Source organism: Suncus etruscus, chromosome 1 (genome assembly GCF_024139225.1).
Source record: "Suncus etruscus isolate mSunEtr1 chromosome 1, mSunEtr1.pri.cur, whole genome shotgun sequence".
NCBI classification, from domain to species: Eukaryota; Metazoa; Chordata; class Mammalia; order Eulipotyphla; family Soricidae; genus Suncus; species Suncus etruscus.
Genome location: NC_064848.1, coordinates 381,453 through 525,631, shown reverse-complemented (window position 1 = coordinate 525,631; position 144,179 = coordinate 381,453). Strand labels below are relative to the sequence as shown.

General features: G+C 41.4%; 1 protein-coding gene and 1 non-coding gene across 2 annotated transcripts; one reads left to right on the top strand and one right to left on the bottom strand.

Annotated features, from left to right (window-relative positions):
- Window positions 1-57,134: 57,134 nt before the first annotated feature.
- On the bottom strand, window positions 57,135-113,931 carry TNFAIP8L3 (TNF alpha induced protein 8 like 3). The gene is made up of 2 exons (XM_049777488.1): window positions 113,280-113,931; window positions 57,135-57,800 (listed from the first exon to the last, which is right to left on the bottom strand). Exons 1-2 carry the CDS (start codon window positions 113,929-113,931, stop codon window positions 57,238-57,240), a joined length of 1,215 nt encoding a protein of 404 aa, XP_049633445.1. The 3' UTR covers window positions 57,135-57,237.
- Window positions 113,932-115,734: 1,803 nt separating this feature from the next.
- Window positions 115,735-115,841, top strand: LOC125996444 (U6 spliceosomal RNA). The gene has a single exon (XR_007491269.1). It is a non-coding gene; the product is annotated as a U6 spliceosomal RNA (small nuclear RNA).
- The last annotated feature ends 28,338 nt before the right edge of the window (window positions 115,842-144,179 follow it).

Below are 144,179 nucleotides of genomic sequence, written 5' to 3'. Positions count from 1 at the left end.
TTCAGTGCTAAGTCAGTTTTCTGCCCTCATGTTCTTTATCTCAGAATTCTTATAGCAAAGAAAACCAACATACAAATTTCTGTCAAACAAATTATAATATCAGTATTTACCATGTTCCTAGTCTTATCTCCAAACCAATAAGAGACAAACTCATAAAACAAAAATGGTGGAACCCTTCTAGAAAAACATGAAATCAGCTCACCAAAGTCCAGCGAGTTCCTGTTATGGGCACCATTTTATTGAATCTAAACCCTCTGGTTCTGACCTCTAACACTGTCGAGATGAAGATCTAAAGTCAGAAGGCGATCTGCAAAATAATCAAATACTTAAAGAAAAGAGACTTTTGAAATTTATCACGTTACACTCACTCTAATTGCAGATCATTTGTTGGTTAACTCGATAGAGATCTGCAAATGAAAAGGTCACATCTGGAAGGTGGGACCATCGGTATCACTACCAGAGGGGCTACATTCAAAGAATTATGTCCAATGATAAACAATGTGGATGTTGATGTAGAAACAGACAAATCCCATAATCCCACAGTCATAGTTCACAATTGTGAAGTCACAATGGAAATTATGATGCTGACCACTATGAGGTCAAAATTTGTGATTGTGATGCCAGAATGGGCATTATAATGTGCTAGCAATGACATCATAATTCACGTTTGTGTCCTTACAACAGACTTTAGATGCTCGGCTATGATGATGTTTACCATTTTGATGTCACAATGTGTAATATGATGCCCGTTGCTATGAGGACATAATTGGTGATTGTGGTGCCAGAATGGGCTTTATGGTATGCACAACTATGGCACCATAGATATCAATTGTGAAGTCACATTGGACATTATGATGCGCATGAATATGATTCATAGGTTACAATTGTGAAGTGGGAATGGACATGATGATGACGACAACTATGAGGTCATAATTTGTGATTGTGATGTCACAATGGATATTCTGATGCTCAACATTATGTCAGAACTCAAGGTTGTGACTTCACAGTAGACATGATGATGCTCTACAACTGTGACGTCATTTTTCATAATTGTGATGTCACAATGAACTTTAGGATGTACCACATCTATGAAGTTATATTTCACACATGTGATTTTATAATGGTTTCATGAGGCACACACCGATTTGGTCAAAATTTGTGATTATGAGGCATCACACTGTAGGTCAGAATTTATGTTTGTGAAGTCACAATGTACTTTTTTTTTCTGTTTTGGTTTTTGGGCCACACCCGGGGGTGCTCAGGGGTTACTCCTGGCTGTCTGCTCAGAAATAGCTCCAGGCAGGCACGGGGGACCATATGGGACACAGGGATTCGAACCAACCACCTTGGGTCCTGAATCGGCTGCTTGCAAGGCAAACGCTGCTGTGCTATCTCTCTGGGCCCCACAATGTACTTTGTGACACACAAATAGATTATGTCATAATTCAGTGTTGTGATGTCAAAACACATATGATGCACCACAACTATAATGTCATAGTGACATCACCATGGGCATTATGATAACACCCCTATGTGGTCACAATATGTAATCACAATTTGTGATTATGGATTCAAAATGGACCTTAAGATGCACATCATTATATGTTTGTGACATCACAAATATTATGTCAGATTTCACAATTGTGAAGTCACTAGGGCTTCATGGTGCATACATTATGATATCCTAATTTGCCATAATAACATCAGAGTGAGCATTGTGATATGCAAAACTACAGGTCCCATCTCATGGTTGTGACCTCACAACAAAGTACATTATAATAATGCACAATGCACAAAAGATGATGTCATAATTCACACTTATGATGTCAAAATGAACATTATGACATCAGAGTTCACCATTGTAAAATCATAAGGGAAATTATGACGCCGTCAACTATATGTGTGAATGTGATGTCATAATAGATATGATGCGCAATGCTATGATGTCATAAGTCATAGTTATGACTTTAGAAGGACGTTATGAGAACGACTATGGCATCATTGTTCACAATTGCAAAGTCACAATGGACATTACGATGCCCACTACTATGTGGTCATAATTTGTGATTGTGGTGGGAAAATGGACCTTAAGATGCACATTACTATATGTTAGTGACATCACAATGAACGTTATGATGTGCCATGAATATGACATCAGGGTTCACAATTGTGAAGTCACTGAGGCTTTATGATGAACACCACTATAATGCCCTATTATTACCATACTTTTTTTATATCCCACTTTTTTTTATCTACTCATGTATAAAAATTTTATGATTTTTAACACTGAAGATAAAGCACAGTGGTAGGGTATTTGCCTTGTACATAGCTGATCCAGAACAGATGGTGGTTCAAACCTTAGCATTTCATATGTTCCTCCATGCCTGCCAGGAATGATATCTGAGTGCAGAGCCAGGAGTAACCCCTAAACACCACTGGGTGTGAACCAAAAAAATGTCATGACTTCATTTTCCTAACAGCTACATAGTAATCCATTGAGTAGATATGCTACCATTTTTTTATCCACTCATCTTTTCTTGGACACTTAGGTTGTTTCTAGATTTGGCTATTGTGAATAGTGCTGAAATGAACATAGCATTGATTGGGCTTTTTTACATTGTGTTTTCATGACAATAGGCTATATCCTAGGAATGGTGTTACTGGGCCATATGGGAGTTCAATTGTAGTATTTTGAGGAATGTTCATATTGCTTTCCAAAGGCTAAACCAGTCAGCATTCCCATCAGCAATGAATGAGAGTCCTATTCTCCATCTATTTGTGCAAGCACTGGTGGTTCTTGTTTTGAGGGCTTTTGCCTTGCATACAGCCAACTTACCATGGACAATGGTTTGAATCCTGGCACCCATATGGTCCCCCAAGACAGTCAGGAGCAAATTTTGAACACAGAGCCAGGAATAACCCCTGAGCACTACTGGGTGTGACCCAAAAACCAAAAAGGGGGGGGTGGAGTGATAACACGGTGGTGGGGCATTTGCCTTACACGTGGCCAAACAAGAAAGACCCCTATTCAAATCCTGGCATCCCATGTGATCCCCCGAGCCTGCCAGGAGGACTTCTGAGTGCAGGGCCAAGAGTAATTCCTGAGCGCCACTGGTGTGACCAAAGAAAAAAGTTATTCTTGCCACAATGAGGACAACTATAAGCTCAACAGCATCAGAAATATTGGGAGAATGCCCTCTGCAGTTTAGCAGCAGGAAAAGGAGTTCTTTAAAAGAAAATGTGCTTTGTGTGTATCATGCAGAAAGTCTGTGGTAAAAGTTGGACTTATGATCTGAGTACCCAAAGAAAGTCCAGTCAGTTCTATAAATGTACTTTAAAATGTGACCAAGGAGGTCAGAAAAATAGTGTGAGGTAAGGTGCTTTGCTAGTGGGAGGCCAACCTCTGTCTGATTCCTGGTGTATTCCCCTTCCATTCCCCACTCCCAATGGGGCCTGGATACAGAGAAGATGAGCCTCAGAGAGGTGAAAGTTCAGATAATGTCAAATCCCAGGATATTCTTGGAACAATTATAAAGTTTAAATGGTTATAGCTATATTGTGGGCATCTTTCCAAAGAGAGAAATCAATTTTCTTTAGTTATTTTAAATCATTTTCCTAAGTGCACAAGTACTTTTAATATTAAATTGTTAGTATCAATAAATGGCTGACCTCAGGAATTTTTTTCCCTGATGGGCCAAATGGATAAAAATATGAGCCTAAGTATAATGTATACTTCAGTAAGGAAAGTACTTAAAAATCTGTTTTAGTACACGTCTCCACCCTTTACATGACAGAATCAGAAACAAGGTGCTTATATTTTTGGGTGGGAAGGGGCATCTGGTTTGAGTTGCTGTCACATCATTTAATGAAAGTAATGGCAAAGACTGGAATAAGCTGTTCCCCACTGATGATAAATATCAAGGTATGTAAATTTATTTTCATCTAGATTGCCTGATTAATAATTTTTAATTTTGGGCCACACCTGGTGAGGCTCAGGGATTACTTCTGGCTATGCACTCAGAAATCGCTCCTGACTTGGGGCACTCTAGGGGGACAAGGCAAATGCCCTACTGTTGAGACATCGCTCCGGCCCCTGATTTGATGGTTTTTTTGGGGGGGTTTGTTTTACTTTACTCTGCATATGTGTGTGTATATGTGTGTGTGTGTGTGTGTGTGTGTGTGTGTACGGACGTGTGTATGTGTGTGTGTTTCAGGTCACACCAGTAACAGCTCAGAGGTTACTCCTGTCTCTGCACTCAGGAATTACACCTGGTGGTACTTGCAGAACCATGTGGAATGATGAGGGATCGCACCTGAATCAGTGCATTTAAGACAAGTGCCTTAACCATTGTACTCTCTCTAGCCCCAAATTTAAGTTATTGTGAAATGTAGAAAAGACAAAATGATTTGGTTTGGGATTTGGGGTCACACACAGCAATTCTGAAGGGCTACTACACATTCGGTGCTTATAGGCGAATTGATCTTTTACTCAGGGCCAACATGGTGCAGAGCATCAAATTCAGATCTGCATGCAAAACATGTGCTCCAACTTGTTGAATTATCTCCAGTCTGAGAGGAAATTATTTGAATCAAATAAGTGAACTGAGTCTTTATTTATAGAAGTGATTAGTGTTTTTGTTTTTATTTTGAGGGGATGTGTTTGGTTTAAGGGCAAAACCAGCAGTGCTTAGGGATTGCTCCTGGCTCTGCATTTAGGAATCACTCCTGGTGGTGTTCAGGAAACCGTATGAGATAATGGGGATAAAACTTATGACAGCTATATGCAACGCAAATGCTTTATCTGCTGTACTACTGCTGATGCTCTGACCTTTTTACTTTTTAGAGAGCACATTTAAGTGAGGAGATTTAGAGTGAGTGGAAGCCTCTCTAGAACTTTTGATAGCTCTGATGACCAGAAACACCAACTAGTTTGCAGATTAAGACTTTCATCTACAGAACCCTAGATAGGGGAAGAGGAAAAGAAGGTTTAGAGTCAATTATGATCATTTTGAAAAAGTATTGCTTCCCTTTGTGTTGATGGTCTACCCCAGTTGCAAGGTTCCTGCAGTTGAGATCCTACACAGATTTTGCTCTCCTGTACTTCATTGACTATTCTTAAAATGTGGCTAGTCACTTTGAGAACTAAGTATAAAATAAACTTTGGATTTCTAAGACTGTATGGAAAAGGAAAATATTATGAAGTTTTACATTTAAATGTTGTTTAAGTATATTATTAATTTATTGTCATTATGCTATCCCCTCCCTTCTGTTGCTTTTGTTGGGATGATCAGAAGCTACAAGTTTGGTTGTGGTACTCGCTGAGCAAACATCTGATTGTGGTGCTTATGCACTCAGGCACAGTACTCACTGAGGGTTGGAGCACAAACTTTAGTTGTAGTGTTTGCACTGGAAGTGACATTTAATTTATTGTGAAGCTTATGAACATTCTAGTTGTACCTCCTGGCCGGAGTACTCTCCAATCTTTAGTTGTAAAGGTGTACTCCCATTCGGCTGTGTGCTGAGGACTACATACTCTTTTGTTTTTACTAGGCATCTCAGTAGGCATCTCAGATAGCAGAGTTGGTATGTGTGGCTGCCACTGAGGATCAAACTAATGATCTCAGGTTCTCAGTATGGATACTTCTAGTCACTGAACAATGTCCCAGGCCCTCTTACATTATGACTTCCAGTAAAATCAAGCTTATATATGTGGCTATATTATATTTTTTATTGGATAACGCTAGATTGACTCTAATTTTCAACTAAATTCTCTTTATAGTCCCCTGAGACTACCCCAGGTTACTGCTTGGACAAAATTTCTGAAGGACATAAGAAGGACAAAAATCCTAAGGGTACTCAGAGGCCAGGATGGTTCTATGTGAAACAGGAGTAGAATAAAAAGGCTATTGGTAGTCTAAGTTGAACTCTCCCCAGCATTTAAAATGTTATTTGGAAATGTTACTTGGGAAAATGTAACACACTTTGTAGCATTGTTTTATTCGTACATATACAAAGTAGTTTGGGGTTTTGTTTTATTGGTATATGTTTGTGGGGGGTGAAAGTGCTCAGTGGTCCAGGGAAATGATTATTAAATAGCATCCTCAAATAGTATCTTTCCATGTACATTAAAATTATTGAAAATGTTGCCTGCTCTTGGGTTATTCAACAGAATCTCAGTCTTTCTTGGATTTTAAGGGCATGATTCAGAAAAGTAGGATGTGCATAAGGAGTCATTGTTATTATGTGTACTTTAACCATGACTAACATCTTTTTCTTTTTCTTTCTTTCTTTCTTTCTTTCTTTCTTTCTTTCTTTCTTTCTTTCTTTCTTTCTTTCTTTCTTTCTTTCTTTCTTTCTTTCTTTCTTTCTTTCTTTCTTTCTTTCTTTCTTTCTTTCTTTCTTTCTTTCTTTCTTTCTTTCTTTCTTTCTTTCTTTCTTTCTTTCTTTCTTTCTTTCTTTCTTTCTTTCTTTCTCTTTCTCTCTCTTTCTCTCTCTTTCTTTCTTTCTTTCTTTCTTTCTTTCTTTCTTTCTTTCTTTCTTTCTTTCTTTCTTTCTTTCTTTCTTTCTTTCTTTCTTTCTTCTTTCTTTCTTTCTTCTTTCTTTCTCTCTTTCTCTCTTTCTTTCTCTCTTTCTCTCTTTCTTTCTTTCTTTCTTTCTTTCTTTCTTTCTTTCTTTCTTTCTTTCTTTCTTTCTTTCTTTCTTTCTTTCTTTCTTTCTTTCTTTCTTTCTTTCTTTCTTTCTTTCTCTCTCTCTCTCTTTCTTTCTTTCTTTCTCTTTCTCTCTCTCTTTCTCTCTCTCTCTTTCTTTCTTTCTTTCTTTCTTTCTTTCTTTCTTTCTTTCTTTCTTTCTTTTCTTTCTTGTTTCTTTGTTTCTTTCTCTCTTTCTTTCTTTCTTTCTTTCTTTCTTTCTTTCTTTCTTTCTTTCTTTCTTTCTCTCTTTCTCTCTCTCTTTCTCTCTCTCTTTCTCTCTCTCTTTCTCTCTCTTTCTTTCTTTCTTTCTTTCTTTCTTTCTTTCTTTCTTTCTTTCTTTCTTTCTTTCTTTCTTTCTTTCTTTCTTTCTTTCTTTCTCTCTTTCTCTCTCTCTTTCTCTCTCTCTTTCTTTCTTTCTTTCTTTCTTTCTTTCTTTCTTTCTTTCTTTCTTTCTTTCTTTCTTTCTTTCTTTCTTTCTTTCTTTCTTTCTTTCTTTCTTTCTTTCTTTCTCTCTCTCTCTCTCTCTCTCTTTCTTTCTTTCTTTCTTTCTTTCTTTCTTTCTTTCTTTCTTTCTTTCTTTCTTTCTTTCTTTCTTTCTTTCTTTCTTTCTTTCTTTCTCTTTCTCTCTCTCTTTCTCTCTCTCTTTCTCTCTCTCTTTCTTTCTTTCTTTCTTTCTTTCTTTCTTTCTTTCTTTCTTTCTTTCTTTCTTTCTTTCTTTCTTTCTTTCTTTCTCTCTCTCTCTCTCTTTCTTTCTTTCTTTCTTTCTTTCTTTCTTTCTTTCTTTCTTTCTTTCTTTCTTTCTTTCTTTCTTTCTTTCTTTCTTTCTTTCTTTCTTGTTTTTGTTTTTTTTTTTGGGTCACACCCAGCAGTGCCCAGGGTTACTCCTGGCTCTATGCTCAGAAATCGCTCTTGGCAGGCAGACTCGGGGGACCATATGGAATGCTGGGATTCGAACCACTGTCCTTCTGCAATGCAAGGCAAATGCCCTGCCTACATGCTCTCTCTCTGGTCCTCTTTTTTTTTTTTAATTAAATTGCCTTGAGATACAAGAGTTAAAAAAATTGTTGATAATTGAGTTTTAATCATACAGTTTTTCAATACCCATCCCTTTACCAGTATTCACTTTTTTCCTGTCTTTTTTTCTTCTTTTTTAGGGGGGGAAGGGGGAAAAAGGAGGGAAAAAAGGGGGAATGGGAAAAGATAAGAAAAAGAGATACTGAGGTGCTGCTGCATCCACTCAAAGGAAAGGAAGGGAGGGGAGGGAGGGAAAAAGAAGTCTCACTTCTTACCACCAATTTCCCCAGTTATTCTCTGGTTGTCTTACCCTCACTCACAACCCCTTGTATATTTTTTTAAAGAAGATATTTTAAATCACATTCTTTTGGGGCTGGAATGTGGCTCTAGTGTTAGATCATAATATGCCTTACATATGCAAAGCACTGTTGTATGACCCTGATTCCCTCCCTCCACCAAAACAAGTGAACAACTCTTTTAGTGGGGGCATACCTGGTGGTGCTCAGGGGAAACTCGTGGAGATATTCAAAGGACCCTATTCAGTGGCAGGATTTGAACTTCATTGCAACAACAATCTGTGTGTTATTTCTCTGGCCTCCTGTTGCTTTCCATCTGAGGGTCCAGGGTTTATGTCCCTGTTCGGGCGCCATTATGTTGCAAGTCAGCCCCTGAAGAGGTTGACTGATGGAGGGATGGAGGATGAGGTCTTTCCCCTCCAGCTCGGAGCACACGTCTGCCACCCTGCCCAGCCAACAGGTTCTGAGGTGAAACGGCGGGTAAACAGCTCGCAGACAGTCAGGCTTGTGGAAATATTAGCTTTATTCAGAGGACAAGACTGAAGTTCAAAGCCTCAGCATCAGTTCCTGCCAATAGCCTCTCGCCTTCCACAGACCCTTGTTTTTATCCCCCAGAATCAGGTACCACCCAATGGTGGGATCAGATACCAACCAATGGTGGAAGCAGAATCAGGTACTACCCTAGGGTGGGGGAGAATGCCAGGTCACACCCTAACGTAGGGCACAATCAACAATCAGGTTAGGGTCAGTAACATAATAATCCCCTAAAATATTTACATACACAACAACCTCCCAAGAATGACTTTTGTCTACATTTTCCATGTGAAACTGTCTACAAAAGTCATGTGTGGATGGGACCAGTGATAGTATAGTGGGAAAGGCATTTGCTCTCTTGTGGCCAGCCGATGTTTCATCCCTGGCATCCCATATGACACCCTGAGCCTGTCTGGAGTGATTCCTGAATGCAGATCCAGGAGTAACCCCAGAGCGCTGCCAGATGTGCCCCCCCCCCCAAAGTCATCAGGAGCACAGCAGAAAGAGTGCTTGCCTTGTACTCAGCAGCCTGGGTTCAATTCTCAGCATCCCATGTGGTTCCCTGAACACCGCCATGAGCAGTGAGTACTCAGTAACCCCTGAGTACTGCCAGATGTGGTAAAAAAAAAGTTACTTTTGGTTATCTTTTGTGTATAGGAATGGCAAGTGCCCTCACTTCGACCTATGCTATCCTGAGCTCAGGGCTGATTCCTAACCTATCACTTCCTTACTGCCTGTGATTTGAGACAGCTTCAGAATCCTTTCTACCTCACACTTACAGCATCTGCTTGTTGCTGTGAGCCAAATTCTGTTGCAGTCTTCAGCGCCTGCAAATAGATCCTTCATGGAGTTCGGGAAAAAATTCCACGGGGAGAGAGTGGGCACACGGAATGGCGAATGATGGAACAATATTGTAGAAATGAATTGAAACCACACAGAATGTATGGGGACTTACGTCTGAAAAGACGAAGACAAATTTATTTTTTGAGCTGGCTGACTTTTAAAGGTTAGAGGCTTGGAAAGCAGGCGCAAATTCTTGACATCAAAGAAACTGGGAAAAGAATGGAGGACTCTGGCTTAAATTAGCATATTAAAGAGCCGATACTGAAGGTGAAAAGGCGGTTTGTTTTGGGTTCGCTTTGTTTTGGGTAAACAGAAGGGAAACAGGTAATTTTCAGGGAAGTGGGAAGAGAGAGGAATGTTTTAGAGTTTTAGGGAGAAAACTGAAAATTGTTTTACTATGAGCTAAGTTTTGGGAAAAACCTGATCTTGGCGCCAAAGTAGGAAAAATTACAGGGAGCTGTTAAGTGGGAGACTTTTGGCGGGATTGTACTGCCTCCTATGTTAGAAAGAATTTACTAAGGCCTGATTATTAATGTTGGTTAAAAATAAAGAGAGAGATAGTTACAGCCACTATTGGAATTATGGCCAAACACTCCACGCAAAGGGTCAAGTGATTTTGACTGCTCTAAGCGGGCCTTTTTGGCAAATAATTCCTTTTCAGGAGGGCACTATACCTTGTGGTGTGTGCCTCTCCTGAGTGGAATGTGGCAGCTTGTAGTTAGTTTGCTATTATTATGCAGAATAAAACTTCTTTGTCCTTTCTGTCTTATGTAGTGTATAATAGTTTTATCCATCAGCTTCCCTCACTTTTAGGGGTTTATAATTGTAAACTCTTAATTTCTTTTCAGTTGTAGCTTTCTGTATATATTCATCGCTATTTACAGTGACTGATAATAGTCTTCTTTTGTGTATTGTAATTATTTTTCCCCCCATTTTAATTGTTACTTTTAGGAAATTTTTGTGTCACTTTAAGGTTTTTACTTCTAATAGTTTTAGGTTTGTGGTTTTGTTGTACTGTTGATTTTTTCCTAAGTGATGTTTATTGCTTTTTGGCACCGTTTTTGCTTGGGCGCATCATAAGAAAAAATTTGTAGGTTCAAAAGGAGTTTCTATTCATTTTGAATGGAACCTCAAGTTATTTATTTTAAGGGGAGGTTCTCAGCCTGAAACAGTTTGTTTTGGTTTGTGTCTTAAGCTCCTATCACTAAGTAATCGGCTGTACTCCTCTGTACTTCCTACATCAGTTTTGAATCTTTCATGGACTTCTGTAAGGGACTCTACAATTGGAAGAAAAACTTGGATTAAGCTCAGACACCTATTGGTCTTCATCATAGTTGTCACTCCAGTGATCTTGGGGATGTGCCTACCGTCCCCCAAATAGGGACTCAATCCTGCGGGCCCCCAAAATGGGCTTCCTTGCCATCCTGAACATGAATGGAAAATGTACCGTTATTATTCGAGTATAGCACGCACACTTTTCTACCAAAAAAAAATCAAAGTTTGGGTGCGTTCTAAACGAGGGCTGGGGTGGGGTGGCAGTGGCGGCCAGTCCAATGAGGGCGCAGGCGAATTGGGAGTTCGCACCGCGCCTTTTCTGGGCTGCATCCGCGCACTGTAGGAGAGGGCACAGAAAAAAAATCCTTAAGAAACCTGGCCTATCTCTCGTGACATTCTGGTTTGGTTCAAACATCATGGGAAGACATACCAAAAGAAATGATCACCAAGAGTTTTTGGAAGAAAGGCATCAGCAATCAAATGGACGGCATAGAAGATGACCTGCTGTGGAATTCAGACTCAGAAGAAAGCGAAGAAACTGGAGAAACAGATGTTTCTGCCAACTGGGTCAATGATGAGAAATTAACTCGAGAAGGATGGGAACAACTCCTTAGGGTATCTAATGATGAATCTGACTTTGAAGCATTTTAAATAAATATTGTTACCGGTCATTTTATTTTGGCATTGTGTTTATGCACCAGTTTACATGGTCAATAAATGATTTTTATCATGGCCGCACGTGTTCAACAACGTTTTTTTTGTCAATTATAATGCTTGGTGTGAAACAAAATTTTATATCGATTTTTTAATATACTTTTTATTTTGATCATAGTGGCTTACATATTGTTGACAATAATATTTTAGTTACATATTTACATAAAATCAGGGGGGATTCCCATCACCAAAATGTCTTCCCTACACCTCCATTTTTGTCCTACCTCCCATATCCTCTTCCCTCACCCCCAGGGCTGCTAGAATATGTGGTTCCCTCTATATTTAGCCTACTACTTAGTAGTCTTGCACCTGTTTGGTCTTGGTGCCTCCCTTATTTCCCCCTCTAACTGGGAGGCAGGACTAGCTAGTTCAAGTTGCGTGGTTTTGTTTGAAGGAGAGAAAAGTAATAAACTGGGGTAAGAGTCTAATATCTGAAAATGGGCGGAATCCTTCTAGAGGCTCTCATCGTCAATTTGAGAGACAAAGGAGAAAAAGAAGGTGAAACACTCCACCAGTACAAAAAGAAGTGTCAAATATCCAGTGAATACTCCAACAATATCGATAAGCACCACAAAAAAACAAAAAAACAAAACAAAACAAACAAACAAACAAAAAACCACGCCATGGTCTTGAAATAAGAAACATGGCATAAAGAAAGAAAGGAAGAGAAAAAAATAAGTATAACTGGGGACAACAACTTCAATAATTATACCCAGAGAAATAGACCAAAATAGATAGGTAAATAAAAAAATAATAATAAATGAAGATAAAAAATAATATTATATCGATTTTTAATAAAAAATTAGGGGTGTGCATTATACTTGGGTGCGCGTTATACCCGGATAAATACGGCACTTTCTCCGCCTGCTGCACAGCCTTTCTAGCATCTCTTCAGAGCATCTCTGTCTTCAGATTACAACTGGACTTTTCCATTGCTTCGTGAGCTCTCCAAGAACTTCTGTGATCGTTGAATTCCGGATACTCCACTCGATCTTCTAAGAAAGAACTTATTTTGAATTCTTCATCTCTTCATCTTGTATGTCATGGATCGATCATCTCTGGAGCTTATAGTTGACTAATGTTTCTGGTTACGGACACCCTGATTTTAGGTTAGAAGTTTTTCTTTACCTTTCCTTGTGATGCGCTTATACAAACATCTGCCCCTTTCCTTTCGCTTAGTTTTCCCCTTTACTTAATTTTTGCATCTTATTAGTACTTATTATTACTAAAGAAGGGGGAATTGTTATGTATATGGAGGCCTTCCTGATATTTCTCTTCAATATTCGTCTCCCTGCCTGCTTTCCCACCTATGACCTTCCAGGTGGAAGGCACTGTTGAGATCCTAATGAATATGTGTCAAACTAGGAGTACTATCTTTTGTTTCTTAAGCAGCTAGCTGGCTGACTAAGGATTCTGCATCCAACCTTCTCGCCTTTTAACCCTCCTGTCTGTGTGCATTATTTGCCGTGGATAAATATTACCAGGATCGATTCCCCATCGTAGGAGGCTGTGACATAGGAATCTCTTTCCCGTCCTGGGAGCTCTTTGAGAATCCAAATTCAACCAGTCTAGGAGAAGACCTCACATTTCAGCTTCTAGCCCTAATTAAACCCAAAAGAGATCGAAGGAAAGTAATCATCACTATGGCACAAGGAAACATTGATTGACTACACTGGACCAGACGCTGTTCTAAAGCTTCTGGTAGTTCTCAGCACACTGTCATGTGCATAATTTCCTCAGTTCCCTGAATTCATATTGTTTTTCACTTTTATTGATAAGGAAATTGAGGGTCAGTGTTTAGAGGTGCTTTGCCTGCAGTCACACAGATACCTACAGGAGATGGAGATTTTGTGATTGTCCTTGAATATCCTTTGCCTATTTCTTATTTCCTCTTTTTTTATTCTTTTCCTTCCACACCTCTTGGTTTGGTGAGGAGCAGCTGGCTCTGTGGGAGTTCTGCCAGTTAGAGGGAGCCATAACTTGCATGCACAGATTGACAGGCCTGTCAGTGGAGGATTTCTCTTTTGTACTGGAGAGAGGCACATTTTGCTTTTACTTTTCTTGATTGCTTTCAGATTTGAAGCCATTCCGAGTGCCAAAAATCAGCAAGTCTATAGAAAATTGAGAGGTTTTAATAGCTTGCTTTTCATTTTAGATTAGTTTGGTAGTTGGATCAGGAAATGAAGTATGAGTATTTTATTTGATTGAAGCAGGTAATTGTGAAGTCAGCAGGAAACTATTTTCAAGCTAGTTAATGATATTCATTCACTGGTATTTTTGTCTTGTATTAGAAGAAAAATTATCATGGACATTTAGTATAAGCAGATTAATTCAACTTATACACAACTAGACACATTTGATAATACATATTATGTTTGATTAATAGATTTATATATTAATAAATGTTTGAGATGACTAGCATATGGAATATTTTTCTAATGAGTTATTTTTAACTGCATTAACTTGAGACTCTTTAAATGTAGAATTTCTCACCAGGCATGCCACACTGTCTTCTAGCGGTACATGGTGTGGAATTATCATGAGCCTTTGTGTCCAGAGTGTGCTGTGTGCAAGAACAGGTTGCAGCACCTGGGAGAGAATTGAGGGCAAGCAATATCTCTCTCAGGGCAGGACTTTAGGTGAGGCTTTGGTGTTGGATAGGAGTGGGTGGGAGGGCAACACTACTGTGTTTCAGGAGCCCTGCAAGAGACTGAGAGCTATAGAAATGGTGCGTCAAATCAGCAAATGGGGTTAAAATCTCCCACCCCTACCTCCTGATTTCCCTCTTCCAAAAATTTATACAGCTTTTATGTAATACAGTGTTAGGTCTAGAGGAATCACTCAGGTGTCACCCAGAGGAGTTCTTAGTTGGTGAGCTCACAGATAAACAGCTCCCCATTTTTTTAAAAATAAATCTTTATTTAAGCACCATAATTACAAGTATGATTTTAGTTGGGTTTCAGTCATAAATAGAACACCCCCCTTCACCAGTGCAGCATTCTCACCACCAATGCCCCCTTCTCTCCTCCCAAACTCCTGCCTGTATTCGAGACAGGCATTCTACTTCTCTCATTCAGCCCTGAATAGCAGAGCAGAGTGCCTTGAGGTAGAGACACAGAGAACAGGTAAAATATAAAATTTATTATAATTAATATAATTATTAACAATTCACTGTGATCAATAAATTAATTTGTTATAATTAATATATTGATTAATAATTTATAATGAATAAATCAATTATATATAAATACCCATGTATTGACCAAATATTTTCTTTTTTTATATTGGGGTCAGAGTGATAGCACAGTGGCAAGGCATTTGCCTTGCACATGGCCAACCCTGGAAGGACTCCAGTTCAATTCCCAGCATTCCATATGGTCTAGGAGCTACTTCTGAGAGAGCACAGAGCCAAAAGTAACCTCTGAGTGCTGCCGGGTGTGACCCAAAAGAACAAAACAAACAAAAATCATAATCAGAATTATTTTATTGAATCATATCTGTTATACATTTTCTGTACCCAAAACATAAGTTTTTTCAGGAAAATGCATGAAAAATATTTCTTAACATTTTTCATAAAATTGCCTGCATTCTTTAAAGATACATTTTATAGTTAATAAATCTGAAATTGTTGATCTATGAAGACCATAATATACCTTAAAACTTTAGGCTCTTTTTAAGAAAATAAAGGTTCGATACTAGAGGGGTAAGGTGCTTGCATTGTACATGATTGATCCTGGTTCCACCCCTGCACTGTATATGGTCTCCCCAGTGCCACTAAGAGTGCTCAGATTGACTCTTGATACCGGCAGGGTATGACTCAAACCCTTCCCACAGTCCAAATGGATGTAATTTATATGGCAATATAAAATTAAATTTATTTAAAAATACAATTAAATGGTTTTAAAATATTCATTTTTGTATAATTATCACCCAAAGATCTGTCAACCCAAAAAGCATCCTTTGGTCTATTAGCAATTTGTCCTTAGTTTCCTTCTCTAGTTCTGACAACCACTCAAGAATCATGCCATATGTGAGAGTGGTTTAATGGATCAAAAAGATAAAACCAACTTTCTGCTGCCTACAAGAAACACACCTGAATAGTTAGAACAAACATAGACTCAAAACCAAAGGCTGGAGGAAAATTATCCAAGCAAACAACATCCTTAAAAAAGCAGGGGTGGCCATATTAATATCAGACGACACAAACTTTAGACTCAGAAAAGTTCTAAGGGACAAAGATGGACACTTCCTACTAATCAAGGGATATGTGCAACAGGAAGAAATCACACTACTAAACATATACACATCCAATGAGATACCAGCAAAATATCTAATACAATTATTGACAAATTTGAAAGAGAACATCAATAATAACACAATAATTGTGGGAGATCTCAACATGGTCCTGTCACGACTTGATAGGTCAACCAGACTGAAACCCAACAAAAACATTCTACTCCTGAAAAGAGAAATGGAAGAAAGAGGCCTAGTAGATATATATAGGACACTGCATCCATAGAAACCTGGATACACATCTATCTCCAGGATCGATCAAATGCTGGCATATAAATCATACCTCCATAAAATCAAGAAGATAGAAATTTTGCAGGCTACCTTGCTGACCACAAGGCTCTGAAATTAGATGTGAAATACAAAGAGATACAGAAGAACATTAACAACTGGAAATTAAACAGCCTGTTTACTGAACAATCAGTGGTGTCCGAGATGAAATCAAAGACGAAATCACAACTTTCCTGAAAACAAATGTCAACGAAGACACAAACTATCAGACTCTATGGGACACAGCAAAAGCTGTCCTGAGAGGAAAATTTATAGCTTTACAAGCACACATCAGGAAGGAAGAAGACCTCAATCGCCTAATGATGCAGCTCATAAAATTAAAAAAATAATCAACAAAAGGAACCAAAAATAGGGAGATAGAAGGAAATAACAAAGGTTAGAGTAGAAATCAATGATGTGGGAACCCAAAAAACAATCTGCAAGGTCAACGAAAGCAGGAAGTTGGTTCTTTGAAAAAATAAACGAGATGATAGACCATTGGTAAAACTCACAAAGAAAGAGAGAAACTTGATAACCCGTGTTAGAAATGAAAAGAGGGAGATCACTACAGGTATTGCAGAGATTCAAAGGGTAAATAAGAGGACTACTTTGAGAAACTCTATGCCACCAAATAAGAGAACCTGGAAGAAATGGATAAATTCTTGGGACTCTTATAACTTCCATGGTTGAATAAGGAAGATGTAGCATATCTAAACACCCCCCATCACCATTAAGGAAATTAAAACAGTAATCAAATGTCTGCCCAAAAACAAAAGCCCAGACCCAGATGGATTCACTAATGAATTCTTTCAAACCTTTCAAGTGGCACTACAACTAATCCTGGCCAGGCTCTTTCATAAAATTGAAAACACGGGAACACTTCCAAACAGTTTTATGAAGCCATCATCACCTTGATACCAAAACCAGACAGAGATGCTACCAAAAAAGTAAATTACAGACCAGTATCCCTGATCCTTAACAAAATCCTGGCAAACAGGATCCAATACCCTCATCAAGAAGATCATTTCACTTTGATCAAGGTAGGTTTCATCCCATGAAATGCAAGGATGGTTTAACATCTGTAAATCTATCAACATATATAGAACATCAACAAAAATAAAAATAAAAATCACATGATCATATCAATAGAGTGGCAGCAAAAGCATTTGATAAGGACCAAACACCCATTCTTGATGAAAACTCTCAGCAAGATGGGAATAAAAGGAACCTTTCTCAATCTAATGAAGGCCATCTACCACAAGCCAATTGCAAATATTATCCTCAATGGAGGAAAAACTAAAAGCCTTTCCTCTAAATTTCAGAAAGGGCCGTTCTCTCTCACCACTGCTATTCAATATAGTACTGGAAGTACTTGCTATAGCGATTAGGCAAGAAAAAGATATCAAGGGAATCCAGATAGGAAAGGAAGAAGTCAAGCTCTCACTGTTTGCAGATGACATGATACTGTACTTAGAAAACCCTACCAAAAAACTCTACCAAAAAGCTTCTAGAAACAATAGTTGCATATAGCAATGTGCAGGCTACAAAATTAAAACACACACAATAATGACAGGGAAGAAAATGGACATTAAGAAAACAACCTCATTTACATTAGTGCCACACAAACTCAAAATATCTTGGAGTCAACTTGACTAAAGACGTGAAGGACCTATTAAAAAAAACTATAAAACTACTCCAAGAAATAAGAGAGGACACACGGAAATGGAAACATATACCCTGCACATGATGTTGGCAGGATTAACATGATTAAAATGGCAATACTCCCCAAATCATTATACAGATTTACTGTGACTCCTCTAAAGATACCATGATATTCTTAAAAAGGTAGATCAAACACTTCTAAAACTCCATTTGGAACAATAAACACTCTCGAATAGCTAAAGCACTCCGTGGGAAAAAGAAATATGGGAGGCATTACTTTCCCCCAACTTTAAACTGTATTACAAAATCAATGGTTCTCAAAACAACATGGTTTTAGAATAAAGACAAACCCTCAGATCAGTAGAATAGGCTTGAGTACTCAGAGAATGTTCCCCAGACATACAATCATCTAATTTTGATAAAGGAGCAAGAAATCCTAAATTAATCAAGGAAAGCCTCTTCAACAAGTGGTTAGACACTTGCAAAAAGTGAGCTCGATTCCCACCTAACACCATGTACGAAGGTTAAAATCCAAATGGATTAAAGACCTTGATATCAGACCCAAAAGCATAATGCCTTATAGAACAACATGTAGGTAAAAACACTCCATGACATTGAGATTAAAGGCATCTTTAAGGAGGAAACAGCACTCTCCAAACAAGTGGAAGCAGAGATAAAACAGATGAAAATATATTAAGCTGAGAAGCTTCTGCACCTCAAAGGAAATAGTGCCTAGGATACAAGAGCCACCCAATAAGTGGGGAGAAACTATTCACTCAATACCCATCAGATAAGGGGCCTAATATACAAAATATACAAGGCATTGACAGAACTTTACAAGGAAAAAAACATCTAAACCCATCAAAAAATGGGGGAGAAATGAAACAGATAATTTGACAAAATAGAAATACAAATGGTCAAAAGGCACATGAAAAAATGCTCTACATCACTAATCACCAGGGAGATGCAATATCAAAACAACTATGAGGTACCATCTCATGCCACAGAGATTGGTGCACACCATAATGAATGGCAATAAGCAGTGCTGGCGGGGAGTAGAGAGAAATGAACTCTTATTCACTGCTGGTGGAAACGCCATCTAGTCCACCCTTTATGGAAAGCGATATGGAGATGCCTCCAAAAGCTGGAAACTGAGCTCCCATAATCCAGCTATACCACTCCTAGGCATATACCCTAGGAACACAAAAATACAATACAAAAATTCCTTCCTCACACTTATATTCTTGCAGTGCTATTTAACAATAGCCAGACTCTGGAAATGACCAAGATGCCCTTCAACAGATGAATGGCTAAAGAAACTGGTACATATGCCAATTGGAATATTATGCAGCCATCAGGAGTGATGAAGTCATGAAATTTTCCTATACATGGATGTACATGGAATCCATTAAGCTGAGTGAAATAAGTCAGAGGGGAGAGAGATAGACCACAGAATAGTCCCTCCCTCATCTATGGGTTTAAGAAAAATAAAGACATTTTTGCAATAATTCCTCATAGACAAAGGTGGGAGGGCTGGAAGGTCCAGCTCACGACATGAAGCTCACCACAGAGTTGTGAGTGCAGTTAGAGTAATAACTACACTGAGAGAACTAATCATAAACAATGTGAATGAATGAGGGAAGTAGAAAGCTGTCTAGAGTACAGGTGGGAGGTGAGGTGGGGAGGAGGAGATTTGTGATATCGGTGATGGGAATGTGCACTGGTGGAGGGGGGTGTTCTTTACATGACTGAAACCAACCAACAATCATATTTGTAATCAAGGTGTTTAATAAATATATAAAGAAAGAAATGTTTATGCATAAAATAAAAATTGAAATTAAAGTTGGGGGCTGGAGAGAAGTAGGGCATTTAGCCTTGCATGCAGAAGGACAGTGGCTCGATTCACAATGGTCCCATATGGTTTTCCAAGCCTGCCAGGATCGAATTTTGAGTGTAGAGTCAGTAGTAACCCTTGAGTACTGCCAGGTCTGAACCCAAAAACAATAAACCAAAAAACAAAGCAAAACAAAAAAAAAGAATCATGCCATATGTGACCTATTGTATCTGTATTCTTTAACTTAGCAGAATGTATTATAAGCTTATGTAATAGCATTTAATCAATACTACTTCTTTTAATGAGTCAGTGTATTTCATTTTATATACCACACTATATGTTTATTCTAGTAATTAGACATTTGGATATGTTTCCATTAACTGGCTATTATGAGTAATGTTAATTGTCAACATTTGTGTACAAGTTCTTACAGGATTTTGTTTTCAGTTGTTCTATAATATATCTTGTGAGAAAAAATGCCTTGGTATATGGTAACCAGGTTAAAATTTGAGAACTGCCACAGTAGCTGCACCTTTATTTGTATTCCCACCAGTAGTAGAATTTCTCTACATCCTCAGCAGCACTTGTTATTGTTATTTTTATTATCTCTACCCTTGTGAGTGAAGTAATAATGCAGGTTTGAATTGCATTGTTTTTTAATGGTGTTGTATGCCTTTGCATGTGATTGATGGTATCTTCTCTGGAAACATAACATTTTTAAGTTGGATGGCTTTATTTTATAAGTATGAGTCCCTTTATTTTGCATTCTTATCAAATTATGATTTGAATGTATTTTCCCTTTTGTGTACTAAATTTCCATTTTCCTAATAGTATCATTTGAAAATATAAAAGTTTAAAACTTTTTAGAAATTCATTTTTTCTAATTATTGTTCAGTTAATGGAAACCATTCTCTTTTAGCCCTCTATTAACATTACTCTATTAAGTGCCTAATGAAGCTGATCATATAGGTTTTTCACCTATATTTGCCTTTTCTCTCTCTCTTTTCTTTTTTCTTTTCTTTTGTTTTCTTTTGTTTTCTTTTGTTTTCTTTCTTTCTTTCTTTCTTTCTTTCTTTCTTTCTTTTTTCTTCTTTCTTTCTTTCTTTTCTTTTCTTCTTTTTTCTTTCTTTCTTTCTTTCTTCTTTCTTTCTTTTCTTTCTTTCTTTCTTTCTTTCTTTCCTTCCTTCCTTCTTCCTTCCTTCCCTCCTTCCTTCCTTCCTTCCTTTCTATCTTTCTTTCTTTCTTTCTTTCTTTCTTTCTTTCTTTCTTTCTTTCTTTCTTTCTTTCTTCTTTCTTTCTTTTCTTTTCTTTCTTTCTTTTCTTTCTTTCTTTTCTTTCTTTCTTTCTTTCTTTTTTTTTTTTTTTTCTTTTTTGCCTTTTTAGGGGACCCCACACCAGGTGATGCTCATGATGCTCAGGGGTTACTCCTGACTATGCATTCAGAATCACTCCTGGCTTGGCTGTCCTAGGTCAGGCTTGTGCAAGGCAAATGCCTTACCACTGTGCTATTGCTCCAGCTCCTCCCCCTTTTTTAAACTCTGATTTTTTCCACCGGTATTTTCTTTCTTTTTTTTTAATCTTTTTTTGTTTGTTTTCATTTTTTTTTCCGGCCACACCCGTTTGATGCTCAGGGGTTACTCCTGGCTAAGCGCTCAGGAATTGCCCCTGGCTTGGGGGGACCATATGGGACACCAGGGGATCGAACCGCGGTCCTTCCTTGGCTAGCACTTGCAAGGCAGACACCTTACCTCTAGCGCCACCTCACTAGCCCCATCACCTGTATTTTCTAAAGGTTCTATAATTGTAGCTCTTAGGATTAAAAGATGAGAAGTCCTATATATAGACTAAAAGGATGGGATGCCAGACAACAATTGTGTATTGGCATTGTTCTTGAAAACCAGAATACTTGGTTTCTTGCCTCTGCTTCTCTGAAGGACAGAGTTCACTGGGGTAGAGGTCATAAGCAGTGATGGGTTCTTCATTGGGGGTGGGTGCTCCAGAGAAGGGCTCATGAGATCTGAGTTTCCCACTAGAGATTCTCAGCCACTGGGCAATAGGTTTAGTGCAAGGGTCCAAAGATCGCTCACACCCTGAAATGTTGGGGATACTCAGGCCACCTCTGTGGTACTTGAACTGAAGGGCCTCCAGGACTGCATCCAGTGATCCATGGGAGTCCAAATGATGACAATTGAACTGGGGTCAGTTCTAACCACTGCACTATCTCTCAGCCACTCCATGACTTTCCATTTTAATCAGAAACCTAAAAAGAATAAACATTTCTTTGATGCTTGAAAAAATTGAGACTGAGTTTAATGAGGATGATTTTTTTTCTGTTAAGTAATTATCACAGAACTCTTTCCTTCTCAGGTGAAAAGTTCTAAATGGAGATAGGAATATGCCCAATATCTGTTTCATAGTTTTCCTCAAACAGGACAGCTCCACCTCTTGAGAACCTGTGATACTGCTTCTTCTCTTGGTTCCTCTAGACACAGAGGCTTGTGGTCTCACACTTGCTCATCTTCAGAATGCACTGCTGGACTCATTGACTCATTGCCTGCAGTAAGTTTTCATTGTTTAAAAAATATGTCTGGGTGCTCTCTATTTTGAGGCAGTTTCAGATTTTCTTTTTGTCATATTCTCATGCCAGTGCTTAATACTTTTTACTTCAACTATTGTAATAATTTCATTTGGGATACTGAGCTTCCCTTTTAGGTTTCCTGTATTTTTATATACGAATCCTCTGTCACTTATCCAAATTACTTCATTACATTGTGGCTGCTTTTGTTTTTGTGTTTGGGGAGGCTACAATTGGTGGTGCTCAGGACTCTGTGGCTCTGTGCTCCAGAAATTGAACCTGACTAGCCACATACCTGGCCAGTGCCAATGTACTATTTTTTTGGGAGCCCACACCCAGTAATGCTCAGGGGTTACTCCTGGCTATGAGCTCAGAAATCGCTGCTGGCTTGGGGGACCATATGGGACACCAGGGGATTGAACAGCAATTCGTCCTAGGTTAGCCTGTGCAAGGCAAATGACCTACCACTTGCCCCATCGCTCTGGACCCCTCAGTATTTAGTTTCTTTTTCTTTTTTAAGATGGGATGACAAGGATCTAACCAGGGTCAATTCCAGGTAGGCCACATGCAAGGCAAACACCCTACCGCTGTGCCATCACTCCAGCTTTGGGGATTTGTTAGTTTTTTAAAAGAATAAAACCAACCCTCTGTGTTTGGGAATTACTATAATGTATTACTATGCAGCCTCAGGAATGTTTGAACTGTGCACAGAAATACATGGCAATATGATGTTTTAGTCAATGATTTCCATTAGAATTTAAAACCTTGTGAACACCCATAAATTCACGAAACATGTAGTACTTATTAACTTATGTAAAGTTAGAGTGTTCTGCTCAAAAAACTTATTTGGGGAAGTATAAAATGAAAAAAAAAGGTCAAGAAGAATCAAATCTTGAATATAGCAGAAAGAAGTATTTATCACTTGTTTTTCTGAAATGGTCTTCTGAATTCGGCTTGCTGATCAACGGAATAGCAAAGTGCTACACTCAAAGGGTAAAAATACAGAGTTGGAGAAAATTTTAGGTTCATGGTTGGGAGAGGGCAGGAATGGACAGAATGGAGAAATGATAGAGAGGTAAGTGTGTTTGATCTCTAAAGCATAAGGAAGGCCATACTGGATAGAGAAAGGCTAAGAAGGAAGCAAAAGCTCATGCTAGACTCTTTGAATCCACAACTGCCTCCAGGCAGCCTGTGATAGAATATCTGGGACCATGTTCCTGGACAGATGACAGTGACACCTTTTACACGCAGCCTGGGCTGTTACCCTCCAGGATCATACTATTTTTATTTGCGGGGGCTAGGGAGGCATACCTGGTGGTGTTCAGGGGTTACTCCCGACTTCGAACTAAGGGATCACTCCTGGTGGGATCAGGGGACCATATGGCCTTCCTGGGATTGAATTTGGTCAGCTGCATGCAAGACAAGTGCCTTATCACTGTACTATTACACCAGCCTCATGGATCAGCTTCTTTTTAACGGTTATTTCTTTCCACTTTAAACATTCTTAAAACAGAAAATTCCAAGAGGGGAGGAGTAATATCACACAAAGTGACATTGAAGGATTATTCCGAAGCCCTATTGCAGCTTTTACCCAAAATAGGCATCCAACATGTTCATTTATAACTTACCATAAATACCGGGTTTAGCAATATTATCTTCAGATGGGAAGTTGTTTGAGTTTCAGAAACTCTCAACATTATAAATATCTATAAATGTTATTTTGTCTGCTCTACTGATTGTCTGCTCCAACAGATCTGGCCAATTTTAGAAATTTCCATGTAAATCTGTGAATATACTGCTAGAGAAAAAGAAAGAGAACAAAATGAGGTCATGTATCACATTTCATCTACAAATATTATGAGAGCATATGAAATTTTAATGAGTGGCCAAAGTGAAAACTTTGTGGGGGTTGATGTCTATATTGCCACAGTTTGAAAAAGAAAAGATGCCTAAATATGGAACACCAGGATCAGGCTTAGTTAGAACAACTTTTCTCCTTTGGTTAATAATGTCTGTCTTTCTTAGATTATTTATTAAGTATTTATTAATCTAATAAGTAATCTGCATTTATTAGGCTAGCATTCTAAAATATTTGCACACTCATTTATAAATAATGCAGATTTATACTAGCACTAATAAATGTGGTATTTTTCAACACTTAGTCTCCTGCAACAATTTTAGGAGTGTGCCATAAAAGCAATTAATTCTGTATGACATTGTTTCATCTATTATCACGGAAAGTCATTTTTTTTGTTTTGTTTAGTTTTGTTTTGGTTTCTGGTTTTTGGGCCACATTCAGTGACATTCAGGGGTTACTCCTGGCTATGCGCTCAGAAATTATTCCTGGCTTGGGGGGACATATGGGACGCTGGGGGACCGAATTGTGGTCCATCCTATGCTAGTGCAGGCAAGGCAGATGATTTACCGCTTGCACCACCACTCGAGCCCCACTAAAAGTCATTTTTGTGAAAATAAGTGGCTTGATCCTGGGTCAGTGAAAGTATTAATTAGGACCACAGTTATGGAAATAGATAAACAATTGTTGTTTAGTGCCACTCCTTTTTTAAATTTATTTATTTATTTATTTTTATTTAAACAACTTAATTACATACATGATTGTGTTTGGGTTTCAGTCATGTAAAGAACACCACCCATCACCAGTGCAACATTCCCATCACCAATGTCCCAAGTCTCCCTCCTCCCCACCCAACCCCCGCCTGTACTCTAAACAGGCTCTCCATTTCCCTCATACATTCTCATTATTAGGACAGTTCAAAATGTAGTGATTTCTCTAACTAAACTCATCACTCTTTGTGGTGAGCTTCCTGAGGTGAGCTGGAGCTTCCAGCTCTTTTCTCTTTTGTGTCTGAAAATTATTATTGCAAGAATGTCTTTCATTTTTCTTAAAACCCATAGATGAGTGAGACAATTCTGCATTTTTCTCTCTCTCTCTGACTTATTTCACTCAGCATAATAGATTCCATGTACATCCATGTATAGGAAAATTTCATGACTTCATCTCTCCTGACAGCTGCATAATATTCCATTGTGTATATGTACCACAGTTTCTTTAGCCATTCATCTGTTGAAGGGCATCTTGGTTGTTTCCAGAGTCTTGCTATGGTAAATAGTGCTGCAATGAATATAGGTGTAAAGAAGGGGTTTTTGTATTGTATTTTTGTGTTCCTAGGGTATATTCCTAGGAGTGGTATAGCTAGATCATATGGGAGCTCGATTTCCAGTTTTTGGAGGACTCTCCATATCGCTTTCCATAAAGGTTGAACAAGACGGCATTCCCACCAGCAGTGGATAAGAGTTCCTTTCTCTCCACATCCCCGCCAACACTGTTTATTCTCATTCTTTGTGATGTGTGCCATTCTCTGGGGTGTGAGGTGGTATCTCATTGTTGTTTTGATTTGCATCTCCCTGATGATTAGTGATGTGGAGCATTTTTTCATGTGTCTTTTGGCCATTTGTATTTCTTCTTTGTCAAAGTGTCTGTTCATTTCTTCTCCCCATTTTTTGATGGGATTAGATGTTTTTTCTTGTAAAGTTCTGTCAGTGCCTTGTATATTTTTGAGATTAGCCCCTTATCTGATGGGTATTGGGTGAATAGTTTCTCCCACTCAGTGGGTGGTTTTAAATTTATTTTTATTCCTTTTTTCTTACAAGATTGTTCATAATACAGTTGGATTTTTTCCCCCAGTTACAAAGTTGTTTGATTAAGTTTCAGTCATACAATGTACAGCACTTTTCACCAGTGCACATTTCCTGCCACTCATGTCCTCAGTTTCCTATCCACCCTTCTTCCTGCCCATCTCTGAGGCAATTTTCTTCTCTCTTTTTCTCTCTTTGTCCTCTTCTTTCTCTTTCTTTTCTTCCTTTTAGACACTGGTTTGCAGTATTGTTACTAAAGGGATATCATGCCTATAGCTTTATCTCCTTTCAGCACTCAGTTCTTGTCCAAAGTGATCAATTCTGATTATCATTGTCATCGTGGTTCCTCTGCCCTAACTGTACTACCCTACTATTTGTTGCAAGCCTCCTACCATGAATTGGTCCTCTTGACCCACATCTCTATTGTCTTTGGTTATTACTACTACACTATTTTCATATTCCATAAATGAATGCAATTATTCAATGTCTATCCCTCTCCCTCTGACTCATTTCACTCAACATACATTCTCTATAGGTAAATTGGTAACAGGGTGGATTAAAAACAAATATTGCTTAGCTGAATAGCTGAAAATGGACCTCCTCTCAAAAGAAGGGCTTAGTAATATTTCTAGGATGTGGTGAGGTAGAGATGATAAAAATGTGAATTTGAGAACACATGAAACTTTGGAAAATGTCCAGCTTAGAAAAATCTAGCTTCATCCTGGAGAATAGGAATAGGAAATATAACTTTGGAGAGCAAGTATAGGCCCTAGTTACAACCAAGTTGAAGTAAAACAGCAATGAAAGGGGAATTAAAAATCATTCTAATATACCATTGTGTGTGTGTGTGTATTTATGTTTGTGTGTTGTGCAGGGACTGAACTCAGCACAATTACTGCTGAGCTACAACCCTATGTCCTAGGCCAGTTTATTTCAAAGAAAAAAAAACGTATATAATTAATTCCTTAAACCTTAAAACAATTTCATTTTCTCCCCACACACACCTACTCCTCCACCCCTATTACTCTATTATATACTGGTAATAGCTCCAGGTTCACTTTAAGTAGTGAATAATGCCTCTTGTGGGGAGTGTTCCCCCCCCCCATTCCACTATCAGATAAAGCTCAGCAACTTCTGGGCTCTTTATGACATACAGTTGGGGTTTACATGGAAAGAAGACCAAAGTTAGGAACATTCACTAAAAGTATATTCACAGTGCTCCAAAAGATGTAGGCATACAATTTCTGGTAGGTTAGAAGCTGAAGGTGAGGAGACATAGTGAACTTTTATTATAGGACTTGCCTGAAACTCAACCTTTTCTGAGATAAATACCCTTATTTAAATGCCAGAGACACACTGTTTCCCTAAACAGAGACTGGAGGCCCAGTTTTTATGCTAGAGCAAAAGATTTGGGTCAGAACTAAAGTTTTAAGGACTTTTATTGAAGAAGTTCAAAGATGCTTTGGCTAGCAACCAAGAGTGATCTGATTTGTTTGCATTTCCTCTGGGAACCCACAGGCAAGTGGGGAGTTGGCCAGCACCACTGAGAGGGTTCTCCTCTCCCCTGTGGGTCTGTTTTCCTGGGTTTTTACAAGATGAAAGGGGGGGGGAACGAGGGGGAAACTCATGCCTTAAAAAGGCCCAGTTCAGCAGTGCAATCCAATTGCAGTTCTTTTCTGGGTGAAGGGGCATAACGCTCACACCTCAAATAATCCAGCATTAATTAGTCTACAGAGGAAGCAAACGACACTCAGGGTGAGAAGCAAAGGGAGGGAAAATTTAACCTTTTCTCTTTTCACTAGTAATGGTCTCAGGGCCCATTTGAGGCTCAGTGTACCAATTGTGTGTTTTTGGGCTGGTTTTCTTTGTTCCAGTTCTTGGAGATAATAATTTTGCTAACTACTCCAAGCAAGCTTCCTGTTTGTTGTTATTATAACACAGAGAGTTGAGAGAAAATTGGACGAGATTTGATTTTTGAAATTAAAGAAACATATTTGGTTATTAAGGGAACTAGAATAGAAGTTGCTTAAGCATCCACATCCTGTGTATGTGTATACACACATGAAGACCCCCCTCTCCTCTCTATTGGCATTTTCATCACATTGGTAGAGAATTGGGTAAAAAATAATGTGAAAGGATACATGATTGCAAAAAGGTGAAGGTATTAAAGAAGCAAATCCTTGAATCTCTTGAACTGATCACTCCTGGCTCAGGCTAACTGATATCTGTTTGAGAGCAGAAGTCACAGCCTCTTTTACTTCTCTTCCTCTTTTCCCTCTTTTCCCTTCCCCCTCTTCTCCTCACAGAATGGAGCTGTAAAGCTGGAGGCCCTGCTTAAGTAGACATTAGAGATGGGCTGAATAGTCAGGACACCAGAGATTGAAGGTGTCAGAGAGAATTCTGAGAAAATAGCGTAGGAAGCACCAGGATTCCGTCTTCCCAGCTAGAAAACAACTTCACTGACAGAATTTGTGATACAACTATTTTTAGAACTCTGTAGTTTGTTGACTAAGGTTCATAATTTCTAGGGAAGACTTGAGTGGTTAATTTTGGCCAATTTCATCTCTTAGCATAGTAGCAGCAGCTACCCAACACCCAGCCCCAACCTCACACCAGTCAGCTGTGCTTATATTCTGAAGCAACTTGTGCAAGCTAACATGAGCCAGGGTGGCAGAAAGTAACCCATCCCTTAAGCAGTGAAAGGTGCTCTGATCACCAATTGCTGCTGTCGATCACCCTGATAGTAATCATCTGATCTAATAGTCGTTGCTGAAACAGAGGCAATCGTTATTGAGCCTGCCCATTCACACACTGACTCTGGGTGAACTAAGGGGTTCATATCCTCCTTTCATATACCTTTTTCCTTTTGGGAATCCATGGTAAAGATATTCATGGTAAATGATATTGAAAAGCTACAGCTAGTATAGTACAATGGGTAAGGCACTTGCCTTGTATGCAGCTGACCCAGGTTCAAACTCCAGCATCCCATATGGCCTTCCAAGCACTGCCAGGAATAATTTTGAACACAGAGTCAAGAGTAACCCATGAGCATCGCCAGGTGTGACCCAAACCCTCCTCACCCCACCCCACCATCCAAAAGCAACAGCTTTTTCACAAATAGTGACTGTATGATCAGAAAAAGCATTGGCTCAGAAAAGACCTGAGGAGATCCAGTGTTTATACGTTAGACCAATTTTGGCACAGAGACAGACTATAACAATAATGAGTTCTAAAAAGCAAAAATAGAAACAAAACCCAGACAACTGTGGGGACAAGGGAGAACTTGGCAGCCAAAGTTACTACATTAGGATATTGAAATGTCTGGTTTCAACAAAAAAAGCTACAAAGTGCGACCCATATAGCGTTAAAATTTTTTTTTGAATATTTTTGAATTTGAAGAAAGCTTCATTGGCAATAAACAAGCTGGTTGGAAGATGGCAAACTCATGATCTCAAAGCAACCATCCTCAGTATGATCTATTTAACACATTGACACCAGTGCTGCAACTTGTGTTAATTAAGCTACATCTAAGTGTGTGCCACTGGCGTATGCATGCGGGTATTGAAGGAGGAAATCAACAAATAAGAAGACAAATTCAAATTATATATATATATAATGGAACTACCTTTCAACAAGTAGAAAATCTAAATATAAAATTAAATAGTTTCTGGAAGCACAATTTTGTTTTTGTTTAATTTGTTTTTGGGCCACACCTGGCAGCACTCAGAGGTTGTTCCTGGCTCTGCCCTCAGAAATCACTACTGGCAGATTTGGGAAACCATATGGGATTCCAAGAATTGAACCCAGGTTCGTCCTGGGTTGGCTGCATGCAAGGCAAATGCCCTACTGCTGTGCCATCTCTCTGGCCTCGAAAAGTACAATTTTGAAAATTCAGATTCACCAGACTGGAGGGCAAAAGGAAGCATCCGTAAACTTGAAGACAGGACAATATGCTTATGAATAACCAATGGCTCAAAGAACTCAAAAGGGAAATTAGAAAATATCTAAAAAATGGACTGGCTATACAGACCCCAGATACCAGGTATCTGAGCGGGGGAGCTGGCCTATAGGACCCCTGTACTGAACCCTAGTGCAGGGAGATAGGACACCCAAGCCAAGCAAGACTGAGCAGCTGGGTCTCCAGGGGTGTGGGGGAAAGAGAAATCAGCCCCTTCTATGGCCATAAACAGGGTTGTGCGGGGGGCCTCCTTGCAGGGTTGGGGTGGGGTTCCTTTCTCATTAGTCTTCATTTCCAAAAACACTCAGTGCTAAAATGTACTTTGTTATCCATGATTCCACAATGCTCATAATTTTAAATTGTTCCTAGGAAAGAAAATGGAATGCCCAAGACCTGGAGGATAATACTTGAATAGTTTCTAAAGTCTGTCTATATTTGGGCATGAGTCTGTATACAGTAGTCTCCCTGACTGCCAAACTTAAACTGTAAACAATCCATGTCTATAGTGTATACATATAAGTACTCCTCCCCCACTTCAGAAACCCTTCTATCCTCTCATCCCCCAATTCTGATCCATTATCCCTCCTTATTTAACCTTCTTTACCCTCAGTTCTTAACTCATTAGGCATTGAGAAGGACCTCCTGCCCCAAAAAACCACCACCCAGCTCCCAAAACAAAAAGACACCCTCTTGTGTCCCGGCAAGAAACTACAACCAACACACCTGCTGACTCATGCTATGTGACCCTTCTCACCCCCCTCAAAATGTGGACTGTTGCATGGTACCGGATTCAGCTTCAGAAAGACCCCCAGCTCAAGGACACTACCTGATCCCTAATGCTGCAAATCATGTCTCAAACTCAACAAGACCATGGTATGTGATTAAAAAGTACCTTGGATTTTGCCCCCCCAAGAATATCTCAAAAGTCTTAGTTGGAATACCTATATTGCCTTTGTATGTTTAATATCTAATAATGCATCTTAGGGTGTTTATTCCCAAACATAAAGGTAGCCTCCTCCATCACTTTTTTTCTTTAATTACTTTTTTCAGTTTTATTTATTTCTTCTATTTATATAGATAATATATATTTCCCTTTAACCTCACCTGTTTTGGTTCTGCTTGGTATAAAACCAAGATGAAAAAAATCTTGCCTGGGATAAAAGCTCAGGTAAAATCAGAGCACAGAGATTGTGTAGCCTCTCATTCTTACACCCAAATGCACCCACAATATAATATGACACCATAAGCTTTTGTCTAGGCACAGTAAAAAAAAGGGGAAACCTTATGCACGGAAACAAGATCTTATCTTCTAGGGATAAGAACTCATACTTTTTATAATACAGGGTGCCTCCCATGTGTCATGTGGACACAACTCAGTCTCCATTAGATTGGACAGTGTTCGTCCAACCCCAAACCCCAGATCCAGACACAGAACTAATATAGTTCCCTGCAACAACACCAGGAACCAAACTCCCCTGAGAAATTTCTAACACTGCTCTGGCACCAACTTGCATCAGTTCTGAAATGACATCCCGACAATGAGGAAATGACAACAACTTGATCTAAGAGCAGGTTGTATTATCACATCACCTAACGATAAGAAGAAATCAGAAGACAGGTCACCCTTTGATCTTTGCTAAAACCAAGATTGCTAATTACAGGACGACTCCAGAGCATGAAAACCGGCAAGACTTTGCAAAAGCCGGCTCCCTGTGTGTGACATCAGGCGGGGAAAATTCACGAAAGTACACCTGCCCAGTGGGGCCCAACTGTGAAAAACTGTGAGTGTGACCTGTATATGTCTGTCTACTGTCCTCTTGCGTGAAACTCTTGCGAGTGGGGCAAAAAGAGGCTTCAGAAAACTCGCTCGCCCAGAGGCCATTTTCAGGGAGGGACGACTCCAGAGCATGAAAACCGGCAAGACTTTGCAAAAGCCAGCTCCCTGTTGTTGTGTATGTAAATATTTTGGGGGATTACTATGTTGCTCACCCTAAACTGATTAGGTGATTGTGCCCTACCCTAGGGTGTGACCTGGCATTCTGCCCCCACCCTAGGGTAGGACCTGATTCTGCTTTCACCATTGGTTGGTATCTGATCCCACCATTGGGTGGGACCTGATTCTGGAGTATAAAAACAGGAGTCTGTGGAAGGCCGGGAGCTTTTTGCTGGCTGGAACTGAATCTGAGTCTTTGGACTTCAGTTTTGTCCATCCGAATAAAGCAAATATTTCCACGAGCCTGATCGTCTGCGAGCTGTTTACCCGCCGTTTCACCTCAGAACCGTGGGCTAGACAGGGTGGCAGACGCGTGCTCCGAGCTGGAAGAAAAGGGCCTCATTCTCCATCCCTCCATCAGTCAACCTCTTCAGGGGCTGAACTGCTACATAATGGCGCCTGAACAGGGGCCTGAACCCTGGACCCTCAGATCTGTAAGTGAAATACTTCATTGGAAATTTCCTATGCTGACCATCAAATGGTTTCTGTGGTTAGTCATGTGGATATTACCACCCTTAGTCTTACGCATTGGTGCTCTAGTATACAAGTGGATCATTCCATTTTATTTAAAACTAATTGGTTTTGATCTAAGGACGATCACTGCAGTTGGATGGTTGTGGTCTATATTTCAAATGAAAACTGCAGTGTCTCTAGCCATCATAGTTTGTGGAATTTCTGTGTTGACTAACGTTATTATTATGAGCATAGTTATTTGCTGGTATTTAGGAAATAGAAAGTGTAGAAATGGTGAGGCTAAAACCAGTATAGATAATAAGGAAATTTATCTGACGAAAACTCAGACCAAGGTGCAGGCTGACGAATCCAGCCCCACCATCAACAATATAGAAATTTTTGCTGGAAGAAAAACAACTCAGAATGTTAAGCCTGATTCTAGTGAATTGCTTGACAGTAGTGACTCAGATAATGATCAACCTCCAGTGCTAACTCCACGAGGGAGGCCTCCTTCTAGTCACAAAATTGAATCGCAGAGCAGAGCAGATTCAAACGATGAACCACATGCTCGGTCTCAGAGCTCTATTCAGAGTAATTTTGCTAAACAGGCCTTATCCCCTATAGACGGGGTAAATGGTTCTAACTAGGTACCCTATCAGATGGAAGAATTAGATCGGTTTAAAAGAGCATGTAAAGAGCATGGGCCAAAATCGCCATACAGTGTGGAGTTATTAAGACTTTGGAGTCATAACTCATCTTGGACTTTGTATGATTTTAAAAGAATCGCTGAAATATGCTTGTCATCTAAACAGCGAACTGAATGGGAAATGTACTATTCAGAAGGCGTAAAAGCTAAATTATATAGCCCGGATGGTATGAAAAAGCAAGTGGCAGGTGTTACTCTATCGTATGAATTATTGATGGCAGAAAATCAATTTGCAAATATTCAGACACAAGCAGCTTTACCTAAGGAAATCTTAAATTTAATTAGGGAGATTGCATTGTCATCATGGGAAAAAATCGATTCTAACAGCATTGGTAGAGGAAACTTTTTAAAAATTACCCAAGGCCCTTATGAGTCATTTGCAGAGTTTGTAGGTAAGATTAAAGATGCTCTGAAGTTACATGTGGAAGATGAGGAGATGAGAAACTTCCTAGTAAAATCTTTGGCCTATCATAATGCAAATTCAGCCTGTAGATTAGTATTGAATACATTAAATGAAAAGTCAGATGTGAATGATTACCTTTATGCCTGCCGGAATGTCTATGTGGAACCCCAACCCCACCCCATCTAGACTCAGTACAAACCTTTCCAGTTACCAAGGGAACAATGTCTTACTCCCCTCGGGGACAGAACACTTTCCGGAAACCAGGTCTTTGCCCAAAATGCAAAAGGGGTCGCCACTGGGCGAAAGATTGCAGATCCAGAAACCTCATTAATAATAACCTAAGTAGAGGTTTCAACACAGTCCCCAGGAGGCAAATTGCCTGCTACCATTGTGGAAAACAGGGACATATCAAAAGAAATTGTCGTCTCCTTATAAATTCAGCTCCTCAAGAACACAAATACCAGATGCAGGGAAACGCCCACAGGGCCTCCCCCCAGGCCCTTCCAAATCAGGGGCAAAGTTCACAGACAATAATCCTACCAAGCCCAGCCCAAGAAAATTCATCACGATAAGGGAATTAATCCACTCCACTTCAGGAAGTGCTGGATTAGACATATTATGCCCAGAGGACATTACAATTTACCCAGGAGCATGCCCTTACATGTTAGAAACTGGCATTGTAGGCCCGCCACCCCCAGATACTATGGGTTTGATTCTTGGCAGAAGTTCCCTCAACATAAAGGGTATATCAGTAATCACTGGTGTCATTGACTCAGATTCCATGGGAGAAATCATTGTAGTTATTACTGTACCAGTTACATGGACCTTTAAAAAAGGAGAAGCGATTGCCCAGATAGTAATAGTGCCTTATGTCAAATTTGGGACTTCAGATAAGACTAGAATTGGAGGTTTTGGAAGCACAGATCTGGATGCTGCTCAAAACCCAATCGTGGCTCTGGTTACTAAATGTAAAGATGAACACCCAATGATCAAACTTCACTTGGAAGGCAAACCCTTTGATGGAATGATAGATACGGGTGCTCAGGTTACCGTAATTTCTGATAAAGAATGGCCAGAAAATTGGCCTCTTCAGGAAATCCCGTATTCCCTAGAAGGAATAGGAGGCCTGAGTTCCTGTCTGTTGAGTACGAGGACTATACTATTTTATGGCCCAGAAAATCAAAAAGCAATAATCAGACCTCACGTGGGCCCATTTTCACCATCCCTGTGGGGTCGTGACCTACACAAACAGTGGAAAGCAGAATTCCACATCCCATTAGCTCCAGAAGAGCCCGAATCTTTTTTTGATTTAAAAACCAAAAATTTTTAGTGGGGGGCACTACCGTAAAAACAGCAGCACCAATAAAAATAAAATGGAAATCTGATGAACAAATTTGGACAGGTCAGTGGCCCCTTAAAACTGATAAATTAAAGGTACTGACAAAATTAGTGGAGGAACAGCTAAGTTTAGGACATATTGAACCATCTTTTTCTCAATGGAATTCACCTATATTCACTATAAAAAAGAAATCCGGTAAATGGAGACTTTTGATGGATCTTAGAGCTATAAATTTATCCATGATACCTATGGGCAAATTGCAGACTGGTTTACCATCACCTGTAGTTATTCCAAAGGAATGGCCACTAATTATAATTGATCTGAAAGACTGCTTCTACCATATTCCTATCCACCCAGATGATAAAAAACGTTTTGCATTCTCAGTTCCTTCTCTCAATAATACCCATCCCTGCAGACGTTTCCAATGGACTGTTCTCCCCCAAGGCATGCTGAATTCCCCAACCATGTGTCAGTTTTTTGTAGATAAGGTTTTGAGCCCTGCTCGTGAAAAATTTCCTCAAGCCATGATATTTCATTATACAGATGATATCTTGCTCACAATGAACAATGAAACAGATTTACAGGAATTATACTCTTATGTTACTGACTGTTTACAAACATCAGGACTGAAAATAGCTTTAGAAAAAATACAGATAATGCCACCGTATCAATATTTGGGTTTTATTTTGGACCGGACGTCTATACGTCCACAAAAATTTTCTATCAAAAAAGAAAACCTCAGAAAGCTTAATGATTTTCAGAGACTTTTAGGTGACGTAAATTGGCTCCGCCCTGCACTAGGAATCCCAAATGCAGAGTTATCTAATCTGTTTAAAACGTTGGAGGGTGACCCTGCTTTAGATAGCCCGAGAAATTTAACAACAGCTGCAAAAAATGAATTGGACATCTTCTTGAGCGGATTACAAAAATCGTTTCTCTCAAGATTCATCCCAGGAGAAAAGGTATTACTGTTAATCTTCCCTACTATAGAAACCCCCACAGGGGCCTTGATGCAACAGTCAGGACCTTTGGAATGGGTGTATTTACATAACAAACAACCTCGCTCAGTTGTCCCCTACTTGCAACTGATTTCAGAGATTATTATCAAGGCAAGACTCAGATCTATATCTTTACTAGGTTTTGACCCAGATATAATACTTTTGCCAGTACCAAAAAAGGAAATTGAGTCAATATTGCCAATTAATGAATCTCTACAAAGGGCCCTCTCAGATTTCACAGGAGAAATATCCTCCCATTATCCAGCAGGAAAAATTTGGGACTTTTTAAAGAAAACTCAGTTTGTTATTTATTCAATTGTTCGGGATTCCCCTATTCCCAATGCCAAGGTTTTTTACATTGATGGATCCCAAAATGGAAAAGGAGGAATAACTGGAGACAACATTAATATGACTATAGATACCAAATATAAATTTGCACAGAAAGTTGAATTAGCAACGTTAATTTACCTATTAGAAAATGTATCTGAAGCCATGAATATAGTTTCTGATTCTTTGTATGTGGTAAATTTATGTCATGTGATAGCCACTGCATCCCTTAATGCTAATAACCCGATCATACAGGACTTACTTAAACAATTACAGCAGCTTCTTCAAAAACGAACTGAGCCCATCTTCATCACGCATATTAGAGCCCACTCAGGTCTTCCAGGACCTATGGCTCAAGGAAATAAAACTGCTGACTTGCTAGCAATGCCTATATTTAAATCACCTGTAGAGGAACATTCAGCCCTACACACAAATGCTCGCCGTTTACATGTGAATTACCAAATTCCATGGAGGCAAGCTACAGAAATTGTAGAAAACTGCAACGTATGTGCACCGTTAACAAAAAAGACTCACATAGCAGGAGCAAACCCAAGAGGCTTACAGTCTAACGAACTTTGGCAAATGGATATAACTCAAACAGATTTATTTCCAAGGAAACCTTATCTTCATGTTGTGGTGGACACTTATTCTCGGTTTATGTGGGCAATTCCCATGTCTTCTCAAAAATCTAAGGCTGCTTGTAGTTTTCTTTTACAATGTTTCTCTGTGATGGGTATTCCATATTCTATAAAAACTGATAATGGGCCAGCCTATGTTAGCAAAACTTTTGAATTTTTTTGTAAGGAATGGCAGATAAGACATCTCAGAGGAATTCCTTACAATTGTAGGGGACAGGCCATTGTAGAAAGGACTCACAGAACCTTAAAAACTCAATTGCAAAAAAATAGAAAAAGAGGTTTACCACCAACGGATTTGCTATCTTTGACTCTTATTACACTAAATTACTTTAACTTACCCCAAGGGGAAAGTTACACTGCAGCGGAAAGACATTTTAAAGAAGATATTCAGAGACAAGAAACAACCCATAAACCTATTTGGATCAAGGAGGATGAAAAATGGATAGCTGGCTATCTTCTCCTAAGAGGAAGGGGTTATGCCTATGTTTCTATAAATGATGACCCTCCCAAGAAATTTTGGGTTCCATTACGTCTTGTTAGAAATCGGGCTAGCACAAATGATCAGGTTCAGACTACAAACTCCCCTTCAGAGAAAAAACAGAATACTTCAGACACTAACAGCAGTAATATTACTGAGGTCTCTGGGGCAGGGAACGATTTAGCTGTCACACACCATACAATGAGTGAGACTGATGGTAGTGATAAACCCTTACACTCCGAGATGCAAAAGGAAAGACAGGAATCTGTCTTAACTGGGCTCCAAAATATAGGAAACTCTTGCTACATGAACTCAATATTGCAATGCTTGTGTAATATTTCAGACTTAACTCAGTATTTTTATAAAGATCATTATAAAAAGGATATTAACAAGAAAAATCCGATGGGGCATGAAGGTAAATTAGCTGAAGAATTTGGTTGGCTCATCAAAACCATGGGAAATGGATTTCATAGATATATTAACCCTGAAAGCTTCAAAGTAACAATTGGTTTACTTAATGACCAGTTTACTGGACACAATCAGCAGGATCCTCACGAACTACTGATGTTCCTAATAGAGGGATTACATCAGGACTTGCTTACTGTAAATCTAATGACAGACAAAACTACACATCTCATGGGAAATGAAAATTATGAACAATTTAGTCCAGAACACCAAAAGGCTCACAAATCTATTATTTATGATCTCTTTCAAGGACAATTCAAATCTATACTCCAGTGTCTCTCTTGCCACCAAAAGTCTGAGGTTTATGAGACATTTGTTCATTTGTCTTTGGCTGTTACATCTACAGATAAATGTACATTACAGGAATGCCTCTCTGAATTTTTTAAAGAAGAAGAATTAAGAAATGACAACAAAGTTCTGTGCAACAGTTGCAAAAATAGAAGGGATTTTTCAAAGAAAACGTATTTATGGAAACTGCCACCAGTACTTATAATACACTTGAAACGTTTTGCTTTTGATGGCAAACAAATAAAAAAAATTGCATACTTATGTAGATTTTCCTTTAGAAGACCTCAATTTAGAGGAATTCACTTCAGAGAATAAAAGCAAGATTAAGAAATACAACTTATCATCAGTGTCAAACCATTATGGTAAAGTTCACTATGGACACTGTACTTCATACTGTAAAATTGCTGCAAAACAACACTGGATCAATTTTGATGACAAGAAGATCAAAAAAGTCCCTAATACATTGGTGAAATCCACAGCAGCATACATCCTGTTTTATACTTCTTAAAGATCTACAATGAACACCAGATAATCATTTCACTTCCTTATCAGTTGCTATTAATGCTCTAGGATTCTTTCCACAGGCATGATCAATGAATATAGATTGAAAATCATGAATCCCCAATGTGTTTCCTTGTAGGATGGATTTATGTCTTAATTTCATTATTGCTCTAGGTCTCAGTTAATCATGAAATTTTACAAATTAATTTAGTCAAGGTTCACCTGAAAGAGAAATTTCTCATCATATTAATGTTGTTTTTCTTTCTAGGTATACTCATTTAACGACTTTCACTCTTTTTATTTTAACATCATTGCTTTATTTCCCTCAGTTTAGGTTTTAAGACGCTGACATAATGATAATTTTAGGTGGACTTTCTTCACAGTGCTTCTTGCCTATGATTGATTATCATAAAGTTACTGTTATACAATAACTTTGTATATATACTGATATACACTTATAATCGAGTTTTCCATGTTTGTATTATGCATGAAATTCTCTTTCAGATCTGCTCTGCTCTGCCATAAAAAATTATTTTTTGAATTTGAAATGATTTATCTAAACAGTTGCCGGCTATTACAATTTAAGGCGCTTTTAGTTGATTCAGCTGAATTCTCTTTTATTTTGTTCTATTTTGGATCCTTTCCAACAAATATTTTTTAGTATGAGTGAGTGTTATGGCCATATTTTTTGTGAAGTCTGTATGTGTATATCTTGTTTAGTGTCTGTCTGTTCTGCATATTTTGTATATAGTTCCCTTTTTCCTAACTTTATCTTCCCCAATTTAGTCTTCCTTATCCTTCCTTCTCTCTTCCTAGTCCTTAACATTTTAATTTTCAGGATTTCACATGTGCAACCCATCTCCTTCACCCACAACTACAAGCTTCCTGATCTCGGCTGGAAGAAGAAATCCATGACTGTTGGAGTTTTTCACCATATATGCTGCAAACTTGTTGGAAATGAAGCCACCTGGAATTTGTGTCACAATGTAACCCCAGAGAAAAGATCCATGGACAAGACCCACAGTCTCTGGATCCCAGTTAAACTGTGCTATCTGAATTTCTGGTTTTCCATCCACATACGCAATGCTATTGTTGACCGTTTCTACAATGGCTACCCCAAGATTGCACCGATCCCAAAGGAAATACAGAAGCCCAACCAACTTATGATGTAATGATGTAACGCTTGGGGATGCCCCAACACATGGATGACTGTACTGGCCTTCCTTCTTCATTCAGCTTGATGTTATCTCCTGTACAAGGCTTCAACCCGCTTTTCCAGACCCATCAGGTGTCTTCTGCTGGTCTTTTTGGAGTTCCAGACCCCTCATATTTACAGATTGGTATTGAACTCTGTAGAAATTTCATCTGTTGTTTTTCCTATATCTGTAATCCTTTGAAGTTATATTTGGTACTACACTTCTTTTGACTATCGTAATTAATGTTTTTCTATTTTAGTTTTTAATATTAGGAATCGATGTTGTATTACATTAAGGTTTTGCTTTCTTGACTTTAGGTTTGTGAGTTAGATATTATTGTCTATAATTTCCTAAATGATATTTTTGTCTGTTCTCAGGGTTTTTTTTGCGTGGGCGCATCATAGGCAAAATACTAGGTTTATAGAAGGTTCCATCCATTTTGGATGGGCCCTCAAGTTGTTTATTTACCCAGGGAGGGTCTCTGCCTTAAACATTTTGTTTTGGTTTGTGACTTAAGCTCCCATCTATAAATAGTCGACATCAATTTCAGACATCTTATGGACTTCAGACCGGATTAAGAACTTGGACTAAGTTCAGATACCTATTGATCATCATTGCAGTGGCTCCCCACTGTGCAGGGGGTGTATGAGCCTCTTCTTCCGAAATAAAGGCCTAGTTCAATGCCCTCAAAGATGGGCTTTCTGGTCTACCTGAACTTGAATGAAAATGGAGCTGGAGAGATAGCATGGAGGTGAGGCGTTGGCCTTTCATGCAGAAGGTCATTGGTTCAAATGCCGGTATCTGCCAGGAGCGATTTCTGAACGTGGAGTCAGGAGTAACTCCTGAGCACTGCCAGGTGTGACCCAAAAACCAACAACAACAACAACAAATAAAGAAAAGGTGCTTCTCCTTGCCTGCTACACAACCTTTCTGGTGTCTCTTCGAAAGATCTATGTATGTCTTAGATTTATCTTCTCAGGAGCTTGTAGTTGATTCCTTGATACATGTTTCTGGTTTTAGACACCCTGTGCTTAGGTTAGAAGTTTTTCTTTACATTTTCCTGTGATGCGCTTATGCAAACAGCCGCTCTTTATTAGTGACTAATTTTTCTTTTAATAATTGTAGACAATATTGTTTGTTTACTAAAAACAAAAGGGGGAATTGTTGTGTATGTAAATATTTTGGGGGATTACTATGTTGCTCACCCTAAACTGATTAGGTGATTGTGCCCTACCCTAGGGTGTGACCTGGCATTCTGCCCCCACCCTAGGGTAGGACCTGATTCTGCTTTAACCATTGGTTGGTATCTGATCCCACCATTGGGTGGGACCTGATTCTGGAGTATAAAAACAGGAGTCTGTGGAAGGCAGGGAGCTTTTTGCTGGCTGGAACTGAATCTGAGTCTTTGGATTTCAGTTTTGTCCATCCGAATAAAGCAAATATTTCCACGAGCCTGATCGTCTGCGAGCTGTTTACCCGCCGTTTCACCTTAGAACCATGGGCTAGACAGGGTGGCAGACACGTGCTCCGAGCTGGAAGAAAAGGGCCTCATTCTCCATCCCTCCATCAGTCAACCTCTTCAGGGGCTGAACTGCTACACCCTGTGTGTGACATCAGGCGGGGAAAATTCACAAAAGTACACCTGCCCAGTGGGGCCCAACTGTGAAAAACTGTGAGTGTGACCTATAGATGTCTGTCTACTGTCCTCTTGCGTGAAACTCTTGCGAGTGGGGCAAAAAGAGGCTCCACTCTTTCTAAGGAAAGAACACCATTGCAACAAGAAGGAAAAATCACACTAAGAACGGCACTATATCACAGAAGCAAACATTTCTCTCTGGACTGTGTTCTCTGTTGCATGCTCGGGCCTAAGATTTGACCCAGTGTGAGGCTTCATCCACGGAGGACTCCCCTCCCTTAGAGGCAAGTCAGCCCATCCAGAAAGGGAGGAGCCAGAGGAGTGTGCTGCCTGCATCATATAGCCAATGAATACCACCACAACATGTAGAAAAACCCACAATACAAGTGTGACAATGGGGAAATAACGCAGGCCAGCATCAGACATAGAGAATGAAGATGACAATTCTGATGACCAGAGATAATGACCAACCAACTAATCAAACTCTCAGATAAGGACTTTAGACTAGCAATATGGAAGATGTTTAAAGAACTCCAAGAAACCATGGATCGAGTTGAACAGAACACTAATAAGAACCAAGAAAATATGAAGACAGAAATCACAAAACTCCAAACTGAAATAACATGTCAACTAACAGGACTGAAAAAGTCAGTAAACGAAGTGAATGACAAAATGGATAAGCTCTGGGACAGGGTATCAGAATCTGAGAATAGACTTGGTGCTGTGGAAGATGAGATACATAACAATTCCATACAGCAGGAGAGATTGGACAAAAAACTTAAAGCAAATGAGCAGACAATGGAAAAATTAGTCAAAGAATGGGAACAGATGAAAATAGAAGTCTATGATAAGATCAACAGAAACAACTTAAGAATCATTGGAGTCCCAGAGACCCAGGAAGAAAACTTCCAGGAAGAATCAACGGTCAAGAACATCATTAAAGAGAAACTTCCAGAGCTAAAGAATATATGTGATCAAACCCTGCATGCCCGAAGAGTACCAACCAAAAGAGACCCCAGAAAAACCACCCCAAGACACATCCTAGTCACAATGACAAATCCCACAGATAGAGACAGAATTCTGAAAATAGCAAGATCAAAAGGGGAAATCACGTTCAAGCAAGCTTCCCTGAGATTTACAGCAGACCTGTCACCAGAAACACTCAATGCCAGAAAGCAGTGGTGGGATATTGTGACAAGACTGAATGAAATGAATGCTTCACCCAGAATACTATACCCAGTAAAACTCACTTTCCGGTTTGATGGAAGAATACATGGTTTCACAGACAAAAAACAGCTCAGAAACTTCACAGACACAAAACCAGACTTAAGAGAAAAACTGAAAGACCTAATCTAAAACAAGGCTACCCAAAAGACACACCAAATTTCAAAATAAAGATGGCGTTAAATCCCAGGACAATTCTTTCTCTCAACGTCAATGGACTAAATGCACCAGTCAAGAGACACAGAGTGGCTAAATGGATCAAAAAACTCAATCCAACCTTCTGCTGCCTACAAGAGACGCACCTGAATAGTCAGAACAAACATAGACTCAAAATAAAAGGCAGGAGAAAAATTATCCAAGCAAACAACACCCATAAAAAAGCTGGAGTGGCCATACTAATATCAGATAATGCAAACTTTATACTCAGGAAGGTTGTAAGGGACAAAGACAGACATTTTATATTAATCAAGGGGTACGTAGAGCAGGAAGAATTCACTCTCCTAAACATATATGCACCGAATGAGGGGCCAGCAAAATATTTAATACAACTGTTGACAAATCTGGAAAAATATCAATAACAACACAATAATTGTGGGGACCTTAACACGGCTTTGTCAACACTGGATAGGTCAACCAGACTGAAACCCAACAAGAATATACTAGACCTGAGGAGAGAAATGGAAGAAAGAGGCCTAGTGGATATATATAGGACACTCCATCCCCAGAAACCTGGATACACATTCTTCTCCAATGTACATGGGACATTCTCCAGGATAGACTACATGCTGGCACATAAAACATACCTCCATAAGATCAAGAGGATAGAAATTTTACAGACTACCTTCGCTGACCACAAGGCTCTGAAATTATTTGTGAACTCCAAAGGGACTCAGAAAAACACTTTAACACCTGGAAGTTAAACAACCTCATGCTCAATAACCAGTGGGTCTGAGATGAAATCAAGGAGGAAATCAAAAGGTTCCTGGAAACAAATGACAATAAAGACACAAACTATCAGAACTTATGGGATACAGCAAAAGCAGTACTGAGAGGAAAATTTATAGCTTTGCAAGCACACATCAGGAAGGAAGAAGGAGCTTACCTGAGTAGCTTAATGACACAGCTAATAGAACTAGAAAATGCTCAACAAAAGGACCCAAGAACAGGAAGACAGAAGGAAATAACAAAGCTGAGAGCAGAAATCAACGAAGTGGAAACTCAAAAATCAATCCGAAAGATCAACGAAAGCAGAAGTTGGTTCTTTGAAAAAATAAACAAGATTGATAGACCACTGGCAAACCTAAATAAGAAAGAGAGAGAGAAAAACTTGATAACTCGTATCAGGAATGAAAAAGGAGAGATCACTACTGATATGACAGAGATTCAAAGGGTAATCAGAAACTACTTTGAAAAACTCTATGCCACTAAAAATGAGAACCTGGAAGAAATGGATAAATTCTTGGACTCTTATAATCTTCCACGGTTGAAGGAAGAGGATGTAGCATATCTAAACACCCCCATCACCATTGATGAAATTAAAACAGTAATCAAATGTCTGCCGAAAAACAAAAGCCCAGGTCCAGATGGATTCACTAATGAATTCTACCAAACTTTCCAAGAGGAACTACTGCCAATCTTGGCAAGACTCTTTCATGAAATTGAACAAACAGAAACACTTCCAAATAGCTTTTATGAAGCCAACATCACCTTGATACCTAAACCAGACAGAGATGCTACAAAAAAAGAAAATTACAGACCAATATCACTGATGAATGCAGATGCAAAGATCCTCAACAAAATCCTGGCAAATAGGATTCAATGCCTCATTAAGAAGATCATCCACTACGACCAAGTAGGTTTCATCCCAGGAATGCAAGGCTGGTTTAACATCCATAAATCTATCAACATAATACACAACATCAATAACAAGAAAAATTAAAACCACATGATCATATCAATAGATGCAGAGAAAGCATTTGATAAGGTCCAACACCCATTCTTGATCAAAACTCTCAGCAAGATGGGAATGGAGGGAACCTTTCACAATATAGTGAAGGCCATCTACCACAAGCCAGTGGCAAATATTATCCTCAATGGAGAAAAACTAAAAGCCTTCCCTCTAAATTCTGGCACAAGACAAGGCTGTCCTCTCTCACCACTCCTATTCAACATAGCACTGGAAATACTCGCTATAGCGATTAGGCAAGAAAAAGATATCAAGGGAATCCAGATAGGAAAGGAAGAAGTCAAGCTCTCACTGTTTGCAGATGACATGATACTCTACTTAGAAAACCCTAAAGACTCTACCAAAAAGCTTCTAGAAACAATAGACTCATATAGCAAGGTGGCAGGCTACAAAATTAACACACAAAAATCAATGGCCTTTCTATACACCAATAGTAATAAGGATGAAATGGACATTAAGAAAACAACCCCATTCACAATAGTGCCACACAAACTCAAATATCTTGGAATCAACTTGACTAAAAACGTGAAGGACCTATACAAGGAAAACTATAAAACTCTGCTCCAAGAAATAAGAGAGGACACACGGAAATGGAAACGCATACCCTGCTCATGGATTGGCAGGATTAACATCATCAAAATGGCAATACTCCCCAAGGCATTATACAGATTTAATGCCATCCCTCTAAAGATACCCATGACATACTTCAAAGAAGTGGATCAGACACTTTTGAAATTCATTTGGAACAATAAACACCCTTGAATAGCTAAAGCAATCATTGGGAAAAAGAATATGGGAGGAATTACTTTCCCCAACTTTAAACTGTACTACAAAGCAATAGTTATCAAAACAGCATGGTATTGGAATAAGGACAGGTCCTCAGATCAGTGGAATAGGCTTGAATACTCAGAAAAGGTTCCCCAGACATACAATCACCTAATTTTTGATAAAGGAGCAGGAAATCCTAAATGGAGCAGGGAAAGCCTCTTCAACAAGTGGTGTTGGCACAATTGGATAGCCATTTGCAAAAAATTGAACTTAGACCCCCAGCTAACATCATGTACGAAGGTAAAATCCAAATGGATTAAAGACCTTGATATCAGCCCCAAAACCATAAGATATATAGAACAGCACATAGGCAAAAACACTCCAGGACATTACAGGCATCTTCAAGGAGGAAATTGCTCTCTCCAAGCAAGTGAAAGCAGAGATTAACAGATGGGAATATATTAAGCTGAGAAGCTTCTGCACCTCAAAGGAAATAGTGCCCAGGATACAAGAGCCACCCACTGAGTGGGAGAAACTATTCACCCAATACCCATCAGATAAGGGGCTAATCTCCAAAATATACAAGGCACTGACAGAACTTTACAAGAAAAAAACATCTAACCCCATCAAAAAATGGGGAGAAGAAATGGACAGACACTTTGACAAAGAAGAAATACACATGGCCAAAGACAGATGAAAAAATGCTCCACATCACTAATCATCAGGGAGATGCAAATCAAAACAACGATGAGATACCACCTCACACCCCAGAGAATGGCACACATCACAAAGAATGAGAATAAACAGTGTTGGCGGGGATGTGGAGTGAAAGGAACTCTTATCCACTGCTGGTGGGAATGCCGTCTAGTTCAACGTTTATGGAAAGCGATATGGAGATTCCTCCAAAAACTGGAAATCGAGCTCCCATATGATCTAGCTATACCACTCCTAGGAATATACCCTAGGAACACAAAAATACAATACAAAAACCCCTTCCTTACACCTATATTCATTGCAGCACTATTTACCATAGCAAGACTCTGGAAACAACCAAGATGCCCTTCAACAGACGAATGGCTAAAGAAACTGTGGTACATATACACAATGGAATATTATGCAGCTGTCAGGAGAGATGAAGTCATCAAAGTTTTCTATACATGGATGTACATGGAATCTATTATGCTGAGTGAAATAAGTCAGAGAGAGAGAGAGAAAAACGCAGAATGGTCTCACTCATCTATGGGTTTTAAGAAAAATGAAAAACATTCTTGCAATAATAATTTTCAGACACAAAAGAGAAAAGAGCTGGAAGTTCCAGCTCACCTCAGGAAGCTCACCACAAAGAGTGATGAGTTTAGTCAGAGAAACAACTACATTTTGAACTGTCCTAATAACGAGAATGTATGAGGAAAATGGAGAGCCTGTCTAGAGTACAGGCGGGGGTTGGGTGGGGAGGAGAGAGACTTGGGACATTGGTAATGGGAATGTTGCACTGGTGATGGGTGGTGTTGTTTACATGACTGAAACCCAAACACAATCATGTATGTAATCAAGGTGTTTAAATAAATTAAAAAATTGCTAATTACAGAAGACTGACTTTGACAACCATGACTGAGCAGAACTTATCCTGGAACCAATAAGAAAAACCCTACCCTAGGCTTGAGCCTAAGACTTGGACAAAAATCAAGATCTCTAATGACAGAGGCCCGACTTTGACAACAGAGACTGAGCAAAAACTCTGGAACCATAATGAAGACTCTAACCTAGGCTTTGGCCTAGGATGTGAACAAAAACCAAGACCACTTATTACAGAAGACTGATTACAACAACAATAGTGGAACAGAACTTCTAGAACTGTAAAGAGTCTATCCTAGACTTTGTCCTATGACCTGTGCAAATACCAAGATCTCTAGCTACAGAGGCCTGATTTTATCATCCATAACTGAGGGGAAAGTTTCCTGGCACCATAAAAAAGACATTGGAGTGTGATAATGAGTATGTATGAAGCCAGTAGTTGTTCCCCCCATGACAATATGCTTCAGGGGCAAAGAAACCCTGAATCTCTTAGGCCAAGGAAATTCCCTCTCTTACTTCCCCAATACTTACTGTGCCTATACATTAAAAGGGGGTGGCACAAAACCTTGCCACACCAGCACTTCTTCTTGTTCTTGTTCTTCTTGTTCTTGTTCTTGTTCTTGTTCTTGTTCTTGTTCTTGTTCTTCTTCTTCTTCTTCTTCTTCTTCTTCTTCTTCTTCTTCTTCTTCTTCTTCTTCTTCTTCTTCTTCTTCTTCTTCTTCTTCTTCTTCTTCTTCTTCTTCTTCTTTCTCTCCTCCTCCTCCTCCTCCTCCTTCTTCTTCTTCTTCTTTCTCTTCTTCTTCTTCTTCTTTTTTTACTTTTTCCTTCTTTTTCTTTCTTTTCTTTCTTTCTCTCTCTCTCTCACTCTTGTGGTTATTATTTGGTAATTTTTTTTTTTTTTGCTGCTGGGTGCTTTTTTATTTTTTGGTAGTTACTTTTTTTTAACTGTTATTTTTTGTTGTTGTTATGTTTCTTCTTGGTAGTTACTGTCTTTTTTTAAACTGTTATTTTTTTTGTTGTTGTTATGTTTCTTCTTCTTCTTCCAGTAGAACCACACATCTTGTTCTGCCTCATGAATTGAGGGGGAAAATAAAAATGAACAGTACCAAGACCAATTAGCTGTCTGAAAATTGAATGGAATTAAAAAATTGATCAGACTTAAACAATAAACCCAAAGTTAACAACACAATCTATACCTTATCTACAACAAGCTATACACAAAGGGGAACAGTTACACTAGCACTCCGGGGAGCAAAGGAGGGAGATATGGGACACATGCTGGGAAAAGGGGTGAAGGGAGGACAACCCTGGTGGTAGAAATGACTCTGCTTCATTGTCACTACATACCTTAAATATTACTGTGAAAGATTTGTTATTCACTTTTTGGTCACAATAAAAAATATTATTAAAAATACCTAAAAAATGAATGAAAGCAAAAACACAACATGCTGAGATTTATGAGGTGCATCCAAAACAGTACTGAGACAAAGGTATAACTATAAATGCTTATATTGAAAAAAATCCCAAATCAACAACCTAACTTTCCAACCCAAGGAACTAGAGGAAAATAAACTAGTAGAAGAAAGAGAACAGTAGAGATTAAAACAGAGATAGAATTAAAATTAAATTAAATTAAAATTAATATAAATTAAATTTAAAATAAATTAAAACAGAGATAGAAAGATGTAGATAAATAATAAGGAAAGTTGATGACAAAAGAAGTTGGTTCCACGAAGAAAATCAACAAAGCTGTCCAGTCCTTAATTAGATTTTAAAATTGGTGGGGATGTGGTGAAAAAAGAACTCTCATCCACTGCTGGTGGGAATGTTGTCTGGTTTAACCCCTGTGGAAAACAGTATTAATGGTTTCAATAAATTCAAAATCGAGCTGCCATGTGACCAAGCAATTTCATTTTTGGGTGTCTGTCTCCAAGACAGAAAAACATTTATTCAAAAGGACTATGCACACATTATTCATTACAGCACTCAGTACAGTAGCTAAGAGTTGGAATCAATTTGATGTCCAACAACAGATCAGTGGACCATAAAGATGTGGTACAAAATTCAATGGAATACTATATAACTCTAAGGAATGGTGCAACATGGATAGAATTAGAAGATATGTTAAATTAAATAAGCCAGTAGAAGAAGGATAAATACAGGATGACATCACTTACATGTGGTATTTAGATAATTGCATGAGGGAATTCAGCGGTTTAAATGAGGGTTGTATGAGACACTCTTGGGCCCTATATCATATAGTGAGAAGGAAAGAAATAGAATGGAGAAGAAGAAATATGTAAAGTAATAGGGTGTAAAGGAGATTCAGGTTCATTGCTCATGTTAAGGAAGGTCAGAACTAAATGATGGCAGGCAGGAGGGAAGAGAGGTATGGGATAGGCTTTGAGAACATTGGTGGAAAGAGGTTGACACTAGTGGTGGGATTGGTACTGAAACAATGCTAATACTCAACTATGAATATCTTTAAAATTCACAACAGTGCTTTAAATATTTTTCAAAAAGAAAAGAAACTGTTAAATGTTGAATGACCACTGCTAGTGGGAATGCCATCTAGTCCAGCCTTTATGGAAAACAAAATGGAGATTCCTCAAAAAAATGAACTTTGAGCTCCCATTACGATCCAGATATACCACTCCTAGGCACATACCCTAGAAACACAAAAACACAATACAAAAATTTCTTCTGTACACCTCTATTCATTGCAGCACTATTTACAATAGCCAGAATCTGAAAACAACCAAGATACCCTTCAACAGATGAATGGCTAAAGAAACTGTGGTATATATATATATATATATATATATATATATATATATACACACACACACAATGGATATTATGCAGCCATCAGGAGAGATGCAATTTTCCTGTACATGTATGGACATGGAAACTATTTGCTGAGTGAATTAAGTCAGGGGAAAGAGATAGACACAGAATAGTATCACTCATCTATGGGTTTTAAGAAAAATAAAAGACAATATTGTAATAATGCTCAGAGACAATAGAGATGAGGGCTGGAAGGACCGGCTCACAATTTGAAGCTCACCACAAAAAGTGGTGACTGCAGTTAGAGAAATAACTACACTAACAACTATTATGATAATGTTAATAAGTGAGAAAAGTAGAATGCCTGTCTCGAAGACAGGCATGGGGTGGGGGAGGAGGAGATGGGGGTATTGGTGGTGGGAATGTTGCACTGGTGAACGGGGGTGTTCTTTTTATGACTAAAACCCAACTACAAACATATATGTAATCATAGTGTTTAAATAAAGATATTATTTAAAAAAGAGCAACCTTTTCATTTTAATTTGGGAGGCACACCCAGCGCATTCAGGATTACTCCTGGTTCTGTGCTTAAAAAATCATCCCTGACAGGCTTGGGGGACCATATTGGATGCCGGGGATTGAATCCAGGTCGGTTGTGAGCAAGCCAAACTCCCTAACCCACTGCACATCACTCCGGCCCTCAAGAGTAACCTTTTTACAAAAAAGTGACTCATCACTTTAATCAGAAATGGAAAGATAACATTCACAATTCTATAGAAATACAAATATTATAAGAGTACTTCTAACAATTATCATAAAAATATTGGATAGCTTTAATTAATGTAAAATTCTAGAAATACTAGACTTACCAAGAAATAAAATATCTGATTAGACTGGTAACTAGGAAGAAAGTTGAAACCATTAATAAAAATGCTCTGGATTTCCACAGAACATGGACGAATAGATCTAGGTAGGAGAAAACTCCTTTGAGAAAATCAACTAAATTAAAAAGGTGAAATTATCTGTCCACAGATTATATATATATATATATATATATATATATATATATATATATATATATATATATATATATAAATTTGGTTGATTTTTTGAGTCACTCCTGGCTCTGTGCTCAGAAATCACTTCTGGCAGGCTCTGGGACCATACGGGATGCTGGAGTTTAAACCCAGGTCAGCCTCATGCAAGGCAAATGCCTTACCCACTGTGCTATGTCTCTGACCCCCAGACTTAATTCTTATGTAGAAAACCCTAACCATTACACATAACCTCTTAGAATTTATGAATGCAGCAGTGTTATAGGATTCCAAGTGAACACACATCAGTGGTATTTTTCACTATTAACCTATGAAAAGGAAATTATAAAAACAATCCTGTTTATAATAGCACCAAAAGTAATAAATACTTAGAAATTAAGGAAATGAGCGTATTGTTACCTAATATCTTGTTAAGGACATCATGACACAATAAAGCCACAAAAGACAAATACTGTGATTCCCCAGAGTACAGAAATAAAGTGGAATTATGGCTATTGGGGGCTCTGGGGAAAGGATAGATATACATGGGTATTATTTAGTGGGCATAGAGTCATTTTTGCAAAATGAAATTATGCATGAGATGTAATATATATTCTGAGAAGAGAGTTTCAAACCTGGATCATTTAACTGCAAATCTGGAAAAGGTAGGAGGTGAAACGCAATTACAAGGGATTGAAGTCCTGTGAGAAGTGCAAAATTAGAGGTGCCAAGTATTTAAAGTCAGCAAACTTCAGTATATCTCAAATTTATCAGCTTTTTCATTAACTTCGATTCCTAAGTTCTATCTCTAGCGATTTGGCACAGATTGTTTTAGGTCTGGACCCCAGGACTCTTACATTTTGAATAGGCCTCCATCCCGAGAAATTTTCTGCAGGTTCCTGGTCCATACTTTGGAGCCTCCTCCACAGTGGGAATGCATGGGCTTCTTCAGTGGCACCTCAGAACAGGGACTTTCACTGCAGATTTCAATGATTTCAGGAAGGTGCTGTCAGACTCAAAAAAAAAAAAAAGTGTGGAAGATTGAGCTCAGGCTCAACTAGTGTAGCACATGAGTCTTAGTCACTCATGTCTCTGGGATTTCCTTGCTGAACAGAGTTCAGTTCCAATAATGAGAAATCATTTGTGATATTGGTATGGAAGAAAGTACAATTTTTTTTTTTTTTGCAGGGAAGCTCTCAAGTTACACAGGGGCAAGTTACTTGGGAAATTTCCAAGTTATTGCATGAGATCTTCACCTATGAGGTTGGATGCTTCAAAGTTGGGTGCCGGAGGCCTTGAGAGACTAGGAGTGGAATGTGCAGTGCTGGGCTCAGACATGGCACCACATGATACAGCCGCATGCCCTGGCCCTTTAGCTATCTCCCCAGTCATAGAACAACTTTTATATTGCTAATTCTGGGGTGCATGGAGCACAATATTCTGCTTTAGAAGCTGTATCAAAGTGAACTACTTATATTTATACACGAGGGCAGTGCTTTTCCAATGAGGCTGCATTCACACTGGGATGTACGGAATGCACTAGGTATAGGGGCATCCATAAACCCTGTGACAAATAGTGACTGGGGTGGAATTCTGAGAATGACATAAAACGTTGCCTATGTTAGGTGGCAGGAGCTTTGCTACTGTATTTTAACAGAAATTCTGGTACTTTCTTTGATGTTTGACTCAAGTCAATGAAGTTTCATTCATGACTATGCTTGTTGCCTGCAGAGGGGCATTACTGGCATGTGGGAAGCAGAGGGTGGGCCCTGATGGGTTGATACCCTGTCTTTCTACTTCTACCTTCCCCTCCTGGAATTATGAGCTTGCTTTTCTGGTGAGAGGTTCATGTACATTATGAAGGGTCTCCTTTAAAGAAACGGTCAGTGCTAAAATGCTCTGTTGTGAACCAGAATCAGCAACCTTCTTTTGGGAGGCTCAGAGCATGAATGTGGGGCTGGCAAGAATCTTCCATACACCCAGTGCAATTCTGCTTCACAGCCAAGGACATGCACACCAAGGTCCATACAAGCAAAGCCTAAAGAAAAGATGGCCAGATTGTGTTGAGCTCTTATACAACCTCTGACTCATGGCTCCATCACGCTGGACACTTTCCACAGCCTATAAAAGCTGAAAAGAAATTCACCCCTTATTTCTCTCCCAGTCCCACTGTCTGTTTCTAAAATCAGGTTGTAGCTGTTTCAGAAGCAGAGAGCTGAGGCAGTCTCGGCCCCTCACACAGAGGGAGGAGAGGATGTGGTCCTTTCCTCCCAGATGAATGGAGGAGCCAACTGGTCCTACTTCAGAGCTGCCCACAAGCCCTTCAGCAGCTCAGAGCCTCCGGGAATATGACTGCCTTCACAATATGTCTTGGTCTCTGCTCCCTGCCAGCCTCACGCCTACTTGGTGCCAAGCTCTGACTCCCATCCAGCCCTTCCTTGGGGCAGAGCCAAACCCCAGACTTCCTGTCCCAGGATCCAGTCCAGAAGGGCCTTCCCAGTCAGTGGGGAGCTTTGTATGACAGCCTGAAGAAAGGGGATTGGCTGCTTGGGTAGACAGCCATAATTCTTCTTCTCTAGAGACCTGCCCCAGCCTAGCAAAAGAAGGATGGGAAAGACAGATGAGTGCCGCCCAATACTCAGACCCTTTCCTAGGACTAGGAAGAACCAGCACCCTCCAAACCAGGAAATATGGGCCTTCTTTTGGAAGGCTTAGTGGATTTTACCAAGCAGTGATCAGGAAGGCCTTTCTCCATTCTATAGTTTAATACTGCTGGGGTAACTCCTGTTATTAAAAAAAAAAAAAAGTGATACAAACTGGGACCACGAAGCCAAGTGGTCATCACGATCTGGAAGGTGTCTCTTTTCTTATTAGTTGGAATGAAACACATCTGAAAATCCCCTTTAATCCCCAATCTTTCCCGTTCCCCTGCACGTTGAGGGGATTCCTAGATGTCATATGGAGGAATAGTTTTCTGAGAGTCTCTGTTTCAGAGAAGAACAGACAGTGGGTAGTCTGTGTCAGACCCAGCAGAGAAACCAGATCAGAACTGGAGCTGAGAGGCAGCCCCTCTCCTTTAAGGACTAGGAACTCGGGGCTCCACTCTGATACTCCAGGCATGGGTGAGGGGAGCTCTTGCTAATGGTGTGTCATCATAGGCAGGGTGAACAGTCAGATTTTCACTGGTTTTGCACTTGTTGAGACCATGTTGAATTAAAAAAGAAAATTTCAAGGGGCTGGAGCAGTGGCGCAAGTGGTAGGGCGTTTGCCTTGCACATAGTAATCTAGGATGGACTGTGGTTCGATCCCCCAGCGTTCCATATGGTCCTCCAAGCGATTTCTGCACATAGCTAGGAGTAATCCCTAAGTGTCACTGGCTGTGGCCCCCAAAAAGCAAAAAACACTGTTGCATGTAGACCTGGTTTGGACTTAAAACAAACAACTCCTTCATCTTTGTGTGTGTGCGTGTGTGTGTGTGTGTGTGTGTGTGTGTGTGTGTGTGTGTTTGGGCCACACCTGAAAGTCCTCAGGGGTTACTGTGGCTTTTGCCCAAGGGTCATTTCTGGTGGTACTTGGGAACCAGACAGTGCTTGTGAAAGAGCCAAGGTTTCTGCATGGAGAGCAAGCATCTTACCAGCTGCACTGTCTCTCCGATCTCCTGATTTGGGATTTGAAAAAATATATATATTCATGTATATATAGTTAGATGATAGGTTTATAGATATCAATATTTTTATATAAATATCATTGGATACAAGAAGTTCAGTGGGAGCAGCCAGCAAATGTACTGACTTGTTCTGAAAATGTACAGATGGGGGAGATTGGAGTTTGGAGAAGCAGCCCAGATGGAGGGATTGTTTCCTTTGGATTTGTCACTGAGCAGAGACCTGGAATTGCTGAGGGTGTAGAAACTCAGGGGAGAGAGTGACACATGACACATGACACATGGCAGTGCAGGTGGAGGGTGTTTCTACAGGACTCAGAACTAGGGTGGGCGGCTAAGAATTCAGCATTCGAGGTGGGTGGGGTTGAGTGTGGCCTCACAGAGCTGTGTGCTCAGCGACATGTCCAGATGGGGGAGGAGGCTGCTCCTGATAGTCCTTCCTTAAAGAACAGGCACCATCTCCACCCTGCAAGTGCTGACCCAGGCACAGCTCTTCTGGAGTGTGCGCTGCTTGACCAGTGTGGTGACTTTACCTGTGAGCTGCATCGCCTTCCTTTCTCTGTTGTTGCAGTGGGTCAGCTACTTCCTGTCGTGGTCCTCATGCTTGTGACCATGTGGGGTCATATTTGGCACAAGCAGGGTGCTGCTGGGGAACCAACTCAGATGGAGCTGCAAGGCAGTTTCTGTGTCACCGAGCCATCTCAGGCCCCCTGCTGAGTGATCTTTATAAATCAGTTTTCTTCATAGTCTCTTAACTGCTTTTGTGGGTTCTCACTCCTGAGAAATTTCTTTAGTGAGATAAATTCATGTCTACATAGTTCTGAGATGTTTTGTGTTTTTGTTTTGCGTGGGGCCATACTCATGCAAAGCGGGTACTTGGGGGCATGTGTAGTACTGGAAATTGAACTCTGCTGGGGCCTATTTGTTTCAGCTGAGGCAGCTGTTCATAGTTAGTGAAACTTATGGTAGAAATCTTCAGGATAAACCAAGAATAAGATTTTTGAGGTCATTTTTAACATTTAAAAATTTACCTTTTTTTGTGTGTGTGGTTTTTGGGTCACACCCGGCAGTGCTCAGGGGTTATTCCTGGCTCCATGCTCAGAAATTGCTCCTGGCAGGCACAGGGGACCATATGGGATGCCGGGATTTGAACTGATGATCTTCTGCATGAAAGGCAAATGCCTTACGTCCATGCTATCTCTCCAGCCCCACCTATTTTTATTTTGATTTTTTAGGTCTTCCTAAAGGGCCCACCACCAATTCTCGGCCAGCAAAACACATTGTTCCATGCAGGGACGTAAGAATGCAGTGCTACTGTGGCCTTGTAGTCCTGGTAATATTAAGGCTACCCTAGTGTACAGCAGGCTTCCAGGGCTGCACCTGGCAGTGCTCAGGAGACATAACAATGGGAATCAAGCTCAGGTCAGGTGCATACTAGGTATGCACCCTAACCATTGTACTGTCTCCCGTCCCATGGTTATTGGATTTTTATATAAAATGTTGAGAAATCTCAAGAAATCTTGAACTGGTCATTGACACTCAAGAACTACTTGCTTTTACACACCAAGGGCAGCTGGAAAGTGTGTGCATGGTATTGTTCTTGGTGATCTAGTTTTGGAGGTCCAGTGACACCTTGTATGCAGGGAGCTCATTTCTCCCTGGCTACTATTGGTCAGTTGGAGATATACTCAGCTGATCTTGGAGCAGAGAACCTCTTAGGTAGCTCAGTAAGGAAACCTATGGCAGTAGAACATGCTTTGTTGTTCTTTGTAGTTATATTTGATGGAACTTTTTAGTGGAAGTGCTCATCCTTTCAACAGAGCAAGAAAGACTCAAGATTATCAAGACTCAAGAAGGTGGTCTGAGTCTGAGAACTAGCACTGAAGCTCACAGGTCCCACATATTCCCCCTGCAGCTGCCCCATGTAGAGCTCTTACATTTCAATTTCTTTCTTCTCAATCCTATTAGCATTATATTTGGGGGTTTTGTTTTTTGGGCCAGACCCTTCAGTGCTCTATATTGGGTTGTATAGGGGTTTGGCTCTGGTGGTATACAGGGACTAGATAGTGTTGGAAATCTAGCCAGGGTTCCCATGTGCAAAGCAGCTCAGAAAGCACCTCTTTGAATCCAAATCATTACACTCTAAGTATTCTTACTGATTTGTTTATTGTCTTAGGAACAATTAGTTTTATTCCTTCTTGTAGTTTTGTGGTGCCATGGCATGCAGTATGTGTGAGTCAAATCCTGGTTCGTGAGTTTTTTATTTTTGAATTACAGCTCTCAAACCTTGTTTTGAGGGGTCATTTCAATTTATTAATGAACTAGAGAAAACGGCACAAAATGAAAGGGCTCAAAAGACAAGACAGGGGTTCATTCTGCTGACTGTCCGGTGCATGACAGAACAACCCTCCCCATGCCTCCAGGCTTGGGTGCCTTAGAAGGGCAGGCACATCTCCACTCCTGCTTTTGAGGGATCAGACTCTCTCTGCCTCCACCCTCTCCCACCAGTTCCCACTCTGCCATCCCTGAAAGTTTCCTCTGCAGGATCCTAAATCTGCACATCAAAGATCTAAAAACTATGGCTCTGAAAGTACATGTTTTCTCAGTTTACAGCAGCCTTACTCTTTCATACCTTTGGATTTCTTATTAATTTGGAACAGCATGTCTAGAGACAGTTTGTAAGCAGTCCATGAGGCAAGTTGTTTTCCTCTCCACTGACCTCACTGGGAGGAGAGAACTTGATGAAGGCCTTAGGCAAGAGCTCCCAAGGCTGTGACCTTGCCCTGTTTATCTCCTCTGATCCTGCAGCAGCAGCCCCAGGAGGTAGCAGGTGGATGTCACAGAGCCCTCACTACCAGAGTGGTTGGGGGAACTTATTCCGTCCTCCCACTACAGGTGTAGGGTCCCTTCCACGCCGCTTGAGGCTGTGATGAGCAGAGCAGCCTTTCTGGCCTGGACAGATGGATCATCTTGCAGATGTGCAGACACAGGTGATTCTAAGCACAGATCTTGTCAGCGAGCTCAGGAGATGAGCGCTCCTGGTCCCACTTGGGCATCAACAGCAGAGGGACAAAGAGGACAGAACACAAGCTCCTCTCATGAAACTCCCCTTTCTCCTCCTCCTGCACAGTCATACGCACAGGGCTTTGCAACAGGAAAATGGAGGGGTCAGAGTGAGAGAAGGTAGTCAGAGAATTTTCTCATCGAGCAGTTTATTAATTCCCTCACAAATTCTCTTGAGGCTGGGCCTACAGTCTCCCTCGAGACTGTAGAGAGTGGAGAGGAAGCCCACGTCAGCAAAGTGGTTGAAGATGTGGTTGATGCGCCCATGGGTTCTGGGCGTTAGGTGGCGCTGCACCAGTTTGTGCACCAGGTCCTGGCACTCATGCAGGAGCTGGGAGAGCACATTCCTGTCGAAGGTGTATTCCACCTCGTAGAAGCTGACGATGGTCATGGCGGTCTGGTTCAGCTTCTTCCGGAACTTCTCCACGATGGCCACCTCCTCCGTGTTGAACTGGTTATGACGGTAGAGAACCGCAATTTTGACCGCCACCTTAATCAAGTCCTTCATGATCTTATCAGCTTCCTTGTTATTGTGTGTGTGCTCCCTGGTCACTTTGTGGAGCTCATCGAAGATATCATTGCTGGTATCATCGATCAACATGTTGGCCACAGTCTTGCTGGCAATTTTGCTGAGAATCTTCTTCTGGACCTGGAGGGCAAGGCTCTTGGAACTGAAAGCATCGGGACCTGTGGGAAGGAAAGAGAAAGGTCACAGAAATATGAGACTCATTTATGGCATTTCTAGAGTTGAAACACGTGAACCTGAAGTTATTTTTGCTTGTTGGTTGGCTGGGGGTGGGGCTTCTCAAACAGTACTCAGGGACTATATCCCTGACTCTGTGTTTTTATTTTTTCTGATGATTGGGCCCCAAAATGTACTACTGTTTGGCCTTCCCAGTGCTTACCAGTGTACCAAGATACCGCCAGTGGTGCTCAAGCTGGGAGCTAGACCTGGGTGTCCACATAAGAGTTCTTTGAGCTATTTCCCCAATCCATGAAACATTAAGAGAAAAAACTGTCACATTTGTACTCTGACGTCACTTTATAATGCCTAACTAAACTCCATCTCCCTCTGTCCTTCAGCTCTGTCCATTTGACATGCTTCTTTACTTATGAGCTTTCTAAATGCCACCATTCCCACTCAGATGCTTGGGACAAGCATCTAGACAAGATGCTCCTTGTCTAGACCCTTTTAAGTCTACTACATGCAAAAAGCCTTTCCAATAGTTTAATCATAGAGAATTTCCCATAATGATAATTGGACTAGTAATCTTTTGGACAAGAATATGGCCCCAATGCCAGAATCACCTCCCAGGGCTTGTCCATGGACAAGTCTCTGGGTCTCTATTATGTGAAGCTCAGATGTATTTTTCTCGCCTGGTGATCTTGAACATAGGGATGGGACCAACAGTCTCTATTCCTAGGTGGTAGTTGTTCCAATGGTGGTAGTTTTCACAATAGGAACAGAGCTCTAGAGACTGGTGAGGAGAGCTTCTGTGTCCCAGAGAGCACAGGGAACAGTGCTGCCTGAGAGACAGACCCAGCATCTCCAGATCCATGAAGGGACAGACAATGAGCCCTATCCTAAGTGTGAAGCCATTTAGTACATCCAATTTATGTTCCTGATGCCTTCCCCTTTTTAAAAGGGTGATTCCGTATCTTAAGTATGTCTAAAAATGACATTTGTGTCAATCTAAATGTAAAATTCTAAGTAATGATGCAGTCATTCCCAATAGCAGACATGGAAGAGCATCATACAAGCAGTGGTTTCTGAGATTGGGTGTGAAATTCCATGAAGTCATGCTGATGTGTGAAGTGAACCCCAATGCCCCTTCTCTGGGTGGGATACCTGTGTCTTACTGTCATTGTCCCAGGGACAGTCGATACCAAGACCTTGGACACAGACATGGGCACAGAGATGGAATGGCATATGTCAAGTTAAACACTTAGAAATGTTGCAGATGAGCAAAAAAGTAGGAAAACAGTGAAATCATCATTTTTCTCCCCTTGAAGAACTGAGAGATCTCTTTGACCCTTACATGATCTGTGGATCCACAAGGGACAGATAAGTAAGGTACATACCTTACATACCATACATACATACATACATTCTGCAGTCTTCTCAGCATCTCCTCATCTTGGATCCTACCCCCTCTCTCCACCCTGGCCTTGACCTCACAGCACATTGATTCACCTCTGGGAAGTCAGGACTTACAGACACAAACTCAGTAAGACACTCAGAATATGCATTTCCTCCACACCATCCAGCATGGGACAGCCCAGCATCTGCACTTGGGCCTTTTCCAGCTTTAGGCTCCTCAGGTTAGGCCCTGCAGGCTTTTCCTTGCAGAGGCACAAGAGTAAAGGAGCAGGCACCAGGCATCTCTCCCAATTCCAGGCAGCTCTCTTTCCAAAGCTTGAGAGCAAGAACACTTCAAAAGCAAGTTCACAGCCAAGAGACATCATCATGGTCAGGATTTCCCCAGCATGCTAAGGGAATAAACACTGTCTCTTCACTTTTTTTCTATCCCCAAGAAAGTTCGACTTGCTGATTTGTCTTCCAGAGTTAGAGACAAATGTTCCAGCACAGGCTGATCATCTACCATGGATCTTTGTGTGAGTAACTTTTGTTCCCTAAACATCAAATCTGTCCTCCAGAGATACACATTTGAAGCACTATGGATGTTCAAAGGACTGCTGTGTGGTCTGGAAGACATTTGAGTAAAGATGCTTGAGTAATGGGCCTGGCACTGAAACGAGGGCAAGCCTCCTGCTTCCTCAGGTGCCTGTTCCACAGGAACCATGAGATATGGTTGGATCTGTCCTGGAACACCAGAACACAAGTCCTTTCTTGGTAGACCTGGCTCCTATACACTGCCTGAGAATAGAGAATTTTCAAAAGTGCGCTGGAAACAGTAAATTTGCATTTTTCATGGAAGCAACAGCGCACAAACATGGGGCCATGTCAGCACCCTGGCATCATGCGCTAAGAGGGGAGGAGTGCAGGCTTAATGTCAGGCCCATCAGGGACAAGTCCTCAGTGCCCTATGAGTCTTTCCTGCTCTTTTCACTACCAGTACTCTTGATGTTTTCCTCTAGAGCATTGGCAATCACACCTGCTCCTGATCGGTTTCTGTAAGAATTCTATAAAATTACATGACACTTTGCATAATTTCAAGCTGATACATTTTTTTTACCTGAAGTTTAATTATCAGCTTTAAAGAGATATATGTTCTAGGGGCTGAAGCAATAGCATAGCTTTGCACTTGGCTGACCCAGGTTTGAACTTTGGCATCCTACATAGTCCTCTGAGCCTGCTAGGGTAATTTTTGAGCCCAGAGCCCAGAGTAACCCTTGAGCTATGCTGGGCTTGTCTCTCTCCAAAAAATATCCCCGAAACAAATGAAAAATGAAATATAATTTCTAGATACTACAAATATTGTTGTTTAAAGCTAAGAAAGGCATTAAGGGATTGTAGAGATAACGTTAAAGAGTCTACCAGTACTGGATTTGATCACTGGCACATTTGGTCCCTGGAGTCTACCAGGACTGAGCCCTGAAGACCATCAAATATGGCCAAATAAGACTACCCAAAAATTTTATATTGGAATTCTTTTTAATAGGACCAGTGTATCATACATACCACAGTTATCACAGTGAGATAACATCTACATTATTCATTTGAAAACAATAGGAGTATGCCCTATTTAATTTAAAGAAATTGGAAGTGTTGAGTGTGGAGAGATATGCCTGGCATGTATGGGGCCCCAGATTTGGTCACTAGCACATATTATCTTCCTAGTATCACAAGATTTCTCCTAGTGGCTCTTAGCACTTCTGGAGATGCCACCTTCATTAATCGAAAATATGACAGTGGTTTCCAAAGATGACCACATTTCTCATTGAAGTCTGTCCCCCTCTGTTGCCCAGAGAACACCAATATGTTTTTATGGTTGAAATGTTTAATCAGTCATCATAATCTTAACTCTTAACAATAAGCAAAAACTATAAAGTGAAAGAAAGCCTCTTCAGAAAAGGTGTTTAAAAAATGACTTAGTCACAAATTAAAATCAGTGTACTATCTCATTCACAAAAGTGAATTCAGAATGGTTTCATGTTTGTTACAATGTTAGTAAAATTCATAAACTAAATTGAGAAAAAATAGATGGAATTCTTTATGAATGCCATAAGAAGTGTCTTCAATGATTCCATTAATAAAGAAGACAGCAGAAGCAAAAATAGGACAAATAGGTATCTCATGTGCTATGTGATAAACTACAGCTAAAATAAGAGAAAATGTTTGCACCCATACATCTGACAAAGAGATGCTATCCAAATAATATAAAGTGCTCCCTAAAACTCAATAACAAAACAACCCTCATAAAAATAGGGAGTGGGTTGGAGTAATAGCACAGCATGTAGGGGTATTTGCCTTGCACATGGCTGATGTGGGCTCAATCCTGTCATCCTATGTGGTCCCCCTGAGCACCACCAGAAATTGACCCCTGACTGCAGAGTGAGAGAGTAACTCTGAGGTGTAGCCCAAAAAACCAAAATGGGGGGAATTGAACAGATACTTTTCCAAAGAAGTATGCAGATGGACAACAGACATATGAAAAATATTCATCTTCACTATCATGGAAAGGCAAAATCAAAAATCAAAATGACAATGAGATATCACTTTATGCTAGTCAGATGGTATATTTCAAAAAGGTCACAAATAACCAGGGCTGGTGGAGATGTGGTGAAAAAGGAATCCTCATTCACTGTTGGTAGCACTGTAAAACAGTTCAGTCTCTTTGGAAATAATCTAGAGACTTTTAACAAAATTGAAAAACAGAACTACTCTACTTCTGGTATCTATCCCAAGAACAGAAAGACACTTAACTCAAAAAAGATATTGGACACTTATGTCATTGCAGTGCTATTTGCAATAGCCAAGGAAACAACCCAACTTCCCAACAACAGATGAATGGATTCTATATCTATTTATAGCTATTGATAGATATATAGGAGATATATCTATACATAAAAAGCAAATATAAAACATACATAACAATAGTACTCAGGGATGGATCAATAACACATTAGGTAGGCACTTGCTTGCATGTGACCAGCCCAGGTTCAATCCCTGAAATCCCATACGGTCACATGAACAATGCTAAAAGTAAGGGCCGCCGAGTACTGCTGGGTGTGGGCCACCAAAGCAAAAAAAAAAAAAAAAAAAAAAAACAAAAACTAAAACAAATAATACTAATCAACTATGAAAATTTGCTGAATCCTGCTTCTACTACAATATACATAGAACCAGAAGTACTCATGTTAAGTAAAATAAGATCAGAGGAGAAAAGGACCAGGTAACCTTGTTCATGTGAGATATGAATATATATTATATGTGTGTGGGACATCAAGAAACAAAGCAATATAAAACTGTGTTCTCTGATAACAGAACTGAGGTTCCTAAGGGTAGGGGTGGAAATGGGGCAGATGAGAAGAGACCCAGTGACTAGGGACATTTTAGTGCTGGGTGTGGCACAACATAACAAAATTACAGATGCTAATGAGATTACGGTTATTTCTTTATTTTTAAATAATTTTTATTGTGACCAAAAGTCACAAATCTTTCACAGTAATATTTAAGGTACATAGTGACAATAAATCAGGGCCCTTCCCACCACCAGGGTTGCCCTCCCTCAACCCCTTTTCCCAGCATGTTATTTCTTTAGGAATGTAGCTTTGGATCCCTTCTGTTTTTAAGTTCTAGTCTCATGCTGGTTTCTTGCCTAGCCCTTGGTTTCTAGCTGGTTTTGTCCCTGGAAGTCCATGATGTCTCTGGAAGTCCACGTATGTCTCCTGGTCTGCTGTTGCCGGGACACCATGGCTTGCCTGTCATGGTCAATAGCCCAGCAACTCTTTGTCCCTCTGGCCGTCTTTGGTTTTGTAGCCACTTTGTGTGTGTGTGTGTGTGTGTGTGTGTGAGTGTGTGTGTGAGTGTGTGTGTGTGTGCGTGTACACACATGCATGTGCACATTCACATCCACACACAAGAACCTCTGCTGTTCCTCTACCCAGGGACAGGTGAGAGGTCAAAGAGGGAATTACTTAAAGTTTGTGTCTTTTCTCAATATAGTCAAGGCCACCTACCACAAGCCAATGGCAAATATTATTCTCAATGGAGATAAACTAAAAGGCTTCCCTCTAAAATCTGGTACATAAGGCTGCCCTCTCTCACCACTTCTATTCAACATAGTGCTAGAAGTTCTTGTCATAAAGTTTAGGCAAGATAAAGATACTAAGAGCATCCAGATATGAAAGGAAGAAATCAAGCTCTGACTGTTTACAGATGACATTATACTATATTTAGAAAAGCCTAAAGACTTTATCAAAAAGTTTCTAGAAGCAATATATTCATATAGCAAAGTGGCAGGCTACAAGATTAACACACAAAAATCAATGGCTTTTTTTGTACACCAATAATGATAAAAGAAGAAATAGACATTGAAAAAACAATCCATTCACATTAGTGTCCCACAAACTCAAATATCTTGGAGTCAATGTAACTAAAGAGGTGAAGGACTTATATAAAGAAAACTAACTACAAAACCTGCTTCAAGAAATAAGTGAGGACACACAAAAATGGAGAAATATACCCTGCTAATGGATTGGTAGGATTAACATCATTAAAATGGCAATACTCTGTCACATCCCACTCAGGAGGGGCACACACCAGAAGGTGTAGTGCTCTCCTGAAAAGGAATTATTTGCCAAAAAGGCCCGCTTAGAGCAGTCAAAATCAGTTGACCCTTTGTGTGGATTGTTTGGCCATAATTCTAAAGTGGCTGTAACTATCTCTCTCTTTATTTTTAACCAATATTAAAATCAAGCCTTAGTAAATTCTTTCTAACAAAGGAGGACAGTACAAATCCACCAAAAGTCTCCCATTAACCAGCTCTTGTGATTTTTGCTACTTTGGTGCCAAGATCAGGTTTTTCCAAACACATAGCTCATGGAGTGAAGTAATTTTCAGTTTCCCCCTGCTTACCACAAAACAAAACTAACCCAAAACCAAACTGCCTTTTCACCTTCAGTATCGGTTCTTTAATATGCTAATTTAAGCCAGGGTCCTTCATTCTTTTCCCAGTTTCTTTGATGTCAAAAATTTACAACCCTGCATTCCAAACCTCAAACCTTAAAAGCAGCCAGGCTCAAAAATAAAATTTGTCCTTCGTCTTTTTAGACACAAGTCCCCATGCATTCTTGTGTGGTCTCATTTCATTTCCTACAATATTGTTCCGTCTTTTCGCCATTTCGTGTACCCACTCTCTCCCCGTGAAGGATTCCCGAACTCCACGAAGAATCTGTTTGCAGGCGCTGAAGTCTGCAACAGAATTGGCCCACAGCAATTGGCGCTCAACGAGGGGCCATTAGGAGAGGGTAAGCTATTACCTTGTCTTTTCTTCTATCCTTTTTTTTCCTTCTCTTTTTCATTTTAGGACACGAAATTGGACCTCGCCAGGTTGCCTAGGAACCCCTGGAAAGTACCAGGTTTTAAGACGAGAAGGTATACGGGAACATGGGTCAAAATTATTCTAAGCAACAAATTCTTTCTGTTACTATAAAGTATATTCTAAAAGCTAAAAGTTATGCCATATCTCCACAACATATACAGCAATTTATTCTATTCTTAGAAACTTATAGCCTCTGGTTTATTGAGAGGGGTACTCTATGTTTGGAAGATTGGCTACAAGTACAGCAGGATATCCAAAATGTATATAAAACGTATGGTCCTGATGCCCACCTAAATCTTATCTATATAATTTGGACAGAGGTTATGGAGGTGATTGATGATAGACAAGAATTAGTACATGCAGCCCAAACTACTAGGGCAAATATGCAACATAGTTATAATCAGCAGTCCAGGCCGAAAACCAATATAAATTTTAAAAGGAGAACTAGCGATCAGGGGCTTGATAGAGCAAAGGACAGCTTAGAACTTTTAACAACTGAAGTGCCGGTTCCTTTTATAGCATCTCTAAACTTAGAGACAAAAGAATCCCCAGAAGACACCAAGTTAAAAATGAATCAATATTAGCTTTGGCTACTATTTCTCCTGTGCAAAAAGTTAAAAAATTTTTAGAACAAAACAGTCCGTATGCTGCATCTTCTCATGCTACTGAGTCTTGTTCTCCTGTAATGTTTGAGAAATATGAGAACGCCTCAGAACAACCTTTAACATCTATAAGAATTCAGGACAAAGATATTTTAGGCCACGTGGATACCGAAGCAGACTTTTCCTGCATCGCTGGAAAAGACTGGCCCCACTCTTGGGCAGTGGAACATGTTCCATTCCCTTTGAGGGGTCTAGGATTGCCTAAAAGTGTTCTAAAAAGTGCTGTTATCCTAACTTGGAAAAATGATGTAAGCAAAGGAAATGTCTAGCCCTATATTCTATCTCACTCATCGTGTACTATATGGGAAAGAGATGTACTTAAAATTGTGTCTAAAAATCATAATTAATAACATTTTTGCATATCTAATGCATAAAATTTTTCCATAAGTCTCTGCTCAAATGTTTTCTTTAAATAATAATAAATATGTGTGTATCCGTAAAAGTTGCAGGTCATATATAATGCAACAAAAGTAGAAATTTGCCAACTAGAAATTTATAAAGGTAAACAAATGCACTTAATTTTTTCTATTTCTCTTCAAAAACCTCCCTTTTAACTATAAAGAGTTGACTCTTCTATTTTCTTCTAAAAAGGCCTTTTCCTTTCCTAAAACAATTTATTTTATTAATAGCCAGCAAAAATCTGGCGGAAATAATTTGGAGACATCCAAAAAATTTCCCACAATTTTTCTCATCTCATCTTTTACCTGCAACTCACCTTTATGTTTGTCAATTTATGTGCTGTGTGAATCTAAAGGTTTGTCTGAGTGTGCATTCAAATTGTATGTCTGAAAATTGTGTGTCTGAAAACAATGTGTGCTTCTTTAATATAACTGAGCATATTACAAATGTGCAATTTTGAAAAAAAAAAAACAAAAACAAAACAGCCTTTTCCTAGGTCAAATCTCGCCTCAGAGAAAAGCAAAGAAAAAAAAATGTGTTTGCGCTTTGAATTCAAGCGGCTTCTAGGCCCTGAGGGGGAAGGAACCCTCCCCCCCCACAGAGCCCATTTGGTCATCAGAATAAGGTCTGGATTTCTCAAGGTTTCCAAATTTTCTCTTTCTAAAAGGTTTTTAATAAATCAAAATTGTCTAATAATGTTGCAGTTAATTAAAATTTAACCATTTTTAAATAATATTAATTTCGTGTATGCATGATATTTTTTACAAATTAATTTAAAAAATTTTTTTTTGGTCACATAAATTTATTACTGTGTGATATTATCATTGGTCATAATAATATTAAAACTGGTATCTAAATTGTGTTAATTCTTTATTGTTATCTAAAATAATAATACATCTAAAAACTAATTTTCAATCGTCTTTGATAACATCTAGCATTTTATTTACTTATATTTTTTATAATAATTAAGGGTAATTTTCATCATTTCCATCTTTAAGCCTTAATATAAGTTTTTCAAATGTTAATTTAAATAGCTAGCATATACCACCTGTCAGCACTGGTCTCAATTTAGTTGAGGTGTAATTCATCTTCAAAGGATGCCCTCAAATTTTCAACAAATTTTAGTACCTTTAATTGGTAAAAGGAAACTTATCCCCAGCTCAAAAAAAAAAAAATCGGAGCTACATAACTTATTGTAACTTAAATTACTAACTGCAATTTTAAAAATTTACTTGTTGCTCTGTGCTTTCAGCCTCTTAAAATCTTTAAATTTATCTTTAGTTTATACTCAATGGCTACCTTAATTTGCATATGTATAAACAGAAATGCCTTCTCTGCAAACCAAATTTGCAAACAGCTTTCAGTGGCTGCCCCAAAAAAGAAAGATTTTCTCCAATCTTACAAATATATATGTTTAAAAATATAATTTTAATTTCAGCTATCTAAAATTAAAATTTTTAGTTAACATGTATTTGGTAACTACTTTCTGTATTTGTTTTATATGCATTTAAAAATACTTAAGTAAAAGTTACTTAATAACTACAACAAACTGGTCATTAGTAACAAAGTTTATTCATGTACTAATTACTCTACCTTATCATGGTAACTCTTACCCAAAAATTTATAGTAAACAAATTAACAGTAATATTCAGCTGTGTTTTCTCCCAGCAAATCATTAAAGTTTTTTTTTCTAGCACTGAAGGTGTGCCTTCACACAAATGCCAATCAAACTAATAAAAAACATCAATTTTTACGTCTCGTTTGCTGCATAACTTTTCATTTACATAACTCAAAAATATTTTTCCCTCTCTCTATTCTTTTTATAATTTTTCTATAAATTTGTTTTCTTTTATTTCAATATGTATACAGTATAATCAGGTCAATTATGTGGTTTTCTTAACAAACATTTTCTCTTTTTTTAAGTATAAAATCATTACTTTATAATCTTGTTGCTATTATGTCAAAAGTTTTGCTTCTTTTATTTTTTCTTATATTTCTAGCCTCTAAATATACCTACCACCACTACCTTATCTACTTGCCTATAAAATGCATTTAAATATAACCATACATAATTTACCTTGCTTTATAACCAATCTGTACTAATTAATATTGTAATTGCTTTTACTTAATTTTCATATTTTTCATTGCAAATTAACTTTTATCCTCCCACAGAAACAAGAACACGTGCACCTCTAAAACAATCTTAGAGTTTTTGAATCTAATCTGCTCAAATCCCACTAATCAATTTAATCCTTTCCAGGAATTGAAATTGCAAAATTATACCAGTCAATTGCATTCCCTTGCAATCTAAGTAACAAAAATCTTTCCTTCTTCCTTTCTTATAGGCAAAAATACAGCTCCTTTAACATCCTAAAAACAAATAATGCAGATTCTCTGCCCTCACTTTCTCCTAACAACCTTTGTTTTATAGAACTTATACAACATAAAGTCCAAAAGGGAAGCATATAGCTTCCCCGAAGCATAATTAAAAGCTATTTAATTTCCCTACAGGTCTAAAAAGTTTCTCTGGAACCCAGTCAAAGTAAAACAATTACCATGCCCCCACTAATTTTTTCACTTAAGTTTTCCAGTTTCTTCAAAAAAAATTCACAGAAACTACTGACGCTGAAACGCTGTCTACCTGAAAAAATCAGCCTCCCTCTGCAGAAGCTAACAAGTTCACAAACTCAACACCCCTGCTGATTTCACCTGATAACTCCAGCTGCATTTTCAACCCCCAGTTTGGTGACTTCTGCAGAAAACGCCATCACTGCTAACCCCTGAAGGCTGCCTGGAAACAGATAACGTCACACCCGCAGCTGAACTTACGAACTCAAAAAATTTAAAAACTGAACTTATAAACTCTTAAACAAAATATCACCTTTTATTCTAAGTATATGTTTTCTGTTTAGCCTACCTTCTTGAAAGCAGCAACAAAACTTTTATTATCATTGTAATTTGTAACAAAATTTTTTGTATATGTGTTTATAATTATAATTAGCAAACCAGCAATTCCCCTTCCAACTATTTCCCAGCAAAAATTGTTTCATATATGCCATGTTATTACTATTGCTTAAATTCTCCTCTAATTTCCAACTTTTCTATGCTTCTTCTTTATTTCTAACTTTTCTTAATAATGTAGTATTACTCAATCTTTCTTCTCCTTACAATTCTCTCACTTATAGTATCTTACTTATTTGTTTTTTATTCCTCAGTGCCAGTATACATTCTCAATTTTTATATTGTTACAGTAACCTGCCTATATTTTAATTTTCATAGAATAGTATATACTTTATACCCTATTTTAGCTAAGTGTATCATAGCTACTAATCCAACCTTGCTATAATCAAATTATAACTTTTGGCTCTTTTGGTACTGTCTCTATTCTTTCTAATTGAACTTATAGAAAAAATAGCATACATAAGGCGTTTTGCCTCGCATGCAAAACAGTAATTCGAACTCCTATTTGGTCCCTAGTGTGCAAAAGGCTATTCTGAGCTCACAGCCAAAAAAAAGCCTAAAATTGCCACCAGGTGCCCATGTTAAAAAAAAAAAAAAAGGTGAATTGTCACATCCCACTCAGGAGGGGCACACACCAGAAGGTGTAGTGCTCTCCTGAAAAGGAATTATTTGCCAAAAAGGCCCGCTTAGAGCAGTCAAAATCAGTTGACCCTTTGTGTGGATTGTTTGGCCATAATTCTAAAGTGGCTGTAACTATCTCTCTCTTTATTTTTAACCAATATTAAAATCAAGCCTTAGTAAATTCTTTCTAACAAAGGAGGACAGTACAAATCCCACCAAAAGTCTCCCATTAACCAGCTCTTGTGATTTTTGCTACTTTGGTGCCAAGATCAGGTTTTTCCAAACACTTAGCTCATGAGTGAAGTAATTTTCAGTTTCCCCCTGCTTACCCAAAACAAAACTAACCCAAAACCAAACTGCCTTTTCACCTTCAGTATCGGTTCTTTAATATGCTAATTTAAGCCAGGGTCCTTCATTCTTTTCCCAGTTTCTTTGATGTCAAAAATTTACACCCTGCATTCCAAACCTCAAACCTTAAAAGCAGCCAGCTCAAAAAATAAATTTGTCTTCGTCTTTTTAGACACAAGTCCCCATGCATTCTGTGTGGTCTCATTTCATTTCTACAATATTGTTCCATCTTTTCGCCATTTCGTGTACCCACTCTCTTCCCGTGAAGGATTCCTGAACTCCACGAAGAATCTGTTTGCAGGCGCTGAAGTCTGCAACAGAATTGGCCCACAGCAATACTCCCCAACACAGATTTAATGCCATCCCTCTAAAGATACACATGACATTCTTCAAAGCAATGGATCAAACACTCCTGAAATTCATTTAGAACAATAAACACCCACAAACAGCTAGAGCAACACTTGGGAAATGAAATATGGGAGGCATCACTTTCCCCAACTTTAAACTGTATTACAAAGCTATAGTCATTAAAACAGTATAGTATTGCAATAAAGACAGACCCTCCTTGATCAGTGGAATAAACTTGAGTATTCAGTGAGTTTCTTAAACATACAATTAATTTTTATAAAGGGGCAAAAAATGCAAAATGGAGCAAGGAAAGCCTCTTGAACAAGTGGTGTTGGCACAACTCACCAGCCACTTGAAAAAAATCAAACTCAAACCTCCATCTAGCAACATGCACAAAGGTAAAATTCAAATGGATAAAGACCTTGATACCAGACCCCAAACCATCGTTATATGGAACAACATGTTGGTAAAATACTCCATAACACTGAGACTAAAGGCATCTTCAAGGAGGAAATAGCCCTCTCCAAACAAGTGGAAGCAGAGATAAACAGAAGGGACTATATTAAACTGAGAAGCTTTTGTGCCTCAAAGGAAATAGTGCCTAGGAAACAAAAGCCACCCACAGAATGGGAGAAACTATTCACCCAATACCCATTAGGTAAGGGGCTAATATCAAAAATATACAGGTACTGACAGAACTTTTTTTAACAAAAAAAATCTAACTCCATCAAAAAATGGGGAGAAGAAATAAACAGACAATGCCTCAAAGAAGAAATACAAATGGCCAAAAGGCACATGATAAAATGCTCCACATCACTAATCATCAGGAAGATGCAAATCAAAACTATGAGGTACCATCTCATGCCAGAAACTGGCACAGATCACAAAGAACAAGAACAATCAGTGCTGGTGGGGATGTGGAGAGAAAAGAACTCTCATTCACTGCTGGTGAGAATGTCATCTAGTTCAGTCTTTAAGAAAAGTAATATGAAGATTCCTCAGAAAACTGGAAATTGAGCTCCCATATGATCTAGCTATACCACTCCTAGGGATATACCCTAGGGACACAAAAACACAATTCAAAAATGTCTTCCTCACACCTAGATTCATTGCAGTGCTATTTACAATAGCCAGACTCTGGAAACAACCAAGATGTCATTCAACAGATGAATGGCTAAAGAAACTCTGGTACATATACACGATGGAATATTATGGAGCCATCAGGAGAGACAAAGTCATGAAATTTTCCTATACATAAATGTACATGGAATCTATTATGAGTAAATAAGTCAGTGGGAGAGAGAGACACACAGAAGTCTCATTTATCTATGGGTTTTAAGAAAAATAAAAGATATCATTGTAATAATGCTCAGAGACATTCCCTCTAGATGAGGGAATGAGTAGAATGCTTGTCTCAAATACAGGCAGGGTGGGGGAGATGGGAGACTAGGGACATTGGTGATGGGAATGTTGCACTAGTGAAGGGAGGTGTTCTTTTTATGACTGAAACCCCACTACAATCATGTTTGTAATCAAGGTGCTTTAATAAAGATATTTTTTAAAAATTGAGAAAAAAAGAGGGAGTTACTTGATCTTGGCCCCCATTTGAATTTTACTATTTCCAACACTACACCATTTAGCTATCTATTTTGAATGGCTGCCTATTCTGTGGTGAGGTTAAAAAGGACCAGTTATACAAATAGATTATCTAGCTCCCCACACATCACCTGCACACACCACCATTCTGCTCTTCACTTCTAGTACAGTCTAATTGATATTCAACACTCATTGTATGAGAGGCTCTCTGGGAGATGAATTATCCTAACTGTGGGCTAATGTAATTGTTTAGAGCATGTTTCAGGTAGACTAGGCTCAGCAGTGCAATTCAGTAGGTTAGGTCTTAGGTTTATTAAATGCATGTTCAATCTCACAGTGAGATATCTCTGTCCCAACACTTGCAACATCCTGTGAAAGACATTGTGGGAAACAATAACAGGGCCTTAGAGAAAATCAAGATTCTGGTCATTTTGGATAACTCTCAGGGAATCATGAGGCCAGGTGCAGACAGCACATGTAGGGCTCAACTGGGGAGTGAAACTGGAAGAGCAGCAAGGGTGAGAAACCCTCATTAGGAAGCTCAGAAACCAGGAGCTTCTGTCATCTCAGCTTCTGCAGAGAGACCCTGTGAGAGATCACTTGAGGAGGCACACTTCAGGCTAATGGAATGGACAGGGATGCTTGGGGAAAGGGGCCAAATCAGTGGTTATATGTTTGTTTTGAGGGAGCACTAGAGATATAGGACAGGTCTTGGCAAAACTATCCTTTTAGGGCCATATATGTATTTGAATATATATGTGTGTGTATATACACATATATGGCATTTTTAAAAATTCTCATTGTCTAGCCATACACACTGATGCACAAAACCTCAGAACTAGAGACTGGGTAAAAATAGCCATTTTACAGATTATCCATTAATCTGCAGCCATTAGTCATTTTACAGCTTATAGTTTCTATGACTCAGAGATCTTAAGATTTATTATTATAACTATATAATCTGTTGTGTTAATAGATTATAATCATTGTGACTAGCACTATGAGATGTTGGAGGAAGTTGCAAAATTCATCCCCTAGGAAAAGTAAACAAGCAGGAACTTCCTGAAATTAAATTGATGAGCAGCTCCAGTAAAGAGACTTTGAAGTCACTGCTCTGAGGCCTGGTGCCTTGAGCCATTTTCAAGGGAAGAAAAAAGGGCTTAGGTTTCATTGGGCGCATGGCATGACACTGGTTGTGAGCAAGTCTAGGGAGAAAGCAAAGGTCACTGCACTGTGAGGATGGTACTGTGGCCAGGCAGAGCTGGTGATGCTATAAATGATGTTCAACCACACTACCAGTGATGTTTCCAGAAACATGAAGCACTTCCAGATGGTGAAATGTCAGTGACAAACAGCAGGAAGAGCTACCAAGCTGAATGAGTAGGCAGCAGATGAGCTTCAGCATGGTAAGAAAGAACATTATTAGAAAAATAAAGTTAATGATAGTTGTGAATGATTCCAGGCTCAGAGTTGGCAACTCTGGCTCAAATAAGAGCTCTGAGCAGTACCCCAGTGGCCTGGGCTTAAACTCTTAAACTCTTCTCTTCTTTCAAAACCCTCCTCCCCTCACTCCTTAACCTCCCTCTGTTGAAAGACTGTGGAAGGCAGTACCCAACACAACATCACTTCCATAAACAGCTGAGATGATGGAAGAGTCAGCTCTGAGAAGTTAGGAGTAGAGGTGATATCCAGAGAAAAACAACCTTTATGCTTCACCAGTACCATCTGCCACAGTGGGGGAGCCAGAGTCCATCCACCCACCCCCCAGAAACACAGGAGAGGACATTTAGGGGATGGTTCTGATACTCCATCACACTCAGCTGTTGGGAAGACACTTCAGGTGAACCTCTCTGAGACAGAGCAATTTCACCAATGACTTGAAATTTGAACTTTCATAGTGAGCTCCCAACTCTCTGCTCAACTTCAGTGTATCCAGGAAAGCTGACTGGGGCTGCCATGTCTCTCATGCTCCATGTATTGATGTTACTAAGAGCTCAGAAGTCAGTGAGGACAGTAATATCTGCCTGACCCACTTCCTGTTTTCCTACCTGGCCTCTGGGTGGGCGATGAGCAAGGACTGGTTGTAGTGGAGAGGTGTATATGCAGGTACCTAGGACAGTGATGAAGCACCTCCAAGAGAAGACATGGTCTTGACTTTCATTCCTGGTTTACCCTATGAGGGCAAAACCATAAATAGCTGTAGCTGGTGTTCTGAAATGCAAACCAATGCAGCTAGTTTCCAGAAAGACTAATTGACTTGTTATATTTTCAGTGAAGACAGGCTAGCAAACATCTCTCTCTTATATAAAACCATATAATGCCACTAGAATGCTGTAGAAAAACACAGTGCTGGGATACAATACAATGAAGTTAAATCATCAAGAGACAGTGGGACCTTTGAATTAAGAACAAACTAAAACCTGAATCTGCCTCTTTCCTGTTTCCCCACAGAGAAATGATCAAAACTCACATGATGATGAAGAATTTCTTTTGCTAGTCCAATCCCTTTAATACTTGAAGAACAGGACAGTTTTGAGGCTCAGAAAAGGAATTCTGGGAAATACTTTGATGGCATCTCTGAAACTTGGGTCAGAAAACCACTTTTTTTTTTTCTAACTATGGTTTAATCCAGAACATCCTTGAGATCTTCTTGGATCTGGCCTCTTCCCTACTCCAGTGTTATGTACTTTGGGAAGACTATTGTTGAGAAGAACAGAGGTTCTCAAGTCTCTACTAGTTGCAGTAAAAAGCAAGAGGTCTTTGGGTCTTGGCACGGGGACACTAGGATGCACGGACACTAGACAGGGTACAAAATGATTCATTTCACTTCTTTCCTTGTTTGCTGTAGAGATGGAGCTTTGCTGAAAGGGAGCCCGAATTTGACCCTGGGACCACTGGTGTGTGGAAATGTGGAGGGGAAAGTCCCCACCCCCATCCATACTCACATACATATACACTCTTGGGAAGGGCCTCGCCTTTGTGCTTTTTGAGCTGTTTTGGTTTCTTTCAGCATATTGTTTATGCATGCTTGATTAAACAAATTTCCTGATTACAGTATTTCTTCTCTCACTAAACAGATCTGAAAGTGATTGCAGAGGACTCCCTCCATATCCCATTCTGGACCTTAGTGACAGCAGGCTCATCTGCCAGCACCAGTGATGAGCAGGGAGAGGACAGTGCTGAAGACCCTTTTGCATGGATGAGTTTTCCCAGCCTATTTTCAATGTAAGACTCGTGCTCTGATCAGAGTTGAGGAGAGCTGGGGCCAAATAGGGAGATGTGAAGTATGATTTTTCAAACTCTTTTGCTGGTGTTGGTATATTTCCCAAGGCATGTAGGAAGCCATGGTGATTGGCAAGACAATTCCTGGCACTGTAATGTGGGGCCTATGATGTAGATCAGAGCATGTGTCCTGAGAGAGATAGGAGGGCACAAGATAGAAGGGAGATGTTGACAGACTGGGAAATCAGAAAGGAGGATGCCATGTCACTCTTCTTGCTTTGAAGCTGCTTGGATGGGGAAAAACAGGTACCTGAAATGGAGGATTACTTCAATCCTAATCCTGCTGGGCTTCAATCCAGATCCCAGAGTTTTGGGGAGGGAGATATCTGAGTGGGGCAGTCACGGGGCCTGCCCAGTAGGTGGTTCATCCAGCCTGTCCTATCATGTGCTCTACATTTTACCTCCAGTCCTTCAACCAGGGAGAGATGTGAAAGGACCTGTCCCCCATCTCCAAAAAGAGCCAAGTAATGAAGTCTGAGGAATAAACAGACCCTTCTGAAGGAAAACATCCACTTGGCTGGATCAAAAATAGTCTTATAGACATTTGGGAAATCCTTTAGTCAGATAAGACTCTCTCTCTCAACCCCAAAGGATTCTTCTCCCCTTAGCAGCGCCCTCCCAACCTCCTCTCCTCACCACCTAGAAAATATGATTTTAAAGTGGGACTAGTAATAGAGAAGCTAGTCTGGGGACACAGGAATGAGCTGGAAGGAAGAAGAACTGAACTGCCAAAGACAACCAAATGAAGAGAAGGGGTTTGTGTTAACTTGTCTTATACATCATACTGCACACATTATACTGCACACTGCTGGCCTGGGTACTGCTGAAATCTTAGCTTTGTCTCACCACAGAGGGAAAGCAGAGTTTTGGTTCTGTGTTTGGTGTCTACTTGGTTCTAGAGAAATACTTATCCAGTGGTTAGAAATGTGGTGTAAAGTGTGTTCTGTGGAGGTGATCACGCAGGCGTGATGATAGCTAAGCTATCCAAAGTATATTACTATTTATCTTACATATCTTTTTTACATATCTTTTTAAAATGTTTATTTAATCACCATGTTTACAAAAAATGGTCATACTGGGATTTCAGTCATAGAACATACACGACCCTTCACCAGTGTGATCTTTCCACCACCAATGTCGTCCCATTTCCCTACTCTGCCCCAATTCCCTACCTGTCTCTCAGACAGGCATTCTGCCTTTGTCCCTCACTATCATTGTCATGGTAGTTGTAATTCTGGTTAGTGCTCTAGCTGCACTCACACTCTATGACAATCTTCATGTCATGAGCTTGTTCTTCTGGCGTTCAGCTCTATTGTCTCGAATATTATTGCCAAATTGTCTTTTATTTTTCTTATATCTTGCAGATGAGTGAGACTATTCTATGTCTATCCCTCTCCCTCTGACTCAATTCATTCAGCATAATAGTCTCCATGTCAATCCATGTATAGGAAAATTTTATGACTTCATTTTTCCTAATAGCTGCATAGTATTCCATCGTGTAATGTACCACTCATCTGTTGTTGGGCATCTGGATTGTTTCCAGATTCTGGCTATTGTAAATAGTGCTGCAATATACATAGGGTGCAGAGGGCATTTTTGTATTGTATTTTTGAGTTGTAGAGTATATCCTTAAGAGTGGTATTGGTGGATCAGATGGTAGTTCAATTTCCAGCTTTTTGAGGAGTATCTATATTGTTTTCCAGAAAGTTTGGACTACATGAAATTCCCATCGGCAGTGAATAAGAGTTCCTTTCTTCCCATATCCCCACCAGCACTGGTTGTTCCTATTCTCTATGTTCCTAGTCTCTATGGCATGAGATGATCCTCACCATTGTTTTGAGCTACCTCTCCCTGATTAGTGAGGTGGAACATTTTTTCATGTAACTTTTAGCCATCTGCATTTCCTCTTTGAGGAAATGTCTGTTCATTTCTTTCTCCCCAGTTTTTGATGGGGTTAGGTATTTTTTCTTGTTAAGTTCTGCTAGTATTTTATATATCTTGGATATTAGCCCCTTATTAGATGAGTTTTGGGTGAATAGTTTCTCCCATTCCATAGGTGGCCTTGTATTCTCGTCACTGTTTCCTTTGAGTTGCAGAATCTTTTCAATTTAATGTAGTCCCATTTGTTTATCTCTGCTTCCACTTGTTTGGACAGTGGTGTTTTCTCCCCGAAGACGCCTTTAGTCTCAATGTCATGAAGTATTATGCCTATGTTTTCGTCTATATACTTTATAGTTTCAGGTGTGATACCAAGGTCTTTATTCCTTTTGATTTGACCTTTGTGCATGGTATTAGAGGTCTGAGTTTGCTTTTTGGAATGTGGTTAACTAGTTGTTCCAACACCACTGTTGAGAGGCTTTCCTTGTTCTACTTTGCAGATTTTTTTGTCCTTGCATTGAAGGTTAATTGATTGTATGTCTAGGATTCATTTTCTGAATATGCAAGTCTATTCCATTTATATCAGGGTTTGTCTTTATTTCAATACCATGCTGTTTTGATGACTATTGCTTTGTAATTCAATTTAAATCTGGGAAAAGTGATGCCTCCCATTTTCTTTTTCCTAAGGGTTGGTTTAGCAATTTTAAGCATTTGTTCTTTCAAATAAATTTCAGGATTATTTGATTCACTTCTTTAAAGAATTTCATGGAAAAAATAAAGAATGCCATGGATATCTTTAGAGGGATTGCATTAAACTTGTACAATGTTTAGGGGAGTGTTGCCATTTTTATTGTTCCTCCTCCCAATGTATGGGCAGGGTATATGCCTCCATTTCCTGTGTTTTCTTTTATTTCTTGAAGCAATGTTTTGTAGTTTTCATTGTATAGGTCCTTCACCTCTTTAGTTGACAGCAAGGTATTTGAATTTCTGTGGTACTATTGTGAATGAGATTATTTTCTTAATGTCTATTTCTTCTCTACCTTTATTTGTATATAAGAAGGCCATTGAAATTTTTTGGAGTGATAGCACAGCACTTGCATGCTGCTGACCCATAACAGACCAAGGTTTGACACTGGCATTCCATATGGTCCCCTGAACCTGCCAGGAGCAATTTCTCAGCACAGCGCCAGGAGTAACCCCTGGTAACTGCTGGTGTGTCCCCCATTCCCCAAATACAGAAAAGGAGGAGGAGTAGAAGAAAAAGGTCATTGATTTTTGTGTTTTCATTTTTTAGCCTGTAACTTTACTATACAAATCTATTTCTAGAAGCTTTTTGGTAGAGTCTTTAGGGTTTCCTAAATATAGTATCAAGTCATCTGCAAACAGTGAGAGCTTGACTTCTTTCTTTCCTATCTGAACACCCTTGATATCTTTTTCTTGTCTAACTACTATGACAAGTACTTCCAGTACTGTGTTGAATTAAGTGGTGAGAAGAGGCAGCCTTGTCTTGTGCCAGATTTTAGAGGAAAGGCTTTCAGTTTTTCCCCATTGAGTATATATATTATCAAGGTCATTGTGAGAGTGAGATTTCTCTCATTTTTTTTAAAATTTTATTTTGACCAAAGTGAATTACAAACCTTTCACAGTAATTTTTTAAGTACATAATGATATTGAATCAGGGGCACTCCCACCACCAATGTTGTCCTCCCTCCACCCCTGTTCCCAGCATGCATCCCACATCCCACTCCTTTCCCACCCACGTTGCTAGTATAAGTGGTCTCCTCTGTGTCTAGCAAGTCTGATCATTTTTTATTTCTACTTAATGTTCAGACAACTGTCTGGTCTTGATACTCTCCATTATTCCCCCCCTCAATTTGTGAGGCGAGATAAGATGGTTCAAATTATGTGGTTCTGTTTGAAGAAAAGAAAAAAAAATGGGACAAAAATCAAACAAGCAAAAAAATGGGAGGAGTCCTTCTACAGGCTATAAATATCAGTTTGAGAGACGAAAGGGAAAAAGGGAAAAACCTAACAACAATACAAAATAAATAAATAAATAAATAATAAATAAAACAAAAAACTCGAAAAGCACCACAGCAATAAAGATACCAACCACACAATAACCACGGTCCTGAAATTAAAAAAAAAAAAAAAAAAGCATACACACACACAAAAGAAAACCCATGGGGGGGGGATAAGCAACAAATAACAACAATAGCAAAACCAAAAAAAAAAAAAAAAGAAAGAAAGTTAATTTGTGCTTCTCTCTCTTTTTTTTGCATAGGCACAGTAAATATTGGGGAAATTATAAAGGGAATTCCCTTGGCTTAAGAGATAGAGGGTTTCTCCTCCCTTGAAGTATACTGTCATGGGAATAATTACAGGCTCCATACATGTTCTTTTACTCTCCCCTTGGTCCTTTGGTAGTGTCTGGAAACTTTCCGCTCCATCGTGGATAATAAAATCCTGCCTCTGTAGTTAGAGATCTTGGTATTTGCACAGGTCCAAGGATGGAGCCTACAGTAGAGTCTTTCTTTATGGTTCTAGGAGTTCTGTTACATCATTGTTGTTTTAATCAGTCTTCTGTAGTTGGTTTTTGCCCCGATCCTAGGATGAAGCATAGAACAGTCTTATATTTCCAGAAGATCTGCTCAGTTGCAGTTGTCTCATTCAGACCTCTGGAGTTAGAAATCTTGATTGTTGATGGGCCCGGAGAGATAGCACCGCGGTGTTTGCCTTGCAAGCAGCCGATCCAGGACCAAAGGTGGTTGGTTTGAATCCCAGTGTCCCATATGGTCCCCGTGCCTGCCAGGAGCCATTTCTGAGCAGACAGCCCGGAGTAACCCCTGAGCACCGCCAGGTGTGGCCCAAAAAACCAAAAAAAAAAAAAAAAAAAAAAAGAAAAGAAATCTTGATTGTTATACAGATCATAGGCCAAGGCCTACATTAGGGTCTTTTTTTTATTGGTTCCAGGATAAGTTCTGCCTTGTCATGGTTATCACAGTCAATCTTCTGTAGATATTGAAGTTGGCTTTTGTACCAATCAAAGAATGACATGTCTTCTGAATTCATCTTACTATTAGGAGGTGAGGTAAGACAACCTGCTCTTAATCCAAGTTGTTGCCATTTCCTCATTATGAGGATATCATATCAAAACTGGCACATGTTGGTGTCAGAGCGGTATTAAGAATGTTCCAGAGGAAGTTTGGTTCCTGGAGCTGTTGAGGAGAATTGTGTCAGTTCTGTGTCTGAGATCTAGGGTTCAGGGTTGGACGGTCACTGGCCAATCACATGAAGTCTAAATTAGGACCACATGACATATGTTCAAAGTGGAAGGTACCCCTGTATTGTAAAGTATATGAATTCCTATCTATAGTGGATAAGAGCTTGTTTCAATATGCAAAATTTCCCCCTTTTTAGTGTGCCTTTGCAAGAAGAAATGGTGGTATTTCATATTGCTGGTACATTTAGGGGTGAGAGTGTCAGGCTCCATCATCTCTGTGCCCTGTTTTAACCTGAGCTATTATCCTCGGCAAGATGTTTTTCTTGTAGGTTTTTGTATTAAGCAGAACCAAGACAGGTGGAATTAAGGAAAAAGAGAAAACAGAAATGAGACACTCTCTCTCTCTCTCTCTCTCTCTCTCTATATATATATATATATATATACATATAATATATATACCGTATTTATATATATTTATTTATTATTTATTTATTATTATTTATTTATTTATATATATATATACCGTATTTGCTGGTGTATAAGACGACCCCCTAATTTTGCAGTTAAAACATACGTTTAGGCCTATATTCGCTTTCTCAGACAGAACGTTCCTGTGCTGCAACTGTATATACCACAGTGAGCCAATCACAACAAGCAAAGGTTCAAAGGTTATACTGTAATAGACTTCCTCCCTGACTCTGGCCAATCTAAGCAGGCTTTTTACAGTGTAGATTCAGGTCCAAAACATTGGCTAATTTGCATGCATAAAAAGCCTGCTTGGATTGGCTGAGTTAGAGAGGCGGTCCAAGCAGCCTTGCAGTGATTGGTCCCTTATCATAGGCACCTTTTCTGGCAATTCCCTGGTGGTGTCAGTTAATCTCCCTTATCATAGGCACCTTTTCTGGCAATTCCCTGGTAGCGTCAGTTAATCTCCCCCACTACATGAACCAAACAACACCCCATCCTCGGACCCTAGCACTGAACCACCAGCACGATTAGCTGGGTTTTGCCAAAGGTGGCCCCCAGATCTCCTGAATACTGTTTGGGAGCCCCCAAGAAAGAGATTTGGAAACTCTGCAGCCTGATTTTTTTTGTTTGTTTCATTTAGCGGCATATTGAAACATTTTTCAGGATATACTCGGTGTATAAGACGACCCCCGATTTTCGGTTGACTTTATTTTTTGTTTCAAAAGTCTTATACACCAGAAAATACGGTATATGTATACATACATATATACACTTATTTATAAAGAAAAATAAATAAAAAATAAGTTTAAAAAATATTAAGGGAACAAAGTGATACAGGAGACTACCTTACATTTGGAGATAAATAGGTTAAGAGGTAGTATTATATAGGTCTTAAACTTATAAAGGAAATATAGGCTTCCCCATTGTCTTTTGAGATTTTCTTGTGGGGGGTAAAATCCAGAGTACATTTTCATCACACACCCTTTACCATCACACACACCTGTTGAGATTGAGAAACAATTTGTGGCAGAAAGGGCTCAGGTAGAGTTCTTGCACTAGGTAACCTTCTGGAGCTGAGCTGGTATCAAACAACAGTCCACATTTGGGGTGTGTGTGAGAATGAGGGCCACAGAGCATGAGTCAGCAGGGGTGTTGTTTGGAGATTCTTGCTGGGGGACGAGATGTGGGGCTGGGTGGGTGTCCATTCACTTGGGATCTGGGTGATGGCTTATTGGGGCAGGAGGCCGGTCTTGATACCTAATGGGTTAAGAACTGAGGGTAAAAAGTGTTAATAAGGCGGGATATCAGATTGGAAATATGGGGTGAGGGCATAGTAGGATTTCTAAAGGTGGAGAGGAGGGGTAGTGTATAGGAGGAGCTATATACATTATAGGCATGGGTTGTTTACAATTTAGATTTGGCTCTCATAGAGGAGTCCTCTCTCTATGAACTCATGCCTACATAAAAACATACAATACTGATCTGTTCTTAAGCTGTTGTTAGAGGTCTGACCCTAATAGGATGGGTCTGAGCTCTTAGGACTGGTTGAATAAAGATACATAATTAGCTTAGGTATAGCTTAAGAAAAAGAAGAAAGAGCAAAAGACAAGGAGAACAGAAATAGGTAAATATAATAAAAATAAGGTTAAAAATTAATAAATCAAGATGATAAAGAAGACGAGGTAGAAGAAGAAAGGGGAGAAAAAAAAAGTAGTGAGAAGAGAGAAGGAGAGAGAAAGGAAATGTTAATTTGCCCAAACATGTTCGATGAGTAGTAGGTCCTGTAACGTAAGTCTGTGATTTGCAGTTAATTGTTTCAGTGGTCTGCATGGTCACATGCTTTAGGTCCTAATAGAGGCAATAAACCAGAGAAAAAAGGTATATTGGAGTGTTTTATCTAGCCAGGGGTCTCAAACTGGCCCTCCATACAACATTTTGTGGCCCTGCCCTAGAGGAATCTTTTTTTGTTTTGTTTTAGTTGTTTGGGTCACACCCCCCAATGTTTAAGGCTTACTACTGACTTTGCACTCAAGGATCCCCCCGACTTTGCCTCCTGTGGCCCCCAGGTAAATTGAGTTTGAGACCCCTGATCTAGACATTTTCATAATGCAAACTGGATATGTTATCTAGAGTGATTGAGCACCAATGTATCAAATTAGGGTATCCACCCTATGTATCCAAGAACCCCTCTGGACAGAGAAGCTGAGAGGTTATTTTAATTCGAGTAATATTAAGACATTAAAATACATTGTTATGAAAAGCTTCCGCTGGAGTCTCTGGCTTCCAATCATATTCCAATCATATTATGATATCCAATCATAAGATCCCTAAGACATTATTATAGGGCCTATAATATTGGCCTTTGCAGTAAATGGCTGATTACATACCTGCTCGCTCACTTGGAGTTTGTACCCTATTAGACTGTTATATTTGTTCCTGGAGTATTAAATGTACATATGGTGTATATTCTCAGTATATATGCCATGAACTTAAGGTAAATGGCCTTGACTATACTGAGAAGTTTCTTCCATTCCCATCTTGTTGAGATTTTATTTTTAATCATGAATGGGTGTTGTACCCTATCAAATGCTTTCTCTGTATCTATTCATATGATCATATGATTTTTATTTTTTTCTTTTGTTGATATGGTGTATTCCATTGACTTGTGTATGTTAAACCATCTTTGCATCTCTGAGATGAATCCTACTTCATAATGGTCTAAAATTTTGATGAGACGTTGGATCTTGTTTACTAGGATTTTGTTGAGCATCTTTGCAGTCTATGTTCATCAAGTATATTGGTCTGTAGTTCTCTTTTTGTGTGTGGCATCTCTGCTTCGTAAAAACTATTGGGGAGTATTTCTGTTTATTCAATTTCCTGGAAGAGCCTGAAAAGTATTGGTAGTTCTTTTTAAAAGGTTTGAAAGAATTCAATAGTGAATCCATTTTGGCTTGGACTTTTGATTACCATTTTTATATCCTCAAGAGTGATAGGTCTGTCCTGATATGCCAGATCATCTTGGTTTAACCTTGGGAGGTTATAGGAGTCCAGGAATTTATTCATTTCTTCCAAGTTCTCAGGTTTTGTGGCATCAATTTTCTCAAAATAAACTCTGACTACCCTTTGAATTTCTGTAGTGTCTGTAGTAATCCCCCCTTTTTACTTCTAATTTAGTTTATTAAGTTTTACTTTCCCTTTCCCTTTCTTTGTGAGTTTGGCTAATGGTTTGTCAATCTTGTTTATTTTTTCAAATAACCAATTCTTACTTTCATTAATCTTTTGAATTGTTTTTTGCATTTCTAGTTCATTAATTTCTGCTCTAAGCTTTATTATTTCCTTCTCTCTGTCTATATTTGGTTCATTTTGTTGTTCTTTTTTCAAATTTTTAAGCTGTGCCATTAAATTATTTCTGTGGGCCCCTTCTTCCTTTCTGATGAATGCTTGCAAAGCTATAATACCACTTTTGCTATTTGTGTCTCCATTTTCATTTGTTTTCAGAAAGCTTTTGGTTTCCTCTTTGATTTCATCTCTGACTCACTGGTTGTTCAGTAGTAAGTTGTTTAATTTCCAGTTGTTAATTTTTGTCTCTATGTCTGTGATTCACTTCTAATTTCAGTATATGATGATCTAAGAAAGTAGTTCTTACAATTTCTATCCTCTTGATTTTATAACGTATCCATCTATCTATCTATCTATCTATCTATCTATCTATCTATCTATCTATCTATCTATCTATCTGTATATATTTGTGTGTGTGTGTATATATACTAAGCCATTCTCTTTCATTTCTTCCTTCAGAGTTAGGTGATTGGTGACTGAGAGAAGCTGAAGTGACCTGTTGGCTTTGCATGTTTTTCTTCTCTGATCTCCTGAAGCTTTCCTCAGAGGGCTAGGAAGGGCCCCCAAAAAACTGTCTCCTGGAGCCACTCAGGCCAAAAGGCCAAGAAAATGGGGTGAGTGAAAACCGGCTAACAGGAACGCCAGCCAGAGAGCTGACTCCTTTGTCTGTGGAGGAGTCTGACCTGCTTGTGATTGGTGACTAAGAGAAGATGAAGGGACCTGTTGACTTTGCATGTTTCTCTTCTCTGATCTGAAGCTCTCCTCGAAGGGCTAAGAAGGGCCCTCAAAAACTCTGCTGGAGCCACTTAGACTGAAAGGCCAAGAAAGACAAGGAGAGTGAAAACTGGCTATCAGGGACGCAAGTCAGAGAGCTGACTCCTTTGTCTGTGGAGGAGTCCGCCCTGCTGTAAGATTGACGACTGAGGGCCCGGAGAGATAGCACAGCTTGTGTTTGCCTTGCAAGCAGCCGATCCAGAACCAAAGGTGGTTGGTTCGAATCCCGGTGTCCCATATGGTCCCCTGTGCCTGCCAGGAACTATTTCTGAGCAGACAGCCAGGAGTAACCCCTGAGCACCGCCAGGTGTGGCCCCAAAACAAAAACAACAACAACAACAACAACAAAAGATTGATGACTGAGAGAAGCTGAACGGACCTGTTGGCTTTGCATGTTTCTCTTCTCTAATCTCTTGAAGCTCTCCTCAGAGGGCTAGGAAGAACCCCCCCCCAAAAAAAACAAAACAAACAAAAAAAAACTGTCTCCTGGAGGCCCCAGAAGAGCACGGCCGCTCCACTTTGCTTCATGGCTATGCTCTTTCTACTAATGAACCCCACCACAACACGGAGAAAAAAAAATCACACTACAAGTGTTACAATGCAGGAAACCTCGCAAACACCATGCACAGAAAATGAAAATGACAGCTCTGATGACACAAAAAATACCAACCAACTTATCAAACTCTCAGATAAGAAGTTTAGAATACAAATATGAAAGATCCTCATGGAAATCAAAGAACACATAGCTCTAGCTGAACAGAACACAAGGACAGAAATCAGAAAACTCTAAACTGAAATAACAAATCTGAAAAACACGGTAGCTCAACTGAAAAACTCAATGAACAGCCTCTCAAACAGGGTAACAGCAGCTGAGAACAGAATCAATGAACTGGAAGGTCAAATGCAGAACAAATTCATACAGCAGAAGAGATTGAAAAAAAAACTTAAGGGAAACAATCAGACAATGGAAACAGTACTCAAGGAATGTGAACTGATGAAAATAGAAATCTTTGATAAACTCAACAGATAAACTCAACAGTTTATCTTTGATAAACTTCAACAGAAACAACATAAGAATCATTGGATTCCCAGAGGCCCAGGAAGGAGATCCCTAGGAAGAATTAACAGTCAAAGACATCATCACAGAGAAACTGCCAGAGCTAAAGACTGCATGCAATCAAATCCTGCATGCCCAAAGAATACCAGCTAAAGAAACCCAAAGAAAAACATTCCAAGACACATCCTAGTTACAATGATGAATCCCACAGATAGAGACAGAATACTGAAAGCAGCAAGATCAAAAAGGGAAATGACATTCAAAGGAGCACACTTAAGACTTACAGCAGACATGTCATAAGAAACTCTCAAGGCCAGAAGACAGTGATGAGATATTGTGACAAGACTGAATAAAATGGATGCTTCACCTAGAATACTGCACCCAGCCCAACTCATGTTCAGGTTTGAAGGAAGGATAAACAGTTTCAAGGATAAGCAACAGCTCAGAAACTCCAAAGGTGCAAAACCAACCTTAAAGAAAAAAATAAAAGGTCTACTTTAAGACAAGACAGACCAATAAACACACCAAACTTATACACAAAGATGACATTAAATCCTATGACAATCATTTCCCTCAATGTCAATGAACTAAATGCACCAAATAAGAGACACAGAAATGGATCAAAAAGATTAACTCAACCTCCTGCTGCCTACAAGAAACACACAGTCAGAACAAACACAGACTCAAAATCAAAGACTGGTTTCTTTCCTGGGAGCTGGGAGTCTCTGCCAGCATGGGGTTTGGCGGGCCTCCGCCATGCCAAAGGCCTTCTTAACCAGGCCTGGGGTGGGTGCAGGACTTGGGTGACCCCAGCACCCCTCTACCGCCTTGCTCCAGATCTCCAGGGCTTCCCCTGGGCCACATGCCTGGGAAAGCCAGAGAGGTGCGTCCCTTGGAGGAGCTTGAAGGTTACCCTAGGCTTTCCCTCATTCCCCATCCAGCTCCTTAGGGAGGGTTGGGGTGGGGACTTTGAAATTCCAGCCTTCCAGCTCTTGAAGGTCTCTTTCCTTCCTGGGAGCTGTGAGTCTCTGCCAGCATGGGGTTTGGTGGGCCTCTGCCATGCCAAAGGCCTTCTTAACCAGGCTTGGGGGTGGGTGTGAGACTTGGGTGATCCCAGTCTCCTCTACCACCTTGCTCCAGATCTCCAGGGCTTCCCCTGGGCCACATGCCTGGGAAAGCCAGCGAGGTGGGTCCCTTGGAGGAGATTGAAGGTTACCCTAGCTTTACTTGTGGGTGCTGAGAGTTTCTTGGTTGCACTAAAGCAGTCACTGGTAATTTCTTTCCAGTCTATATGTTCAAGATACATTAATAGTACTCTCTATCCTTAAACTATGTTTTTGTGTAAGCAGAATGTTTGTACTCTGCCCTTTCACACATCCCTACAAAAGCTCATTTTTCTCTTTAACTCTCTCACCCCCTACTATCATTACTCCACATTTACCATTTTTAACTTCAGTACTGCAGAGTTCTAAGTCACAGACCAAAGTGGTGCACTGGAGTTAATACCCCCCCCCCAACTATTTCAAAAGGCATAAAATAGATACATATGACTTTTCAACATTTTATGTGTGTTTTCTTTGACAGCTATAGCTCTTGCTGAATATTTTCTTATACAGTGACAATTTTCCCTATTTTTTTTTTATCTTTTCTTCTCTTTGCGAACTGTTCAATAGGGAATTTGGTGAAAGAGTCCTTCAGTTTAATTCTTATGTTTGAACCAAGTCATGGGTATTTTTGGATGTGTTCTTGCACCCCCATATACACCAATAATGCCACATGGCTTTATTTCTTGTTTGCATAGGCACATTAAAACGGGAAAATATTATACAAATAAGTTCTTACTAATAGAGATGGGAACACACAAATCTTGTAGTGCAATGGGACCTTTCACCCTGAACATTGACATAATGACCTGGCACAGGCCTCAGAAGAATGGGCATTTTCCATTCACCCCTGCTCTAGGGAAACCATCTACGAAACATCCAAGGTTGTCTATTACATCACCTGGAAGCAATCCTCTACCAGAGAAGACCCTACTGCTGCTCTGACATTGACCTACTCAAAAGAGACTTCCCTTAACACTGAGAAGACAACAACAACAACGGCCTGCTTACTGGACAGGGCTTTCTGCATTGCCCTTTAATTGTGAGGTGAAACGAGAGGATGCTCCACACCAGCCTGACTTTAATATAGGATATGCAGATTCCAGGATCGTTAATACAGAAGCCTGATGCCAACAATAAAGACTGCATGAAAAATAAAACTGTATTGGCACTACAGACTAATGACTTGGATTGAACAAACTAGTTTGTCTGGAGCCTAGAGTTGGTCTTATGCCAGGAAACTTCAGGGGTAAGGTCTCCTTGTATTTAGGCCAACGCTTTTCCTTTCCATGTCCCCCATATTTTGGTGGGCCTATGCAAACAATATTTGCCACTCTAACACCGTTTTTACTGTGCTCCTTTGACTCTAAACCTTAAAAAAAAGCACTTAAACTTTTGATGTTAACTTAAACTAATAGGTATGTGCATAAAAAAAGTAAAAAAAAAATACTATGCCTTCAATGTTTAAGGAGTCACATAAATTTCATGGCCTTATATTGCTTTGTGTACTGCTAAGAAAAGTTATAATGTACTACAATCAGGGGACTTGTGGACAGAGTAATTGTACATGGGTTCTGTTTTATTTTTCTTAATGTTCTTTGACTGTAAGTTCAAAATTTAGGCGTCAGCAAGGGGATTTCTTCTGAGAACTCTGTTTATGGGTGATTGTCCTTCCACTGTAACTTTACCTTGTCCTCTTTCTTTGCATCATTGTTCTCATAATTAAAAATAAAAAATTAAAAAAAATCAAAGACTGGAGGAAAATCATTCAAGCAAACAACACCCTTAAATAAGCTGGGGTGGCCATATTAATATCTGATGACACCAACTTTACACTCAGAAAAGTTGTAAGGGACAAAGATGGACACTTTGTACTAATCAAGGGACATGTGCAACAGGAAGAAATTACACTACTAAACATATACGCACCCAATGAGAAATCAGAAAATTATCTAATACAATTATTGACAAATTTGAAAGAGAACATCAATAATAACACAATAATTGTGGGAGACCTCAACATGGCCCTATCAACACTTGATAGGTCAACCAGAGTAAAACCCAACAAAAATAAATGATCCCTGAAAAGAGAAATGGGCTAGTAGATATATTTAGGACACTTCATCCCCAGAAACCTAGATATACATTCTTCTCCAATGTACATGGGTCATTCTCCAGGATAGACCACATGCTGGCACATAAAACATACCTCCATAAAATCAAGAGGATAGGAATTTTGCAGGCAACTTTGCTGACCACAAAGCTCTGAAATTAGATGTGAGCTACAAAGGGACACAGAAGAAAAACTTTAACATCTGGAAATTAAACAGCCTGATACTGAACAACTAGTGGGTCCGAGATAAAATCAAAACTTTCCTGAAAACAAATGACAATGAAGATACAAACTATCAGAATCTACGGGACATTGAAAAAGTAGTACTGAGAGAAAGATGTATAGTTTGCAAGCACACATCAGGAAGAGAGGGCATACCTGAACGGCTTAATGACACAGCTTATAAAAATTAGAAAATGATCAACAAAAGGAACCATAAGTAGGGAGACAGAAGAAAATAACAAAGCTTAGAGCAGAAATCAATTAAGTGGAAACCCAAGAAACATTCCAAAAGATCAACAAAAGCAGAAGTTGGTTTCTTTGGAAAAAAAAAAAAAGATTGATAGACCACTGGCAAAACTCACAAAGAGAAAAACTTGATAACCCATATTAGAAATGAAAAGGAGGAGATCACTACAGATATTGCAGAGATTCAAAGGGTAATCAGAGACTACTTTGAGAAATGCTACGCCACTAAACATGAGAACCTGGAAGAAATGGATAAATTCTTGGACTCTTATAACCTTCTACAGTTGAGTAAGGAGAATGTAGTATATCTAAACAGCCCAATCACTATTGAGGAAATTACAACAGTAATCAAATGTCTGCGCAAAAAGAAAAGCCCAGGCCCAGATGAATTTACTAATGAATTCTTTCAAATCTTAGAAGAGAAACTACTACCAATCCTAGACAGGCTCTTTCATGAAATTGTAAAAATGGGAACACTTCCAAACAGCTTTTATAAAGCCAGCATCACCTTGATACCAAAACCAGACAGAGATGCTGCCAAAAAAGAAAATTACAGACCAATATCCCTGATGAACACAGATGCAAATATCTTCAACAAAATCCTGGCAATTAGGATCCAATGCCTTATCAAGAAGATCTTTCACTACGATCAAGTGGGTTTCATCCCAGAAATGCAAGGATGGTTTATAATTCATAAATCCATCAACATAATATACAACATCAACAAGAAAAATAAAAATCACACGACCATATCAATAGATGCAGAGAAAGAATTTATAAGGTCCAACACCCATTCTTTTGTGTGTGTGTGTGGTTTTTTGGGTGTGTGTGGTTTTTTTTTTTTCTTTTTCTTCTTCTTTTTTTTGTGTGTGTGTGTGTGGTTTTTTACTCCTGGCTCCATGCTCAGAAATTGCTCCTGGCAGGCACGGGGGACCATATAGGATGCCGGGATTCGAAACAATGACCTTCTACATGAAAGGCAAACGCCTTACCTCCATGCTATCTCTCCGGCCCCCAACACCCATTCTTAATAAAAACTACTCTCAGCAAGATGGGAATGAAAGGAATCTTTCTCAATATAGTTAAGGCCATCTACCACAAGCCAATGGCAAATATTATCCGCAATGGAGAAAAACTAAAAGCTTTCCCTCTAAATTCTGATACAAGATAAGGCTGTCCTCTCTCACCACTCCTCTTCAACACAGCACTGGAAGTACTTGCTATAGAGATTAGGCAAGAAAAAGATATCCAGGGGTCCAGATAGGAAAGGAAGAAGTCAAGCTCTCACTGTTTACAGATAACATATTACTCAGAAAACCCTAAAGACTCTACCAAAAAGCTTCTAGAAACAATAGATTCATTTAGCAAGGTGGCAGGCTACAAAATTAACACACAGAAATCTTTTGTTGTTGTTGTTGTTTTGGGTCACACCCAGCAATGCTCAGGGGTTACTCCTGGCTATCTGCTCAGAAATAGCTCCTGGCAGGCACACTAAAAAAGGGGAAATCCCACGTATATAAACAAGCTCTTATCTACTAGAGATAAGACCTCATACTTATTTACAATACAGGGGAATCTCTCACCTTAAAAATATGTCATGTGGATCCATGTTAGACGCCAGAAGATTATACACCGACCATCCAGACTTCAATCCTGAACCCCAGGTATAGAATCGACACAGTTCTTCACAACAGCCACAGTAACCAAAGTCCACCTGGGACATCCTGAATACTACTCAATCTCCAACATGTGCCAGTCCTAATATGAGATCCTGACAACGAGTTCTCTGATGTAGTGCTTGTTCTTCTACATGCACAGCAACTCATCATATCTGTGTTCTTTGAGTATGTTTTATCACTGTCATCATCATCAGCAGCAGCAGTAGCATCTTACATTAAGGACTAGGACAGACTAAGTAGCTTTGTCTGACGCTGTGATTTAGGAAGTGAAGGCGCTGGATTCAGAGCAAACATGTGGTCCCAGAGGCCTTGATGCATTCTCTGGTCACAACAAACAGCCACTCATGAGGTGATTTAAATGATTTTGACATAGGGGGATCTATTTTAACAGACTAAAATTTTTTTGGCTTAGATGAATCACAGATTTAAAATATCATGACATATTTCACATATACAGAAGAAAAACCTTAGAAGTCAATGTAAACTCTCATCATGGTTGTTATCACCCAGAGGGAACATATCTTCATATTGTGCTCTCTGGTCAGAGAATCGTACTAATAGGTAGGGCACTTGCCTTGTATATGTCAGAGACATATTCCATTCGTACCACAGAATATGGTTCTCTGACACCAGAGAGTGAGTTATACCTGAGTTCAGCCAGAAATAATCTCTGAGCACTGCCAGGAGTGACCTAAAGTGCCTCCCTCTCCAATCATTGTGACCTTAGACAGAGAGCAAAATGTTTGCAACCCTTCTTCCCCTCCATTTCCCAGGATTTATATATCAAGATCTTCTAAAACTGATGTCTTTATCTCCTTCAAGTTCTACACTTTGGCGTCCATTATGTATGTAGAATGTTCTAAAACTTAGATAATAGTATCACACTACCCAGATCTTTTGACAACTCCTATCAACTCATATGCTGAAGATGTATCTTCTTTCATTTTCCCCATGAATAGTATATTCCTGTATCTAGCTGATAGCCTGCAAGCTAGAAAGACCTGCAAGTCTGAAAGACCTCAGAGGTGTTTCCTGGGCATACACACAAACCTCCCAGGTTCAAAAGCCAGAACTCATCTTTCCAGTTCTGCATCAGAAGAAGCTGATGTTTTCTCCAATGTGATTGCACCAATTTTCACTCCCAGTAGCAGTGCTGGAGTTCCTGTGGCTCTATTTCCTCACCAAAACTTTAGTAATCCATCTTGGACATGTCTCAGAGGTACAGGATGGCATTTGTTCTTTATATGTACCTCCCTGTTTTCCAATAAGTCTCAATATCTTTCGTGTGTGTGTGTGTGTGTGTGTGTGTGTGTGTGAACATGGAGCTATTTCTCATCAGTGAATTGCTTATAGAATTCATAGAATGAGCTTAAACCCCTACTTAAATTGTATTTTTCTTATTAATTTGTAAGGATTTTAACATTTATGACTCTGATTCTTTGTTGATCACATGAGTTGCAGCTAACAGTTCTCTCTTTTCACAGTATTTGCCTAAAACAAAACTTTTATTGTCTTTCATATATATATAACATATACAAACCAACATATATTGATTTGGGGGGGCACACCCAATACCGCTCAGGGATTACTCCTGGCTCTGTACTCAGACAATACTTCTAGCAGGCTTGGGGGACCATATGGGATGCTGAGGATCAAATTCATGTTGGCTGCTTGCAAGGCAAATGCCTTACCCACTGTGCTCTGGTCCAATATTGCCTTCTTAATATGTGCATAGAAGCCTGTGGGCCATCTGCCAGTGATATTTGGTTAACTGGCCAGTAGGTTCAGTATTTAGACTGTCAGAAGATGCTGCTTAGGGAGCCTCAGGACTAGACCTAGCAGTGAGTAAGGAACCACTTGGTGCCAGGATCAACCTTAGTGTCTAGCCACCCAATGAGCTAGCTGTATATATTGTAACTACATATATATAGTTATATTTTTTTACATATTTTAACTATACATGCAGTGTAGTTAGTTTTGAGTTACACCTGATATTTTTGTGGGGTGCAACATACTTGGTGGTCCTGGCTCTGCACTCAGGATCATTCCTTGCAGCATTCAGAGGATCATATGTGGTACCAAGGATTGAACTAGATTGACTGCATGTGAGGCAAGCAACCACCCACAGTAAGTCACTCTGGCCCCTACACCTAGCTAGTTTTCAGCCAGGGTCACTCTTGGCAGTACTTAGGGAAGCCTGAACCTCCTGCTATAAAGCCCATTCAGTTGTTGCTCTGGCCTGAGAAATGATAATTTTCAATGTAATCTTATAGTAGTTTTCCTTAAGGTTAGTGCTTTCTGTCAGAAAAGCACTTTCCTGCCATGAGATGATGACTGAAGTTTGTTTATTTTTCCAAAGGCCATTAAAAGTTTACTTTTCAAATTCAGAAAATTTTAAATTCATCAGAAATTTATCTGTGTAAGGGGCTAATATTGAAAATATTCAAGGTACTGACAGAACTTAACAAGAAATAAACATCTAACCCCATCAAAAAATGGGGAGAAGAAATGAGCAGACAATGCCTCAAAGAAGAAATACAAATGGTCAAAAGGCACATGAAAAAATGCTCCACATCACTAATCATCAGGGAGGTACAAATCAAAACAATGAGGTACCATCTCATGCCACAGAGACTGGCACACATCAAAAAGAACAAGAACAATCAGTGCTGGCAGGGATGTGGAGAGAAAGGAACTCTCAATCACTGTTGGTGAAAATGCCATCTCATCCAGCCTTTATGGAAAGCAAAATGGAGTTTCCTCAAAGAACTGAAAATTGAGCTCCCATATGATCCACTCCTAGGGATATACCCTAGGAACACAAAAATACAATTCAAAAAAGCCTTTTTCAAACCTGTATTAATTGAAGTGCTATTTACAATAGCCAGACTCTGGAAACAACCAAGATGCCCATCAACAGCTAAAGAAGCTGTGGAACATATACACAATAAAATATTATGCAGCCACCAGGAGAGATTAAGTCATGAAATTTTCCTATACATGGATGTACATGGAATCTATTATGCTAAGTGAAATAAGTCAGTGGGAGTGATAGACATAGAATAGTCTCACTCATCTATGGGTTTTAAGAAAAATTAAGGACATTATTGTAGTAATGCCCAGAGACAACAGAGATGAGGGCTGGAAGGACTGGCTCATGATATAAAGCTCACCACAAAGAGTGGTGAGTGCAGTTAGAGAGAGATACTACACTAACTATCATGACAATGTTGATGAGTGAGAGAAATAGAATGTCTGGGAGAGAGATGGGGGGGCATTAGTGGTGGGAAGGTTGCACTGGTGAAGGGGGTGTTCCTTTTATGACTGAAACCCAACTACAATCATGTATGCAACCATGGTGCTTAAATAAAGAAAAAAAAGAAATTTATCTATGCACTGTACAATGTACCCTTTTATAAATTTTCAGTTTATTAGTTTTATCTTTCTGCTTCTGATCTGCAAACCATCTCTCTTCCTCCCTCCTTTCTCTCTTTCTCTTGCTCTCTTTGCTATATAATACTATTAAAAGTTTTGTAGTGTCCTGGCACCACATATACCACTAGTGTCTGTGATCCTGGCCAATATCCCATTCCATTCCCCCTACATTGGAAAACCCGATTCTGGAGGCTCTCATGTTTACTACATTTCTTTATATCTCACAGATGAGAAGATTCATTATCTGCCCCTCTCTTGATTGACATCAGTCAGCAAAATACATTTTGATTCCATCTATGTAGCAGTAAATCACGTGGCTTCAGTTTTTCTTTTTTCATTTTGGGTCCATAACTAGTGGTGTGTTTAAGGGCTATTCCTGGTTTTGTTTTCAGGAGACCACTGGCAGTGGTCAGAGGACCATGGGTAGAACAAGGTCATGGTCTGTAGTCCTATCCAAGGCAAGTTACCTGTGTACTATTCTGTTCTATCTCTCTGGACCAATTTTATCTTTTTTTATGACTGAGTGTAATTCCACGTGTATACACACACTCACACATACACACACACAGACAGAGAATCATACATACTATGATTTTCTAATCCACTCATCTGTTCTTGAACACTTGGGTTGTTTTCATATCAATGACAATTTTTTTTTACACTGCACTTTCCTCTAACTCTTTTCTGTTAATTTAGTTGCTATTTCACCACCATTGGCTCAATTACTATAATTTATAATAAGTTTTGATAAAACATAGGAAAGCCATCCCCATCTTGTCTTAGAAATTGTGATTATTCTTGTCTCTACTCTTTCATTTGAATCATAGAATCAGTCTATATGAATACCAGGGTCATGACCAGAATATCTTTATTATGATATAATTTGATGTCTTGATAACACTGAACTTCCTGTCTATTAACACCCCCCCCTCTCCACTCCAATCATATCTTCTGTGCCTGTCACAAAACTACGCCTGCCCAGTGGGGCCCAAATGTGAAAAACTAAGCCGGGTCCCCTGTTTGTGACGTCAGGCTGGGAAAATCCACAAAACTACGCCTGCCCAGTGGGGCCCGACTGTGAAAAACTGTGAGTGCTGCCTGTGTGTGTCTGTCTACTATCCTGTTGCGTGAACCTCTTGGGAGTGGGCCGAAAAGAGGCTCCAGCAGAGCACGGCCGCTCCGCTTCACTACGCGGCCATACGCTCTTTCTAAGAAAAGAACACCATCGCAACAGGAAAAAAAAATCACACTAAGAACTGTGCTGGATCACTGAAGCAAGCATTTCTCTCCGGACTGTCTTCTCTGCTGCGTGCTCGGGCCTAAGATTTGATCCTGTGTGAGGCTTCATCCACGGAGGACTCCCCTCCCTTGGAGGCAAGTCGGCCCATCCAGAAAGGGCGGAGCCAGAGGAGTGTGCTGTCTGCATCATTTAGCCAATGAATACCACCACAACATGTAGAAAAACCCACAATACAAGTGTGACAATGGGGAAACAACGCAGGCCAGCATCAGACACAGAGAATGAAGATGACAATTCTGATGACCAACCAATTAATCAACCTCTCAGATAAGGACTTTAGACTAGCAATATGGAAGATGCTCAAAGAACTCAAAGAAACCATGGATCGAGTTGAACAGAACACTAATAAGAACCAAGAAAATATGAAGACAGAAATCTTCTGTGCCTGTCAGCATTATTTTATAAATAATAAAGCTCTTTCCTTTTATTAGATTCACTTCCATTTTTTTTAATAGTTTGGGTTGTTACTGAGAGTGACTTTTTCCTATTACAGTTTCTAAATGGTTATTATGACCTATAGGACCCAAATGATTCCTGTATTCATCTTTAAGATATTTTGTGAGTTATGTAGAATCTCCTGAGTTGCTTTATGTGGAAAAATACATTTGCCTTCAAAAATGATTTTCTTTTATTTTTAATAACCAAAGAATAAATTTCTTTAATGGTTATTATGATATAAAATAGCACTAATCCCTTAAAATAATACATTTATAGTTTTCTTAATTTAACAATTATTTTTACACCTTAAATTTATTCTTCTTTACTGTCATTTATTTTTCCCTCAATTTTTATTCCTCCCTTTCCATTTACTACCCATTTTCACTCAAAATCATTTTTATGTGATTCCAGGTATTTACAATAGGTATACAAAGCAAACATTTGCTAATAATAAATCACAAAGAACTTTATTTTTTTAATTTTTTTTCTTTATTTAAACATCTTGATTACATATATGATTGTAATTAGGTTTCGGTCATGTAAAGAACACCTCCATCACCAGTGCATCATTTCCACCACCAAAGTCCCAAATCTCCCTCCATCCCACCCCACCCCCACCTGTACTCCAGACAGGCTTTCCAGTTCCCTCATTCATTCACATGATTATGGTAGTTCTCTGTGTAATTTCTATAACTGCACTCACTCTTTGTGGTGAGCTTCATGAAGTGAGCTGGAAGTTCCAGCTCTCCTCTCATTGTCTCTGAGGATTGTTGCAAAAATGACTTTTATTTTTCTTAAAACCCATAGATGAGTGAGACTATTCTGCGTCTCTCTCTCTCCCTGACTTATTTCACTCAGCATGATAGATTCCATGTACATCCATGTATAGGAAAATTTCATGACTTCATCTCTCCTGATGGCTGCATAATATTCCATTGTGTATATGTCCCACAGTTTCTTTAGCCATTCGTCTGTTGAAGGGCATCTTGGTTGTTTCCAGAGCCTGGCTATTGTGAATAGTGCTGCAATAAATATAGGTGTGAGGAAGGAATTTTTATATTGTATTCTTGTGTTCCTAGGGTATATCCCTAGGAGTGGAATAGCTGAGTCGAATAGGAGCTCAATTTCCAGATTTTGGAGGAATCTCCATATCGCTTTCCATAGAGGTTGGACTAGACGGCATTCCCACCAGCAGTGGACAAGAGTTCCTTTCTCTCCACATCCCCACCAGCACTGATTCTTCTTATTCTTTGTGATGTGTGCCAATCTCTGTGGTATGAGGTGGTATCTCATCGTTGTTTTGATTTGCATCTCCCTGATGATTAGTGATGAGGAACATTTTTCCATGTGCCTTTTGGCCATTTGTATTTCTTTTTTATCAAAGTGTCTGTTCATTTCTTCTCCCCATTTTTTGATGGGATTAGATGTTTTTTTCTTGTAAAGTTCTGTCAGTGCCCTGTATATTTTGGATATTAGCCCCTTATCTGATGGATATTGGGTGAATAGTTTCTCCCACTCGGTGGATGACTCTTGTATCCTGGGCAGTATTTCTTTTGAGGTGCAGAAGCTTCTCTGTTTAATGTATTCCCATCTGTTGATCTCTGCTTTCACTTGTTTGGAAAGTGCAGTTTCCTCCTTGAAGATGCCGTTAGTCTCAATGTCATGGAGTATTTTACCGACGTGTTGTTCTATATACCTTATGGTATCCAGTCTGATATCAAGGTCTTTAATCCATTTGGATTTTACCTTCGTACATGATGTTAACTGGGGGTCTATGTCCGCTTTTTTGCAAGTGGCTAACCAGTTCTGCCAATACCACTTGTTGAAGAAGCTTTCTTTGCTCCATTTAGGATTTCTTGCTACTTTGTCAAAAATTATGTAATTGTATGTCTGGGGGACAATGAAAGAACTTTATTTTAGGACAAAATAAATGTAAAACTACAGTCACTAAGATAGTTTAAGAAGCTAGGACCGGGGGTCGGAGAGATAGCTTGAAGGTAAGGCATTTGCCTTGCATGCAGAAGGTCGGTGGTTCAAATCCCAGTATCCCATATGGTCCCCGAGCCTGCCAGGAGTGATTTCTGAGCGTAGAGCCAGGAGTAACCCTGGAGCACTGCTGGGTGTGACGCCCCCCCCCCAAAAAAAAGCTACAACCAAGCAAATTCATTAAGTTAGCTGTAATGCAGAATGTTAGATTATTTTCAGCAATTAGGTGATACACTACACCTACTAGCACAATTTCTAGTGCCATTTTTACTTGTGTTAATTTACCATTTTTCAAAATTTTTGAGTCACATCATCAGTAACCAGGGGTTACTCCTGGCTCTGCACTTAGGAGTCACTCTTGGCATGTTCAAGGAACCATATACAGTGCTCAGGATCGAACCTGGGTCAGCCTCATGAAAGGCAAACACCCTATCTTCTGTGTTATCTCTCTAGTCCTCCATGCTTTATTTTAATAGGAAAAACTGAGGAGCTATTTTTCAAAGTATTTCCTTGGATGCTTTTATTATTGGAAAAAGAACTATACACAAGCATTAAGAAGTCATAAAAGGCACAAAAACTAATGGAGGAAAAACGAGGCCCTCATAATTATCAGGCATCCTAGTAGCTACTGACATGTATATTCTCCCTGGCATTCTCCATGGCTCATGTCCTTCTATATTCACAATCCCAGAATCAACTAACATGCCTTCCTTACTGCATTTTCACCCTTTCTGTTAATAATACACCACAAATTCATTTTGTGATGACAGGAAGTACACTCTTTCCCGGTCCTTTTCTACTAGACATTAAATTGCTGGGTCAGGAGACTGTACAGTAGGTAGGGCACATGACTAGTATGGATGGGTTTGATCCATGGTCTCACAAGCTTTGCTGGGTACAGCCCTGAGCCACCACAATCCCTCTGTAGGCCATCACCACCACCCCTCATCCCTGCTAATAAATAACACACTTACTAGTTTTCTCTTTAATTGGGTTTGCAGAAAGTAACCTGGCAGTTGTCTACAGGTCCGAGGAAGGGGTGCAAAGGGTCTGAAAACTCATCAGACCCCATCCCATTCCCCCTCCTTAGCCAAGAAATTTTGGGCAACACTGAGAAGCTTCACTCACCGACCTCCTGGCTCTGTCACATGCCCATGGTTCCATGTCTGCCATCACAACACATGTGAATCTGGCAGGGAGCTTCCCCACCCCACTCAGATTTCACCCCACCCATGCTCCAGGCTGAGTTCAGTGAAAGGTAAGTGTTCTAGATCTCAAATCTGTTCTCCCCGAGGGCAGTGCTCATCCCTGGCTAACAGTGACCAGTAAAAGTCCCAAAAGTCCCTCTTTTATCTGCAAGCCTCTGCTTTGGCTCTTCCCAATTCCACCCCCAGCACCCTCTTTATCTGGCACTCAGTGAAGTCTGCACTTTCAGAAACCTGGACCCAGTCACTCCACATCCATGTGTTCAGTGAGTAAAGGACGGGTGTGGATGTTCCATCTTGTTCTTTGAGGCCGGATCCCTTCTGTTTAGGACACATCCTGGTGTGTAGATCCACCAAGTGCAGGTAGGACAGGATGCACCCAAAAGCCTTCAGCACAGGATGCAAGATCCACCCCGTGTCTCCCGCAGGGAGCCCCCTGCCACCCTCTCAAGCAGCAGTACTGTGGGGCAGATGCAGAGATTCCAGTCTGGGGGTGCCTCCCAGCAGGAGTTCTCTCTCTCCACCAGCTCCCAAACACCCCCTCAGGGCCTCCCCATTCACAGTCCTCCGTACTCAAGAGCTATTTTAATACTAGGGAGCTGTTGGGGATCAGAATAGCAGAGGCCCACCCATCTGTCTCTCTGGGCAATCCTCTCTCTGGTTGGCACCTCCCAAACTGTTGGTTGTGCAGGCACTCAAAAATCAGGCTGGTGGCCATCAGACTGCTAAGGGAGTCCTTGGAGGAGGTTGCCTGCTCAGCTGAAGGAGTACCCGAAATGGGTAATACAGGCCATCAGTAAATAGGCCTATGTGCCAAAAATGTCAATCTTTGGAATTTCTTCCACTTTTCAGTCTGAGATGCAAAAGCCTAAAATGTTTAAAATAGAAAAAATAAATAGGCAATAAAACAAGCTTTAGTGTGTGTTGGAAAAAAAGCAAACAATTTGGCCTGAGACTTATAACGAAAGGACAGAGGCTATTAAAAAGGACTGCATTATATCAATGTATTAATCCTCAGTGATATTTAAAGAGAGGGAAATGAGTCAGGACATGAGCTGAAGACAAGGCAGAAGGTAGTTCTGAATGGGAGACTGTTTGACCAATAATGCTTTGCCTTCTTGATCAATATTCTACTTCAGTATTTTTTTTCCCTAGTGAAGTAAGATTTAGTAGAATAACACTTTTGGCACTCTGTCAATGTGAAAGGCCCAGCAAGGAAGGGACGTGTGCTGGTTGCCACTCACTGCACTTCTTGTCCTGCAGTCACCAGACTTGCTCAGAGTTTTGAGACCTGGGATCTGGGTCACTCTCCTGCAATGGGAGGGGAAGTGGCCTCTCTCACTTTCTGGCAAGGATCCCCAAAGTTGTGCTCCTGCGCACTATTGGCACCACTCTTTATGACACTTCAGGTCAGGAGAGCTTTCCCTGACTCTTACATACTGGAAGAGGAAAGACTGCATTAACTCACCTACCTTCCTTCAATCCACGTATTAGCTGGTCTCTCTGAGCTTCCTTTCCCAGGAAGCTCTCTTATCCTTGCTTCTAAATAAAATGATTTTCTGCTTCACAGTTTCATCTAGTGGTTTCACTGCTTTGAATCAGTACCCTGGTCACCTTTGCTCTGAAATGCTGCTAGAGGTATCGTGTGGTGTTAGGAACACTGCTAGGAACACATCCCAAATAGGACACTGTTCAGGCTGTTCTTGAGATGAGGGAAGAACTCCAGAGAGGAAATCAGAGTGCCAGTCCTATGTCTGGTTGCAGGGATGAAATCTGTGGCCTCCAGGCCTCACCATGTGCTTCTTCAGAACCAGGAACTGATTTTTTTTTTTTTTTTAGCTCCATGAAAGACTAGTATTGGTTCCATGAACTGTGAGCTAGTGCTGTGAGTGGATATTAGCTTTTCTGCCCTCACTCCAACTCTCTTTCCCGCCTCCTGCTGTGGGTTTCCAATACTCCTGGCTTTCTCTTGAACTGGCAGGGCCTGACTTCCGGTTTCATGAGTTTATTGTCTGCGAGTTTGGGAGAGGCTCCTAGAAACAGTGGAATCGTTGACATAATAGAGCTCAGTCCTCCAAGAGCCCAGGAAGGGGTGTCTAAGGGAAGAGGTAGGTATAAGGCAGAGAGAGGCCCCAGGAAGAATAGATGCTATGGGACAGGTCAAGCCATTCTGTCCCTATCAGGCCACGTCCCAAATCCAAAGGCTGTTGCTCTCAGAGATCCAATGGCCTCTGCACGTGAACTTCCAAGGCACGTTGGGAAGGGGCTCAGGGAAGCTCTGCTTTCACAGCATTGAGGAAGAGAGTGTCTAGGTATTCTCATGTGGGCCTCATTTGTGATAATGTTCTATTAACTTCTCTCTCTCTCTCTCTCTCTCTCTCTCTCTCTCTCTCTCTCTCTCTCTCTCTCTCTCTCTCTCTCTCTCCTACTCCTTGGCTCACCTGACCACCACCAGAGACAGAGACACAACTCATCTCTGCTGTCCTGACTGTTCCACTCATATTCTCTTCCAGAACTCAGCTTGGAGTGTTCTCCTGAGTTTGTTTCTTCCAGGTCATTTTCTCTTGCCTCACTCTCTCCAGCCATCAGTGTCATCCCTTCCCTTGGCTTATCCCTTTCTGACAGGTCTCACATCAGGCCTCTCTCGAGGTTCACCCCCAGATATGACACTGCTCATCAGACCTCCGAGCCTCTGCATGGTCAAAGCCCCACCCCTCTCCTTTACCCAGAGCCCTTGCAGCACTGCTTCTCATCTATGCAGGGCTGGGCTGTAGTGCCTTCCGCCTCTCTTACTGGCCTCCTCCACCTTCAGTGCATTCGCGGGCACTACCTCATTTCCAAGCCTGCACTTGTATCTGAACCATCCAGGTTCTCCAACAAAACTCTTGAGATGCTGCTTCTCCAGTCAGGACCCTGACCATTTTCCAGAACCTCACAAAATCTAGATTCTTTCTCGTGGCACACTGGTACTTAATGAGCCTCATCTGGCTATGCTCATCTCTCCAGCTTCATCCACTATAACTTCTGAGTTTTCAAATCTGGCCTCCCCTCAGATCTTCCCTGGACCAAACCCTCACACCTGGGTAGTGCTCTGTTCCTCTGTGTATTTTCTCCACTTCTGGGCCTCTTCTGTCAAAGCCTGCCCAGTCTCAGGGCCCTACGGAAGGACCTCTGAGCTTCAGGGGACTTTTTTCTGTGATTATGTTTCCCTTTAGTATATTTTTTAGTTAGAGAGGGGGTCCTCCCAAACAGTGCTGAGCAGGTTTTGTGCCCACTTCTCATGATTCTTAACCAAGAGAGTTGAATGAGTCAGTGCTCGGGTTCAAGGTTGCAGTGCTGAGGACCACCTGGTGGGATTTATGGCCATAAAGTGTGGGGATGGACCCAGGTGTATGTCCTGCATGCACATTAACCTCTAGGTTCCAGGTTCCAGACTCTGTTAGCTGTGCTCAGGAATGCTTTGCTCAGGAATCTGAACCCTGGAAAAGGCAGGAGCTGTGGTTATTCTGTCCTGGTCACTGGAGCCAAGAGAACGTTCCTACGTGAATGAGTGACTCTCAGTCTTGGCATTCTGTGTATGCACTCAGATGTTGGGAATACCAGTGCAAACCAGGGACCCAGAATGCTGAATGAGTCTGGTACTATTATGGCCCCATTGTGCTTAGCTCTTGGGTGTGGTGACCACTAGCCACTCACTTTTCTGTTTATTTATTTGATTTTGTGACCACACCTGGCTGTGCTGAGGGCTTACTCCTAGTTCTGCCCTCTGGAATTACACCTGGTAGTGCTCATGCAATGGCTGGGGATTGAACCTGGGTCTCTCTGTACCTTTTTTATTTTATTGGAAAAACACACCCTACCCCCCCCCCCCCCCGCAAAAAAAGTAAATTGGCATTCAAAGTCATAGAGGCAGAAAGCACATTGTTTTACAACTCAAATCATTCAGCAAGGTGGATCACAAAGTGCCACACAGCCCTCTGGCCTGCTTCTGCCACTACTATTTAGAGGCAAAACTAGCTATTTTCAGTGATAGGTACTCTCTGTTTTTAAAGTACATGATTGTACTGTCAGCTCTTGATTTTGTTGCCTGTCATCTTCCTATTATGGAAGGTGAGGATTTAGCTTCCTCTCCACTCACATCTTCCGATTTGGTTCTATTTTCAATATGCTGTTAAGCAAGACTTGAGCGATATGACGAGGTTCCGGATGTTGTTCATATTGAGTCATGTATGTTCTCCTATCATGCATTTCCCTCCTTACGCACCTGTTTTTCCAGAAACTGAGAACTGCCTGGCCATATCTTTAGGTTGGATTTTGATCTCTCTAGAGCCAATATATAGGCCTGGAGTGAGTACAGGGGTAAAGGTACATGCCAGGCATACAGCTGAACCCCATTCAATCTCTAACACCATGTGCTCCCCTGAGCACAACCAGGTGCTGCCCAGAGGCTCCTACATACCCCAGTATGAACCAGGTATCCCCTGTACTATGGTGCCTGAACAGCATCAGCCTTGGAGCCTCACATGGAACTGCTGGTCCATTGGCCAAGAAGTACTGTTAGGGTCCCTAGGCCTCTTGATTGCCCATGGGAGTCCCCTTCCCCCAATAATATAACCAATACACTCTTGAAGCTCTAAACAGAATCTAAAGTTCTTCTCAATGGGGTCAAACATATCAACCAACCCACCATTGTGTTTTCTTTCCCGGAGACATCTTTGGGACAGTCTGTAACCCAGCTCCCACTTGGATGCTTCCTCCTGCAAGCCAGTTCCAGACTGTGCTTGGCTCCGTCTTTCATCTGCTGTTCCCCTTGTCCCTCTCCTGCTCCTTGGACTGCATGGCTATCTCTTCCTTCATTGATTTCCCATTTCAGGGAAAAGGTACCAGCAATGAATCTTCAGAGGCCAAAGACTCCAGGGCCAGGAAGTAAAAGAATCTATGGGGCAGGTGCTCACAGAAACTTTGAATATGTAACCAAGAAAAGATGTTGGGAACCATGCAGTAGGCGGCAAGCTGGACTTGAATTTATAATTTTATCAAAATTATTTTTATCAAAATGACTCTATGATTCACTCCTGATCAATCAACTAATTTGGAGATCCAACATGCCTTAGTTGAGGGAGGAAAAGAACATCTAATGATGCTCAAAGATCTATAGTATGCCTGTGATAGATCCTAGGGCTCCCACATGCATGACTTGGGCGGTAACCCTCAATACCCTCTTCCCAGCTCCTCACAATCTCGTGTCTTACAACAGCTTTTTTCCACCTACATTTACAGATGGTTGGATTGGGCATGGTTTGGAACTCTCTGTTGGGAAACATTTGCCTGGAGAGTGGGCATTGGCTTGTGTTGTTGAGCTGTCTCAAGTAAGACAACTAGTCATTGGTGAGGGCTGGCTTTTTTCTCTGCAACTTTGTCATGGCCTAGCTTTAGAAATGGTTACAGATCTTGTTTACCGTGCTTTAATCCCTTTGGTAGCAGGGGTCTTGGGGATGTTAGCGAGGTGGGGGTGGGGGTCCAAGGTGGAAGAGAAGAAGAAAAGCTGGGTAAAAAGGGCTTCAGGGAACATCAGGGTGCTATATGAGTCCAAGAGATAAGGTGCAAAGGGGTTTATTCTTACCTCTGCTCAGGACTGACCCCTGGTGCTACTAAAGGTGGTTTCAGGGATCAAATTAAAGTTAGCTGCATACAAGGCAAGTGCCTTCACCCCTGCACTATCTCTCTAGTTCTTGTTTTGAACACTTTAAGGTCAAGGGACCCCTTCCAGGAAGATATGCCCAGGAAATTGAGAACAGGCACAGTAGCTCAATAGGAACAATAGAAATAGAAAGGAAGAATAGGGGAAGAGGATGGGTCCTTCAAGCTAAGGGATGAGTTCTAGGGTGACCCTGCCCTCGCAGCTCCCCTTCTCTGTTTCCTCTGCTTCCCCAAGCATCTCTACCCCTGTTTATCACTAGTCCATAACCCTTTTCAGTCTGTCCAGACTGCCTTTCTTCAGAGACATGACAATATTTGTGTGGGTAAGTGTAATTTTTTTAACGATAACAATAAAAATCAAAGATGGTTGAAGAAACACATTTCCTCCTACTTCGAGCCTCAGCATATCACTGACCTCCCTTCTGGGGAGAAGAGACCCCCTCCATGTGCCTGTGGAGATGGCTCTGGGGAGAGAACATGGGAGAGAATGCATCACCTCTGCTTTCCTATCACACTCACCACAGGTGAGCAGAGATGTGGATGCAGGACAGACATGTCCTGCTAAACTTAAGAGCTTTGTTAAAGAGGAGGAGGAAATACCCCCTGTCCATTCTTACCTTTCCAGAAAAGTTCTCCCTCCTCCCTCTTATTTTTTTGGTGGAGATGATGGGGATAAGTAAATACAAAGCATGATTCTGGCTCAATTTCTAGAACTGCTAGGGTGGCACCAATGTTCCCTAATAGTGGAGTAACAGTGAGGGGTGGGAGTAGGATGGAGAATAGGACTTTATCCTTGAGATCTTGCTTTGGACAACCAACTAGTTGGCTGAATATCAGAGGGAATGGTTGCCCCCCACCCCCACCCCAGTGCCATTTGGGAGAATCCACAAATTAAAATACTAACACAGAACCTGTTGCTTCTCTATGGGCCTCTCCTTTCTGACAAAGAGGAGTGGGCGAGATGTAGGAAAGGGCCTACTTTGGACCTATGGGAGCCTACAGCAGCCACAGTCCACTCTGTGCCCCTGAATCAATACCTGCAGCAAAGGTGGGAGATGCCAAGTTGCCTCATCATCGTCTTCTGATACACTGGCCTACTGGAAGAGCAAAGCCTGTAGACTCCATGGGTTGCAGATCCACAGTAAACCATTCACCACTTAGCAGGTTACTTCACCTCCCTGTGCCTCAGTTTCTTGGTCTATTAAATGTGTCAGTACCTGGTCCAGAAGCAGGAATAGAGTAAACACTTGGGAGCAGTGAGCCTAGGCCAAAGTGTATGGTGTGCTTTCTGTCAAAGAAGCAATTATAGGGCCCAAGCGCTAGTTCAGTGGTTAGGGTGCTTATTTTGCATACTATTAACCGTGTTCCGTCCGCGGTACCCCGTATGGTCTCCTGAGTGCCACCAGGAGTGATCCCTAAGCATAGAGTCAGGAGTAAGTCCTGAACACTTCTGGTGAGCCTTCCCCCACCCACAGAAAAAAGGGAATGAAAATGTGAAAGATCACTGCTATCTTATATTCCTTATCTGCTCTAAGGCGCGGCTCCCTCCCTCACTCCATCCTCACTTCTCATCTGGTCTAATAACTGCCACAATTCCTTCCTCCCCTGAAGTTCCTCTTTCCCTGTAAGACCCCCACTCCTCAGACAGCCCTTCACAATCAAAGAAGGCAAAGAGTAAACACCTCCTGCCTACCCTATCCATCTGGACCTTCCATCTATATGTCCAGCAAAACCTCAGGCCCCAAATCAGCACTGGGAGGCAGTGTACAGCGTGCACCCTAACACTCTGAGTTTCCTCCTGCATAAAACTGGATGCCCAGATTGTAGAAAGAGAAATAGGGGGTCTCCATAAAGTTCCCTCCCACCAAAAGTTTCCTCATGGGGCCAGGGTGTTTCACAGGAAGCATATGTCGCCTCTGAAAGGAGACCAGAAGCTCGTGGCTGCTCCTGTGGTTTTTCAACAGTTTAGAGCGATACTTGGACGGCACCATAGTGTCTGCCTTTTTTTTTTTTTCCTGGAGAACTGAGTTGCAAAACACTGGTTTCTATTAGGGTGTGTTCAGCACTCTGTGCCGCCAAACCTTCCATTTTTTTAGAGCCATTTTCCATGAACAGGCCCAAGTTTATTCCCAGCTAGTGATGTTTTAAGAAACTCAGTATGAATGTGAAGATTGTTCTATAGCAATCTCAGAATATGTTCCATGCTATTTGTGTAAAGAGAATTATTTCTGATTAAACAAAAAACCCAAAACACAAAAACAATAAAACCCATTAAAAAAGCCCTAAAGAACCATATTTGCCCAGCATGCCTTAATATGATGAGGGGGAAAGGTCTCCACTCATCTTATATGTTCCTTGCATCTGGTAGTTACAAGGAATTTTTTTTTAATTTCTATTATCTTTTTATTTCTAGACTTGTACAGAATCCAACCCAAACACCCACATACACAGGCATTTTAATAGAGTTAGAAGCCAAGCAATTAAAAAAGTAAACAAAATGAGGCATATCATATCATTATAAAGATTTGTACGGGTATTCAAACAAGAGTCAATAGAAACTCTAGAGAAAGATAAGCCAATAAGGAAAAAGTACTAATGAAAAGTGTGACTTTAATTTGGTTTTGCTACAAATAAAAAAGTAGGTTCCCCACCACCCCCCTTTTTTCAAAGGAGAACAACCGCCAATACCGTAGGAGATAAAGCTTTATATGTACACACCCATGCACGTGTTCTTTTCCACACCCATCTATATTTTGTTTGTTTGGTTTTTTGTCTTTGGTTTTGTGGCCATACCCAGCAGCGCTTAGGAGTTACTCCTGGCTCTGTGCTCAGAAATCATTCCTGGCAGGCACAGGGGACTATATGGGATGCTGGAGATCAAACCTGGGTCTGTCCAGGGTTGGCTGTGTACAGTGTACAAGGCAAATGCCCTACCACTGTGCTATCACTCCGGTCCCTCAAGTCTACGTTTTGGTTTTGCTGGCTTTCCTCAAAGCCTTCCTGTAGGAGCTTCTGGCCAGGTGTCTGTGTTCCCAGTCTGCACCTACTCCTTCATTGCATTCTGTCCACACCTCTCCAGCACACTGGTAGCCAGATCCACAGTTATGACCCCTGCAGGTGCCCTTCAACTTTTCCCTGCAGGCAACTTCTAGTCCATGCTCCAGTGGATGGAGACCCAGACTTAAACAGTTCATTGCCGATGCTACCCATGCTGGCTGGGGTTTTTCTGTCCTTATATGGCCATGGCGCTCTTGAGGCAGGATCACCTGTCTCACTCCACCTCAGCCTGCCAGGCCATACAGACCAGATGGCAAGCAGCTGTGAACACTAAGCAGCAGGGCACAGGGTCCTGGCATCTAGAATGGCTCGGGCATGCCCACTAAGTCATCCTGATGAGGAGAAAATCAGGTTACAAAGCTAACAGCTAAGCTACCTAGCCTCTGTCCCCAACTGGGCCAGCTCCTCAGTATCCTGAAGTATGCCAGTTGGCCATTATGGGGTATGCTCAGGCCCCCTGCAGGAAAAAAGATTTTCCTGTGCTATGGAGTGTGGACATGCCAGAGGGTGGATAAAAGCCTGGTCCCTCAGTCCAACTTCTGAGTCATCAGAAGTCCCTCAGTCCTGGAGCCGGGATGGTGGCGCTAGAGGTAATGTGTCTGCCTTGCAAGTGCTAGCGGACGGACCGCAGTTCGATCCCCCCGTGTCCCATATGGTCCCCCCAAGCCAGGGGCGATTTCTGAGTGCATAGCTAGGAGTAACCCATGAGCGTCAAATGGGTGTGGCCCAAAAACGAAAAAAAAAAGAAAAGAAAAGAAAAAAAGAAGTCCCTCTGTCCAACAGCTGAGCCATCATCCCAGCTGCTCTTGGGCTCCTCCTGGGCCCATAATCCTGCTTAGTTTTCTCTCTCTGTTTAGTGTCTCCTTGTCCCCCTGGAGAAGCTCCAATCAGCCTTCTGCTTGTCTCCGCCTCAGAGCTGACTTCTGGGGACACCGACATCTTCACTCAGACTTTCAGTGGTCAGCCCAACACCTACACTGTGCTCAGGACACCTGGTGACAGTGGCGAGAGGAGCTATAGGCAAACGATCCCAGGCACCAGCCCATGGGGAGCGGAGACCCCTGAGGTGAGTCTTAGCCTCACCCCAGTAGAGCCAAGGGGAGCCTGTGAGTTATAGACAGGAAGCACATGGGTGGAGGTCAAGCATGTGTGTAGAGGCATGGCCTGCTCCCATGCTCAATTCAGTATGCAGAGATCAGATGTCTGTACATGAGCTCAGACTGTTGCTATCAACTACCCAGAAGAGTCCAGCCTCTCCTCACGTCCCCTAAACATCCTGAAGTGGTGAAGGCAAGCTCTGACACTTCTGCTTCATTGCAAACCTCCCATCTGTCTGACCTTTCAGAGTAGTCTGGAAGTCCCTCAAGAGGCAGATTCATTCTTTATGCCCCTAAAGTCTTGGGAACATGAACGTCCATGACCAGGACACAGTGGGACAGAGACAGAGGTGTCTGAAAACCTTGCCAACAGGACTGGGACAGTGGACTATAACTAATGGCCAAGCCCAGAGTTGATCCCGGGTGGTCCCTGATAGTCTCCCTATAGACAGAGGTGACAGAAAAGCCCCTATGATAGACAGCCTCACAGCTCACAATGAGGTCAAGCAACCCCAGAACCTCACCATGCCCTGGTGAGATGCCTCCATCCCCTAGAGGTTTCCAGCAGCTTCTTCAGGGTGAGAAAGCACCTCTGAACCAAACATAACTGATGGGAAGAGGGTGGATGGCAGGCAGTGGAGTAAAGGGAACCCATCTTCTGCTCTCAGCCCAAGGTGGTACGTGGTATGCCAATTTCCTTCCAGTCCCCTCTCCTTTGATTACTTCTATACAATCTGTCACCATGCTGTTGTTTGTTTCTCAGAAATGGCATTTGCATCCTTCTGCAGTGACTTCGCCTACCATCCTCTGCCACCTCCTCAGCTAAGAGTGTAGCCACACCCCAGTAAGCAGAGGTTCCATCTTGGGCATTCCTCACATTCATGTCTTCCAGGAGTGGCTGTGGAAAAGCCAGCCCTCAGCTCTCACATCTCTTCTACCAGCAACTTCACTTTGGAGGACCTGGTTTCTAGAACTTCCTCTAAATGGTCTTCCCGACACTCATTGGGCTTTCTTCTACCCTATTTTACTCGCTTGAGAGGTCCCTAGCCTCTGGAGTCCCTTTCTTCCTCTGGGTTATTTTGGAACCCTCTCTATCATTCTTGGCAACTTTGTTCATGGGAAGATTGGGGTGTAAGGGAGGAAAAAACAGGGAGGACAAAGTGAGCAGCTTTCTGCTTCCCTCTTTTATTCTCCTGAAGTTTCCCTGCCACATCCTAAGCCAGAAATTCTTTTCCACAGCACCTTGCTGTATCACCTTGCTGTCTTGTAAGGATGCCCCATAGGCGTGGCTGGCCTGAATTGCCAGTCCTGCAGCAGGGGAAGGAGCTGTATGCTCTGCTGAATGTTCTGGTTTCATAAGTCAGAAAGGGAGGAAAGCTGGCATAGCTGCCATTTACTCGTCTGTTGCTTCTCAGGAAAGACATCTTTTCTCCCTAGTGGGTACACTAACCTCGAGGATTTCTGAGCGATAGATGGTGGGTTTGCCAAAAGAGACTGCCAAGTTGGTCTCTGGAATGAAACTAGCACCTCTCTCATATGCAGAGCAGGATCCCCCAAACAGCAGCAGGGCAAAAAATGGCACAGGATAGCAACTTTGGCTTGGGGAGCATGAGAACCCAGAGGAGAAAGCCACCTTCTGCTCCCCTTTCATCAGGGTGGAAAGTCCCACTATCAGCAGAGAGAAGAGCTCTGGAAATGGCTCTTCAAAGTAGTTTGGACTAGAGTAGGTAGTCCCTGCCACTTTGTAATGAGGAGGAGCTATGCCCAGCCAAAAATGAGAGCTGCTAATCAATCTGTCCTGGGCCACCAAGGTGGTGACCTTGAAAAGAGGGGGGATTCCCACTCCTGGCAGGGATTCAGGATATGTGGTACCAGGGATTTTGACTGAGGTTGGCTGCACATCAGACAAGCACCTTAAACACTACACTTACACTACACTACCTTTACTCCTCTGGAGGAATCCTGGGGGGGCGGTGGAGGAACCCTGGGGGGGGGTATCCTCCACTTTTCACAATTTTCCTCAAAATGCAGCAAAGAAGAGTGAAAAATAATTTGTTTTACTGTTCTCCCCCACCCCTGTCCCTTGAGCTGAGAAGATGTACAAAAAAAAGCACCTCTCCAAACACACACACACACACACACACACACACACACACACACACACACACACACACACACACAGCAGTCCTTTCTCAGTCTCTCATCCATTAGCTTGCCCAGACACAGGTTCTCTAAGGGAATGAATGGCAAGTTCCGGGACAAAGGTCAAACACAGAATTCTTGAACCTGTAGCTGAAGCTGCCACCAGGTTTTCCATTTGACAAACTACAGTCACAGTAAGGTGAGGCATCAGCATCGAGTTTTGAAGCTCTGTCACGAAGGTGAATACTTAAGGACTGAAAATAATGAGCGAGCCCGGATGCCATTTAGCAGAATAGCTGTGACATTCAAATCAATGTTCAACTTGTGAGAGTTGAGCACAGGAAGATGTCATGCCTGTAAGGAGCAGGAGGACACAAACATGGTGACAGGAGAGATGACCTCACCTCTGCTGGGGGGCATCAGACCTGTGTGCATGTCTGCTGCGAGCAGTGTGGAGACAGTGGCACCCAACCCAAAGACCAAGCCAGAGTGCTCCCACCCCCAGGACAGGCTGGGAAGCCTCTTCCCAGGGGGAGTGGGCTAAAAGGGTGTTAGGGCAGCAGTGGGAGAAAAATACTGGCACTTTGGAAGATGGGATGGCATAGCTTTCCCTAAAACACTCAAACTCTCCTAATCTAATGCCACTTGTATTTTTTCAAAATGAAGAACTCCCCTTTCATCAGTCCCAACTCTTCCAAAATTTCTCTTTCTTCCCCTTTGCTTTTTCCTCTCAGAGACTCCTGGGCTCCTCGGCCCTCATCCCTCTCCATCAAGCACAGAAAACCTTTGGGAAGGACCTGGGGTCTGGAGAGCCAGTACCTTCCACTCTGGAATAGTTCAGGTTTGGAATAATACGTTTGGTTATGTCCAAAACAATTCATCTCTCCCTGCAACTTCTCAGGGTAGTCTAGCCAGCCGCAAGCCACCCGGGTGCTTTCACTCACACACTTGAATTTAGCAAGATGGGAGCCTGTTTATGAATGACCCTGAAAGGCTGGCCATCATGGCCCTGGTGACAGGCCAAGGGACACACGAGGCCGTATAAAGGGGGTCTCTGTCCCCCTGTGCGGAGAGGTAAGGGGCCTGACCACCTCGCCACAGCAGCTCTGCGAAATCCATCAACAGCCCCATCGGACTGCTGAGAGCTGAAGGCGTCGGTCGCGCAGACACCCGGGCGTCAAAGCCGCCTCCAGTCCAGTCCCAGTCCCAGTCCCAGTCCCGGGCAAATCGGGGCTAGTTCTGGGCCGCAGCGGGCCGGGAGGTGCTCTTGCGGGACGGCGCGGCCTCCCGGCTCAGCTCGGGGCTCGGGGCTCAGGGGCACGTGTGAGCGCGGAGGGCGCGAGCCGAGGGCGGCCGGGGCTCTGGGAGTGGAGACGGAGACGGAGACGGAGAGGAGACGGAGAGGAGACGGAGAGGAGACGGAGACGGAGACGGAGACGGAGACGGAGACGGAGACGGAGAGGAGACGGAGACGGAGAGGAGACGGAGACGGAGACGGAGAGGAGATGGAGACGCGCGAGGGGAGCTGGCCCAAGCCCGGGAGGGAGCGAGGGTGGTCCTGTCTTCCAGGGGAAGTGCCCGGCGCAGGCTTCGGGACCCTCCGCCTGCGAGAGAGCCTCGGGCTCCTGCCGGCGAGACCCCACCTCGCTCGGCCGGGCTTCTCTCCGCGCCCGCCGCCTCAGCCCGGGCGCCCGCCCCGCGCGGCGTCCGGCCCTGCGCTGCCCTGCCCTGCCCTGCCCGAGATCCGCGGCCCGGGCACCTGCGCTCCGGCCGCTTGCTCCAGGCTGCTTAGGGGCGAGTGGCGGCGCCGGAGGGTCTGCCCGAGGCGCGGCTCCGACTCCGGCGGGAGGAGCCCGAGCAAGCTCCGGCCGCCGGGGCGCGCGCGAGGGGCTGGGGCGGGAGGAACGTCGGCTGCTCGGCCCGCGGCTCGGAACCCGGCCCGCGCCCCAGCCCGGCTCCCCCCGGCCCGAGCCCGTTACCTGCCGCGGCCGCCGACTCGCCCTCGCTCTGCTCGCCGGAGTCCGAGTCCATGGTGCGGCGGCCGCCCGGGCGCGGACCGTCTGCTCCCCGGCCGCCCGCCCGCCCGCCCGCCCGCTTTCCGGCGCTCCCGGCCGGGTGAAATAGCCGGAGGGGGGGCGGCGCCGCTCCGCCTCCCCGCGCGCCGAGCCTCGGGTGCGGCCAGGTGGCGCGGGCGGCCGAGCCGGGCCCCCCCCGCCGTGGCGCGACCTCGCGGGACGAGGTTCGAGTGGGGCGGCGGGACGGGCGCCGCGCCCGGGCGCCCCACCCTGGGCGTCCGCCCCCTCTCAGGGATCGTCCCCCGACTCCGGCGAGGTCGGGGGCAGTGAGTCCACGCGCGAGGGGGGCGGCGAGGGACGGAGGCGGGCTCGGCCGGCGTCGCGTCGCGCCCCGGTGCGCCTCGTCTGCCCTCGTCCGGCCCGCGCGACCCAGGGAAGCCGGCGCTCGGGAGCTGCGGGTCGGCCCCACCCGTGAGCCAGCACCGCTTCTAAGAGCGTGTGTGCCCGCGCTCGTGCCTGGAAGGCAGAGCGCAAAACTTGGCGAGCTGGCGTGAGAGCGTTTGCGAAGCTGTTTCGTCGTCAGGGGACCGCGTTGGTGTGGAGGGCAGGACCGCATGGAGGCCCTGGACTTGAGTATGTCTGGGCCACTCCGGTAGTCTAGTCTCCCCCAACGCCCGGCCTCTCCCACCTGCAGGGTGAGACCCTCCCTCCGCGGGGAGGAGAGAGGTCCGACGCCGGAGGGAGCCGAATGAAGCTTAGCTGAGAGCCGCACAGGGAGGTTAGGGCCTCGCCATCGAGCCCGATGTCGCCTGAAACTTCACTTGACTGCCTGTGGATCGTTTCTTCGCCGTCACCCTGTCTCCCACAGACCGGCTGGCTGGCTGGCTGAAGGGGCTGCAGGAGCCGGGCCGAGCCGACAAAGACCTACCACCATCCATCCATCCACCACTAGGACCACTAGGACTTTATCGTTTACAATGAATAGAACAGAGGGGTGTCAGTATTCGGGCTTAGAGAGTGGGGAGGAGGAAGTGCCGCACATTTCCATGTACTTTTTTGGTCTCCCAGAATGATCCCAGCGCCTTTCTCTGCATTGTCATTGTTTGTGCAAGATACAAACTCACATAATCAAGCGGAGCAAAATGAAATCAAGAAGAGGAAACTTACCCCCAAAGAAACCATGTATTATCTCCCATGTGCCATCATCTGTGCATTGAAAAATTTAATTTGACATCAGACAATTAGCAGTTTTCATGTCGAAGTAATCCTTTGTATGTTTTAGAAACTTAAGAAACATATCTATAATTATTTTTCTTAGAAATCAATATCCTGATTCTAAAGACACATAATACTGAACAACAGAAAAACACTCATTACTCTATAAATTAAAAAAATGATTGATTTGAACCTGGAGGATCAAACATGATTTAAAGTTGACTGTTTCATAGAACTTATCCTATATTATCTCTCTGTGTTCCAGGTGTGGAGACTCCATCTCAAAGAACATTGGAAGGGTCTGCAAGGTCTCGGCCCTCTAATATGCAGGCTGGGACTTACAATCTAGAACTGGTCCTGACCCTTTGCAAGACATGTCAGGTGAGTTTGGCTTTTTGGTTACCTGGGACTACCTACTTTGGACTTCAAAGACTACAAATACTGCTCCTCGAGAGTTCTCAGAAGACGTTCTTTGGTTGGCCTAAGTCATATAGACTTCAGTGGATAAAAGTTGGACGAAGTTCAGGGAAGTGGTCAAAGCACCCTACACTGAATGTGTGATTTGGGGCCTCCCCCCCCCCCATGTCCTCATGTGCTGGCATCTCCTTCAGAGGGTGGTTCTAAAAAGGAATCAGTGAAGTCATGAATGTGGAAGGTATTACTCAATACCTGGCACATAGTTGATGTATGATAAGTGAAAGAACATTAGTGCTTAGAGCGAACATAACCCTTTTTGAAAATGTTTACCATTTGCATTTTTAAGTGAAAAAACAGCAGCTACATTGGGATCAAAGTTGATACTCAGACAACAAAAGCACTGGTATCCTTTAAAAAACGTTTTCTCTTAGATTTGCTGTCTTGAGGGAAAACGCAGCTGTTCTGGTCAGAGAACAGCCAGTTGATAGGAGAAGAAGGCACACAGCTTTCTCTGAGTGGTAGGAAATGTAAAACTTTCTCTGTTCCCTTAGCACGCCTTTCCTGGCATTGGGTGGATGGTGCCTTTTCTTGTTTTCCTTTGTTTAAGGAGTTAAGGACAGTGAGGCAAAATATGAAGACAGATGAACATCATAAGAGTAAAGAGTACGGGGAATCACTACTTGAAAACTTGTCAGCAGTAAACCCCGTGCCATGGCTCACAGTTAGGACACATCCCGACCAGTCTGTTGCAGAGCTTTATTGAGTACCTGTAAAATTTCAAAAATAGGTGCTTGCTTTGGCAGCACATATACTAAAATTGGAACGATACAGAGAAGATTAGCATGGCCCCTGCGCAAGGATGACACGCAAATTCATGAAGCGTTCCATATTTAACAAAAAAAAAAATTTAAAAATAGGATGCTTGGGGCTTGGGGAAAGCATGTTGGGAGACTGGTCAAAGTGCTTATGAAGAAGTCCTTGAGAGCATGAGACAAACACCACCTGTTCCTGAATTCAGTCACAACACATTTCTTTTTTTTTTTTTTTAATATTTTTTATTTAAATACCTTGGTTACAAACATGATTGTGGTTGGGTTTCAGTCATATCAGATGGCACCACCCCCCATCATCAGTGCAACATTCCCATCATCAATGACCCAAATATCCCTCCTCCCCTCCCTGCCCCTACCTGTACTCTAGACAGGCTTTCCACTTCCCTCATATATTCTCATTGTTAGGATAGTTCACAATGTGGTTATTTCTCTAACTAAACTCATCACTCTTTGTGGTGAGATTCATGAGGTCGGCTGTAATGTCCAGCCCTCCTTTATTTTGTCTCTGAAAATTTTGAGAAATGTCTTTCATTTTTCTTAAAACCCATAGATGAGTGAGACCATTCTCCCATCTTTCTCTCTGACTTAAAAAAAAAAAAAAGGAGGCAGCATAGAATGAAAAACTGCATGTGGGATGAAACAATGGAGAAGAGCCATCCAAACAAAATAAAGTCTCTGTTCCAATTTCCTATGACATTCAATCTGTTTGTCATGGGCTCAAAAGACAGAGGGAAATGGGAAATGAACACTGACACGCATGCCAGTGAGTGGAAGCCACCTTCTCTGTCCTCCCTGTGTGGAGAGATTGATGTAAAAAGAGAAAATGCTTTGAATAGTATCTCTTGCCCATCAACCCCACAAAACACGAGAAGGTGAGGAGTCTCCTTTACAAACCAATCCTACTAGATAGAGCCTTTCCCTCATAAAAAAAATATCCCAGCCCTTAGAAAAGAGGAAAGGCTTTCTGTAGTTCCTCTGTATATTTTTAGAAGAATGGCGTCATTTTGCAGACTAGAAATCTCTAGTCTGAGGGCTATAAACCACTTTCCACAGTGTTTCCACACCATCATCTTCTGTCTGGCTTGCTCTTCAGACATATAACACTTCTAACACTCATTGGCTATTTCTTAGCCTCTGCTAATACAGGATTTTTTTTTTTTAATTTTGTTTTGTTTTTGGGCCACACCTGGTGACACTCAGAGATTATTCCTGGCTAGGGGGACCATATGGGATGCCAGGGATTGAATCAGGTTCATTCTGGATCTGCCATGTTCAAGGCAAACACCCTAGTGTTGTGCTATTGCTCCAGCCCCTATTTTTAAAATTTGTTAAGGAATTTGCTTGGTAGGAAAAAGTGTATCTGTTTGTAAGGTGTCAGGAAACGGATAATAAAATAGATCAATTTCTATGAGCACAACAGTGCTCCTTATATCTGAGCCAAAGAGTGACTCATCTCCATGTCCTCTGGGATGTTAGGAAGCTGTCTGCAGTCTGCACAGGCAGGTGGAGATAGGAGGGAAGCTTCTCTTGCTAAGAGCTGATCTGTCTCATAAATCTAGGGTAGTGGTCAGCAAACTTTTTTTTTCAGCTGAGCCAAATCTCACCAAAACCACGATTGAAATTTATTTTGAGAGCCACACAGGGCGTACACTGACAGAGGCTAGGAGCAGAGTCCTGACTCCTGGAGTGGCTGCGAGCCACAGGTTGCCGACCACTGGCCTAGGGTATGGTCTAAAGTGATTCTGGGAACTTAGGCCAGAAAACAATTTGTAGAACCCATTCTCATGATGGATACACAAGGTAACTGCTCTGCCCAGAGCCCAGGATGCCTCTATGGGGCTCTGGGCAAGCTCTGACGCACTGCTCTACCCTCACGTTAATCTGGAAGAACAAGGTGAAGAACACAGCAGAGTAAGGGGACTTGGCCTATCTCTTCCTGTCATGCAGAACAAACTTTTGTTGCCAGACAGATGGCTGGGGGCGGGGTTGTGAAGGTATTTCTCTAGCAGAAATCTAACTCTAGTTTCATCCCTAGCACTGCATACAGTTCTACCAGCATTGTGTGGAGTGATCCCTAACTAAGCACCACCTGCACTATAGGGTGTGGCTCCAACCCACAATAAACTTTTATTATATCTACATTCCCCCTCCCCATTTTAAAGCACACTAGTGTAGAAAATTTGGAAACAAATAGGATCGTAGGTTTGTGGTGCAGCATTCTTTTTTTCTGTAAGTGGTGTATTGTTCCACTTAATCTTCAGTAGTATGATTTCTTCTAGCTGCAACAAGGTGTATCACAGTGTAGTTAAACGATCCTCTCATTTTTATTATTTCCAATGCTATGCTCTGACAGCATCAGTGAACACTTTCATGTTTAAATCTTTGCACATATTTTTCTGGGGGGCCCACACCTTGTGGTGCTCAGATACTACTGGTTCTATATTCAGGATTTATTCCTGGTAATTGGTAGTCAGGGTAACCATTTGAAATGTTAGGGATTGAACCTGGTTCAGCAATGTGCAAGGTAATCATCCTACCCAAAGTACTAGCTTGCCAGTCCTGCACTCATTTTTAAAAAACTTTCTTTTATTAATTGAGGTACTGTGATTTGTAATACTGTTAATGATGGTTTCACAGTACAGGATTTCAACATCACACCCTTCATTAGTATACCCCCTCAAGGTATTACCTGTTCCTTTCAACCTCTGATCCACCACAGACACACACATACACACACACTCAGTTCTGTAAGTTACCTCATTGTGTTGCCTTTGGCCTTTGTTGCTGCCTTGGTATGCATCTTTAAGTCTTACATATGGTCATTCTGCATCTGTCACTTTCCTTCTGACTGACTACTCTCAGCATAAAACCTTCTAGATCAGGGGTCCTCAAACTTTTTAAACAGGGAGCCAGTTCACTGTCCTTCAGACTGTTGGAGAGCCAGATTATAGTAAAAACAAGAATTATGAACAAATTTCTTTTTTTTTTTTTTTTGATTTTTGGGTCACACCTGGCGGTGGCTCAGGGTTACTCCTGGCTGGCTTGGGGGACCATATGGGACACCGGGATTCGAACCAACCACCATTGGTCCTGGATTGGCTGCTTGCAAGGCAAACGCCGGTGTGCTATCTCTCCAGGCCCTGAACAAATTTCTATGCACACTGCATATATATTATTTAGAAGTGAAGAAATAAAATGGGAATAAATACAATATGTGGCCTGCGGGCCGTAGTTTGAGGACTATTGCTCTAGATGTATCTGTATAGCAACAAATTGCATGCTTTAATTCTCTCTTAGAGACATGCAGTATTCGATTTAGAATATATTCCACAACTTCTTGATACTTCTGTTCTGTAGTGGGACGTTTGGACATCTTATTCTGTAAGAATATTTGGATATTTGGACATTTGGATATCTTATTCTGTAGTCAGACATTTTATTGTACTAAGAGCTGCAGCAAATGTAGGCACACCTATATCCTTATGAATTAATGTTTTTGTATTCTGGGGGTAGGTGTCAAGAAGTGGTATTGCTGGTCATATGGGAATTTTATTTCTTCTTAAGAAATCTATATATTGCTTTTCATAGAGTTTGAGACAGTCCACATTCCCACCAACATTCAATGAGATATCCTTCTTCCCTCACAGCATCACTCACTGGCTGTTTCCAGACTTTTTGATAGGTGCCTTTCACACTAGTATAAAATGACCTCTTCCTAGTCATAAGCTTTGCATGACTTGACTTTTGCATAAACTTTATTCAATGTCTCTGAACCTACATCAATCTAGTTTGCTTTTAGAGAAATATCCAGCGGATCATAGCCAAGAAAATATCTGATGTAGCTATATCAAGACATTAAGGTTATAGAGAAACTTCATGAGCATGATCCCCTCTCATTCGAAGAGGGGTTATTTAAATTCAGTCTTGCACTTATCGTGTACTCATCGAGCCCAGGGGACTTCCTGTAGGTGGCAGAGTGGATCATTTCCTTGGTGGGCACCGTCCACTGTGCAGTCTAAATGAGATTTTAGCTAAAATGTAACCAAAAGTCTGGTGGAAGGCAGGCCCGGAAAGAGGCTGACAGCGTGGGGCAGTAGACCATTTTGGATTCTTCTGGATGTTTCTGTCCTTTGAGCACTGAGAGGATAGAATAGCATCCTGAGCCATGAATTTAGAGCACTGAGTCAGAAGGAGAGAGACTGAGATGTGGGAGGTGGAAGAGAAAGGAAAGGAAACTCTGGGTACCAGTCTGTTATGCTTTGCCCCTACGTTTAGTGGCTTGAAGAACAGGACCAGGATCTTTGGTTCAGCCATGCAGGGAGTTGCTCTGATGATGGACTGGTAGGTCTTGTGTAGTTCATCCACTTTGGGGGCCACAGCTTGTAACTGCACTGTGTTGGAGCCATTCTTACCAAAGACACATGACTCTATGGTGGGTACTTTAAATCCTGGCTTAGTGTTTAGTTTCTTTTTTGTTTAGGGGCCACATCTGATGGCACTCAGGGCTTATACCTAGCTCTGTGATCAGGTGCTCAGGGGACGAGCTCTGGGGTTTGAAACAGGGTTGGTCGCTTGCAAGGCAAGTGCCTTATCTCCTGTACTGTTTTTTTTGTTCACCAATTCTGGCTCTTAAACTGTGAGTCATAACCCCAGAGACAACTGAGCAGCAAAAGGTTTCTGACCATGCCATGATCTGTGTTGTATTTTGAGGGGAGGGTGAAGAAGGAGGATTCACAAGTAGAAAACGGTGAAAAAAGCCCTTAATAACTATTTTGGCTGTGCTGGAGCCACACTATCTTCTTGGATCCTTGTGGAACTCCATGGCATGGCAAAGCACCAATATTATTTTTATGGGGAGAGACTGGAGCCAAGACCTGCATGGCCTAAACAGCAACTAGATTCCTTCTGTTAATGGAGAATGTGCCTTTTTCCTTGAGCTTGTGGTTCTTGAGTGCTATAATGAAAGATTTTGCATACAAGCTCAGATACTTCAGTTAATTGTACAGTTTTAGTAGATGAGTTTGCATTTCTCCCTACGTTCAGACATCCCTCCTCCTATTATTTTGCAGCCATATTCGGCTGTGCTCATAGTTTACTCCTGGCTATGTGATCAGGAGTCACTCCTGGTGGCACTCGGAGGACCAAAGGAAGTTCTGGGAATGGAACCTATGTCAGCTGAGTGCCAGACAAGCGCCCTACTTGCTGTACATTACTCTGACCCCAACATCCCTCCTTTGATTCATAAGCAATCTCATGTCTCCTATCCCTTGATGACTGATCCAGATTATGACATCCTGGTTCAGTTCCTATGCCCCCTGTCTGCTTCCAGTGTTTGGTGGTCTGGTCTGTCCTGACACTGTTCTCTGTCTAGCATGTGCTTTTCTGATCTGAAACCTGCAGGTGGAACCCTGTCACCTGTGTCCCCTTTCTGGGGCTTGCTGCTCTCTGTAATCAGTTACGGGACCTCTCTAGGGCTGTATCTTAGCATCTCCCCATCCCTCAACTTTACTCAGTCTCTGACCACAGCCACATGTGTGTGCAAACTATAGTCCTGCCTTCTGTCTGAGTACTGATGAAAAGCCAAAGAAAGTGTTTTCTGGCTGGGGGTTTCCATTTATCTTATGTCATCCATGCAGTCACCCCATTACCTAGTTGTATCAGATAACAGTGGGTGAGATTTAAAATGATCAGTTCGGCAAACTAGTTTATGTGACTCTCTTCCCTTCCATCCCCACTATAACACTTCCAGGAAGATAAGAGAGGACCTGAAGACTGGAGAGGGACAATATTATCTACCCTCCTATTTGAGAGGGGCATAAACGGGGGGCATATTTGTGGTGCTCAGGGGTTACTCCTGACTCTGAACTCAGGAATTACTCCTAGTAGACTTAGTAGACTCTCTGAAATACCAGGGATTGAACCCTCGTAGGCCACATGCAAGGCAATCACCCTACCTGCTGTTCTGTTGCTTGAACTTTGTAATAGATTCCAGGAATGACAGATTAGTAGCATTTTCGTCTCTTTCTTTTTTCAAAAAAAAGTGGGTGGGGAGGCAGTACTGTTTGGGTTTTATGGTAATTCTGGTGGTGCTCAGGGATTGCTCCTGGAGGTGCTCAGATGACCAAATCGAAGGATTTGAGCTGGATTCAGGTGCATGCAAGACAAGCACTCACTCTCTTCTCTCTCCCTCTCCCTCTCCTTCCCTCCCTCCCTCCCTCCCTCCCTCTCTCTCTCTCTCTCTCTCTCTCTCTCTCACCCTCACCTCTGTATCTCTATCAGTCTCTAGAAAAGTATGGGATGAGCAGGATTGAATGCATTTAAAGTAGAAAGCAGAGATGACCAGTACCTATACAGGTTCATTTTCATTCCCTATAAAAATAATTGTGTTGAGGGTGGTAAAGATAGTAATGGGGTTGGGACACATGTATTGTACCAAGATGACTCCTGTTCAACCCTGAGAACCATCTGCTCTCCCTAGGATTTCTCCCTACCTTTATGTTTTAAAGCAGTTTATTTATTTATTGATTGATTGGTTTTGGGGCCACACCCGGTGATGCTCAGGGGTTACTCCTGGCTCTGCACTCAGAAATCACTCCTGGCAAGCTCAGGGGACCATATGGGATGCCAGGAATTGAATAAGATTTGCACCGGGTCAGCCACATGCTAGGCAAGTGCCCTACCACTGGATTATCTCTTCAGCCCCAGATCTCCTTAGCATTTCTGGGTGTCCTCCATGGACATTCCTGGAACTACATGACCTAAGCAGTACCATACATTAAGATCCTTGAGCCCATCACCAAGAATTTCCAGGAGTCACAGGGTCTCCTGAGACTAGGGCAGTCCTCTACTCAATAAAAAATAATTTAAAAGACCGTGTATGGACTGGAGAGATAGCTCAGAGGACTAATACACAAGCTTTGCATGCGGGAGGCCCACAGTTGATCCCTAGTATGGTCCCCGAGTATTGCAGGAGCAACTTTCTGAGCCATATGCTATGAGTCAAGCCCCTAGTACTACCAAGTGTGGCTCTCAAAGCAAAGGACAATCACATTTGCTTTAATTAAACAGGGTTATTGAGCTTGTATGTCTGAATCATGATAATTAGCTTCAATGAAGTCAACATGTTGAGGGCCCCTGTGTTTTGAATGCTCAGTGGGGGAGGGTGTTCCTGGTTCCCAAGGTGGTGATTTAAGGAGCAAGTCTGATGAAACCTTACAATGTAATTTCCATGTGTTTAGTAGGTCTAAACTGGATAAATGACCCTCTTTGGGGCCTGGCACCACAATTCTGCACACTTTGTATGTAGCATTTTAGTGGAGTGAAAGAATTCTCCAGGGCTTTGGCCTAGTCCATTTATTTAGTCAGTGATTAGAATACAGATTTGATTGTACATATCCAGATGAGAGATGACTATGCTAGTCAACTCAGGCCAGGCTTGGACTGACATGGAATAGTCATGAGGCTCTAATCCAGTGTGTTTCTCAATCTCTTCCCCACCATGGTGAACTCCTGACCATGTTTCCTTCCAGTGGCCCTCCCCCATCCTGCTGTTTTCCCCTCTCATCTCATTCAGTGGACCTCCTGGAAGTTCCTGGGTCATTTGACCCTAATTATGAAACACTGGCCTAATAATGTGAATCTAGTGAGTTACCAACTGGCAACAAGTCAGAATCTGAGCTGCTATTGGGCATAAAAATAGGAGATAAACCAGTGGAGAGGAACCAGGACTGTGAAGGTGTGGAAACCACCATGTATGAGAACGTTTGAGGGTCAGACTAGGAAGAACACAAACAGAGAGTGTCAGGGTTCCTGACACAGAGACCCTAGGCAGGCAGGGGGCACAGGGAGTTACAGAATATGGATGGTGCCAATCCCCTTTCTTGCTCTGAATAGAAAGGCTGTCTTTTGCTCACTGTTTTGACCAGCCTCCTTGGTCAGCTGTTTTCTGGTAGGATCCAGTCAGTTGGAGGCACTGGCAGAAGATGAGAGGAAAGGAGGAATGGAGGAGCTCTTCTATACTCTCCCTTTAGGGTATCAATTTAGGGTATCTGACTCTAGTTCTTATCAAATGAATCCTTCCTTCCTTCCTTCCTTCCTTCCTTCCTTCCTTCCTTCCTTCCTTCCTTCCTTCCTTCCTTCCTTCCTTCCTTCCTTCCTTCCTCCCTCCCTCCCTCCCTCCCTCCCTCCCTCCCTCCCTCCCTCCCTCCCTCCCTCCCTTCCTTCCTTCCTTCCTTCCTTCCTTCCTTCCTTCCTTCCTTCCTTCCTTCCTTCCTTCCTTCCTTCCTTCCTGCCTTCCTTCCTTCCTGCCTGCCTTCCTGCCTTCCTTCCTGCCTGCCTTCCTTCCTTCCATCCTCCCTCCTTCTTCCCTTCCTTCATCTTCCTCCCTCCCTTCCTCTCTCTTTCCCTCCCTCCCCACTTTCTTCCTTTCTTCTTAGCTCGACACTCCTTTTTTTCTGCTCTTCTTACCCAGGTCCCCTTGCATGGCTCCAGGTAATCACAGTCCTTGGCTCATCTACAGTACCTCCTCCCTGGGGTCTGTTGTCTGTGATTCATGCAGGTGCTCATGTTCTGCTGCCTCACTCACTGCTCTCCATTTAGCTTCTTGGCTTTTCCATCATTCTAGTAGCTTATTCCCTGCCTTCTATTTTTTTAAAATATATAAATGCATAAAAATGCTTTTCCTTCCTCATAGTTGAGCATGATCAGTATAGGAATACAGAGAGAATGGCGATTCTCTCTTTCTCTTTTACATTGTTGTGGGGTTCCATCCCAATGTTTATAAGGAACAAACCCAAAAGCCTGTTACATTCAAAGCCTGTTCTAATCCACTTGAGATACATCCCTGGCCTCAGAAGATAATATTTTAATGGTTCTAGGTGAATGAAGGTAGAGTGGAATACTAGAGTCCTTTTTTCAGAGGGTTATTTTGCATTTTGAACCCAGGTTATGGAGGTGTCACGGTGGGGAACAGAACTGGGGCTCCTGAGCCCCTGGATCAACATTATTCCCATTTGGCTGCTATTTATTCTTATCTTCTGCATTTATCTTTATTTACCATTTCCTTGGGATTTATGTTAATAACGATTCTCATCCATGGAAGATCAAATTGAGTCCCCTTCATTCTTTTTAATTTTCCTTTTAATTCTCTTGTAAATAGTGAGAACCCAGTTCATAATGCTTACTCATTAATTATTTTATGGAACAAATATTGCTTGCCAAGTGTTGAGTTAAACCGTTTTTTTCCCCCTGCCATGAAAGCATTTTCTTCTTAGAAAATCTAAATACATGTTCCAATCAGGAAGGTCCATTTATGTAAGTCTCTGGTTTTGTAATGTCGCCATTGCTTGGAGGTCTATGGATAGTGAGGGAATCTGAGACCACCTCATCTAACCCTGTTACTGTGATAGAATAAAAAGGTTTTGAAGCTAGAGAGACAGTAGAGGGGTTAAGGGCTACCTAGGCTCCATCCCTGCCTAGTAACACATAGCCCTGTCAGGAGTGATTCCTCAGCACAGAGCAACGTCTAAACCATGAGCACTATTGGGTGTACCTCAAAAACAAAACAAAAATATATTTTAAAAATTCACAAGTTTAGAAAGATGGAGAAGTTCGCCACAAGTACAGTATGTGGGTGTGAACCCAAGTCTCTGCCCCAGTTCAATACTCCAGCCCAGGGCATCCCATACTTTGTTATGGACAATTTCTCCCCTTTACTGCAGTCAACTTTCATTCTGCTTCTCTCTTTTGGTCTCAAGTCCCTTCCCCTAATATTGATTTTTGCACCCCGTGTTCTAGCAGCCTCTCTTTCTCCATAGAATGCAATTATTAAAAGCAAACTTGATCAGGTCTTTTTTAATTTTTCTTTTTAGGTTTGGGAATGACAGAACCACATTCAGCTGTGCTTAGGGACTATTTCCTGCTCCATGCTTAGGAATGACCTGAGGCAGTGTTTGAGGGAGCAGATATGGTGCCAGGGATTTAAACAGTGGCTGGTGAGACATTAGGCAAATGCCTTAACCCCTGTACTGTCTCTCAGCCCTTCTTTTAAATTCTTTCATCTCAAGAGCTTCCTCTGTTCCCTCCCTTCTCTTCACCCCTCCTCATCTTTTCTGAATCCTCAAACTTTCCATATTCCTCTCCAGCCAATAGTTTCTTTCCCACTAAGTTTCCTCTAAGCATTGTTCTTTCACTGGACCCTCCCTTCTGTGTTCAAAACCAATATGCCTGTGCATCAGAGAGAGAGAGAAATCTCTCAAGTTCTGGATCTAACTCCTACTTAACATTAACTGCTAATTCTTAAGAAAAGTCAAGCTTAATTGTCTTTTCTTTGGCTCCTTGGACATTTTCTTCTACTTGCCTGACCTATTGACTGTGGATAGCAACATCTTTTTTTTTTTTTTTTTTTTTTTTTTTTTTTTTTTGGTTTTTCGGGCCACACTCACTTGATGCTCAGGGGTTACTCCTGGCCAGGGGATCGAACCGCAGTCCTTCCTTGGCTACTCCTGGCCGGGGGATCGAACCGCGGTCCTTCCTTGGCTAGCGCTTGCAAGGCAGACAACTTACCTCTAGCACCACCTTGCCGGCCCCATGATAGCAACATCTTAACACCTCAAACACATCGCATAGATGGGAAATCCCTTTCTTATCCAAGACTCTCTAATTTATTTTTACTTATATCATTCACCTCTCATCCTATAAGAGTTGTCACTGTTTCAACAATTTCCTCTGTTGGCTGTTAGGATCAATCTTAGCTGGTTGTTTAGATCTTGCTAAGCAGGTTCAATTCATTGACACACTTTCAGGAATGCATTACTGCAATATGATATTCAAGTCACCATGACCTTGTTCTTCCTTTCACATAGATATATTGAAACCACATTTCCAGTTGGCTGAATTATATTCTCTAAGTCCTCCAAATTTTGTTTTCCAACATGAATTTTTTCTCATCACATCATTGTCAGGAGTCCAGGAAATCAGTTCACCCTTCCTGTTCCTATAGCTCATGCTTTCTTTTGTCTTGATGAAGTCTCTAGGTTCTGGGATCATATCTGGGGTTCCCTAATCACCTTATTGAAACCTGTCCTTCCCTACTTCAGTAATACTGATGCAAGAGTTATCAGAAACAGGCAGAGGCTAGTGGAAGGGTAACTGGACTGCAGTGCTGTCCCATCCAGCTCCTTTTAGATACACAGACAAAAGAGGGTGGGGTCAGTGTCAACTCTCCCTTCCAAACCACCACCTGTTGTCTTCCCAGTCTCCATCCCATGATGCCAACAACTTTCCAGTCTCCCAGACTCTTCAAATTGTTCCCCTCATTTGTGTCTTCTTTCCGCTTTGGCAGCCACAACTCCTATCAGATTCTAATAATACTTTGTCCTCAAGTGTCTTGATTTTATCCTTTCCTTTCCAAATCCATCTTCTTCCTTCAAGTCAGAGAGCTTGTCTTCTGTCTCTCTATTGCTACAATACTTTCTCCAGCCTGGCCGCCTTCTCTGCTCCTGGGTCACAGATCAGGCTTCATCTAGGCTATTGGGCTAAGAGGCAGCATCTCAGAGAGGCCTGAAGATACAGCAAGGCAGAAAACTAACCGGGGTTTGAGCACTTCTGCTTGCCTCTGCCATGCTGGCTTCTTCCTGCTCTCTGCTTGGTTCCCTTAGTTACTCTTTCACTTCCTCTGTTTGCTTTGGCTTTGTACTGGCCTGTGCACTCCGTGCCTCTGCTCCTGCAGCACAGGATCTGGCTTCTTCCAGCCAGTGGATGCTTTGACATGAAGGCTGGAGGTTATGACCTTTGGCTTGGTCTTGGGCCCTTGTGCCTATAAATTATCCTCAGGGGAACTCCTGTCGAGCATACCCCAGAGTTTCTGTAACCAACATCCTCTTCTTGACTTTGCTCCAGGCCATTACATGTTGGGTAATTTTTGCTGTGTGGGAGTGGAGACACCTGGCTTTGTGTCCTGGCTCATCATGAACTTGGTGTGACTGAAAATAGGTCAGGGCACCCAGTGATGGCCTTCTTCAATAACTTAGTCTTAGGACATTTTTGTTTCTGTGCTTGGAAAAGTCCCCTCCAGCTCAGCCTAACCCAGCCCAGAGCACCTCATTTCCCTACAAATCCTGAGCTTGTCTTCACCCTTTCCCTCCTGAGACCAGGGAGGGGATGACTCATTTGTAACCTGGCACCCAGCATGCCCCTAGGTCTGCATATTCTTTTGTTGTTGTTGTTTTTGGGTCACACCCAGCAGTACTCAGGGGTTCCTCCGGGCTCTGCTCCTGGCAGACTCGGGGGACTATATGGGATGCCTGGATTTGAACCACTGTCTTTCTGCATACAAGGCAAGTGCTTACCTCCATGCTATTTCTCCGGCCCCTTTTTTTCTTTTTTCTTTTGGTGGGGGGGGGGGTCCTGCATATTCTTGATTCAATTTCCCTTTGGTTCTGCTAACTATAGAATGTGTAAAGAAAAATTCTTGATGTTTGCCTTAGTGCTCTCAGGAAGGCACCTTGGACACCACCTCTTTGTGCCACCTGCCTACTGCCCATTCCTCAAGTTGATGCAAGTCAGTTTTCATCTTCTCTAGGTAAGTTTGTCTAATACAGTCTGTCATTAGTGGGTTCTTATTTTTCTTCAGAAATTAACTTTGGGAAGGGGTTTGGGCCACACCCAACAGTTCTTAGGGCTTACTTCCAGCTCTATGCTCAAGAATCACTCCTACAAAAACAAAACAAAAAGGGGGGTGGTGGAGAGATAGCATGGAGGTAGGGCATTTACCTCACATGCAGAAGGATGGTGGTTCAAATCCTGGCATCCTATATGGTCCCCTGAGCCTGCCAGGAGTGATTTCTGAGAATAGAGCCAGGAGTAATCCCTGAACGCTGCGGGTGTGACCCCAAAACCAAAAGAAAAAAAAGAATCACTCCTAGCAAGGTTTGGGATCTATATATGATGTCAGGGATTAAACCAGGGTCAGTCACATACAAGGCAAGTGCCTTAATCCCTATATTCTCTTTCTAATGCCTCAACTTAACTTGATCAGACTTTTATTTAATAATTTTCTAAATTTATTTACCATTAGTTGACAATAGTATAGAAGTTCAGATCTATTTATCTATATCTATTTATCTATATCTATCTATCTATCTATCTATCTATCTATCTATCTATCTATCTATCTATCTATCTATCTATCTATCTATCTATCTATCTATCTATCTAATCTATACAGAGAGAGAGGCAGAGAGACAGAGAGAGAATGCCTTCCCCAGAGCCAGGCAGTGAGGGGAAAGATTAAAAGAAAATGGAACGTTGGTGGTGGGAAACATGTACATGTATGACTGAAACTCAATCATAAGCAATTTTGTAACCTTGGTATTTAAATAAATGGATTAAAAATAAGAAAAAAGAATTTAAGGTCTATAACCGAATGTCTCTATATAGTGTTTACTGTCCCTGGCACTAAAATGACCATCTAACTCATTCCTCCAACTCAACCCCATTTTCCTCTGATAACAACCTTGATTTCCATAGTCTAGGAGTTAATCTTTTTTTTCTTGTTTGTTTTTTTTTATTTATATTCATATAATAATACACAAGTTCCCAGCATTTTGTTCCATATGGCACAATCATTATTATTTTATTTGAAGCATAGTATTTTATTGAGTTTATAGACCAGAGTTTCTTTATCCAGTCACCTGTCACCTGGGAATTAAAGTTAATCCAAATTTTGTCTGTTGTGAATAAGATTGCTATATATAGGTTGTTATAGCCTTTTAAATCAGTGCTTTCAGATTCTGCAGATGAATGCCCATGAATGGTATTGGATCATTTGGAGATTTTAATTTTATTTTTGAGAAATTTCTATACCATTTTTAGAGTGATATGCCAACTAGTGTCAACAGTATATCCCAGTTCATTTCCCTCACACCCCCACCAACAGTTGTTTGATATAGGCCATTCTCACAGATTGGAGGTGTCTCTCATTGCAGTTTAGATTTGTCTTTCCCTAATAATAGATCCTGGTGGGTATTTCTTAATGTATTTGAGCCATGTGTATGTCTTCTTCATAGACATGTCTACGCAGGCCTTTGGGGATTTATGACTAGGTATTTATTTAGAAACAAACTGAGGTTTAGAAAAATAGCTCAGTGGGTAAGTACATGCTTTGCTTGCAGAAGGCCTGGGTTTATTTCCAAGTGTAGCCTGTTCCTATGAGCACAAACTAGGAGCAGCCCACAAGCACCACCAGAACAAAAAAAATCAACAACTCTACTATTGTCTTATGATACCTTTCAAGTATATAACCAAGAAGTTGAAGACAAAAATATAGGCCATGGGGCTATTAGAAAAGGTATCTTTTCCTCAGAGGAGAGTCCTGTAGGCTCTTGCTCACAGTAAGGTTCTTGTTCTTCCCTCCCCTCTTCTTTACCCTCCTTTTTTTTTTTTTTTTAGCTATATGCAGTGGTGTTCAGAACTTACTCCCTGCTATGTGCTCAGGGCACAGTGTTGGTCAGTTTCAAGTCAGAACTGGCTCTATGCAAGGTAAGTGTCTTAACCCCTGTACTAACTCTCTGCTTCTGTTCTATTTCTGTTTCCTTTGTGCCATTCCCAGTGATGCACAGGGAACACCAGGGCTACATCTGGTAGTACTCAGGGGTAGTTTTCTGTCTCTTAAGGTTCCCTGCTTCATCCAGACATGTGTGAAGATAAAAGAGATTCCTATATCCCGCCCCCTACACCTATAGGGGTTGCCTTCCCTTTCTGGTTCTACACCCAGACCTTTACAGTCTGTAACTAACAACTTGACCTCACATCCTTCTTTGGGGAAAGGAGAGCCTAAGACAGGGGTCTTCAAACTTTTTAAAGTGGGGGCTGGATTACGGTCCCTTAGAGAGCTGGAGGGCCAGACTACAGGAGCTACTAATTCCTACTCACACTGCACATATCTTATATAAACAAAATGAAAACCATTTATAAATAAACAGATCACGCACCAGTATTTCAATGGGAACTGTGGACCTGCTTTTGGCTAATGAGATGGTCAATGTCCAGTTCCATATTTGTCACTGCCAGCCGTAACAAGTGATGCAAGTGAGCATCAGTTAATCTTGATCTGGTTGGAGATTTCAGATGTTTCATGTTGCAAATCAGCCCCTGAAGAGGTTGACTGATGGAGGGATGGAGGATGAGGCCTTTCTCTTCCAGCTCGGAGCACGCGTCTGCCACCCTGTCCAGCTGACGGTTCTGAGGTGAAACGGCAGGTAAACAGCTCGCAGACAATCAGGCTCGTGGAAATATTTGCTTTATTTGGATGGACAAAACTGAAGTCCAAAGACTCAGATTCAGTTCCAGCCAGCCAAAAAGCCCCAGACTTCCACAGACCCTTGTTTTTATACTCCAGAGTCAGGTACCACCCAATGGTGGGATCAGATACCAACCAATGGTGGAAGCAGAATCAGGTCCTACCCTAGGGTGGGGGCAGAATGCCAGGTCACACCCTAGGGTAGGGCACAATCACCTAATCAGTTTAGGGTGAGCAACATAGTAATCCCCCAAAATATTTACATACACAACAGTTTCATTCTTGAAAAAGTCTGTTCACAGGCATAAGTGCTACCAAAGATGGTTACCACTTTGAGTGCATGGTTCCTGATATTTGGATATGTCTCAGAGGGGAGAGATGCATAGAAATTCAAAAGGTTACTTGACTTAAATGCGTCTTTCAGAGAGTCACAATTCTGCAGTTCAGCCAGTTCCATTTGGTAAAATTGTAAGGACATTTTCAGTCTCAACAGAAAATGGGTTACGAAAAAGCTGTATGTCCTGTTCATAGAGATGAAGCTCTTTGAATCTAAATTGAAACTCCTTTTGCAACAATTCTAGTGAAGCCAGACATGTTTCCTTTGGGAATGCAAACCAATGGTTTGTTTGCTGACAGGTTTTGAGTTGTTGGGAGATGACTGAAGTTTTCCTCCTGTACTTGTTTGATGAGAAGGCCTAATTTTACTTCAAATGCTTTCACATGCGATGCCATATCACAGATGAGCTTCCCCTTGCCTTGAAGTTGCAGATTGAAACTGTTGAGTAGCTCTGATGTATCTGTCAGAAAGGCAAGGTGCCATTTCCATTCTGCATCATTGAGCTCTGGTACTTCTTGGTTTTTTCAAAGTAGAAAAGCTGTAATCTGCGGAAGTAAGTCATAGAAACGTTTCAAAACTCTCCCTCTACTCAGCCAATGGACTTCTGTGTGGTACAGAACATCTTCATGGGCAGCATTTACCTCAGATAGAAATTCCTGAAATTGTCTGTGGTTTAGTGTATGAGTTCTAATGTAATTAACACAAGATACCACAATTTTCATAACAGAGTCCCACTTCAGTGATTTACAACACAGGGCTTGTTGGTGGATGAGGCAGTGTATGGCAATTGGTTGAGGATGGTTATGTTTGTCCATCTCTTGTGTAATGTGAGCAATTACTCCTCTCTTAGACCCCACCATGCTAGGAGCACCATCAGTTGTTACACTGACTAGTTTAACCCAGTCCAGCTCCAAACCATTCACAGTTTGGCAAACCTTTTCAAATACATCCACTCCTGTGGTTGTACCTTTGACACTTTGCAGTGCAGCAAGCTCTTCTGTGACTTCAAAATACTCATTTGTCCCACGCATATAAATGAGAAGTTGGGCAGAATCACGAACATCATTGCTTTCTTCGAGTGCCAAGGAAAAATAGCAAAGTTTCTTTGCAGAGTTTTGCAAATGGTACAGCAAATTTTCTCCCATTTCTTCAATCCTTCGTGTCATTGTAACTCCTGAAAGGCTCACTGTACTAAATAAAACGGCCTTCTCTGGACACATCTCTTTGGCAACAGAAATAAGGCATTCTTTAACAAATTCTCCCTCCATAAATGGTTTGCCATTGCACGCTATTAGCTTGGCAACTTGAAAACTTGCCCGCAGTGAGGAAGTATTTAACTGCTTCTGCTTCACAAAAGTATTTTGCTGAGTCGTCAGTGTATGTTTCAGTTGTAATATTTTATCTTTTCTCACTTCTCCAACCAAACAATCATATTTATCTTTATGTTGAGTTTGATAGTGGCATCGCAAATTGTATTCTTTGAACACAGCAACTATATTCTGGCATATCAGACACACAGCTTTTTCTTTGTACTGCATAGAAAAGTAATCATAAGTCCACTGTTCTTTGAATATCGTACACTCGCCGTCAAATTTTCTTTTTCTTGACATTGTTTTCTAGGGATTCCAAACTGATATTAGTGAAATACAAATATGTGTGTATATATACACACAGTGTATGAACCCCCATTAGTCCCTGATGTGAACACTTACCCCTTGCAGGCTTTTCTAAGCAGACCAGCTCAGTCCCTGATAGTTTAGTTATATCTCCCTATAAAACGCCCAAATTGATATGTTCAGAATCAGCATGTGAACACTGAAAAGGAATTGCAAAATGCATATAAAATTTTCAATGTAACCCCTTTAAAATGCTTCAGCATCGAACCCCTAATTTTCCACATGGGCAATTGAGCACCGAACCCCTAACCTCCAAACCACCGCCCACCCCCTAACTTTGATTTCAGCACCCCCATAGAGGTCACCCACAGCCCAATTGGGCAGAACCCCCCATCTGGCAAAAATTTATTTCTATGGCACTTTTGACTGGCCTTTGGCAGTGGAAGGAGTAGAGGAAAACCTCACTGACAGGCAGGCACAGCACACAGACACCACGTTGCCTGGGGGTGGAGCAGGCGCCTTTTTACATCATATAGTCACCCACATGTGGTACTCCTCACCACACGGTGTCCGGCACCCTCCAGTGATGTCATCAGCAACGCGCGCGCCAAGCGCCAGGAGCAAGGGCACATCAGTGTCCCTCTCGATACCACCCTCACACCCACCTTCCCAGCACACAACATGCCATGGGCGGAGGCGGTTGACGTCATCCCTGAGAAACCGTGACACTGTGCTCACTGCTGGCAGGCCGGATCAGACTCCTCTGCGGGCCGCATGTGGCCCGCGGGCCGTAGTTTGAAGACCCCTGCCCTAAGACATACTACAAGGAGAAACAGCCAAGAAATACTGAAAAGTGAACTGGAGAAACTCTGGAAAAGCAGAGATGAGAACTCAAGTGTTTGAGAGCCTTGAAGGTAATCTAGCAGGAGTTCCAGGCAAGGTGCCATGATTGCTGGAGCCTCAGAGGGCAGGAGAGGTGGCTTGGTTCAGCATATTCTCTTTGGAAACTCTCCAGAGTAAGTACTGCTTTCAGAGTCTACCTGAAAAGACAACAATGGGTCGTGATGTTTACTTTTTCCTGAGAACCAGGATTGGTTGATTTTAGTTTGACAAAAATAAGTGCCCAAGAGCTAATACAGGGGTTAAGGCAAATGCTGACTCGATTTTACCCCTGGCACTACAACCCCACCTCCTGTGTTCTTGTTTTTTGTGTTTTTTTTTAATAGTTTTTTATTTTATCCCTTCTCATTCACCATTTGCTTAATGGAATTCTTTTTCAAAGTCTAACTTTTCCCTAAAGCCCCCTTTCTCTTCAACCACTTCTGTGATCTTTAGGAATTTTCATCTCATTTCTGGGTGTGGGATCCACTCTACATTCTGTATTCCAAGTGCCTGTGTGCTGAGATTTTACTTCTGTTTTGTTTCCAATCCAAATTAATTATTTTTTTCAGTTTTCATCCAGATGTTTGATATTATGTAAACACAGCTGTGAGTGTTCCTGAACTGCTGATAGATGTCCACTAGTGAAACCCTTTCAAATTATATATAATGATGCTCTGGGCCTATTTATATCTGTGTCACAGTCTCTGGCTTGAGTTTTGGCTGTAAGATTAAGATGAAAAGAAAGTGAAAGGTTCACGTGTGTCTGTGATTTGCCTAATGAAAGACTCCTGATATTTGAAAATACTCAAGGGCTTGACATCATTTGCTCTGAATGCTGTCATATCTTCTGTAACGTGTTGTTTTAGGGTTTGAATACTTTTGTACCTGTGTACCTCTGCAACCAAATAAATATGGTGAAGCTGTACCCTAAGCATGATGTTACTTGTTCTTAGGAGGTAATTAGAGTGATCTGAGGTCATGAAGTTGGGACCCTTGTGATTAGTGTCCTTGCAAGAGACACAAGGATATTCCCCCGACTGCCACTGCTTCTCACACTATTGCATAAGGAAGAGAGTATGTGAGCACAGAGAAGACAGATCTGCAAGCCTGGCACCCTCATCTCAAACTTGTGGGCTCTAGAATCATATTAAGACCTATTGTCTAAAGAGCCTCTTATTAGGGCAGCCTGAGCACAGAGACACAGGAATCTAGATCTGCTGATCCAAGGAGCATAAGATCACTGTGATCTCAAGTACTCAGTATGTTCTTCTTAAACCTAGCCCAAAGTTTTTCACCTAGTGTGGGCTGATGACTTACTTGAATCCATCTACATATAGTGAAAGGGACTTTGTATAATGTCTGAAACGGGCCAGAAAAGACCATGTAGTTTTAGCCTGGTTCTCTGAACACTCAATTTCTTTTTACAAAAATTCTAACCACCCTGTGGCCCTCACATGTAGAGGAAGTACTGACCCACAGGTGTAACTATATGTGTGAACATTTCTGTCTCCTCAGCAGCCAAATCAATCCCAGGTGTGCATGGAAAGATGGCCCCCATTGTCCAGTTTTTGCTGACCCCAACATAAAGGAGCAGAAACCAGCCATAGTATCATGTCCAAATTCCTGTGCCACAACACTGAAACTAAACTAAAATGGCAGCAGTAAGCTGATAAGTTTGCTTTGTAATGTAAAACAGTAACTTAGATGTACACTGAAAATCCCATGTCCTGAGTAAACAGTTAGACACTGCAAGCCCACCTTACTTGGATCTCTCTTAAGCATCCCTCAGGTGTCATTTTTGGTGCAATTGGCAGGATGAGAGAGATATTGTTGATGATGAGCAGACGCTATTCTTAACTTGGAGCTAGGAAAAATGTATGTGCTGGAAGCAACTGGTATCTAGCAAACACTTTGGATCTGTCACTGTTTAGCTTTTCCTGCTTTGGCTTCTACGATGCTTGGGACTGGCTTTATCACAATCTTTAACAATTGATCTTATCTCTTATCTATTTTGTAAATCCTTAAAATCTTTAGAGCAAAGCAAGTGCCCCCACACTATACTGTTGCTCCACCCCCCAAGTTTTCTTGCTTTGCAAATGAGGAAACTGAAGCCGAGTCAGCTAAGTTGGAACACTGAGATTCAAAATTTATTCCCAGGGCTAGAGAGATAGCACAGCCATAAGGCGTTTACCTTGCATAGCCGATTCAGGATAGACACTGGTTTGAATCCCGGCATCCCATATGTGCCTGCTGGGAGTGAGTTTTGAGCACAGAGCCAGGAGTAACCCCTGAGCATCGCAGATGTCACCCAAAACAAAACAAAACAAAAAATCCATTCCCTTTGTGGACGGTTGTAGTGGTGTTGGAGGAGTGGCAACTTGGATGACCACTTCTCCAGTAACTTCAATCCTGTTCCAGTTAACTCCTGAGAAGATGCAGTTCTTGGATGCAGATTTGTGTCCAGGCTTGGAGTTCCATGCAGAACTCTGAAGGAGAAGCCTGTGAGGGTCAGCATGCTACACAGCTTTGGACTGCTGAGCTCTGGCTTCCAGTACTGGCTCTCTCTTTTGACTTTACTCTGGTCACAGCCTTAGCACTGTGCCCAGACACCTCTGGAACAAAACACAGCACCATCCAGGCAGCTCCCAGCAAACTTCTCTCACTTCTAAGACTGAGGCTGTGGAAAGGTGCTTTCTTCCGGGGTCTCACTGACAGGCCATGTTTGACTTTTCTCCTCAAGTATGTCTGGGAACTGAAGAAATGTGTTCTTGGTACTGAAAAATCACTCCCATTAGCCTGCTGAGTCATATGAGCAGGCATACATACTCCCATGGTCTTCTGGCAGGGTAGTGCATTTTGCTGTTTTTCTCATAAGCTGCTTATGGTGCTGACACCCTTTTAGCTTTGATGTTCTTTGCCAGGCAGTGCTTGGAAGCACCAGGGTAAAGAACCCTTGAGCTATGGTAAGAACTGATTCCTGTGTTCTAGCCACAACTTCTGTATGTCTGGGTGACGTGACTAAGATTTCTCTAAAGACTTGTGTATTGACCAAGTTGCTGTTGGAATTATTCTTGAGGGAGCTTCCATGTAGCTCATTCATGGGTAAAGGCCAAGTGAACCAGGTAGTCCTTTAATTCTTCCATCAGTGGAGACTCATACCATCAAATTCAAAGGAAGTTTTTAAAGCTTGCGTCTCCTACTGACATATCCCAAAATGAAGTCAAATAGCTTCAAGTAGGTCCATGGGAGTGGCAGGGGAGCTACTTCCACTCAGCTCTGCAGTCTATACATGACTTAGTCCCCAGCCAACTGGAAATGTGAATGACCTTCACCTACCAGCAAATGGATGGAGTGTGGGAGTTTACTCCTTTTTTCCCCTCACTAATTTACTCTCTCTCTTCATCATTTATTCAATCATTAATTCCCTCCCTCCCTCATTCATTCCCTACTTCACTCCCTCTGTTGTCATTTAATCTCTCATTCATTCCCACCTTCATTCATTCACCCCTTATTCATCATTAAATCCCTCACTCAGTCAGACACTCCTTTATTCACTCACTCATTCATTCTCTCCCCAGGCTACATATATGTGTAGTGATGATATGATAGTTGAACGCAAACTTGTCTTGTTTTTTCAAGATTCCCTCTCACAAAGTCACCAGCAACTCGAGATCCTCAGAAAATATGTATATGTGTATATATTTTTTCCAGAGGTAAGGTTTGGGTCAAACTCAGCATTGCTTCGCTCTTACTTCTGGCTCTATGCTCAAGCGTTACTCCTTGGTAGTGCTTGAGGGATTATTTGTGTTGTTGAGATTGAACCAGGGACAACTGCATATAATACAAGTACTTTACTTGCTGTACTGTCTCTCAAGCCCCAAGAAAGGCTTTGAATCAAGAATTATAGCAGAGATGGAGAACTCTGAAGCTCCTAGACTCTATCAGTCACTGACCCATGTGTCTGTCTGGGTCATGATCTGGACAGTCCTCCTGCTTCTTCAGCAGAAAGCTCAACCATGAAGGTTGAGTAAGACTAGAGTAAGACTGGTTCTTGGGGTTCCCTGATTTCTAGTTTAAAAAAAGTCTGCATTTGATTCTTTTCCCAGTATCAAAGGGCTTGTTACCCCATTCAATGCCTTGTTTATTACATCAAACTTTTTTTTTGTTTTTTGTTTTTGTTTTGTTTTGTTTTTTGGGCCACACCTGGCGGTACTCAGGGGTTACTCCTGGCTGTCTGCTCAGAAATAGCTCCTGGCAGGCATGGGGGACCATATGGGACACCGGGATTCGAACCAACCACCTTTGGTCCTGGATCGGCTGCTTGCAAGGCAAACGCCGCTGTGCTATCTCTCCGGGCCCTCATCAAACTTTTACAAATGATTTCTGCATAACTAATGATGCCCTGGCCCCTCTGTCCAGGAGTGCTTGCCTTCCCCTGCAGGGCCCATCAAGTCTACACTCTGGGATGAGTGTGCAATCCCTGGACTGCTGAGGTCCAAGGTGTGGTAAAGTCTTCATTAGCCAGAGAAAGAAGATGGTGGGCTGCATGCAAGAGAAGCAGCCATGCAATATTACTGATTCCTTTAAAACAGAAGAGTAAAAAGTAAATAAAAGCAGAACTGTTTTATTCAAGATGACATAAAAGTTGCACATAGAATAAAACATTTTGGACTAGAGCAGTAGTTGATTATAAAGATTTTATACTTCAACTTTAAACTTAAACCTGTAATAGTACAATGGGAAGGGTACTTGCTATGCACATTACTGATCCGGGTTTGATCCCCAACTCCTATCTAGGTGTGTTGGCTGAGTACAGAGCCAAAGGTAAGAGAACTTACCTTTGAGAACTTACCTCTGAGAACTACCAGGTATGCCCCAAAAAACAAATAAACAAAGTAACAAAAACCACAATAACAACAACCCCAACAAACATGCTTTCATATAATATGAAACTGCAAATAATTCTTTAGTGAACTGTTGGGTGTGGGGTTTTGGATTTGTTTGGAGATTTGTTGTTGTTAAAAAATTTCCATATTTCCCTGACTTGCTTTTTGAGTTGTTTCCAGGAGGGTTTGGAGCTCCTGTGGAATTGTTTTAGTCTGTTTTCACTCCAGATGTGAGGCAGATGAAAAAGCTGGCTTCTGCTTGCAGGAGGAATGAGAAAAGCAGAACTGTGCCCTTTTGCCCTTACCCTGGTCAAAGGCAGCTTTAAAAGCATTGTTTGACTTTGGTAAAGTTCAGACTCCATCTTCATGCCTGCTCAGGGCCTGCAGGAGTCTCCTGACAGGATAGATGATGATCCCACCCTCCCCAGGGCACTGTAGGACATCATTTCTTCACTTGTCATGGGTGTTTTGAAATGGGCCTAAAAGTCACTCTCTGCTGCAATTTTTCCCTCAATAACCTGGTATGGTAATACAGAGTATGTTTTTTGGAGTTTGTTCCTTTAATGGCTTCTTCATGCACTTTTGAGGGGATGGTAGTAATACGGGAAGCTCCCAGCAGTAAAGGCTCAGATATCAACAGTAAAATAGAGATTGAGAGACTGTCCACTCCCTGCTTTCTAGGTGAAATCCCGAAGCTCACTTCCTGCCATCTTCTCAGTTCCCATAGCCCAATGAAGCCCTGGGGTGTGGCAGCCAGGGGATCTCCTTAGCTTTTAGCTAAGGCCCATTTTCTCTCCATTTCCTCTGAGGAAGCTCAGCCATATCCTGAATTCCTTGGGGGTAGTGGTGAATGAGGTTCAGGGACATCCCTGAGGACTTTAGGAGCTCAGAGAGCTGGTCAGCTTTCTGTCAGGTCCAACCCCTTGTTCCCATCGTTCTTTCCTTCTAACCTATACCTCAGTTCTCCACGGTCCATGGGGTGGTCCCTCCTTGCACTTGAACTGCCTGTGGAACCCTGACCTCCAACTGGTTCCAGGGCCAGATGCCTTTTTTCCCCTCTAAGCTCATAACTTCTTCTGGACCCTGAAAAGCTCCATCATCCCCACTCTCTGCTCAAGCTGAAGCTGCCATGGTTATCTTTGTTTCTCCTTCCTCTCTGTGTCCTGTGTTAGAAAACTAAGTCCAGTCTTCACCAAAGATCTCTTATACTTTTTTCTTTATTTTTGGTATTTGGGCCACACCTAGCAGTGCTCAGGGACCTCCTGGGCCACACCTGGCCATGTTTCAGGGGACCATGTAATGCAAGGAATCCCACCACTGTATTGTCTCCCAATGCCTACTCTGTGTCTTTTTTTTAAAGTAAAAACAGGTTTTCAAGAGAAAGTGTGGGTTTCTCCAACGACAGAGAGAACCCCAGTATGTATCCTAGTGTTAAAGTATGGAAGTATGAGAGTACACATCCAAAGACAGGGGAGATGCAGGGAACAAGTGCCTGGACTGGCAAAACATATGTGCTCCCCTAGGTATCTTTTAGGATTTCCTGACTTCCCAAGAAGCTCTGACATGTCTTTTTTTTTTTTTTTACTTCCAATGCTTTGTTTTTGTTGCCTTCATTTAAAATAGGTGTAGAGATGCTGAAATATGAATATAATATGAATATAATAAAATAATAAAATATGAATATAATATGAATATAATAAAATATGAATATAAGAGAAATCTTAGGAACATAGTGTTACTAGGAAACTAAAAAGGTTTGGCATTCTTTCAAGACAATTTTTATGCTGTCACTATAGATTGTTTCTGAGGTTTTGCCAAACTGAATTTTTTCCTATGGCCAGTCTTCTTTTGGCCCCTTTCCCTTCACAAATGGCCAAGCCTCATCATCCACGCCAACATCTTTTCTACTGATTTGAGGCAGAAAACAGGAATTTCAAGAGTGCTTCTCATTCCATGGGAGGTGAAGATTTACGTGGGATATTTGGGGCTATGTTTTTAAATTTTGGTTTTGATCACAAAAATGTTCAAAGAAGAACATTTTGGTGGCAACTTGCATCATACACAGTAAAGGCGAGTCCTTAGACTCAGGCTGATGGCTTTTGTCCATGTTTGAGCCATAGGATGGTGGAAGGGTTGGTAAAAATGAGTGGAAGAGGTACTCTTCCTGGTTTCCTTCCTAATAACAATGGGTGTCCTGACAGAATTCTCTAGTCCTGGGGTTTGGACAAATACTACTGACTTCTCTCAGTTAAGGAAACTGGGAAGCTGAGGTCATGCTGCTGGTTCCCTCCTTCTGACAGGCAGTAGGCAGAGTTCTCACTGAAGCCAGCATGGCAGAGAAAACAAACATTCATCCTCTCAGGAGCTTTGGTTCAAGGTCTCACCCAAGCTGATTCATCCCACAAAGGCCTTTGAGTCTTTCTGTTTGTTTGTGGGCCACATCAATGTTACTCAGGTTTATTCCTAGTTCTGTACTCAGGAATTACTCTTGGTGAGCTCAGGGAACTGTTTGGGATTAAATTTAGTGAGTTGCATGCCAGGCATAGGCCCTACCCACTGTACTATCTCTCCAGCCACTAAGGTCCTCCATTTTATTTCCATGTCAGTGGAGGGGTTAGGGCTTCAGTATAAAAATCTGGGGATGGGGTATTGCTGCAGGCGTCTTGCATGTCAGCATCTCTAGTGGGGACAAAACCCTTCACGAGAGGGAAGCAGGAGCATGGGCAGCCAAATATGAAATAGTGAAACCCCCCAAAATAAATTGTATGGGGACCCATGTCTTCAATAGAAGTGAGACAAGTTTATTCTAAAGGGTAAAGGGACAGTCATATCATGAAGGGAATGCCCACCTTTGTTTCTTTTCATAGTACAGAAACTATCAATGTACATTGTTTGATTTTAAACAATTTGATTTTAAAACAAATACACATGGCTTTAGGTTGTTTGTAATCTCAGAGTTCAGTTAAGAGCCAGAGGATAAAAGGAAGGCTAATTTCTTACATATCAAAGTAGTTCCTGGCCCTAGGTGTCATTACTGATGTAAATTAAGGGATAGCAAGAATCCTGGTTTCCTTCCTAATAACAAATATCCTTAACCTAAGGGAATATTAGTCTAACTGGGGGCTAAGACCAACTTTCTATGATCTGGTTATAGAAAGAGATAAAACTTATATGAAAGGGGTACAGAATTATATCTAGTAAATTCAATAGCCTATTTCTAAAATGGCCAAACCTGTTTGTTAGCAGGTATTCAAAGTGACAGGGAAAGTCCCTGAGGCAAAGTCATCCTGCTGTGGTGTTCAAAGACAAGGAGAGAAGACATTGTCTTAAAGATGCTGTTTTGACTTGGTCTTTAGAAGTAAATAGGCTGACAGAAAGAGGCCAAGCCTGTCTTATTTGGTGCAGAAATTTTTCTGGGAAAAGGAATTTGATAGAGGCCCTATTTTGGCCTGTAATATTACAAGGGAGAGAATGTGCCAAATAACAAGAAATTGTATGTAATGTCACTATCATGTTATGAATTAAAGAAATATTGCCAGTAATTCACATAGGGGGTATAATTAACGTCCATCAATGGCCTGCTGGCTAAAATATTTCTTGGGGGAAATATCAGCTCACTGCTCCAGGAAAATCATATTAGATACATCTGGCAGGCCAATTTTCCCCTAAAATGGAGGTATCTATGATACGGCATGGCAGGTATGACATATTTCTGTCCATACAGAACATTTCGTGACCAAGGAAATGAAAATGCCAACATTGTTTCTTGTGACAGAAAAGATATGGGACTAAATACGGAAATAGTATCCCCAAGGGAAGTCAACCCCGCCTCCACCAACCTTGGCGCCTCCACCAACCTTGGCGAATGCCCCTCCCTTAAGGAAGTCATCACTACCTCGACCTCACCAATAACTCGTTTTACCTTGGCGGATGTCCCGCCCTTAAGGAAGTCCCGCCTTTACCCCTACCTCACCAATGATTCGTGTTACCGTAGCAGAAGTCCAGCTCTCAAGGACTCTCCTTCCCCTCCCACTTCCCATCTTATATAAGGAGGGACCAACGGAACCACGAGGTCTTTGTCCCTGTCCTATTCTGGGCACACATTGACCCTGGCCATTCCGAATGGTCAGTATTAAAGCACTTTTTAGAGCATTTTCTGGGACCTCGGCCTCTTCATTTCTCTGCATCGGGCAACTAGATTAGGACGCCCAGACCTTTCATTGGCGAGCCAGCCAGGAGTCCTCATCCTGCCTGGAACAGAGCTGTGAACAGGCGGCCTGGTGAGTTCTGATGTGTGTGTGTGTGTGAGTGCGCTTTGCTTTGTGTCTGTCTTAGTCTAAGATTATGTTGTATTCTGTGACCAGTGGGAAGCAGATTTTGTGGTGGCTTAGTGGCTGAGGTTATGAGTTCCCTACTCGACGTGGAAACCGAGTAGTAGCAGACTTTGTATCACAGGAGGGTGAGAGTCCCTCGCGTGACTAAGGGATCTCCCACTTGATGTGTATTCCGGGTGTGGGGTCCCCACTTGATGCGTATTCCAAGTGGCGAGGGGAGCTGACGAGCTCTAATACTGCTATAGGTCACGACCCTGGTGGTACCCCCAGGGGATCAGTAAGAGCAGCGGGAAAATGTTCCCGGGCTGCTGGGAGAGATTGCCTGTGATTTGTGGAGCTCAAAAACAAAACAAAACAAAACAAACAAAAAACAACAAAAAACTTGGTTATTGGCATTGCTGTCTGTCTTGGGTTTATTGTTGGTATTTACAGTCGAGAATTAATTTGTGAATTTTACAGTTGTGACTCTCGATGTTCATTTGACTCCCCTCTGACTGCCTCCTTTGTCTGTCCGCCTTTGTGGCGATTCTACGAGTTTGATTCCTTCCCATTTTCTTTTCCTATGATTGTATTTCAAATTGCACTTCTCTGGGTTGCTTGCCCTTCATATTGTCATAGGCTCTGGAATATTTTTCCTCCTAGTGATTTGCTGAATTAGCCACTGTGATAGATAACTTCAAACTCTCTAAAATGAGGCAAAGTCAATCCACCCCACTTACTCTGACACTAGAACATTGGGCAGAAATTACTTGAACGCATTTGTTTGGGTTGTTCCAGTGTGGCGCCACTGTCTGTCTGTTTGTTTTTTTTGTCTGTGTGTTCTATGTTTTTCTTTGGTCTGACCATGGAAAGAAACTCTAGGGACATGGCGGAGGGTGTTGGAAATCGCAAACCCCAGATTTCTCAATGGCCATCGGGAATAAATTTTCCCTGGAGAATTTCTGGACTTTGCGATTGCCCAACTTTCCTGTCATGTGTTCAGGCCAAAAAGAAATGAAAGCAACTGGCCGTTTTTTTTTCCTAGCTGAAGAAAAAAAAAAGAAAAA

Excerpts from the sequence above, each read along its gene's own strand:
- TNFAIP8L3 (XM_049777488.1), bottom strand. The coding sequence starts at position 113,931 with ATGCGGTCCTGCCCTCCACACCAACGCGGTCCCCTGACGACGAAACAG. Across the intron at positions 57,801-113,279 it reads CGAGTCGGCGGCCGCGGCAG|GTCCCGATGCTTTCAGTTCC; the intron begins GTAACGGGCTCG and ends TCCTTCCCACAG.